This window comes from Salmo salar, chromosome 20, assembly GCF_965601325.2.
Source record: "Salmo salar chromosome 20, fSalSal1, whole genome shotgun sequence".
Lineage (NCBI taxonomy): Eukaryota > Metazoa > Chordata > Actinopteri > Salmoniformes > Salmonidae > Salmo > Salmo salar.
In genome coordinates, this window is record NC_138310.1 from 47,226,497 (window position 1) to 47,327,500 (window position 101,004).

The following is a 101,004-nucleotide window of genomic DNA, read 5'->3' on the forward strand; positions in this document are numbered from 1 at the left end:
AATTTGGACAACATAGAATTACATGGATATATCTTATGTAGAATTTGAAAGTGTACTTCCTTAAATTTGTTTGGTATACAATATTTGTAAGGCCTTAACCAAGATTTTTTCCAGACAATGTCATGAATAAGCATGTTCCAGAAACATTTTCCTCTAGGCGTAAGTTGGTTCTGTGAATGGAGAATTTGTCTTATATTGTAACGACTGTTGTGAGAGAGTGGAACAAAACGCAGCGGAGTTAGTGTTCATCATATTTAATACTTAAACGGAACACTATACAATTACAAAACAAGAAACTGACAGCCAAACAGTCCTGTCAGGTGAAACACAACGACAGAAACAATTACCCACAAAACCCCAACGGAAAAACATGCACTTATGTGTGACTCCCAATCAACAACAACGAACTTCAACTGTGCCTGATTGGGAGCCACACACGGCCCAAAACAAAGAAATACAAAAACATAGAAAAAGAACATAGAACGCCCACCCAATGTAACACCCTGGCCTAACCAAAATAAAGAACAAAAAACCCCTCTCTATGGCCAGGGCGTTACAGTACCCTCTCTCCCCCCAAGGTGCGGACTCCGGCCGCAAAACCTGACACTGAAGGGGAGGGTCTGGGTGGGCCTTTTTACAGCGGCGGCTCAGGTGCGGGACGTGGCCTCTGCCCCACCCTTGGCGTCGCCCTCTTAGGTGGTGCACCTGGCCGCGCCAAAGGTCTGGTGGGCGACCCTGACTTCGCCCGGCTGGCGGGCGACCCTGACTTCGCCCGGCTGGCGGGCGACCCTGACTTCGCCCGGCTGGCAGATCTGGACAGGCGGGCCACTCTGGCAGATCCGGACAGGCGGGCCACTCTGGCAGCTCCGGACAGGCGGGCCACTCTGGCAGCTCCGGACAGGCGGGCCACTCTGGCAGCTCCGGACAGGCGGGCCACTCTGGCAGCTCCGGACAGGCGGGCCACTCTGGCAGCTCAGGACAGGCGGGCCACTCTGGCAGCTCCGGACAGGCGGGCCACTCTGGCAGCTCAGGACAGGCGGGCCACTCTGGCAGCTCCGGACAGGCGGGCCACTCTGGCAGCTCCGGACAGGCGGGCCACTCTGGCAGCCCCGGACAGGCGGGCCACTCTGGCAGCCCCGAACAGGCGGGCCACTCTGGCAGCCCCGAACAGGCGGGCCACTCTGGCAGCCCCGAACAGGCGGGCCACTCTGGCAGCCCCGAACAGGCGGGCCACTCTGGCAGCCCCGAACAGGCGGGCCACTCTGGCAGCCCCGAACAGGCGGGCCACTCTGGCAGCCCCGAACAGGCGGGCCACTCTGGCAGCCCCGAACAGGCGGGCCACTCTGGCAGCTCCGAACAGGCGGGCCACTCTGGAGGCCTAGTCCTGGGAGGTGGCACCGGATGGACCAGGATGGGGAGACCCACTGGTGGCCTGGTCCTAGGAGGAGGCACAGGACTGACCAGGATGGGGAGATCCACTGGATGCCTTGTCCGAGGAGGAGGCACAGGCTTAACCAAGATGGGGAAACCCACTGGAGGCCTGGTCCGTGGAGCAGGCACAGGACAGACCAGGATGGGGAGACCCACTGGAGGACTGGTCCGAGGAGGAGGCACGGGCTTGACCAGGATGCGAAGACATGCAGGAGGCCTGGTTCTGGGCGTAGGCACAGGACGTGCAGGGCTGGGAAGACATGCAGGAGGCCTGTTTCTGGGCGCAGGCACAGTCTTCAACAGACGGCCAGCACGCACCTCAGGACGAGTATGGAGAACTGACTCAGGTGACATCAATTAACTGACACGCTCCGTAGGGCGAATGCCGTGCCTTATGCACCAAACCAGCAGGTCTCTCATCTCTCTCTCTCTCCTCCAATCTCCCCATCAACTCCTTCACTGTCTCTGCTTCGCACCCTTCGCTCACCTCCAACGTCAACCCGACTGGCTCTGGTTCCGACATCGGCACCGCCGACTGTCCCGTGTGCCCCCCCCAAAAAAATCTTGGGGCTGCCTCTCGTGCCTGTTGCGCTCTCTCTCCTCATACCATCGCCTCTCCGCTCTCGCCGCTTCAATCTCCCACTGCGGGAGGCCATACTCCCCAGCCTGAGTCCATGGTCCCTCTCCGTCCAGTATTTGTTCCCACGTCCATGAGTCCATCATGCTGCTCTCCTGGTGCTGCTCCTTCCTCCGCTGCTTGGTCCTTGTTTGGTGGGTAATTCTGTAATGACTGTTGTGAGAGAGAGTGGACCAAAACGCAGCGGAGTTAGTGTTCATCACATTTAATACTTAAACGGAAGACTATACAATTACAAAACAAGAAACTGACAGCCAAACAGTCCTGTCAGGTGAAACACAATGACAGAAACATTTACCCACAAAACCCCAACGGAAAAACATGCACTTATGTGTGACTCCCAATCAACAACAACGAACTTCAGCTGTGCCTGATTGGGAGCCACACACACACATGGCCCAAAACAAAGAAATACAAAAACATAGAAAAAGTACATAGAACGCCCACCCAATGAAACACCCTGGCCTAACCAAAATAAAGAACAAAAAACCCCTCTCTATGGCCAGGGCGTTACATATATATTTACTACAACAAGATTTCTCAAGTAAGCCCACGCCTTCCAAACTGAGTTCTGGATTGTAACGCCCTGGCCATAGAGAGGGGTTTTTTGTTCTTTATTTTGGTTAGGCCAGGGTGTTACATTGGGTGGGCATTCTATGTTCCTTTCTCTATGTTTTTGTATTTCTTTGTTTTGGGCCGTGTGTGTGTGTGTGTGTGTGTGTGTGTGTGTGTGTGTGTGTGTGTGTGTGTGTGTGTGTGTGTGTGTGTGTGTGTGTGTGTGTGTGTGTGTGTGTGTGGCTCCCAATCAGGCACAGCTGAAGCTCGTTGTTGCTGATTGGGAGTCACACATAAGGAGCATGTTTTTCCTTTGGGTTTTGTGGGTAATTGTTTCTGTTAGTGTTTGCACCTGACAGGACTGTTTGGCTGTCAGTTTTCTTGTTTTGTTTGTATAGTGTTCTTTCTTTATAAAATTTTCAATGAGGAACACTAACTCCGCTGCTCCTTGGTCTACTCTCTCTCCCGACAGCCGTTACAGAATTACCCACCACAAGAAGACCAAGCAGCGGAGAAGAGGGCAGATGGAAGTCAAGGAGGACTATAGGAAGCAGCGCGCTCGGGAGGAGATGGCATCCTGGTCGCTGGAAGTATTGGAGGCAAGAATAGACTGGACTTGGGAACAGCTATTTGACCATTGCAGCAACCTGCCGGGGAAGCAGGTGGAGGTGAAGAGGCAGCCCCAAAAATTCTTTGGGGGGGGGGGCACACGGGGAGATTGGCGGAGTCAGGCGTTAGACCTGAGCCAACTCCCCGTGCTTACCGGAAGCAGCGTGGTACTGGTCAGGTGCCGTGTTATGCGGTGGAGCGCATGGTGTCTCCAGTGCGCGCTCATAGCCCGGTACGCTACATCCCAGCCCCCCGCAAGTGCCATGCGAGGATGGAACCAGAGCCAGTCGGGGTGAAGTTGGAGGTGAGCGAAGGGAGCGAAGCAGAGACAGTGAAGGAGTTGATGGGGAGATTGGAGGAGAGAGATATGAGAGAGCTGCTGTGTTGGTGCATGAGGCACGACATTCGCCCTACGGAGCGTGTCCTCGAGTTGATGTCACCTGAGTCAGCTCTCCATACTCGTCCTGAGGTGCGTGCTAGCCATCTTGTGAAGACTGTGCCAGCCCAACGCACCAGGCCTCCTGTGCACCTCTCCAGCCCTGCACGTCCTGTGCCTGCGCCCAGAAACAGGCCTCCTGCATGTCTCCCCAGCCTGGTGAATCCTGTGCCTGCGCCCAGAACCAGACCTCCTGCATGTCTCCCCAGCCTGGTGAATCCTGCGCCCAGAACCAGGCCTCCTGCATGTCTTCCCAGCCTGGTGAGTCCTGTGCCTCCTCCCAGGACCAGGCCTCCAGTGGATCTCTCCAGCCTGGTCCGTCCTGTGCCACCTCCCTGGACTAGGCCTCCAGTGGGTCTCCCCATCCTGGTTAAGCCTGTGCCTCCTCCTCGGACCAGGCCTCCAGTGGGTCTCCCCACTGTTTTGGGCCGTGTGTGGCTCCCAATCAGGCACAGCTGAAGCTCGTTGTTGCTGATTGGGAGTCACACATAAGGAGCATGTTTTTCCTTTGGGTTTTGTGGGTAATTGTTTCTGTTAGTGTTTGCACCTGACAGGACTGTTTGGCTGTCAGTTTTCTTGTTTTGTTTGTATAGTGTTATTTCTTTATTCAATTTTCAATGATGAACACTAACTCCGCTGCGCCTTGGTCTACTCTCTCTCCCGACAGCCGTTACATGGATAAGCTTTGTGATCATTACCAAAGCTTAGATTAGTTTTCATTAGTGTAGTTAGAACACTGGGAATGGCTTTGATCACATCAATAAACTCTCTGAAGGTATTGGAAACTCATTCAATGTTATGAATTGTTCATATGTAAGAATATTACCCCTGTGTAACGTCTGCTTCCAACTCACACTCTCAAATACGTAGATCCCCTGAACACAGCTCACTCTCCAGGTCCCAATCACCTGAATTGTGATCACCTTTTCACACACCTATATGTCATTTACACACACTATTTAGTTCAGTTCTTTGCACCCCATCATTGTGAGGTATTGTTTTGTTACATGGTCTATTCGGAGCATGGTCTATCCGTATTAGTCCTCCTGTGTATCGTCGTTTTTGGCCATCCTCACTAACGATGCCTTTTTGCCTATTCCCTGCCTGTACTTTTGCCTATCAGATTTCCTGTCGTATACCTCTTGCCTGCTCTCCAGGACTAGGTCATTAGCCTTTTCCCTGCATGTACTGTTACCGTTTTGGAGTCCCTGTGTATGATCTTCTGCCTGTCCCTGGACCCAGCTACCTGCCTCTTCCTGTGGTCCTTTGCTAATAAACACCTGCTGCGCCCTGCGCTTGAAACCAGCACTCTGTCTCCCATCGTATTCATTACACCCTGTTAAAAACATCAAGAACAAAGTCAATATTCCTCTCATGCCAGCTGGGGTAGAACAATGACTTATTCCTTACAGTTATGTCTGAATTATTCCACAAAAGAGCTTTATGCTGGGAAAAATTCTGCAGGAAACATATTTTCCAGGCCATTAAAGCTTATTGGTGAAACCTAGCCAATTTAGCGGGTAATCTTTCAGGAATATAATTGCATTTCAGTAAAAATTGAAGACCTCCCAACTTATAAAACACATTATTTGGAATGAAATACCATATTGAATCAGTATTGATCAAAAAAAAATTAAACCAGTTGATCTTGAAAGTGTTATTTATGTCAACAAAATCCAACACTTCCAGACGGCCTTCAGCTCTTTTATTAGAGAGGACTGAGGTTTAGTTTGTGAGACTTATTTTTCCAGATCAAGTCAAGAAAGGTCTTGTTGATCTCTTTACAAGTAGAAGGATTTACAAATCAAGATAATGAGGGGTACACAAAGCGAGACAGTCCTTCCGCCTTGGACAGAAGTACTCTCCCAAGTATAGAAAGATCCCTTTGTAGCCAATTATTAAATATATTTTTGGTTTTCTTGATTTTAGGAGAGAAATTCGTATGTTGTCTGACTTAATGTTTTTTTGACAGATGTATTCCTAAATATTTAACACAGTCCTTTACAGGAATATTTTCTATTTCTTTATCATCAGAGTCATATAAAAATAAGATTTTACATTTAGAAACATTCAGTTTTAATCCTGATGCAATAGAGAATGCAGTGATAGCATTAAGGGCATGAGCGACCTGGTCTTTGTCTATTAAATAAAGAGTAGTATCATCAGCCAGTTGGGAAATTTTGATTTCTTTGTTAAAAATGGTTAAGCCATACAGATTTGCATTATTTGGGATATCTAGAGATAGAAGTTCCACAACCAAAATTAATAAAAATGGCAAAATTGGGCATCCCTGTCAAATACTTCTGTTGATACAGAATCCTTTGGATGTATTAAGGTTAAGTAACGCAGAACTATTTATATCTTTGTAAAACATGCAAAGGACTTCAATAACATTTTCACCGAAGCCAAGTTTAAGTGACCTGAAGAGAAATTAATGTTCAATTGTGTCAAAGGCTTTACAGAAGTTCAAAAATAAGACAACCGCATCTGAGTCAATTGCATCTGAATAATCTAGAAGTGTCACGATTCCCACCGACGGTGGCGCCCCCTCCTGCTCGGGTGGCGCTCGGCGGTCGTCGTCACCGGCCTATTAGCTGCCACTGATTCCCTTTTTTGGTTTTCCCTTCCTTTTGGTTTTGTGCACCTGTGTTTAGTTTGGTTAATTAGCGGGGCTATTTATGTTAGCTGGTCCGCTTCCGTGTTGTGCGGGATTATTTCTAAAGTGACGGTTCATGTTCGTGTCGGCGCTATTTTACGCCGTGTGTATTTTCTCCCCTGTGTGTGGGAGTATTTTGTTTAATGAGTGAGTGTACATTAAATACGCCACTACCCTGTGCTCGCTGCTTCCTGTGCCTCATTCCTTCACCACGACTGCCAATCCGTTACAAGAAGGTCCAAGACTAAATGAATGTTAGAGCATATGTGACGACCCTTCATAAATCCTGTTTGAGCCTCATTTATAATGGTATCGATTCCTTTCTTTAATCTTTTGGCATAAACCAGAGCAATCAATTTGTAATCAATATTTAATAGAGTAATTGGTCTCCTTGTCATGGCTAGCTAGCATGCCTGCCATCTTCTATGAGGCTTGGATATTCCATCTGCTGCCTACTGTGTTCTAGGGTACTGTGTAACTAGGGTAAATTCTGCCGACTGCCGGTGCCCTTCTGACGTCACGCCATGGAACGTCATTTAACTTCCATGTACTTTGGCTGCGTTCACTAACATCTAAAAATGGTACTTGCAAATATGTTCTTGGTCACACACTGTAACCGTTTGGAAACAGCCCTAAACTCAGCAAGAAAAGAAACCTCCCTTTTCCAGGATCCTGTCTTTCAAAGATAATTCGTAAAAATTAAAATAACTTCACAGATCTTCATTGTAAACGGTTTAAACACTGTTTCCCATGCTTGTTCAATGAACCATAAACAATTAATGAATATGCACCTGTGGAACAGCCGTTACGACACTAACAGCTTACAGACGGTAGGAATTTAAGGTCACAGTTATGAAAACTTAGGACACTAAAGAGGCCTTTCTACTAACTCTGAAAAACACCAAAGGAAAGATGCCCAGGGTCCCTGCGTGAACATGCCTTAGGCATGCTGCAAGGAGGCATGAGGACTGCAGATGTGGCCAGGGCAATAAATTGCAATGTCCGTACTGTGAGACGCCTAAGACAGCACTACAGGGAGACAAGATGGACAGCTGATCATCCTCGCAGTGGCAGACCATGTGTAACAACACCTGCACAGGATTGGTACATCCGAACATCACACCTGGGGTATAGGATGGCAACAACAACTGCCGAGTTCCACCAGGAATTCACAATCCCTCCATCAGTGCTCAGACTGTCCGCAATAGGCTGAGAGAGGCTGGACTGAGGGCTTGTAGGCCTGTTGTAAGGCAGGTCCTCACCAGACATCACCGGCAACAACGTCACCTATGGCCATAAACCCACTGTTGCTGGACCAGACAGGACTGGCAATAATTGCTCTTCACTGACGAGTCACGGTTTTGTCTCACCAGGGGTGATGGTCGGATTCGCATTTATCATCGAAGGAATGAGCGTTACACCGAGGCCTGTACTCTGGAGCGGGATCGATTTGGAGGTGGAGGGTCCATCATGGTCTGGGGCAGTGTGTTACAGCATCATTGGACTGAGCTTGTTGTCATTGCAGGCAATTTCAACGCTGTGCGTTACAGGGAAGACATCCTCCTCCCTCATGTGGTACCCTTCCTGCAGGCTCATCCTGACATGACCCTCCAGCATGACAATGCCACCAGCCATACTGCTCGTTCTGTGTGTGATTTCCTGCAAGACAGGAATTTCAGTGTTCTGCCATGGCCAGCAAAGAGCCCGGATCGCAATCCCATTGAGCATGTCTGGGACCTGTTGGATCGGAGGGTGAGGGCTAGGGCCATTCCCCCCAGAAATGTCCGGGAACTTGCAAGTGCCTTGGTGGAAGAGTGGGGTAACATCTCACAGCAAGAACTGGCAAATCTGGTGCAGTCCATGAGGAGGAGATGCACTGCAGAACTTAATGCAGCTGGTGGCCACACCACATTATTCCATTTCTGTTAGTCACATGTCTGTGGAACTTGTTCAGTTTATGTCTCAGTTGTTGAATCTTGTTATGTTCATACAAATATTTACACATGTTAAGTTTGCAGAAAATAAACACAGTTGACAGTGAGAGGACGTTTCTTTTTTGCTGAGTTTATTTGTTGATTTTCTTATTAAGGTGTTTTATCGATTTAAAGTACATTTCACTAGCAAAATGAGCCAATTTACTAAGAATGGCCTTTTTCGTGCATTGACAATTTATGAGTAAAATGTGTGCAGCTGACCACTGTCTTCTTCAAGACCAATGTCATTGAGCTATAAAAGAAAGGGTCAAGACTGGAGAGCTAGCTACTTTCCTAGCCCAATCCTCTTTTCTGAAATGTCGGATTATCTATCTAGCCTATTTCTCGTTTTTTTCTCTGTACAAAAACTTGTTCAAGCCATAGAGAGTAGTTAGATTGATATAAACTGTTTTAGCATGGACATTACCATTGAGGGCTTCCACCATTTAAAGTCATCATGATTCGACCTTGTTTTTTTCAGAGTTCCAAGTTGTCTTGAAAGCACCATAAATCCAGAGAATGCCAGACTTTGATGACAAAATTTGCCCACGAAGGACTGCCTTGCCACCTTTCTGATCAAGTGAGCACAGCACAACAACGTGAATCCAAAAATGTCTTGTATGCATCTCAATAAATTATGTAATATACCAGAGAGATATTTATACTGTAGCTAAGAAAGTAATACTAAGTGTATGTTCTGTAGTAAGCTGTGAGTAGCCCGTGTGCTTCACCCTAGTAATTTTGTATATTTTCACCTCTTAATTTCACCTAGTGTTCTGAACTCATGGTGCACATGTAGCCTATAACCTGTTTTAGAGAAATGTAATCATGGAATATTGTTAGAGCTTTCATTGTCTGCTTTATGCCCCCTTTATTTATATTACCGTTCTGACTTGGTGTACACGGAGAACACTGTAATAATGGCCCATGTTCTGAATTCTGTCGCTGTACATTTCAAAAGTGCTGAACAAATAGTTATATTGGTTACGTCGTCCTAGCTCGCTCATTAATGTCTTAATCGAAATTATGGATTGCCTCTTATCTGCTTGTCATCCCCTTATGCCATAGTTTGTACATCTCAATTGTCAGTAGAAAACACATTTGTTTAAGCAAGTCAGCCATGTTTTTTTAAAGGCAGTAAATGAGGCTGAATGAACTGTTTCACTGCCAGACAAGGCTCCGCTGATAGCCAGGTGTAGCAGTGTATTACCACATCAAATAATTTAATGTAGGTAGGCCGTGAATTACTTCACTGACCAGTACAGTAGGTGGCGGTGTATGCACTTAAAAGTTGGATGCGATCCAAAGAGTTTTATAACTAAACCAAGGTCGTCGTTTCCAATGGGAACAAGTGCGTCATAGTGGGAAAAACAAGTAAGGAGGTGGGCAGAAACAAGCATGAGCTAGCGATATTACATTTACATTACATTTAAGTCATTTAGCAGACGCTCTTATCCAGAGCGACTTACAAAATGGTGCATTCACCTTATGATATCCAGTGGAACAACCACTTTACAATAGTGCATCTAAATCTTTTAAGGGGGGGGGGGGGGTTAGAAGGATTACTTTATCCTATCCTAGGTATTCCTTAAAGAGGTGGGGTTTCAGGTGTCTCCGGAAGGTGGTGATTGACTCCGCTGTCCTGGCGTCGTGAGGGAGCTTGTTCCACCATTGGGGTGCCAGAGCAGCGAACAGTTTTGACTGGGCTGAGCGGGAACTGTGCTTCCTCAGAGGTAGGGGGGCCAGCAGGCCAGTGGTGGATGAACGCAGTGCCCTTGTTTGGGTGTAGGGCCTGATCAGAGCCTGAAGGTATGGAGGTGCCGTTCCCTTCACAGCTCCGTAGGCAATCACCATGGTCTTGTAGCGGATGCGAGCTTCAACTGGAAGCCAGTGGAGAGAGCGGAGGAGCGGGGTGACGTGAGAGAACTTGGGAAGGTTGAACACCAGACGGGCTGCGGCGTTCTGGATGAGTTGTAGGGGTTTAATGGCACAGGCAGGGAGCCCAGCCAACAGCGAGTTGCAGTAATCCAGACGGGAGATGACAAGTGCCTGGATTAGGACCTGCGCCGCTTCCTGTGTGAGGCAGGGTCGTACTCTGCGAATGTTGTAGAGCATGAACCTACAGGATCGGGTCACCGCCTTGATGTTATATTGATATCGATATCCTATTGGCGCGTTATAGCATGTATCTGCATATTTCCGTTAGGGGGATGCTTACTCTGTGAAGTCCGCACGTGCAATAACTCAATTCGCCTTTGCACTCCTTCTAAACAACGCAATTTCAATAATAAATGTTGAACAGGGCCAAGTCTACAAAACTTACTCCACTCTGTTCATAACAGATTCTAGTGTTGGGAACAGAAAACTGTATTGAGCTGAAATGTTTCATCGATGGGAAAATGTGCAGAATTTCGGCCAAAATCCATCTGGTTCCATATTCTTCCACTGGTGGCCAGTGGGCTTCTTCTCACTACCATATTTGGTAGTGAGTGGGAACGCCAAGCGGATGCTTCGCATTTCTACATCCGGTAAAATATCTGCCTCGTTGTTCTATCTGTGCCCTGTCTCTGGTTCAAGCACACATCGCGCAACTTTTGACGTTCTGAAGTTTTCTACGACAAAGCCAACGAGTGGTTTATCAAGGAAGCAACTCCGCTGGTTGGAGACGTGGCTCTGCCTGGCTGCCATATTGAAGTAACCCACATTGAAGCACTACAAACCGCTTAGCTAGCTATCCAACTATATTTTCTTTCTAAAGGCGCTTTAGATATTTTGGAACTCGACTGAGCAAACACCATCGGAGATTGAAGATCGTTTTCCTAACCATCTGAGATTAAATATCGTTTTCCTAAAGAGAGACCAAAAATGGTGAGCACAGTCACATTTCAAGTCTTCATATTTTCCGTTTAGCTTAATCATAACAACACACGTTAGCTTGCTATCATTAGCTAGCCCCTTGGCACAACGAATTGAAAAGCAAATCAAACTTAATTTGACAAACAACCACGAAGGTAACCGCTCAAGATTATTAGTTAACTTTACTATATAATGCTACTATTACTTAGCAGCTTTGTAATGTAAAGTATCGATGTTAGTAAGCTAGCTAAGTTAACGTTACCACAAATGTCAGCTACTAGTGCTTTGTGTCAATTCATTTAGCTAACTAGGTAACTAGTTAGCTACAATTTAACAAAATTAGCTAGATTGATCTTTACATTTCACTGGTTGACTACCGTTGGCTGTCTGTTAACTGTGTTAAGCTATGTTGGCTGGTAACGTTAAATACTTGGCCTTGGTAGGCTAGTTAACTAACTAGCTAACATTAGCTAGTAATCAAGATATGTCAACCAATGGATCTTGGCTGTATGACATTATAATTGATTTGCATTGGGTAATCTAGTAAATTTAAATCTAGTAAATTAAGTTGTTTGGATCAATGCGTTCTCATGCCTTGGTCCTGGTATTCTGTGATGGTAAGTGATTTTCACCTATAGTAAATTGTAGCCAGCATATTCCCACCCCATCTTTACACTTGTTTACACATTGAACTGCACTGGGGTCAGAACGCAATCATGGTTACATTAAGACACCGTGAAGCTTGTGTGAGATATGGGTCGGAAAACTTACCTCAATGCAGGGATGGGATATGCCAGCCACTGTACTCCAAATTTTACCTTTCCACACTGATAGATTAAGAAAATTAAAATACTGCTATTTTTCCTGGGAAACTACCCTTTTGTCCTCATGCTAGCTAGCAGTAGCACATCCTGTCCCTGCATTGAGGTACGTTTTCTGACCCATATCTCACACAAACTTCATGGTGTCTTAATGTAACCATGATTGCTTTCTGACCCCAGTGCAGCTCAGTGTGTAAACAAGCTTAACAGTAGGGTCGGAATCTGCTTTCTAAGTAAACTGGCACATAACTACCTTTCTTGGCCAACATATTTGTACCACGTATGGTTACCCTGTCTATCACTCTGTCATCATTAATGGAGACATCCCACTTATGAATGGATGTTTGATTCTCTCTGCTCGCTGCAGGTGCTTTTGGCAGCGGCGGTGTGCACCAAGGCAGGCAAAGCCATTGTGTCACGGCAGTTTGTGGAGATGACCCGGACGCGTGTCGAGGGCCTCCTGGCTGCTTTCCCCAAGCTCATGGGCTTGGGCAAGCAGCACACGTTTGTGGAGACGGAAAGCGTGCGCTACGTCTACCAGCCCTTGGAGAAGCTCTACATGGTGCTAATCACCACCAAGAACAGTAACATCCTGGAAGACCTGGAGACACTGCGGCTCTTCTCACGTGTGGTATGATACGATCCAACACATCTTTATTGGTCCAGGACCCACCACACAACACACCCACACACACGACAGGCTGGGAGCAGCACACGGGATAACCCTACGCTATAACAGCCCACTGCTGCTTACGAGTTCAGAATTCATCCATCCCACCAATCACTTCAAATGGGATCATATCCCACTATAAACTAGAAATGTATTGACTGTTGGTTTGATATTGAAACATTCAATTGGGTTTTTCGGTTTTCAGATCCCAGAGTACTGCCGTGTGCTGGAGGAAGGGGAGATCTCAGACCACTGTTTTGACCTGATATTCGCCTTCGACGAGATCGTGGCCCTGGGCTACAGGGAGAACGTCAACCTGGCCCAGATCCGCACCTTCACCGAGATGGACTCTCACGAGGAGAAAGTGTTCCGGGCAGTCAGAGAGGTGAGACACTTGTAGCTAAAATGGCCATAACGTCCAGAGGATGTGTGGCATTAGCTTACAGTAACCATGATTTGAACGTTTTTCCTCATCTGCTCGGCCCCACAGACTCAGGAGCGAGAGGCCAAAGCAGAGATGCGGCGAAAGGCCAAAGAGCTGCAGCAGATCAGGCGAGACGCTGAGCGCTCGGGGAAGAAGGTGCCGGGCTTCGGCGGCTTCGGCAGTGCCGGGATGAGCAGCATGTCCTCAGGGTCCATCATCACAGACACCACCATCGAACCCGAGAAACCCAAGATGGCTACCGTCCCAGTCAGGTACGGAAATGATGGAATTTCAGTGTTGAATTTGATTGTGTGTATAATTGTCTTCAGGCTGTGCTCCAATACACAGTGATTGGCAGATAGGGCCCAGTTTGTCCTGATAATGTGACCAGGGTGGGAAATGTTATTTTTGGTCCAACAGCCACTGTGGCAGTTACATGAGAAAATCGACCAGCCAACTCAGATTTCTTTTTACCAGAAAAAATATATTTTAGCCATAATTACATCAAAAATCACATGACTGATGAGAATGCTTTTGTAGTGTTTCTAAAACAAAATAAGTAATGTGGTATATTGCTCCATTCAATTTCATTTTTGTGACCTAAGTCTTTTAACCGATGTATGTCAAAAGCATTTAGTTAAAGTAGTGAAACAAATAAACTGTTCAACTGAACATTAAGAATCAACAAAGTGCCTGCCCTGCCACAAAATGCTGAGTGAAACGACTTATTTATTGTTAGTTCAGAGCTCTAACACTGCCATTTTTACAATGAGTACATAAGTTGATATTTATGAGAACACAAATAAATTGAGCACAATTAAAATATGTGAGTGTTTTAATGATAAGACATGACTAAAAGTTTATGAATAAAATGTTTTTGGAGTGTGTAACCCTGAGAAATTTGAGTCATTAGGTGAGACAAATGTTCAGCTGCCCCTTCAAGGGGGGCCATTACCCCGTGGTAACAGTTATTGAGAATCTCTGCATCTGCGTTAGCAACAGACAGTTGCAGCAAAATAATGTTGGAAAAACAACTTGGCGTGTGAACAAAAATGATGTAACTAGACAAGAAACATGAGGATAAAGTCACACTTTAGTAGCCTTTCGTCAATTTGACCAACTTCTACATTTGGGCTTTGGATTTTTTTTAAATTGTTCTCAAATGCTGTGTGTAACCATCTACCAATGTGGCTGGTGAAAGACATTCTTGCCCGCCAATGCCCAAAATTCTACCCGAATTTGGCGGGTGTTAATTTCTCACCCTGAATATGACCTGACTAGGGCTGTTGCAGTGACCATGTTACAGCCACACCGGAGGTCAACGAGTTATGAAGGCAGTCAAATTCCACATGACCATTTAGTCAAGGTAATTATGCCTCTCCATGCTATGATGCTGGTCATTAGCAGCCTACCAAACTTGCTAACTGCTTGGTACTCAGCACTCTTTTGTCCCTCTAATCACTCTGACATCAATGCAAATGTATTCAAAAATCTAATCAAACACTTTATGAGTGAGTTCATGTTGCTCAACATTTCTATAGGCTATGCAAATGGGGGAGAAAAAAGAGTGATGGCCTCTAATTAAAAAGAGGAGGATCCCACGAGTTTTCTAAAGGCTAGGCCTACTAAATGTATTTCTCAACCTTCCTGATATTAAGCACATTTCTTATTTTTACAACAGGTGTATAGCCTACCTGTCTGCCATGAAAATAAACCACTGGGGAAAGTGTCCTCCGTTTGCTATTTAAGTGCATAGATGACATGTATTTATTCCCGGCTGCCCCTGTTTCAATACAGGTGCATAATGGTCCATTCTAAATTATAACAAATATCTCACACACATTATTATTTAGTATATGTAAAGACAAGATTAAACCAAGAATAGTCTGATGGGTGACAATATTAGGCTATTGCGAATTATATTTTATCACTTGTGAATGATGCTCAGCATAAGAAACAATGCCTTTGCTTTTTTTTGCTGCCTTTTTTCGAACCATAGTCGCACACATTATGTAACCTAGCCCATAGGCCTATATGTTTTAATAAGGTTTGTATCACAACTAAAGTGGCCAAATAACTTCTTAAAATTTAAGCATATATATATATGGGGAAGTTAATTTTCACCATAAAAATGCACCTTCATAATAAAATCATTACATGCATAATTGCATTTTTCGCTCACTTTTGATAATGGTGTTTTCTGCTAATGGAACATTCATGCTTATAGTCTACTACCATGTGCGCATTTCTGTGCTTATAATGTGAATAAATAGCCCAATAGTTTATCAACATTTTAAGATAAATGTCCTGATCTCTTGTGTCAGCCACATTGCATAAAAAATGTTTTTTTGAAGCTAGTGGTTGTATTAATTTGGGATCTATCGCATCCCACAACTGTCCCAGACTGTTTGGAATATTTATTTCTTGCACAGAATAGAATAGGGACTTTTGTACTATGGGGGATAGTAGATTGACATAGGCTAGTGCTTTTGCTTTTCGTTAGGCCTACTCATCTTGTTGGCTGACGAAAAGTAAATGTGGACAGTTCATCCAATATCTTCAATATGCATCTCGGAATTGGATAAGAGCGTGCGCAGTTGCGTCCCCGATGTGTCTGTCTTCACTTGTAGCCTGTGAGAAAGACTTGATCACGTGACGGAGAGCCATGTGAGTGAGAGACGCTTTGGATTGCGCAGCACACTCGGGGAGAAGGGCACAACGCACTACTCCGGGCCTTTTTAAAAGGAATGGATTTTTTTTTAGGGTCCATAATTGCCATAAAGGGGATGCCGCCGTGAAATTCGAAGCATTATCAAGTGCTTGTGAAATTGTGAATTAGACTTTTACGCAAAAAACAAAGCAGAGCTCATGCCTTTCAAGCAACTTTTTGGAAATCATCATTAGTCTCATCCTGCAGCCTTAGAATGTATTAAAAATAAAAAGATATAGCCCAACGTTTGTAGAACATTTACATTTTTTGTCATTTAGCAGACGCTCTTATCCAGAGCGACTTACAGTAGTGAATGCATACATTTCATACATTTTTTTTCCCCCCTCCGTACTGGCCCCCTGTGGGAATAACTCTAAATTAAGCATATAGGAGTACCTATTTCTTTGTTAACCGCTCAACACAGAATAGTGTGTGCGCTCCCTCAAATCATTTTTGGAGAAAATATTTATATTTTATTCAGCTTTGTTCAATTGCGTTCTTCATACAATAAAATAATGCCACGGAATTCTAAGCAAATCTTGTCTGCTAAATGAACTAGTGTCGCCCACAGCCAATTGGCATAGCCACATAAGGACCTTTTCTTCTGAAATAGACTACATTTTCTTCATATCATGCTTCTTTAGACCTGTCTAATATAATAGATTTATTGGGAAGGTGTAGTAGGCAATATTACATGGATTTATTAGACTTTTTAAAATGGCTTATTAATAGGAAGCCAGGAGATGCTAGATGTTTGTTAATTAACGGTCAATTACCGTGAGACCAACAGTTATTTGCTTGACAATCGCCGGCTGACAATTTCGGGAAAGCCCTAGACCTGACCATGAAAAACTCTGGGCCACAGATGCAGAGGCTTGTACTGACGATCGTGTGTCTCCCACAGGCCGACCGGATCCAGCAAAGCCCTCAAGCTGGGCGCCAGGGGGAAAGAGGTGGACAACTTTGTGGACAAGCTCAGGGGGGAGGGGGAAACCATCACGTCCAACACAGGGAAAAGGCCTTCGCTTGCGTCCAATGTCCTACCGCCACCAGTTAATGTGGAGAGGTACATTTATTCCTCTCAAGTTTTAATCTTTGATAGTAAGCCAAGGTTTGTCTTGCATTCAATGTCTATGCATGTGCTTTATTGACATAATTCCCGTGTGTGATTGCAATGTGTGTCATAATAAAACCTCAATCTTGACGCCTGTGTATGTTTTCCTCAGTGTCCACATGAGAGTTGAGGAGAAGATCAGCCTGACCTGTGGACGTGACGGCGGTCTACAGAACATGGAGCTCCTAGGCATGATCACCCTGAGAGTGTCTGACGACAAGGTCAGCCGCATCCGCCTGATGGTCAACAACTACGACAAGAAGGGAGTACAACTGCAGGTGAGTTGTTCAGATCCTGACTGAAGACACCTGGATGGTGGCCAGTAAGGCATAACGCTGTGAAAAAATCCAGTATTCTTATTTGACTAGTAACCCCAGTGCGATTACAAAATGTTTCTCCCCGTGCACTCCTTGTATTCGAAGATTTCTGTAACAATTCATCCCATATCAGAGATATGTACTCTACCGGTCAAAAGCTTTAGAACACCTACTGATTCAAGGCTTTTTCTTTATTTTTACTATTTTCTACATTGTCGAATAATAGTCGTCAAAACTATGAAATTAAATAACACATGGAATCTTGTAATAACCAAAAAAGTGTTAAACAAATCAAAATGTAATTTTAAATTTGAGATTCTTCTTTGCCTTTATGACAGCTTTGCACATTCTTGGCATTCTCTCAACCAACTTCATGAGGTGAGGTAGTCACCTGGAATGCATTTCAATTAACAGGTGTGCCTTGTTAAAAGTTAATTTGTGGAATTTATTTCCTTAATGTATTTAAGCCAATCAGCTGTGTTGTGACAAGGTAGGGGTGGTATACAGAAGATAGCCCTATTTGGTAAAAGACCAAGTCCATGTTAAGGCAACAGCTCAAATAATGCTTGGCTATGAAAAGCCAACTGACATTTACTCCTGAGGTGCTGACCTGTTGCACCCTCTACAACCACTGTGATTATTATTATTTGACACTGCTGGTCATCTATGAACGTTTGAACATCTTGGCCATGTACTGTTATAATCTCAATCCAGCACAGCCAGAAGAGGACTGGCCCGGCCTGGTTCCTCTTTTGGTTTCTTCCTAGGTTCCGGCCTTTCTAGGGAGTTTTTCCTAGCCACCGTGCTTCTACGTCTGCATTGCTTGCTGTTTGGGGTTTTAGGCTGGATTTTAGGCTGGGTTTCTGCTGATGTAAGGGCTTTATAAATACATTTGATTGAATAAGCAAATAGAAATGACAGTCCACTACTTTAAGACAAGAAGGTAAGTCAATGAGGAACATTTCAAGAACTTTGAAAGTTTCTTCAAGTGCAGTTTTGAAAACCACCAAGCACTGATGGAACTGGCTCTCATGAGGACCGCCACAGGAATGGAAGACCCAGAGTTACCTCTGCTGCAGAGGATACGTTCATTAGAGTTACCAGCCTCATATTTCAGGCCAAATAAATGCTTCAGAGTTCAAGTAACAGACACATCTCAACATCAACTGTTCAGAGGAGACTGCATGAATCAGGCCTTCATGGTTGAATTGGTTTCTTTGCAGCAAAAGGCAAAGGGTGGCTTCTTTATTTATTTATTTTTCACCTTTATTTAACAAGGTAGGCTAGTTGAGAACAAGTTCTCATTTACAACTGCGACCTGGCTAAGATAAAACAAATCAGTGCGACACAAACAACACAGAGTTACACATGGAATAAACAAACAGTCAATAATACAATAGAAAAAAGTCTATATACAGTGTGTGCAAATGAGGTAGGATAAGGGAGGTGAAGAAATCTCAAACATGTTTTTTGTTACTACATGATTCCATATGTGTTATTTCATAGTTTTGATGTCTTCACTATTATTCTACAATTTTTGAAAATAGTAAGAATAAAGAAAAAGTAGGTGTTCTAAAACTTTTGCCCGGTAGTGTATGTCCACTGTGTTGGAATTGATTGTATCTCCCCTGGTATTTAGACACATCCCAACGTAGATAAGAAGCTCTTCACTTCAGACTCTGTGATTGGTCTGAAGAACCCCGAGAAGTCTTTCCCCCTCAACAACGATGTGGGGGTGCTGAAGTGGAGGCTCCAAAGCACAGACGATGCCCTCATACCTCTAACCAGTGAGTCTCATTCCAATGCCTTTCTCAGCCTGTCATCCTGCCGGCACCATCTTTGATCTGCAGTTATTGTGGTATGATTTATTTTGTGTTAACTATATCTATTTTTAAATGTCGTCGTGCTTTGTTTTGTCTGTAGTAAACTGCTGGCCTTCAGAGAGCGCTACTGGCTGCGACGTGAACATAGAATATGAACTGCAGGAGGAGAGCCTCGAACTGAACGATGTAGTTATTGCTATCCCAATACCGTGAGTACATGGCTGATAAAATGACTTTTCTTGTAATGTGTTGACTGTATAACAACCTTGCTGGGTTTTCTTTTGGCTGGTTTCCCAGAGACAGATTTTTAAGCATAGCCCTGGACTAAGAAGCATGTGTAATGGAGTTCCTCCATTGAGGTGGTTTTCAGTATAAGACTGGTTCATTTGTGACCGGTAAACCAGCCTAAAGTTGATGGTTGCGTTGTTTACAGTATATGGTTGTGTTTCCTGGTGCAGATCTGGAGTTGCGGCACCTGTGGTTGGAGACGTGGACGGAGAGTATAAGCACGACAGCAGACGGAACGTTCTAGAGTGGAGCCTACCCGTCATAGATGCCAAAAACAAAAGCGGCAGCCTGGAGTTCAGTGTCACCGGGCAACCCAACGACTTCTTCCCCGTCAACGTGTCCTTTGTGTCCAAACGCAATTACTGCGACATACAGGCAAGTTTCATCTTTTTACGTTGAAGCTCAGTAACTATGGACATTTAGGCCTACAGTCAATGATGGAACACAATGCTCTTGCTATCCCTGCATTTCACTCGTCACATTGCTTTTTTTTCCTTCTTCTATTCCCTCAGGTTGCCAAAGTGACTCACGTAGAAGGAGACGCACCAGTAAAATTCTCTTTAGAAACTTCGTTCCTCGTCGACAAATACGAGATCCTGTAAAAAAAAAAATGTATACGTCAAAGCTCCAGAGAAGACAAAATAAGTACTCGCCTACCTGCCCGCCTGTGGAACATTTGAGACTGTACACATCAACAGGATCCAGCCCTTCAAAAGCCCTTCCCACGGTAGAGCGCAGAATTGGTGTATTTATGTTTGTATGAGAGAGAAAAAGATCTACAGTGTGTGTATATATAGAGTTCAATTTAACGGGCAGCGAAACATGCTGTTATTCGCCGAGGAGAGGCGGGAAGTGAAAACACAATGACTAAAGGGGCAGCAGGGAAGGGGGGTGGTGCTCTTGGTTAAGTGGTGGGGTAGGAACCATACTAGCTACAGACAAGCATCAGGGACGTGTTCACTAGAACACAAAACGGAAAACAATTCGCACTGTTTTGCAACAGAAAACCAAAAATGATCTTTTCTCATTTGAGGAAAATTAAAATGAGCCTTTCTAATTATACAAGTCCATGTAGTTCCTCCCTGATTCAGTCAGTTCTCTTCCGTTTGGTGCCTAATGAACATGACCCTGTTGTGTTGGCTGAGGAGCTAGTCAGCATTCAGCTGGTTGATCTCCCTGCTATTGAGGTTGAGTAATTCAAATCATCCCCACCTCCAAAGAATCATGCATCCTCTACCAGAGACATTTTGTATTTCATACAGTGGAACAGATTTTGAAGAAAGCAGGACTACCCAGGTGGTCTTTCATGTTTTTGTTTTTTATTTCATAGCTGCAGGTTCACCAGAAATCCAACCTGTTTACCCACTAAAGGCATCCCCCCCCCCCCCCCCACCCATTAGATTGATTAATCTCAATATGTAGCTTCAGGTGTTGGATGTGGTATTGAGGAACTGTTCATATGGAGAAGAGTAAGCAGCCAATCCACAAGGCAAACCACTGCATTTGTGGCTATAGAAGTTCTTGAAAAGTAATGGTTTACTATTTACAAACTTATCAGTTGTTGAAAAGGAAGAGCCGATCAGTATACTGTGGTCCGTATCAGCTGTGTTCTTCCTTCAGTCATCAAACGACCATCAATAGAGGGAATACTTTGGTCCTAGTGCGAGGAGGATTCTCCTGCCAGTTACACCACCTCCCTCTGAACCAGTCAGTAACTTACTCCCATAATGAACGGATGCTCTTTAAAATCCACTTAATCGTAAGGACAACATGTAGTGGTTTCACATGTTTTGGTTTTGATGTTTTGTTTTTGTATTCCCAGAATTTCAATGTGGTTGGTTGGATAATGGGGTTTGAAAATGGCTAGTTGGAATATTTTATCTGTAAAGAAATACAGACGGGGAATCATAACATTCCAGTATAAAATGTGAAGCAAAAAATCTTTAGTTGATTAAAGTGTATTATTCAACTTTGCGGTCTTTATTTTTTTGGGTAGTTAATGCACTTCAATGACGTTAAAGACAGGTTGGTTGTTCAGCAACAAAACTGATGCTTGCGCAACTATGGGGCAAAACAAAGGTTACTTATGTAACCACGGTTATGTGAGCTACGTGGATCACTCCAATATATTGGTATCACTCCGCAGCGGAGGGATACATCCGAGGTGAGGATTTACAGATTTACTCCCATCTACCTGTGTCACGGCTGGGGTCCGCCCCTATATATAGACCCCATGGCCGCGACACACGTTCTCTACATCATTTTTGAGGCGCCTCTAGCACCGGAGATGATTGGAGTGATCCAAATACACTGCTCAAAAAAATAAAGGGAACACTTAAACAACACAATGTAACTCCAAGTCAATCACACTTCTGTGAAATCAAACTGTTCACTTAGGAAGCAGCACTGATTGACAAATTTCACATGCTGTTGTGCAAATGGAATAGACAACAGGTGGAAATTATAGGCAATTAGCAAGACACCCCCAATAAAGGCGTGGTTCTGCAGGTGGGGACCAGAGACCACTTCTCAGTTCCTATGCTTCCTGGCTGATGTTTTGGTCACTTCTGAATGCTGGCAGTGCTTTCATTCTAGTGGTAGCATGAGACGGAGTCTACAACCCACACAAGTGGCTCAGGTAGTGCAGCTCATCCAGGATGGCACATCAATGTGAGCTGTGGCAAGAAGGTTTGCTGTGTCTGTCAGCGTAGTGTCCAGAGCATGGAGGCGCTACCAGGAGACAGGCCAGTACATCAGGAGACGTGGAGGAGGCCGTAGGAGGGCAACAACCCAGCAGCAGGACAGCTACCTCCACCTTTGTGCAAGGAGGAGCAGGAGGAACACTGCCAGAGCCCTGCAAAATGACCTCCAGCAGGCCACAAATGTGCATGTGTCTGCTCAAACGGTCAGAAACGGACTCCATGAGGGTGGTATGAGGGCCCGACGTCCACAGGTGGGGGTTGTGCTTACAGCCCAACACCGTGCAGGACGTTTGGCATTTGCCAGAGAACACCAAGATTGGCAAATTCACCACTGGCGCCCTGTGCTCTTCACAGATGAAAACAGGTTCACACTGAGCATGTGACAGAGTCTGGAGACGCCGTGGAGAACGTTCTGCTGCCTGCAACATCCTCCAGCATGACCGGTTTGGCGGTGGGTCAGTCATGGTGTGGGGTGGCATTTCTTTGGGGGGCCGCACAGCCCTCCATGTGCTCGCCAGAGGTAGCCTGACTGCCATTAGGTACCGAGATGAGATCCTCAGACCCCTTGTGAGACCATATGCTGGTGCGGTTGGCCCTGGGTTCCTCCTAATGCAAGACAATGCTAGACCTCATTTGGCTGGAGTGGGTCAGCAATTCCTGCAAGAGGAAGGCATTGATGCTATGGACTGGCCCGCCCGTTCCCCAGACCTGAATCCAATTGAGCACATCTGGGACATCATGTCTCCACCAACGCCACGTTGCACCACAGACTGTCCAGGAGTTGGCGGATGCTTTAGTCCAGGTCTGGGAGGAGATCCCTCAGGAGACCATCCGCCACCTCATCAGGAGCATGCCCAGGCATTGTAGGGAGGTCATACAGGGATGTGGAGGACACACACACTACTGAGCCTCATTTTGACTTGTTTTAAGGACATTACATCAAAGTTGGATCAGCCTGTAGTGTGGTTTTCCACTTTAATTTTGAGTGTGACTCCAAATCCAGACCTCCATGGGTTGATAAATTGGATTTCCATTGATTATTTTTGTGTGATTTTCTTGTCAGCACATTCAACTATGTAAAGAAAAAAGTATTTAATAAGATTATTTCTTTCATTCAGATCTAGGATGTGTTGTTTAAGTGTTCCCTTTATTTTTTTTGAGCAGTATAGCTGACATGACTGTGGTTACATATGTAACCTTCGCTATGTTTCCCTACGTTGGAATACCCGTACCAGATTTCGTCGGTGCTAGAGGGATCTGGCCAGCCAGCGGCGAAGTCCCAGCTTTGGGCCGTCAGTGGAAGGGGTGTCCAGGCACAGTCCCCGGAAGGGGAGGCGACGCCCAGGACCGCTGAACCAACCGCGGAGGGAGGTGCCACATTTACCCGATTAGTACCTAGCAAAGGTGCAAGAGGAAGTCCAGCTGGCCGCAGCACAGATATCAGCAAGGGCACCACAGATCCCAGCACTGGCCTGCCAGACAGGCGGTATGCTGTCGTAATTGTGTCATGATCCAGTTAGAGAGACTCTGCTTTGATAACCCAGCCCCCAGGAGACTCACCGTAGCAGACAAAGAGCTGGTCTGTTGTTCTCACTGACTGTGTCCACTCCACATAGGCAGCCAGTGCCCGCACAGGGCACAGCATGCCGGAGCGAGGCCCAGACTCCCCCGCTACTGCCGGGGGATCGTAAGCGATGTTCACATGCCTGTCTGACAGAACCTTCGAGAGGAATGAAGGGTTAAGGCGGAGAGATATACTCCTCCCCCCGGGGTCCATCCGGTAGCACTCAGAACTTACAGAAAGAGCATGGAGCTCAGCAACCCTCTTCATGGAAGTAATCGCTACCAAGAAAGCCACCTTCAAGGAGAAGTGTTTCAGGGAGGCAGACTCCAATGATTCGAAAGGCGGCTTTGCCAAAGCTGCCAAGACCACATTCAGATCTCAGCTCACCATGGAGCGGGTCATAGCTGGACGTAGGCGACAAACCCCCTTCATAAACCTGGAGACCAAGGGATGGTGCCCCACCGGCCTGTCCATCCACCCCACATGGCAGGCAGATATAGCGGCCAAATACCCTCTCAGTGTAGAGGCTGCCAAGCCCTCATCCAAGCGAGACTGCAGGTATTGGAGGACATACTACACCCCGCATGACTCGGTCACAACCTTAATACCAGTGCACCAAGAGCAGAACAACCGCCAGCACAACTGGTATGCCGCGGTTGTAGCCCTTGCGCTCTGCATGGTGTTCATTACACCCTCCTGTAGTCCTAACATGGACCATTTAGTGGCCAAGCCCACAGACCGAGGCGGTGTGCCACAGAGTTCCACTGGCCTGAGACAGCAGGTCGGGTATCAGGGGCAGTTTCCAAGGTGTCACAGACAACAGGGACAGGAGAAGGCTGAACCAGGGTGGTCTGGGCCAGTATGTACAATTGTTGAGATAATGTGCATAATGCCAACCCAGAGATGGTGCTAGTGGGGCACCTATCTAGGATAGATAAACAGGTGCATTATGTGTGTCTGATGAGGGTGTCGTGACCTGTAACATGCGTGTTACATGAGTAAAGGATTATGCTTGCATCTTATCTAACTCTCCAACGTGAGTTATTCACATACACAGATTAACATGGTGTCAGAAGTGGGACGCGAGACCCCACTAGGTCAGTTATCTCTGCCGACCGTGCCTCCACAGGCTGAAGGCTTGAACCCAGACCCCAAGAAGGTGGATGCAGTACAGCAGATGCCTCCACCTACAGACGCAAAAGCAGTGCAGTGACTGTTTGGTTTTGAAAATGACTTAGCCATATTACCTCATCTGTATGGCGTGTGTGAGCCATTGCATCAGCTGATCAATAAAGATCTGCTGTGGGCATGGCTTCCTCAACATGATACTTCTCGAATGCTTCAGTATTTTATCCTAAGAAGCTGGCCAGACACAAGAAAGAGTATGCCCATCCTGGTGAGGGACTACTGGACATATAGAGACAAACTCACAATGCAGGAAGAGGTGGTCAACAAAGGCGACAGGGTGGTAGTGCTAGAATGGTGCAACTAATCACAACAGCAAAACCATTGCCTTAAACAAATCTTAGTTCAGTCACCAGTTTAAGTTGAGAGTGGGGGTATCCATGGCATTTTCCAATTATGTTCCTATTTTACAAGTAAAAAAAATGGAGAACCTTTCATAATGTTGCCAAACAAAGACTCAACAAACTTACCTGAGACTCCCTGTCTCTGCCAGTCTGTCCCTGCATATCTGTCCCCAACTCTGCTGTCTGTGTGCCATCTATTGCCTGCTCTGCCTAATGACATCATTGTGAAACATTTCCATTAGAATTTCATTTCTTTCTTATGAACATTTTATCAACTAGTCTTTGAGATATTAGGCTACTAGGGTTCTTACTTTGCATTTTGGTGTACTGAAAAATACTCTGATGTCCGTGTTTTATTTTTCTACCTGGCTGGCTGGCTACACACACACACACAGTGTGTAGGTTATTTACAGTAGGAGATGGGCTTCTATCATCTTATCTTTTATCATTCTATTTGGCCTTCGATCTAAAAGGTAGCTAGCAAATGTGAAACGGATTAAAATGACAAGAGTTGACAGCTGTATGAGTTCACCATTTACACAACATATGCTGCAACCTTTTGTAATTTTAATAGTTTGTTTCATATTGGCTGGCTTCCAACAATAGCTGAATTTGCAAAGCTAGCGAGCACCAATTCCGTTTCAGTGGTGTTTGCTATAATCTTTGCTACCTGGGTTAAATAAAGGTGAAATAAAATAAATAAAAGTTCCCTTGCGACAATTTAGCTTTTGCAACGAGACCATTAAATATATTTAAGACAATGGTAGAAGAGAGTGTAGTTCAGTTTGGACTCCAGTTTATCGCTAACCTTATCACAGGGTCTTTGAAGCACTAACTTACATCATCTGCATGCTGATCTTGGAATAAATTGACGATAGCAAAGATTCCATCTTTGACGAGGCCACATAAATGGAATAGGTACTAGCTAGCTTAATAGTTAATATTTGCGCGCTAGCTCTGCATATTCAGCTAGTGTGTGTGCGCGATTGACTGGATTAACCTCACGTCAGTTACGTTCATTGAGTGCCTTTCAGACAGTGGATACGACCCCTCTGTTACCTTGCCAACTAAGGAACTGGCAGTGGATCAAACCATTGTGAGGCAAAGGGTGGGGGGGGTCGCAATCTTTTGAAACTTAACGCGCTATTAAGTGTCTATAATCAGCACAATTGCTTTCATTGCGTATTATTAATATTATTTCAATTACATAGTTATGTTTCAGTGATATATTGGGGGGGACAAATCATTTTTCCCAGGATGGGGGGGTCGTGTCCCCCCTGGGTTATCTCCTACTGGCGTGCTTGTGACGCTCATACAATTGTTCGATAAAGCACACTTTTTCTATGCGTACGAACATTATACAATCAGTTTAAGTAGTGTTGTACAACGGTTTCTATGCAATATTAATAAATGTGGCCCCTTTTCTTTAAAAAGCTTTCGGATTAAAAAGTCATTAACATTTTCACAATTTTAGTGTTATTGAGACCTAATAGTGTGGAATGTTTGACTGCACTCCTTTTAAAGTAGAGCAGTCTGGAGGACTGTTCTACTCAGTGTTACGGCCTACATGAGACCAGAAGAGCAGTTTGTTTAGATAAAGACAAAGAAAACCGAACAGGCAGCTGAGCTGGACTGTCTGGTTCCTCTCACTCATAACCCTGAAATGGATACCCATTTACACTCAGCTTGCATTCCTTAGGACTCCACAGTCCTCTTTGGCATTCGTTTTCTGTTCTCAGATCTTAGTGTGGAGTATGGGCTGGACGCTGCTTATCCTTCTGGTTGTTCTGACCGTGGTCCACGGGAACCCGACCGTGACTGTCAGAAGTGGGTCAGGACCAACAGTGGGGTTCGATCAACACCCAAACAGTGTTCCTCTGGGAGAGGACACACAGACCACCACAGAGGTGAGTGAGCTACAAACCCCTAGAATCCTCTATTCCAAGAGGAGGCACATCAGCATAGACTCGGGAGACTTGCTGTATAGGCCTACATAAACATGGAGAAAGTCTCCAGTTTGTTTTGCTTGAAAATACTGATTTGACTTAACTTTTTCCAGCTTCTTGCTGTGAGGCAGATTGGTTAGTATTTCACAACCCGAGTTGTGCTTTCCTGTCGAATCCAGATTAGATCAAATTCAGGCAACCTAAAATGAACACATCAACCACATAACCATCTAAGTAAATGAAGGAACAATGACACCCTGGTGAAATGGTAGTATTAGGTCAATCTTATTTAATCATCATTACAACATATGCTGTACATAGTACAAAACCAGTTAATATACATGCCCGAGTTGAAGTCCAAACTTTGAGCTTGCCTCAAGTCTTCATAAAAACTGCTAGGCTGTGGGACAAGGCTGTTTGCTGGAGAGCAAAGGCTGAATGGAAATAGTCATAATACTTTAGGACAGTATGGGGGGAAAACAAGGGGGTGAATCAAGGGAATTCACTTGGTCATCTGATCATTTGTAGCATTTTGAATGCACATAAGATATAATACACAAACCTTATTTTAATTTCACGTTTATTTAACTAGGCAAGTTAAGAACAAGCATTCCATTTCAGTACTGTAATGTTATTTTTTTAAGGGAGTAGATCAGCTTTAATACGGCAGATAAATTGTAGCTTTCATCAATGTAATTGTCTGCATCATTTCCAATCCCCCATATTTTTTTTTATACATACACACAAACATACATACCAGTCAAAAGTATGGACAGACCTACTCATTCAAGGGTTTTTCTTTACTTTTACTATTTTCTACATTGTAGAATAATAGTGAAGACAAACTACGAAATAACACATATGGAATCATGTAGTAACCCAAAAAAGTTTTAAACAAATGTATTTTATATCAGATTCTTCAAAGTAGCCACCCTTGGCCTTGATGACAGCTTTGCCCACCCTTGGCATTCTCTCAACCAGCTTCATGAGGTAGTCACCTGGAATGCATTTAAATTAACAGGTGTGCCTTGTTAATTTGTGGAATTTCTTTCCTTAATGCATTTGAGCCAATCAGTTGTGTTGTGACAAGGTAGGGTGGTATACAGAAGATGGCCCTATTTGGTAAAAGACCAAGTCCATATTATGGCAACAACAGCTCAAATAAGCAAAGAGAAATGACAGTCCATTACTTTAAGACATGAAGGTCAGTCAATATGGAACATTTCAAGAACTTTGAAAGTTTCTTGAAGTGCAGTCGAAAAAACCATTAGCCTAAATAAATGCTTCAGAGTTCAAGTAACAGATACATCTCAACATCAACTGTTCAGAGGAGACTGCGTGATTCAGGCCTTCATGGTTGAATTGCTGCAAAGAAACCACTACTAAAGGACACCAATAAGAAGACACTTGCTTGGGCCAAGAAACATGAGCAATGAACATTAGACCAGTGGAAATCTGTCCTTTGGTCTGATGAGTCCAAATTTGTGATTTTTGGTTCCAACCGCCATGTCTTTGTGACACAGAGTAGGTGAACGGATGATCACCGCATGTGTGGTTACCACCGTGAAGCATGGAGGAGGTGGGGAGATGGTGCTTTGCTGCTGACACCGTCTGATTTATGTAGCATTCAAGGCACACTTAACCAGCATGGCTACCACAACATTCTGCAGCAACACGACATCCCATCTGGTTTGCGCTTAGTGGGACTATCATTTGTTTTTCAACAGGACAATGACCCAACACACCTCCAGGCTCTGTAAGGGCTATTTGACCAAGAAGTGGCATGATGGACTGCTGCATCAGATGACCTGGCCTCCAATCACCCGACCTCAACCCAATTGAGATGGTTTGGGATGAGTTGGATCGCAGAGTGAATGAAAAGCTGCCAACAAGTGCTCAGCATTTGTGGGAACTCCTTCAAGACTGTTGGAAAAGCATTCCAGGTGAAGCTGGTTGAGAGAATGCCAAGCGTGTGCAAAGCTGTCATCAAGGCAAAGGGTGGCTACTTTGAAGAATCTCAAATATAAAATTAACACTTTTTGGTTAATACATGATTCCACATGTGCCATTTCATAGTTTTGATGTCTTCACTATTATTCTACAATATAGCAGAAAAAAAACTTGAATGAGTAGGTGTCAACTTTTGACTGGTACATAGATATCTTAAACATTAGTTTCCTTCATTACTTTCTAACCCTACCACCCCTACCCTAATTGGAGTAAACAACACTTAGGCTTCTACTTCCAGCTTCTACATACTATATACATTTTATGGACAGTCTATTTTACAATAGTTCTATTTTGTTTGTTTTTACTCCTGTCCTTCCTCAACCTCTCCCATCTATTTCTGATGTACATCCGGTTAGATTTTTATTTGCCATATCTTTCAAACTATGCTCTTTCACAGAAGTTCTTAACCTATATACGTTTTATGCACACCGTATGTTTTACATTAGTTATTGTTATTAGTCCCAACCTTCATCTCCATTCAACCGCTCTGTAATGTGTTTACAATTCATTGATGGTGTGTGTTGTCCATCCTCAGTTCTTCCCCTTCTTGGCAGGCAGCTGTCCCGTTGACTCCAGGTATTTGTTGATGAGCTCCTCCTGAGTGCTGGGCAGACATGGCTGGTATCTGCTATACTCCATGGTGTACTCTCCTTTCCCCTGGACACAACACACACATCAGTTCTCCAGAAAGGATCATAGACTGAGCAATAACTTTAGTCCAAATAAATTAACTGAAAAAAATGAGCAAATACAAACTCAATTCAATATCACTGAAAAATGCATGGCTTGATATCCTAGACAATTTTATGACTAATTGACGTCTTGACATCCGACTAGAGCAGCCAGTGCCTTACCTCTGTACAGGACCGGAGCTCTGTGGCGTAACCAAACATGTCATTCAGTGGAATCTGGGGAGAGGAAATGGCGATTGACCATCAAATACACAGTGACTGGACAGACGTTTAAGCTATCCTGTCTTTGCAGAAAGAAAAGGGCATAGGAAGTGTGAGTAGGACAGAGCTGCACTCACATCAGCATACAGCGTAAAGTAGCCCTCTGCCCCATCCTGCCCACTGATAACGCCATGGTGACGGTTGACCCCGGCGATGACTGTCCCTTGGAACTCATCGGGCGCCACAATTTCTACTGACATGATTGGCTCCAGCACGGCAGCGTTGGCCTTCTCCATGGCTACCAAGAGGGGGACATGGATGGAAGGAGAGAGGAGACATTCAGTAGGTTTGTCAAAAAGCTGAGAAGCACGGAAAAGGTATACAGAGGGAAAAATATGCGAGAACAATGGGGGGTGTATTCTGGTTAGTTTACACCCACCTTGTTTAAGAGCGTGTAGAGAGTGTAGTTCAGTTTGGACTCCCCTGCACGGATGAAGGAGATCTCATTCGAGTCCACCATGTGATGCGCTCCGTCTTCCAATAGGAACTTGACGCCTGAGATCTTGTGACCAGTCAGAGGGCCTTTCTCACAGGCCTCTCTGAATCCCTGCAGGAGGGAGGGATGTGATGGAGAAAGAGTGACAGTGGTGGGCAAACTACGGCCCGCGGGCCCATTCAATCCGGCCCACGGGAGGTTTGAGTAAAGAAAATAGAAATTATAATAGACCTATATATTAAAATGAATGCCCTTTTTGTAGCCCACAAATTGATTGACAAACTAAAATCGGTCAAAATAAAAATATCTGTGGCCCTCTTGAAATTTTCAATCCCGACGTGGCCCTCAAATCAAGAAGTTTGCCCACTCTTGGGGTATGAGATTAGAGGTCTACTAGAATTTCTATCTGAAAAAGCTACAGGATTTTTTTCAATCCTAATTACACACCTTCTCAACAACCGGCACAAACTGTTTGGGGATGTTGGTTCCAACAGTCTGGTCTTCAAACTCCACTTTTGTGTAGTTTTCTTGGTCCAGAGGTTCAAGAAATCCTATCACTTTACCGTACTGCCCAGAACCACCAGACTGCTTCTTATGGGTAAAGTCAAACCTGCAGAGACAAGCACATAGCCAAAATCAGTAACTAATTTAGAGGATTTTCATTAAAGCATTGGTAGGTAAAGAACTGCCATAGTTGCCAAAACGATCAACTCACATTAACATAGACAAACAAAGTAGCTGTATGGTCATTTGCCATGCTTTTATGTTAGTGAGGAGAAGGGAAATGTGTGGCCTGTCTCTTTTAAAGAAGGGCGGTACTAACTGAATTATTGTCTTGGGAGGAAGCAGGAAGTTCTCCCCCTGCATGTGGCTGTTTCTCCAGCTGTCTAACCGCAACAACCTCAACGGGCAGGGAGTTAGCCTTTCCAGGCACTTTCTTCCTCTCTGACACTTCTACCCTCCCCTTACTCACTATATTTCTCTGTATTCTCCCTCTTTCTCCTTATCTAGAACTAGGGCAGGACACTACTTCCTGCACCAGCACACACAGAGGTCAAAGTCCCATTGTGGCAGACTGACACTCCCTACCTGTCCTCACCACCCTCTTTGCTCTCATTCCCCTTCTCTCCGGTGTGGATTAGGAGGAAAGCGAGGTGGTGGAAGAAGTGATGACGACTGGCGTGCTGAACCCGAGTCACTACCCTGCCCGCCGGGCAGCTACGGTGGTCCAACACTACCTGAACACCCGCTATGGCTCACCCTACAGATGGATCTTTCTCAGCACAGTAAACAGCGGCAGCGCAGAGGTAGGAGTGGAGAAGGAGGATCAGCATACTTTGGGGAGTGTTTTGGGCAAGGGGCAGTTAATATTACAAGGCAAGGAAGGATCCTTGAAGGGGATGGATATGGGAGGTCTGTGCGGATAAGTCAATTCTCAATACCGCATACAGTGGGGGCTTTTTTATTTATTTTTTTAACATTTTTAACTAGGGAAGTCAGTTAAGAACATGTTCTTATTTTCAATGACGGCCTAGGAAGAGTGGGTTAACTGCCTTGTTCAGGGGCAGAATGACAGATTTTTACCTTGTCAGCTCGGAGATTCGATCTTCTAACCTTTCGGTTGCTAGTCCAACGCTCTAACCGCTAGGCTACCTGCTGCCCCACGGCTTTATGGAACATAGTTCTGTTTGCTTACATTTTGTCTGAAGTGGTTCATTCCTGCTCTCTCTCTCCCTGGCTGTCAGGATGTGGCAGACAAGGGGAGGAAGTATAACTGGAGCTTACCATGCAGGACATGATCAGTAACGTAAGATCCTATTCACATTCTCAGTGACTCACTGTAGCACAGAACAGCCATGTGAATAAATACACGGTGGGTTGAGTAACCTTGTCTACACTGCCATGGTGATAAACACCTGTGTTAGATCAACTTTTTTTCCCCCTCTCCCGTATCTTCCCCTAACATCATTCCTTTCATATTCTCACTTTCTCCTCAACTACCTCACCCTTTCCTCTCCCTATAAAAAGGTTTCGGGACAGTGCTCTGCGGAGCTCCTCTTTCCCGGGTGAGAGGGGCAGAGTGCTCCCTAGGTCCAGGCCTCCTGTGAGGGACTGTGTCAAAGCAACACCACTGCTCAGGAAGAGGCCTTCTACAAGCAACACAGAGCCAGCAATAACCTAGCGTCAGGAAGCAATATACCAGGTAGATATAGAGCCACACACACAGCTGACCCCCTCCCATCTCTTTTCTGACTGTGATGTTTGTGGTTTCTTTGACAGACAGCTACGGTCACATGGAGCCCAGCATGAAGCCCTTCTGGCAACTGGGGGGCGTGGCCTCCAGTTTCATCATGCTGAGGGAGTCCAATGAGAGCACGCTTTACAACATGGCTCAGGTCGCCAACTTCACACAGCTGGTGAGCAGCCAAGAGGTCGGTGGCGTTGCATCAACCAATGGTTGCGTGCTACGTCATCGATTGTGCAGTCGGGCATCGGATTGCTAGATCATATATGGTTAGCTGATACGTTAAACGCCTATCCAGGCGTGGTATGATCAGGCATGCGTCTGATGTAGTCGGACAATAACTTAAGAACCTTAGTGTAACCATGGAGATATCTGCCCAAATTCCAAATTGACACTTAACTCCCCACCCGTCCCTTCCCATCTGTCCTTCTCACACACTTGGTCCCTGGTTCTGTCTGTCCCTCAACAGGAGACTGAGAAGGACCAGCTAAGGTTCAACTACCATGTCCTGCTGCATGAAATGATTTCCCAGGTAACGAAAACATTCTGCCACCGGTCTTAACATAACTCACACGTCATGTTTGTTATTATAAAAGGTGCATTGTTGTTGTGTGTGTGTGGTTACGCGCAGGAGATCATCCACTGGAAGCTACTAGTCACCTGGCCCCCAGAACAGGGAGTTCAAGTCCTGCAGACTGAGCTGCAGCCAAAGTGCCACCACTGTGAGGCTCCTCCAAGCACCACCAACTGAGATGCACGGAAAAACACTCCAGAGCCTTACTCAAGTACTGCAGGGAAGAGTACAGCACATCTCTTTCTTAGGACTTGAATGAAGGGTAAAGCCACTTTCTACCTGCTTTGAAAAGCTGAGCTTTACACTTCACACTCTTGGCTTTAGTAATTATGTTTTACCTTCACCACTACTGCTTCAGAGAGGAGAGGGCACACGTCAGTGGCCTTACATGCTATGCGAATGCACTGCTTTTACAGCTTGTAAGACTCTTGGTAAGCTATAACAATGCGTTTCAACTTTTTGTTAATATACTCTATTGATGAAGTGAAGCGGGCCAATAAAGCCGTCACTGTACACAATGTAATGCTCCTGAGAGTGGTTCATTTTGGACATTGTTGCCGTGTGTTACGAGTGGCTACGGTTCCGCACTGGTCACGCTCTCCCTGAAGGCTACCTTGGGCTTTCCCATCACACAGGGGCAGTTGTACTCTCTCTCCATCCTCTACAGAAAGACAGCAAGGTCAGCTTGATTTACTGCACCGAAATGCCCTTGAAGATTCCAGATGTTTGGAACTAGTAATACATTCGATTATCCTTCAAGACAACTTAGGACACTGATCTTCAGGTCGCCGGAGAGCGGACTACTAGACTAGTACCTGTGAGTAGATCTCCAGGTGCAGCTCTCCCATACCAGAGATGATAGTCTCCTTGCTTTCTGTGTCAAAGTGGACCCTGAACGTGGGGTCTTCTCTGGTGAAGCGGTTGATGCCTTTAGAGAACTTATCCGTGTCATTCTGATCCACAGGAAGAGGGAGGGATGAGGTCATGCAAGCTCATATACTCTACTGAAAGAGTATCACGCCTTAGTATGGTCATTTAGACTCCTCATACTACATAGAATATGAGAGGGCCCACCTTGTTGGACGGCTTCATAGACATGGAGATGACAGCCTCTGGTATGTGGATGGACTCCTGTGGGGGAAACGTGTTGAATGATGCTCAAGGTCATGACGTTATGCACACACAGGCAGTGCACAACCGATTGCATCTTTAAAATACACGTTAGTGAGTGCTGACTGGTTGTTTATCTAGTTTGGACAATGGCCATAGGCATGTACCATGGAGAGGTTGGCGCTGGTCCGGGAGGTGAAGGTGTCTCCGCTGGCACAGTCGATCCCAAATAGGGCACAGATGTCCCCTGCATACACCTCCTCCACATCCTGACCAACCGGAGGGCAGGGCGGTGGGGGGGGGGTACACAATTTATGACACAAAATTAAGATTGTTTCAGTTAAATGTATAGATAAAGTTGTTTAACCATGAGATGTTATCACTAGGGTAAGTCAGGTTGGGGAATCAGGGTCATTGGGCTGTGTGGTAGAAACAAACGATCACAGTGCCTGTGCTTTTCATAGCACTGAATGTCAGTTTACTTCTGGTTTGCATTCACTTCCTGGTTCTCACCTCCATCTGGTCGGCATGGAGACGCACTAGCCTCTGCACACGGACCTTCTTGCCTGTGCGTGTGTTGACGATGTACTCAGTCTTCTTCAGACAGCCCTGGTACGCACACGCACGTACGTCAGCTGACCAAACCGACCCGCCTAGAACAGAGTCAGGAGGGGGGGGGGGCGAGATCGTCTACAATCCCTATACAGTTTATCATACAAAAAGGTTTATACAGTAAATGTGCCAGATTACTTGTTGAAGACAAGACGGTTTGCTACACAGTGTTTGTGTGCTGTGATGTGCTCACCTCCAGTTTGAAGGCCAGGCCAACGAAGGGCTGCGAGGCGTCTCTGGTTGGATCCATCAGGATCTTAATGCTGTCACTGGACTCCCTGACACAGAGGAAACAACACAAGGACAGTGGTGAGATCTGCCACTGGCATTGTTCAAGTTTGTCCCTGAGCCCATACTCTGCCTTGATTTTGGCATATCAATTCATTCAAAGACGGCTGTGTCATATTGAATAGATGTTCACTGTCTAGGCACAGAGGTCATTACTCACTCATCGTTGAAGAGGGCGTAGTTATTGACCTCTGTGGGGTTGGGAAGATAATCCAGCACTGCGTTCAATAGAGGCTGGACCCCCTTGTTCTTCAGGGCAGTTCCCACCAGCACGGGGCTGAAGAGGCGCTGCACTGTGGCCCTGCGTATGGCTGCCTGTGGGAGGAGAGACGGGAGAGGTCAGGGCCCCGGGGGGCAGCGTTCACAGGTCATAGCAGAAAAGATGACTGAGGCGTAAAATCAAATGACATCATTTACAGTCACACACACACCTTGAGTTCTGGCACGGTGGGGATCCTCTCCTCCAGAAACATCTCTCCCAGGGTCTCGTCAGCGTCAGCCACACACTCCACCAGCTCCTGTCTGCTGTCTGCAGCCTCCACACGGAACTCCGCCGGGATCTCATCCAACCGGATATTCTGTCTGCAGGAACCACAGAGGACGCCATTTTATTTATTTTCAGTAAGAGGGTTTCCAGCTACGGAAATATTTCAGATATGAGATAGTAATGTAAGTAATCTCTAAACCCCTGCCACGATCATATTCTCCATTCTCTTACCCGAATGGGCCCTCGAAGTACATGCTGCGCTCCTCTATGAGGTCTATGATGCCCTTCACGTTCCCCTCCAGACCGATGGGGATGTTCACAAAGGCTGCATTATGGTTCAGCTTGGTCCTGAAAGAGGGAACAGAGAAGTCAGAACACAGCTAATGGAAAACCAGACTAGTCTGTCTACTCCACAGTATCTGTATATCTGCTGACCTCATGGCCTGCAGGGCGCGGTTGGGGTTGGCTCCCATGCGGTCCAGCTTGTTGATGAAGGTGAGGAAGGGAACGTTGTAGCGTTTCATTTGTCTGTTCACGGTCAGGGTCTGGCATTGGACCCCTCCAACCGCACATAGGACCAGGAACGCCCCGTCCAAAACACGCAGGGCTCGCTCCACCTCGATGGTGAAGTCCACATGGCCTGAACAGGACAGAGCAGTAAACTGGGGTTAAAGTTCAAAGCAAAAATGCATCCTAACAGCTGTTGGGTACACTAGCATTGATCTGTGACTTATGGTATATCTGTCAAAAAGGGAACCTGGTCATAAGATCTGTGTTGCCACTAACACAAATCTTTCTCCATACCTGGGGTGTCGATGATGTTGATGTTGTAATCCTTATAGATGGTGTATGTGGCAGCTGACTGGATGGTGATGCCTCTCTGCCTCTCCAGCTCCATCGAGTCCATGGTGGCTCCGACTCCATCTTTTCCCTTTACCTGTAGAGTTAGAGGATCAAACAATCGTTTTTGTCTGTCTGCCTCCCTCTAAAAAAAAACACACACACACACACTTCAACTAACTACTTAAATAAATCAGAGCCCGATTATGATTAACTCACCTCGTGGATCTCTGCTATCCTGCCCGTGTAGAAGAGGACGCGCTCGGTGAGTGTGGTCTTCCCCGAGTCGATGTGCGCCGAGATTCCGATGTTGCGGATTCTTTCATTGGGAACGATACCAGAGGAGCACGACCGACAACTGTTAATCAACACCTATAAAATGAAAAAAGAGACTGCATTCAGTTAAGTTTCTCTCTACTTCCATTCCTTCTCATCTGTCCTATTCTAAACATCTTGGGTTATTATTTTCTTACCTTTTTTAATGTCAGTGTTCCCCGTTTCCTTAAATGTGTTTGACCCAAGGTTAGTCCTGCTTTTAGAAGTCGCATTTTGTTGGTGGACAGAACCGGTTAAGCTCCGTTTACACAACCCCCCCACTGGATGTCAGTCAATCTGTGAACGTCAAGGCACCGCAAGACAGTTCGTTGTGAAACATTACTTCCTGGACTACAGCAACTCTGAAGAGTCAAACTTGCGGATCAACAAATCCGCTTTGCCAAGCTCAACAGTGACGCACATTGGCAAGGCGAAAAACGCGTGCCAGTTCCCCTCCCCCCCATTTTGACATCAAAATTATGAAATTACACACATGGGATAATGTAGTAAACAAAAAAGTTATATTTTAGATTCTTTAATGTAGCCACCCTTTGCCTTGATGACAGCTTTGCACACTTTGGGCATTCCTTCAACCAGCTTCACCTGGAATGCTTTTCCAACAGTCTTAAGAGTTCCCACATATGCTGGGCACATGTTGGCTGCTTTTCCTTCACTCTGCGGTCCATCTCATCCCAAACCATCTCAATTGGGTTGAGGTCTGGTGATTGTGGAGGCCAGGTCATCTGATGCAGCACTCAATCACTCTCCTTCTTGGTCAAATAGCCCTTACAGAGCCTGGAGGTGTGTTGGGTCATTGTCCTGTTGAAAAACAAATGATAGTCCCACTAAGCGAAAACCAGATGGGAGTGCGTATCGCTGCAAAATGCTGTGGTAGCCATGCTGGTTAAGTGTCTTAAATTATAAATAAATCACAGACGGTGTCACCAGCAAAGCACCCCCACACCATCACACCTCCTCCTCCATGCTTCACGGTGGGAACCACACGTGCGGAGATCATCCGTTCACCTACTCTGTGTCTCACAAAGACACAGCAGTTGGAACTAAAAATCTCAAATTTGGACACATCAGACCAAGGAACAGATTTCCACCGGTCTAAGCAAGTCTCTTCTTATTATTGGTGTTCTTTGGTCGTGGTTTCTTTGCAGCAATTCAACCATGAAGGCCTGATTCACGCAGTCTCCTCTGAACAGTTGATGTTGAGATGTGTCTGTTACTTGAACTCTGAAGCATTTTTAGGGCAGCAATTTCTAAGGCTGGTAACTCTAATGAACTTATCCTCTGCAGCGGAGGTAACTCTGGGTCTTCTTTTTCCTGTGACGGTCCTCATGAGAGCCAGTTTCATCATAGCGCTTGATGGGTTTTGCAACTGCACTTGAAGAAACTTTCAAAGTTCTTGAAATTTTCCGGATTGACTCACCTTCATGTCTTAAAGTAATTATGGACTGTTGTTTCTCTTTGCTTATTGGAGCTGTTCTTGCCATAATATGGACTTGGCCTTTTACCAAATAGGGCTATCTTCTGTATACCATCCCTACCTTGTCACAACACAACTGATTGGCTCAAATGCATTAAGAAGGAAATAAATTCCACAAATTAACTTTTATCAACCTGTTAATTGAAATGCATTCCAGGTGACCACCTCATGAAGCTTGTTGAGAGAATGCCAGGATTGTGCAACGCTGTCATCAAGGCAAGGGGTGGCTACTTTGAAGAATCTGAAATATAAAATATTTAGATTTGTTTACCAATTATTTGGTTACTACATGATTCCATATGTGTTATTTCATAGTTTTGATTTCTTGACTATTATTCTACAATAAAGAAAATTGTTAAAATAAAGAAAAACCCTTGAATGAGTAGGTGTTTCCAAGCTTTTGACTGGTACTGTATACTGAACAAAAATATAAAAGCAACATGTGAAGTGTTGGTCCCATGTTTCATGAGCTGAAATAAAAGATCCCAGAAATTTTCCATATGTACAAAATGCTTATTTCTCACAAATTGTGTGCACAAATGTGTTTACATCCCTGTAAGTGAGCATTTCCCCCTTTGCATGATTATCCATGCACCTGACAGGTGTGGCATGTCAAAAAGCTGATTAAACAGCATGATCATTACACAGGTGCACCTGTGTTTGTCACACAACACAATGCCACAGATGTCTCAAGTTTTGAGAGAATGTGCATGCTGACTGCAGGAATGTCCACCAGAGCTGTTGCCAGAGAATTTAATGTTCATTACAAAAATTGTAATGTTCATTACAAAAATTTGGCAGTACGTCTAACCGGCCTTACAACCGCAGACCACATGTAACCACACCAGTCCAGGACCTCCACATCTGGCTTCTTTACCTGCAGGATCGTCTGACGGGGAGAGGTGCTTAGGAGTATTTATGTCTGTAATAAAGCTATTTTGTGGGGGAAAACGTATTCTGTTTAGCTGGGCACAGGGTCCCCATTGGGTAGGCTTGGCTCCCAAGTGGATAGGCCTATGCCCTCCCAAGCCCACCTGTGGCTACGCCTCATGAAATCCATAGGGCCTACCAAATGTATTTATATTGACTAATTTCATTATATGAAATGTAACTCAGTACAATCTTTGAAATTGTTGCATGTTGTGTTTATATTTTTGTTCAGTATAAATACTGTTAGGTGCTCCTAACTTTTTAAAGTTGAGAGCACCAGTGCTACCACTTTAAAAAGTAAATGTGGAGCCCTGAATGAAATACAGTACCTTAGCCTACACAAGAAAACATGTATGCTTCTGCTTTTAAAAGCTGATTCAGTGAGTTGTTATAATGTTCAGTTTATCACATATGATGAATTCTACTCACTATAATATGTATTTGCTTGAACAGAACCACACATAGGGCCTAACTTTGTCTATTATCTGGCTATAACTTGGGCAAAGGTTATTATGAGAGTGGCCTTGGCTATATCTGTTGAGGGTGTGTATTTCTATCTGTGTCATAAAACGTGTTGTGTTGTGAGCAACTTAAACGGAAGGGACACTTCCTGCGAGTGTTGGGGACCGGCAGGAAGATGGATCCAGCATGGCCAGACGGAACGGAGACGCTACCCAGATACAATTAGAGGACGAGAAGGATGACGGTTTCTGGAGTGGAGGAATATTGAAGGTGGACTGAACTTGAAAATGGAACAAAAAGGGCTAAAGTTGTAAATGAGTGTAGGTTTTTGGTTGGAATACAATTCACTAACAATTATGCTTTTTTGGGGAGAAGTGGTTTTGTTTTGATTTGTTGTGTGTGGAAAGAGCAGAAGGAAAAGGCATTAAGGCTCTACAAACTATCGACGTTTGAAGTGGAGTTTAGATTTTTGGAGCAGAGCCCCGTTAAAAGGTGTCATCGCAGGTGTCGCGTTGGATGTTGAGGCCTTGCGGTTTATGAAGGAACATATCAGGAGTTGTTGGAGCGCGCTGTCTGAACCATGTAGTGGATGGAAGAAAAGAGGAAAGCCTGTCTGTATTATTGATGTTTGACGAAGAGTATCTCCCTTCACATGTGAAGCTGGGATATGTGAGATATGCAGTGAGCGCTTTCGTGGCCAAGCCATGTTTTGCCGGAATTGCAAAATTGTTGAAGGAATGTTGTTGAAGAATCTGAGGATGTACGGTGTTGCAATTGTGCTGGAAATCACATTCCCAATTCCTCTGAGTGCCTGGTTAGGGTAAAGGAGTTTAAAATAGCAAGGGTCAGGGCTGTACAGCAGGTCTCCTACATGGAGGCACGTGAAATAGTTGAAGGAGCGAGTGGAGCTGATGATATGGCAGTGGACGCCCTGCAGCCTTTGGAGATTCAGAGTGTCGTTCAAACAGTTGAGGGAAGCTGATATGCTGATCGTGAAGAAGGTGGATTTTGTGGCATTTGTTGCACATGTGAATAATTGTACTGCCCAACTGAACAAGAAGTCCACGAAACTGGCCATAATTGTATCTACGGCTGAAAAGTTATTGGGTCTCCAGTACATTGCACGGAATACTGTCCAAAAATGCTCTTCCTTCTCAGGTCCCATAGCCTGTGTGGATCAGAGTTGACATTTTAACCTGACTAAAGAAGAACATTGATTTTGTTTCTTTGTCTTTTTTTAATTATTTGGAATCAATATTAGTGTTGTCTAAAATCTCGTACACTACCCTGTACAGTGACGGCATGCACCTCTGACGTATGTTTGCGGACCACCATAATACCATAGAAGAAGAAGAGGAAGAACAAGAAAAGCAACTTGAGCAACAAGATTTTTGCTCATGCTCAGTGAGCAAGTATTTTGACATGTTCTTCCTCTATCAGTTGAACACACACACAGCAAACCAATAAGCTGCATTCACATCCCCTCCACATGCAGATATAGATAGATATCACACTAAGACTCTTGTTCCCAGCCTAACAAGCAAGGATAAACAACAGGTTATTGGCAGAACACTTGACTGATGGTAAGTTTTCATTTCAGTTTGTGGAGAAAGTCTGATACTCTTTGGAGAAGTAGTTGTTTTTTATGGTGCTTTGTAGCCTATTTGATCTCTTATTGATATCAGGGGTGATAACATCAAATCTAAACTTTGGCTCTCTGCTCATCAGTATACCATTTGACCATGGATTTCATGTGTTTCAATTTCTGTAGCCTATATGTATCTTCTAACATTTATTGTGATCATCATAGTGTGTATATCTTAGTGTGACATGCGTCACTTAATTGTAATTAGTTCCAGGTGCTGCCTATGTGTGTGGGGCGGTATTTTGTATATAAATGCCCGGAGTTAAAGCTTTTTGAGTCGATGCGACATGACGGCAAATTCAACATACAAGAACCATTTGAACAGCTTGCTACTACAGCGGGTGAAGGAGTGGAAAGAGCATGGAGATATGGACATTATTGGAAAGAGGGGAAGAAGGAAAGGATCTAAGGGTAGAGAGAAGCGGTGTGGTGGGGAAGATTGGTGTCTAGTACAAAAAAAACATACGCGGTAGCTCAAAAGTTTAACCCGGCGAGAGCGAGGATGAATTACCTGCGGTGGCAGGTGCGGTGAAACCGCGGAGTTCGAGCCTCATCCCAATGATGATAAAGATGATTCCGGCACAGTCGGAGTGAGATTTTTTGATAAGAATGGATCCTTGCCTACTGGCTGATCCATATGTGGTGTCAGGTTGGGTGACTGCGCCCTGCTCTCCGGAGCAGGGCGCAGTTGAAAGGAGGAATAACTGGGGTGGCGTTAAGTGTTAAGGAGGATCAATTGAAATTGAAGATTCCCGGTGTCTGTGATGCCCGCCATTTGGTGTGATGCAGACCTGGTGGAGAGCGTGGTAAAACAGAAAAGACACTGTCTGTCCTGCTGAGTTTTGATGCAGAGTCTACCCGACAAGGTCAAGTTGGGATGTGTCAGTTATTCCATGAGAGCTTTTGTCCTGAACCCATTACGGTGTTTTAGGTGCCAAGCTTATGGTCATGTTGTAGCAGTGTGTAAGAGGGAGATTTATAGATGTGAGAAGTGTGCAAGAGGGCATGAGACAAAGAAATGTGTAGTGTCAATTGAATAAGTTGTGTGTTAACCCATGGTGCTGGACATCAGAGGTGTCCGGTGAGAGAAAAGCAGGTTGAGGTGGCCATTATCAGAGTATTACAGAAGGTGTCATATGCTGAGGCAGTGAAGAAAGTAGTAGAAGAAGATGGGTGCAGGGTGAGGGATCCTAAGAGGCTCCCTGTGAGTAGGCCAAGATCAGTAGAGAGTGATAGGAATAACATGTGCTTCAGTAAGGTTGGTTTCTTAGCGTTCATAGCCATGGTTATCAACTGTACCGCAGAAATTGAACATAAATGGCAGAAAATAGATATCGGGGTGGCAGCTGCAGAGAAGACTTGGGTGTACGAGATTTTACTGAAGAAGTGTTACAAGGTGTGTTGAACAATAGTGTCCCGTCCTCCCAGGCTGCGGGCCTGGTGAAGGATCGGATAGGGACAAATAGTGGAATAGTGGTGCGGTTTTAATGGGTGTAGGGTTAGTTGGTAGAGCAATTTTTCTTCGTTTTTTACCATCCTTTTTCCTTTCCCTTTTTGTGTCACTAAGTGTAATGAATTCACACTCCAGAACATTAGGCGGAAACCAGTGGAGGCTGCTAAGGGGAGGACGGCTCATAATAATGGCTGGAACGGAGCGAATGGAATGGCATCAAACACATGGAAACCATGTGTTTGCTGTATTTGATACCATTCCACCTACTCTGCTCCAGCCATTACCACGAGCCCATCCTCCCCAATTAAGGTGCCACCAACCTCCTGTGGCAGAAACACAGGTCTAGATAAGAGAAATATACACTGCTCAAAAACAAAGGGAACACTTAAACAACACAATGTAACTCCAAGTCAATCACACTTCTGTGAAATCAAACTGTCCACTTAGGAAGCAGCACTGATTGACAATAAATGTCACATGCTGTTGTGCAAATGGAATAGACAACAGGTGGAAATTATAGGCAATTAGCAAGACACCCCAATAAAGGAGTGGTTCTGCAGGTGGGGACCACAGACCACTTCTCAGTTCCTATGCTTCCTGGCTGATGTTTTGGTCACTTTTGAATGCTGGCGGTGCTTTCACTCTAGTGGTAGCATGAGATGGAGTCTACAACCCACACAAGTGGCTCAGGTAGTGCAGCTCATCCAGGATGGCACATCAATGCGAGCTGTGACAAGAAGGTTTGCTGTGTCTGTCAGCGTAGTATCCAGAGCATGGAGGCGCTACCAGGAGACAGGGCAGTACATCAGGAGACGTGGAGGAGGCCGTAGGAGGGCAACAACCCAGCAGCAGGACCGCTACCTCAGCCTTTGTGCAAGGAGGAGCAGGAGAAGCACTGCCAGAGCCCTGCAAAATGACCTCCAGCAGGCCACAAATGTGCATGTGTCTGCTCAAACGGTCAGAAACAGACTCCATGAGGGTGGTATGAGGGCCCGATGTCCACAGGTGGGGGTTGTGCTTACAGCCCAACACCGTGCAGGACGTTTGGCATTTGCCAGAAAACACCAAGATTGGCAAATTCGCCACTGGCGCCCTGTGCTCTTCACAGATGAAAACAGGTTCACACTGAGCACATGTGACAGAGTCTGGAGACGCCGTGGAGAACGTTCTGCTGCCTGCAACATCCTCCAGCATGACCGGTTTGGCGGTGGGTCAGTCATGGTGTGGGGTGGCATTTCTTTGGGGGGCCGCACAGCCCTCCATGTGCTCGCCAGAGGTAGCCTGACTGCCATTAGGTACCGAGATGAGATCCTCAGACCCCTTGTGAGACCATATGCTGGTGCGGTTGGCCCTGGGTTCCTCCTAATGCAAGACAATGCTAGACCTCATGTGGCTGGAGTGTGTCAGCAGTTCCTGCAAGAGGAAGGCATTGATGCTATGGACTGGCCCACCCGTTCCCCAGACCTGAATCCAATTGAGCACATCTGGGACATCATGTCTCCACCAACGCGACGTTGCACCACAGACTGTCCAGGAGTTGGCGGATGCTTTAGTCCAGGTCTGGGAGGAGATCCCTCAGGAGACCATCCGCCACCTCATCAGGAGCATGCCCAGGCATTGTAGGGAGGTCATACAGGCACGTGGAGGACACACACACTACTGAGCCTCATTTTGACTTGTTTTAAGGACATTACATCAAAGTTGGATCAGCCTGTAGTGTGGTTTTCCACTTTAATTTTGAGTGTGACTCCAAATCCAGACCTCCATGGGTTGATAAATTGGATTTCCATTGATTATTTTTGTGTGATTTTGTTGTCAGCACATTCAACTATGTAAAGAAAAAAAGTATTTAATAAGATTATTTCTTTCATTCAGATCTAGGATGTGTTGTTTAAGTGTTCCCTTTATTTTTTGGAGCAGTATATGAATAGGGAGGCTGTGACCGGCCTCACACCCCAGGGCAGTGTATGCACCTTTCAGTTGGTTGCGATCCGCCAATTCAAATTTAAAAAAAGAAGAGTTCAGCTGACCTGTCTACGAGCTACAGGTTTGTGTGCTCTTGGAGGTCAAGAGTGGGGACAGTGTGGCCTAATCCAAATCCGTTGTAAGTGTTCTTGCGCCATGAGTCCTCATATCCCTCCAGATCCGCTCTCCGTCTTCCTGAGAACGCCTTCCTCAACTACGCACTTTTCTAATTGTTGTTGAAATTTGATATTGAATCTAACTATTGGATATGTTGTTTTACAAGCGGTAGCGCTGAAGATCATGTTTGATATGTGCAGAGCGCTGCGATTATTGCTAGTTGATTATTAATGGTGATATTGAGAGAATGGCTGCTTGCTACTACAGAAAATAAAAAATAAACTTGCTGCTACAGAAGAAAAAAAAACCTTTCTATTGCAATATGTCTTGTCATTTCTATGCTCCACCCCTGACGTGAAGAACCTGTGTTTTGTTCATGTTTAGTAGTATTTAGTATTTATCCGAGGACCTCACCGTGTCAAACAAGGTGGCGTAGCGGCTGCAACCTTCAACTTCCTACATTAGGCTAACTTGTTAATGTGTTCATCATTAATCTTTTTGTATGACCATACTAGGTTATTATGTGTCTGCTTGGTTGCTAAATGTATCTTACCATCAGTTATGTGTGTTAATCGCTGCAATTTCCTCCATACGCAGCTATTTGGATTGACCAGTTTCCCTAAAAGGACGTCGTATGTGACCTAACATCCCTATCCGTAAGGGTTGTGTCAACACAGCACGGTGTTGTCATCATCCTTATCAAGTCAAATCAAACTGTATTTGTCACATGCGCCAAATACAACAGGTGTAGACCTTACTGTGAAACACTTACAAGCCCTTAACCAACAATGCAGTTTTAAGAAAATAGAGTTATGAAAATATTTACTAAATAAACTAATATAAAAAAAAAAATACTATCTTTCCCATCTAATTTCCTGTGCCTAAGCACTCCTTCCTGACTTTCTACTCTCATGCTGCTCTCGTTCTGTCTGGATATTATAGTCAGACCGCATGATTATGAGTCAGTTTATTGTATTGGCATGATGCATAGATCATGCATAGGACTATTTAAATCCACACGTGGAAAAACGCAAGTCTCTTGTCTATTGTGGAACCCAGGTCAGCAGGTCACATTCCAACACACAGTTGATCCTTTTCTCAAACACCAGCCTGAGAGGCTTGTAGGAAGTCATCAAAAAAGGCAGTGACTTTGTCATCTGCTATAGAATCACACAGTGTTCACAAAATGTAATCTCTACAACAGTGGATAATCAGCGTGTCCTTGTACTTCCAATCTGGTGTCAATCACTATCAACAGATATGAGAATAATCCATAACATTTTAGCATCAAGTCTAGTGACCATCAATCCACACCTTGAGTGTCACAAACAGAACACTGGAAATTGTATATTACAGAAACTCAAATATGCTAAACATTATGTCGATCACTCTAAATTAAATATGAACTTTAGTCATATTACATTTCCCCATTACTATGTGTGGTGAAAGACTAAATATCATTAGTCCTGCCTTTTCTGTTCTGTTCATTTTTTTTTGATGATTGTAACACTGATGAGTCATAATGTCAAATTCAGAGTCACAAACTAGAAACTGAACTGACCCCATTCCAATGTCTAGATTATCTCTATTCTGTAGGGCAGGGATGGACAACTGGCGGCCCGCGGACCAATAAAAAATACAAATAAACACTTTTTTTTGGGGGGGGGGGCTCAGTCGGGGTCTCAGCTTACTGTTGAGAGTTAGAGTAATAGAATACACAAGGTCCAATTTCGAAATTTGGTTGTGCATCAGCAGTCACTTAATTAGCCCATGTCATCTAAATATTTTTAGATTGGTAAGTTAGTCTAGCGGCCAGCTATCTAAACTCGTAGTAAGCATGGTTGATATACCGACTGGAGTGGGGCCCATTGATCATCAGTTATCATATTGAAAACGGCACCCCCCTATTGCAAAATGTGTAGAATTGCAGGACAGTAGCTGTAAAACTGTTAATTTTTCACTCTGCCCCTTGGGAAAATGAGTAGAACTGCATGATATTAGTTATAAAACTAACTGCAAAATCCACCGGACAGCTGATGAAACTGTGAGTTTGCACAATCAAAGAATTTCTACACCAACTGTCAGAAACCGTCTCAGGGAATCTTATTTGTGTGCTCGTAGTCCTCACCAGGGTCTTGACCTAACTGCAATTCGGCATCAGAACCAACTTCAGTGGGCAAATACTCACCTTCGATGGTACGCGCTCTTCACAGATGAATCCCGGTTTCAACAGTACCGGGCAGATGGCAGACAGCGTGTATGGCGTCGTTTGGGCGAGTGGTTTGCTGATGTCAATGTTGTGAACAGAGTGCCCCATGGTGGCGGTGGGGTTATGGTATGGGCAGGCATAAACTATGGACAAGGAACACAATTGCATTTTATTTATGCCAATCTGAATGCACATAGATACTGTGACAAGATCCTGAGGCCCATTGTCGTGCCATTCATCCGCCGACATCACCTCATGGTTCCTCATAATAAGGCACAGCCCCATGTCGCAATTCCTGGAAGCTGAAAATGTCCCACTTCTTCCATGGCCTGCATACTCTCCAGACATGTCACCCATTGAGCAAGTTTGGGATGCTCTGGATAGACGTGTATGACAGCGCGTTCCAGTTTCCGCCAATATCCAGCAACTTCGCACAGCCATTGAAGAGGAGTGGGACAACGTTCCACTGGCCACAATCAACAGCCTGATCAACTCTATGTGAAGGAAGTGTGTCGCGCTACAAGAGGCAAATGATGGTCCCATCAGATACTGAGTGGTTTTCTGATCCACGCCCCTACTTTGCGACCAACAGATTCATATCTGCATTCCCACTTGTGAAATCCATTGACAAGGCCCTAATACATTTATTTCAATTGACTGATTTCCTTATATGAACTATAACTCAGTAAAATCTTTGAAATTGTTGCATGTTGCATTCATATTTTTGTTCAGTGTAGATATAATGACGAGTTGCTTGTGCCACCGCCCTAACAATGGGATCCATTGCCCAAAAAGCGGAACGGTGGACTGTCAAGATCCCGTCTATTCCTCTCTTTAGATTGGTGGATACATGTTATTTTAATACTTTTTAAAATATTTGATGAGGAGTGTTGACGTCAACCACCTGTATTCAGTGGAGAGTGAGATGCATAGACCGTCTAACATTTCAACAGGGACAACTCCGATACAAAGTGCTTTTGCTCAAAGTTCCCGGGATATGTGTCACACACATCACACTTATATCAGTACACTCGTACAACCTAAGCATTACAAAACTTCTATTAGATCAAATTAGCCTTAGGTATCAAAATAGCAATATATTTTTTATCTTAACTAAATTCGACATACAAAAACATACAAAAACCATACAAAAACTCCTCACTTGCTTAATAAATAACGATCTGCTTAATGTGGACAGATTTTTGGAGGAGTAAACCCTCTCGCTTCGACTCTTCCTCTCTGCTTTAGGTAGGCCTAGACCAGAGTTGTATACTATGAAGCAAGCTAGATCTACTCAGGGTTTTCTAGAGTTAGTCAGCTTAAATTAGCTTCACATTTCAGCTCGGGTTTCATCTGTCCTTTGATGGAGGATATTGCTCATCCACCTGGCGCTTACTCTAGCCTCTACAGAATCGGTGTGCCCCCCCGCGGGATGGTTGAGCTAACGTGCGCTAATGTGATTAGCATGACGTTGTAAGTAACAAGAACATTTCCCAGGACATAGTAGACATATCTGATATGGGCAGAATGCTTAAATTCTTGTTAATCTAACTGCACTGTCCAATTTACAGTAGCTATTACAGTGAAAGAATACTATTCTATTGTTTGAGGAGAGTGCACAGTTATGAACTTGAAAATGTATCAATAAACCAATTAGGCACATTTGGGCAGACTTGATACAACATTTTGAACAATAATGCAATGGATCATTGAATCAGTCTAAAACGTTGCACATACACTGCTGCCATCTAGTGGACAAAATGTAAATTGCGCCTAGAGTCCTAAGCCTTTCTCTTGCATTTCAATGATGGAACAAAACAAAAAATAAATGTTTCTTTGCATTATCTTTTACCAGATCTAATGTGTTATATTATCCTACATTGATATCAAATTTCCACAAACTTCAAAGTGTTTCCTTTCAAACAGTACAAGAAAATGCATATCCTTGCTTCAGGTCCTGAGCTACAGGCAGTTAGATTTGGGTATGTCCTTTTAGGTGAACATTGAAATAAAAAAGGTTTGTAGGCTTGTAACTGCCCATGCTGAGACAATGCTGAAACATCAATCCATGTGCGACTCCGTGCCACATTTCCATTTGTGCCGAAATCAAAATGAAAGACAAGTTTAGGGAAATTCAGCAATGGTGGGGAAATTGGCTTTTTTGAAGTGCAGTCTTTATTTTATTACTGATATTCAATGCCGTCTTCGGTGTGCTTATCCCCCACTCCTATCAATAAAATAATAATATTTCCATACAAAAGTGTTACTGTGTGTGGAGGTTCAAATGCATTCTGTCATATTTAAATGTGTGATAGGTATTTTAACATTCAAAAAAAGGTTTTACAAACGAAAAAACATTGAGTTAATAAAGAATAGAATCAGTCATCTTCCTCAAACGATGGCGATGTAATCTTTGCGAGGTGGAGGGAATCTGATTTCATTGGTCCCCAACTTGTGGCTCAGACTCTTCATTCGGGATAAATGGAGTTAGCACGCCCTGGAGCAGGTTAGTTCTGAAGGATTCGTTGCCATAGAAATGTACCTGGCTAAAAGGTGAGCCACTTTCGTGGTACTGGTTATCCCGAGTTGAACTTGAGAGTGGACCAAAGTTATCTCGGTAAAAAATCTTAGCATGATCAATCAGCCATCTGCAGTGGCAATACCGCGTTTACTGCGATGCGGCCTCCACAGATGTCAGAGCAAACATACTTTTTACGCTTCGCAGAGCTGCTGTGAAGGAAGTTGCCAAGGAAGTGAGTTTGTGTTTATACAGGACCTCACGCCCCCACCTACCGTCAAAACAATTATGTAAACGCGGAGCTATACAGAGCACTTCGCGTTGTTACAACATTTGAGAGGCACACAGCAATGTTATATGGAGGTAGATTTGGCCTCCAGAGGTTCCGCGAATTGCGTCACACCCTCCATACGAATCCTCAGACCAAATGTTCAGATCGAAGCATACATTGGCTTTAACTCTTCAACCCTGATTTGTAGTATAGGGCTCTGAGCTCTGGCCTAAACCATCCATCGCAAGCCAAACAAAACAGACTCGAGGCAACAATCCCGTTGCAAGAAACATGAGCAAAGCAATGTATCTTAAGTTATTGGCCTCAAAAGGCACAAAAAAAACTCCTGTTTTACAGCCAAATTTATTTTTGTTCACCCTCCACACAGACACAAATATCACTCTTATCTCTTTAATGAAAGCAAAATTGTGTCCCTTGTACCTTATAACGTTGTTTATTGAACTATCACATAGACAAGACCAAATGGAAAGCAGTAGACTAGTGTTTTGGCAAAATATTCTAAAACTGTTTTCATCTTTTTTTTTCTTGCAGATATGGAACATTCAAGCATGTTCCTGTAACTGTCATTCATCATTGGCAACAATGAGTGTAGCACGTGACTCGTGTTACTTTGTAGCACAGTGCGAATTGTTTCAAATGTGATACATCTTGGAAGGTGTGACTTGCGCGCTACTACTACCGTGTACAGAATGGGCCAAACGTGCCGTGGTCTCTCGTACTCCACCGCCGCTCCAGGCAAAGCGAAGTGGAAACCAACCGAAACATCCAAACGACTCCCTATTCGCAGATGTACCAGCGAGGAGCGAAGGTGTGACCGGTTTTACAGGAATCGGAGGAAAACGAAGCAGTTGCCTTCGCCAAGCACAGGTCAACCAGAGGTAGGGCTGGTAATCGGATCAGGAAATTCGGAAACCCTTCGTGGTCACGGACGGGGGAAGTTGTTGAGAGGCCAGACTGAGTCGGGGGTAGTGGACCACACCACCCCGGTCGCCGAATATCCATCTGGAATTAATTATGAACATATACAGGCTCTCGACTGTGACGCTGTGAGCAAGGGAGCGGTCGACTCGTCCTTCGATGCGACGGGCTTGGAAACACGGGCCAGAGGATTCGACAGAACCCGCTGCGCAGTTACGCAGCGCAGCGGCCCAGAAACAACGGGAGAAGACCATGTCTGGAATGCCCCGGCTAGGGCCATGGAAAACCAGCCATTCGGATTTGATAAACAGGGTGGGGTTGCTTCGGAGGTCAGGGGGGTATCGGGGGCTGTACAACCGGATGGTTCAGTCCATTGGCGCACATCTGACAAGGAGAATTTAAGACGGACCCTGGCATCACTGAGCTTGCGTTTGGACGAACCTCTCACAAACGGCGTGTCAGAACCGATACGGTATGATATACCCCACACAGAGGTAGAAATGACCAAATCTAACTTTCTCACTGCTTCCCGTGAGCCCGAAGCTGTCAGGAAAAATGATCAAAACAGTTGTTCATTTGAGTCGGGGAACCAGGAGGACCCGTCGACCAACTCTCCAACACAGCCACACGGACAGGTCCAAAGTCCACTAGGTAGCCAAAGTTTCCCCGGTACTATCCCAAAGCTTATTATAACCAGAGATCTAAGCCCCAGTCTGACCCAGGAAACACTAGATCCAAGGACCATGGGACTCGGAGTCGGTGGATCATCGCTGGGACCACACGCCGATGAGTCCCCATGCTCGGACAGTGGCTGCGGAGGCTCCCCGGCGCTAATGCGCTTTCACAGAAAGCTCTCCAACTCGTCCTCCGCCGGCTGCTTGTCCTCCGCCTCGTCCTTTGAGGAGTCCGAGGATGACTTCACCGGCAGCGACATCGAGCCCAGCCTGTCCCCAGTCATATGCAACACGCTGGGCAGCCCAGACGAAGGCTCGGGGGTAAGTGTGCCATATATATATATATTTTTTTTTTACTGTGCGATAAATGTGGTGGAGGTCTGCTGACTAGAGGTTTATCATCTGTATGAAGTTGCATACAAAAACACACAGTAGTATTATGTTAAACTCCTTTGCTATAATCGGTCCTAAATGTTGGCTAGAATTGCCAAAGATGGGCACATAGATATACACACACAGGCCTATTTACTTTCTGTACACAAATAAATAAAGAGCGTTGCACACTCTCTATATAAACTCCGGGTGATTTATTGGGGTAAACTCTCTTTATTTGTATAGCTTGCAGTTTATTCACAGTTAGTCAGCACCTCTACACGAGATCATTTCTCTGGGTGTATGCCAGCTCGTGGTTTTTATTAGACAACTTTCTGTACACACACACACACACACTTCCATGCTACAGTTGTATGCCCTCATGCTATTGATATAAGGCCAAGTCTTTTTTTTCAGTTATGAGATGCACTATGATTAAAACGAATGGCCTAATGCGCAGAGCAGACGTTCACTGGTTTATGCATGTTCCAGTACCACACCCCCATTTGTTGACTTACACACTGCATGTCAATAAAACACACAGCACTCAAAAAATGTTAATTCCTCCGTGTCAGATGTACTCTTAGCTGACGTCTCTGTATCTCACTCACGTCACATACACAAAGCCACCAAGGCCATGTGCTCCTACCACAGGGTGTGTCGTGAATATTATTAGGTCAATGGCTGTGTCAAGAGTAAAAAAAAAAAAAAAATGGAACACGTATGGAGTTTGGAGTGCAATTGTATTTATACATAGATCAGAAAGGATCCGTTGGGAGTAAACAATATGATGGAAATCGGCTGGCCTATCAGAGGGCCAGGTTAACTTTTGGTGTCTCTTACATAATACTCCTAAGCCAATAAATAGGGCCTTTTTATTGGTGATCGTGAACCTTTGACTCCTGAGTGACTCTTCACCCATGACCCCCAACCACTATGACCCTTAACCGTGATTGTCGCCAATGAGCTCGGCTAGATTAACACAAGTTGTTCTTGTTTTGTCCCGTGTGTGATCCAGCTCTAGCCTTTTACGGTGGTAAATGTATGACGTTTCCCTCCCCAGTCAGAGGCCTTTGATGCGCCCTGACCAGAAATGCTTGGAATGACAGGAGCTCAAAAACAGGATGTCTTTCCTGGAAATGGACCAATTGAAAATCAGGCAAGCTCTCTTCCTGAACAGGAATGGTGTGAATCCTGGAAGTCACCACTGAGAAAGACTGTGGAAATACTAGAATTTCCACATGTTACATATCACCAACACACACACACACACACATTTTCTCTCTCTCTCCCTGTTACTTTCTGTCTCTCTCTGAGTGCATAATCAATGTGCCTTTGTTTGTGAGAGAAACTACTTCAGAAGGACATCTGTTCAGTCCTTGTTTGTTCATGTCTCTGAGAGGGAGATGGCCTTCCGAATAACACATAGTGACTGATCTATTTCGATGGCATTGGTGTGTGTGTGTGTGGTGAGAGTGAGCCTTAAGAAAATGTACCCAAACATCCTGAATTCAGCACTTAAGCCATAGCTCTATCCCTTTGCTCAAATCAAATTTTATTGGTCACATACACATGGTTAGCAGATGTTAATGCAAGTGTAGCGAAATGCTTGTGCTTCTAGTTCCGACCGTGCAGTAATATCTAACAAGTAACCTAACAGTTTCACAACAACTACCTTATACACACAAGTGTAAAGGAATGAATAAGAATATGTACATATAAATATATGGCTGAGCGATGGCCGAACGGCATAGGCTAGATGCAGTAGATGGTATAGAGTACAGTATATACATATGCGATGAGTATTGTAGGGTATGAAAACATTATATAAAGTGGCATTGTTTAAAGTGATCAGTGATACATTTGTTACATCCAATTTGTAATTATTAAAGTGGCTAGAGATTTGAGTCAGTATGTTGGCAGCAGCCACTCAATGTTAGTGATGGCTGTTTAACAGTCTGATGGCCTTGAGATAGAAGCTGTTTTTCAACTGTACGTTGTCTCGCTCTCTCTTTTCCTGACACATTTGCTTTATCTCCAATTCGCTTTATCTTCTGCGAGTTCAGATATTTCCATATTTGCGTGTGTCTGTGTCATCCTTGTTAACGCGTGAATGTAGTCTAGGTGAAAGGGTGTTGGTCAGCAGTTACCATCTTATAGATCACCCCCCACTACTGTTATGGTTGACTATCTGGAACATAGCGAAGTACCGAGGAGTGAGTGACTGTACTAGGGCATCCATTTTGGATCTAGCTGGTGTGATACGGCACCACTGAGGAGTGTTGTCGCTTGTGGTAGTATTGGGGCCTTTGTTGTTATTGACTTACTGTAGGCTTTCAAAGCGTGGCCAAACCAGTTGTTAATTTTTGTGCTTAATGATGTACATAGTAGACACTTGCCTGCTCACACTATACATATTCAGAGTTTAAGGCACGCGCTCGCACACTACACACTCTGCCGTCTCACATTCACAGCTCAGAGTGTGTCATGGAAAATTGGGCTGAAGGCAGTTGCGTTGCTAGGCGACATCATTGCCATATATGGCGCTGTTTCTTTTTTTTTCATTTTCTCTCTCTCCTTGGTCTGTATTTTGAATGTAACGTCTTGCATTATTCACATTTCTTTTAACCTATTTCGTAGTCTCTTTCTGGCTGCATCATCCCTTCATTTCTCTGACGCCATCTTCCCCCGTCTAGCCTTGCACCACGGCATAAGGTTTTCCGCTGATTCACAGGCAGTGGAACAGAATGCAGAGGAAAATATAGATAAGTGGAGGAGCGATAAAGTTCCCTCTCCACACACACACACACTCTACAATATACCCCACAACACATACCAGCTCATACAGAGCATGCTCCACGTGCATACACAAGAACCAACTGGTACACAAACTCCCGTTATGCAACTCACAATTGCGAACTTGCAGCACTCTCACACATATTTGTAAGTGTTCACAAAAGCAACACACATTTGTGTTAGACTTCTGTTTTTTTGGGGTGTGTTAACTGGGCTGTGGTTGAGCTCATGCCACAGAGAGCAGAAGGTTTGGTTTACATGTAAACGAGGCCTGAAAAAGAGCAGCATCACACCTAAAAGTAAGACCTCATTCAGCGATTTTTATTTATTTATTTTTTATTTTTTTTATGTTTTACGTTTCCTGTTGAAAAGCGATATCCCAAGATTTACTTAACAAAAGGTACATCTCAATAGGTGGTCCAGGTAAGTCATGACATAGTGTGTGTGTGGGGGGGGGGGCTTTCCTCTTTTGTTCTCCATTGCGCATCTATTGTTCCTCAAGCAAGGGGGAAGGCCATCAATCTGACATCACATTTACATTTTAGTCATTTAGCAGACGCTCTTATCCCGAGCGACTTACAGTAGTGAATGCATACATTTCAAACTTTTTATTTTTTTCCCCGTACTGGTCCCCCGTGGGAATCGAACCCACAACCCTGGCGTTGCAAACACCACGCTCTACCAACTGAGCCACACATCAAACTAACTCCTTGAAGTTTGCGGTTGTCTAAAAAAAACTATTTTGCGCAACATGTTGTAGTTTTTTTTACCCTCTAGTGTGTGTACTTTACTGTACACACACAGTACACACTTTATACTTGGGATATCACTTTTCAACAGAAAATAAATTAAAAAAATAGTTGGAGGACATCTTTAAAGACCACATCACACTGGTGTTGTGAGCACTAAAACAGGGAGTACCCCCCCCCTTTCTAAATCAAAAGCTTCATACCTCTCTCTCTGAGGGACAAAGAGAAACCGGACAGCGGGGGAGGGTTTAGAGGGAGCTATAGGGGAGTACTCTAGTGGATTTACATTTTCTTTGTTTAGTCCGGATAGTCCAATCAGTAACAATTGCCACTGTTTTCCAAGGAGATCTGGGTTTGAGAGAGCGAGAAAGAGGGAAAAAAACCTGGGTTAGTGGTATTTAGAAATGTTGTTTTCCTCTGAATATCCAATCCAGTAATTCACTTTGGCTCCAGCATGATGACAAAACAGAATTGGCTACGTTAGGTAGGTAGATGTCTTTTGCATTATACTCACACACTTCAAGGGTTTTGCCTTTTCCCCACTACTGCTCTCTCTCTTCTCTCTCTCTCTCACTTGTCTCTCTGGATTTACACGAGTAAAATATGTGTGGATATTTTGAAATCCTTTCATTTTCAATTTAGCTAACAGAGCAAAAATGCTGTGTGCTGGTATTAAGGTAATTCTTGCAGGAACATGTGGTGTGGGAGAGCCATTGTCTTTACACTATACTACTCAGGGGGTAGCTGGGGTAGATGTCTCCCACACGACCTCCGGACCTAGTCTATTTCCTGTGACTAGTATGTGTTGTCAAAGTAGTGTAGACTAAAGAGGTATTACAGTCATGTATGTCACTAGGGACTCTGGATTTCTGAGGACACAGGCTCAGTACAGGCTGATGGAGGGATTAGAGAAAGGGAGAGACTACTATAAACAGACTGAGAGGATATCAGAAAGGCAGTTGGTGTGAGAGAGGGGAAAGAAACTTGGAGAGGGAAAATTGACAAAGGGGGGCAGAGGTCATAATGAATTTGGAGGGAAAATTGAGCGTTAAATTACAGATTAGTGAGAGAGAGCGAGGAGGGAGAGTGACGAGTTAAAGAGCGAGCACGAGATGGGGAGGGAGAAGAGAATATCATGTAGGGAGACAGTGGTACAGTAAGAGGGTGACAAAATGCTGCTGAGAAGACCGAAACGAGTTGGTGTTAAAGATAAGGCAGTGAGAGAGGGGGAGGGCTCAGTGGGAGAGGGATTATAGTGTAACCTCATATGAGAGGGGAGGTTCACCAGAACACAAGTTAACAAAGCCAGGCAATTACATTGGTTGACTGCTAATGCTGCAGGGCTAACTGAGGGACAGATAGCTTCTATCAGTCAGAGGTAACGCTACATGCTCATGCTAGGCTAACAGTGACATACAGAGCGAGGGGCAAGGCTAAATGCTAACCCCGCTAGGCTAACTGAGGGACAGTCTGATGGAGCGCCGGACGCTCGTGGAGGTCACGTTTGGAGACCCTGTGCTGATGGTGCGGAGTGTGTGGGACTGGCTACGCTCTCACCTCCTCTCTGTGTCTGTGTGTGGCTGTGTCAGCGCCGGTCTGCTGCTCCACTACTGCTCTGTCTGCCAGGTAAGAGATGAGACGGAGAGACACAGATTAGAAGTACTGTTGGGAAGAGCTGAGATGGATGGGAGACGAATGTCAACAGGTGAGGGCAGGCTTAGATACAGTACGTTATACACTGGGTGGTTTTGATTGGCTGAAAGCCGTGGTATTTCAGACCATATACCACAGGTATGACAAAACATAGATTTTTACTCTTTTAATTACTACATCGGTAACCAGTTTATAATAGCAATAAGGGACCTCGGGGTTTGTGGTATATAGCCAATATTCCACGGCTAAGGGCTGTATCCAGGCACTCCGCGTTGCCTAAGAACAGCCCTTAGCCGTGGTATATTGGCCATATACTACACCCCCTCGGGCCTTATTGCTTAAGTATAGTATAACTAGGAGGTGAAGTCAGATCACCCTGGTCTTCTATAGTCATAGATATAATATACGTAGGTGTGGACAGGTGAAGACGTCAGGACCACGTTGTCGAACGTCGCCAATACAAATGCCACGAATAGAGCCGACGTGATTCCTTATTCGACTTGTCAGAGAGGCATGTTTGTTCCACATAGCGTATTTATATCTGAACATTCCACAACGCGCCCCTGGTGTAAATCCAGCATAGAAGGCTGTCTTTCTCTCCAGGAGTAGCTATGAGCTGGGCAGGTACACGGTATCTCCTCTCTCTGGTATGCTGGGTAGTCGCTGCTACAGACCCTGTCCTATCTAGTTGAGGCAGGTCTCTACAGGTGAGTTAGATCATCCTCCTACAGCGAGAAATACATCTGCTTTGGCATGAGCTAATATGGACGGGTCTGTAGGCTGGGTCAGGTGTATATTGTCTCTGTTAGGTCCGACACAATCAAATCTTGTGTCTTTATTTGACCAGGTTTGTGACACCTAGGAGCTGTCTTTTTTTATTAGGAAAAAGTGTAATAATGTCATGGGTGTTAATAAGGTGCTCTGAGTTGACGTCTCCATCTGGGCTAAGGCGGTGGTAAGCCAGGGTGGATTTATGATGATGGTTGCTGTCCGAATAGACGTCAGGGCTGTAGGTCAGAGCTTCACAACTGTTAGTTTTTGACCTTGTGGTCAGAACAGAGCTTTTCTGTTCCTCTTGTGGACAACACCGATGTCCAGAATGTCACTACTGACGTGTGTGTGTGTGTGTGTGTGTGTGTGTGTGTGTGTGTGCGCGCGTGTGTGTGTTTCATGGCTGCTATCGTTATGACAGAAGCCAGACGCATTCCAAGAGTGTGGTGTAGGATGAAGGGAAGAAAAGACGGAGGAAGGGGCCAAAGGGACAGAGCCCTGCTGTTAATAGTGGAGTAGAGGGGATTAGGATGACCGCGGGAAGCAGTGAGTGAAGGCAGGAGAGAGAGAGAGAGAGAGAGAGGGAGAGTGATACTTTGATGAAGGGAAAAGTATGGGGATTAAGAAAAGGAGAAGTGAGGTCAGAGTTTGGGCAAGAGTGAGGGAAGGAGAAAGAAGATCAAGTGAGAGGTTCCGTGTCATCAGTCTCCTCTCCAGGGTCATTCAGGTCAGGTAATAATGAAGGAGGTGGAGATGGGAGGATGGGGGGGTGAAATCTAATAGAGGGGACTGAGTTACATCTGACCCCCCCCCCCCCCCCGGCCATTCATTAAGCTGTCTGGCCTGAACTGCAGGAGAGAGCGAGTGGGAGATAAACGAGTGGATGAGAGAGGGGAGTGAAAGAGGAGAAGATGGCTGTTTAGAAGGGGTATAGACCCCCTGGAGTGGCACCCAATGCTCAGCTCAGAGAGGGACAGAGAGAGAGAATGATAGATAAAGTGATTGACTTAGCTGAACGCACAGGTAGATATGTATAGGCGTAGGGTGACTAGGCAACAGAATGTAAGATAAAACAGAGCAGCAGCAGCTTGCATGTGAGTGGGTGTGTAGAGTCAGTATAAATGTATGTGTATATTATGTACGAGTGAGCAAATGGAGTGTGTGTGTGTGTGTGTGTGTGTGTTGGAGTGACCGTGTGTGAGTGTGCATAGAGACAGTGCAAATACAGTCCATGTGGCTATTTTGTTAGCCATTTATCAATCGTATTGCTTGGGGATAGAAGCTGTTCAAGAGCCTGTTGTCCGACTTGATGCGCCGGTACGTCTTGCCGTGCGGCAGCAGAGAGAATAGTCTACGGGTTGGGTGGTTGGAGTCTGTTTCCTGTAGTCCACGATCAGCTCCTTGGTCTGGCTGACGTTGAGGGAGAGGTTGTTGCTCCGGCACCACACTGTCAGGTCCTCCTCCCTGTAGGCAGACTCATCGTCGCCGGTGATCAGCCCTACCACTGTTGTGTCGTTAGCGAACTTGGTAATGGTGTGTGTGTGCGCGCACTCGTGGATGAACAGGGAGTACAGGAAGGGACAAAGAACACGCCCCTGTGTTATGGGTCAGCGCGGTGGACGTAATGTTGCCTACCCTCACCACCTGGGGTCGGCCTGTCAGGAAGCCCAGGATCCAATTGCAGAGGGACGTGTTCAGACCCAGAGTCCTAAGCTTGGTGACGAGCTCGGAGGGGATAATGGTGTTGAACGCTGAGCTGTAGCCAATGAACAGCATTCTCACATTGGTATTCCTCTGATCCAGGTGGGTGAGGGCAGTGTGGAGAGCAGTTGAGATTGCGTCGTCTATGAATCTGTTGGGGCGGTATGCAAATTGGAGTGAGTGGGATGGCGGTGTTGATGTATGCCATAACCAGCCTTCCAAAGAACTTAATGATTACAGAAGTGAGTGCTACAGGGCGGTAGTCATTGTGGCATGAAGCCTTAGAGTTCTTAGAAACAGGGATGGTGGTGGTCACCTTAAAACATGTGGGGAATACAGACTGGGACAAGGAGAGGTTGAAAATTGTGAGTGTGAATGTGTCGTCTGCTCTGAGGCAAGGGTTATGTTTGGGTTAAGCTGGTAAAGAGCTTTAGAGCTCGGAAGTCTCTGTTGGCATTGACCAGCCACGGGACTCTGACTACTAGGCTTACAGGCCTGCTCTGGCTCTGTTCTTTACCATGCATTCAGTATCCACAGTGTCTCATAGTAGGAGTGTTGATTTAGGATCAGTTTGCCTTTTAGATAATAATGAATAATATATTTTTTATTTAACCTTAATTTAACTAGGAAAGTCAGTTAAGAACAAATTCTTATTTACAATGACGGCCTACCCCGGCCAAACCCGGACGACGCTGGGCCAATTTTGCGCCACCCTATTGGTCTCCCAATCACGGCCGGATGTGATTCAGCTTGGATTCGAACCGGGGACTGTAGCACTGAGATGCACTGCCTTAGACCGCTGCGCCACTCGGGAGCCCTGGACAGATCCTAGATCAGCACTCCTATTCTGAGATATTTTATGAATAGTCTTTTTTTTTACTACTCCGTTCCTCACTCTCTGCATTCAGCACAAAGTTACAGCAGTCCAGTAGAAAGAATGCGTGAGTGTGGAATCAGGCAAACAGACAAACATTGTCTGGGTTTGTTTGGTTGTAGTGGGCTGTAGTGAAGTGGGGCATGCATTCTTTCGCAGACTGGGGATTGTTAATGATCATTAAAGACTGGTTTATGATACACTGTCCTTCCACTGAATTACTTCTTTGATGAGGACCTCTGCCTCCCTCTTCTTTCTCTTGTCTCTTTTCTCAAACATTTTGTCTTCCCTACCTTTGCGCTCTCCTTCTGTCTCTCTATCTGTCTCTGTCCCTATCTCTTTCTGTTTCTCTCTCTCTCTCTCTCTCCCTTCTGTGAATTCCCACACACATACAGTATCATTTCCTAGTCAGTGACGTGTGTGTATAATCGATGCTGTGTGTTCTCCTCTGCTTGCTTGCGTCAAAGGCCCTTGCATAGTGACCTTGCTGTATTTTTCCAATAAAGATAAACCAACTCTATACACACACACACACACTTACTGCACGTACACACATTCACAGATACCCAAGCAGACTCGCAGCAAACCCACACACTCCCACACCTACTCAATCAAACTCACACAGTGTTCCTGTGTAGGCCAGGGGCGTGTGTTTTCGTTATTATTCAGATTTTTTTACTGTGGAACCAGTGTGATGGTTCTGGTCAATGTTTTGCGAACGGGGGCTGTGAGAAACGTGTACCTGGCCTTGGCTCAAGTGGGCTGGGACTTCTCACTCTCTCCCTCCTGTCGATTCTGCATAAATGTCTCTGTGGTGTGTCTTTTTTAGATCATTTGTTTTCAAACTATTTTGACCAACCTCTCAAATGGTCTTATGACCCACTGATAAGTGAAACAACATTTTCTATCCAGTTTTCTGCTGTGGCCCGAGTAGGAATGAGTCAGGACAACCATGTTTAAACCACTAGTTTAGCTGACTGGTGGTGTGTAACCCATCTTGTTGCTTCTCTCCTTCCAGACCAAGCAGTGGCAGAAGCTGAAAACTATGGTGCACTGGTCTCCCTTCGTTGTGTCCTTTAAGAAGCGCTATCCCTGGGTGCAGCTCGCCGGCCACGCAGGTATACACCACTCTTTGTTTCTCTCTCTCTGCTTTCTCTCTCTCTCTCTGTGTGTTTCTCTGTCCCTGCTGACCTTTCTTTCACACATTCTCTCTGGTCTCTCTCTCTCCCTCCTCTGTCTCGTAGGTAACTTCCATGCGGGGGAGTATGGGCGTTTGTTGAAGCGTTACTGTGAGTGTGAGCAGCTGTGCCTGTCGAAGCTGATGGGGGACACACTGCGGCCCTATGTCCCTGGCTACTACGGCGTGGTGCAGAGGGACGAACAGGACTACAACCTAATGGACGACCTCCTGGCTGACTTTGACTCTCCCTCCATCATGGATTGCAAGATGGGCAGCAGGTGAGAGAACAGGGGAAGAGTTTGTATTTATTTTTTAATTATTATTATTTTTACCCCCTTTTCTCCCCCTTTTCAATCTTGTCTCATCGCTGCAACTCCCCAACGGGCTCGGGTGGCGAAGGTCTAGTCATGTGTCCTCCGAAACATGACCCTCCTAACCGCGCTTCTTAACACCCGCCCGCATAATCCGGAAGCCAGCCGCACCAATGTGTCGGAGGAAACACCATTCAACTGACTACCGGGGTCAGCCTGCAGGTGCCCGGCCCACCACAAGGAGTTTCTAGAGCGCGATGAGCCACGTAAAGCCCTCCCGGCCAAACCCACCCCTAACCTGGACAACGCTGGGCCAATTATGTGCCGCCCTTTGGGACTCCCGATCACGGCCAGTTGTGATACAGCCCGGGATTGAACACGGGTCTGTAGTGATGCCTCTAGCATTGCGATGCAGTGCCTTAGCCTGCTGTGGCACTCAGGAGGCCCCGAGTTAGGTGTTTCAGTACTGAGCTGGAAAATAATAGGCAGAATCTACCACACACCCAAAACCGATTTAGTGAATGCGCTGGAGGCAAAAATTAGCTGAGCTTTCAGTCAGTCCACCTTCATCAGTGCAAAACTAAATCCTGCATGCCCTGAGACTCTCCAGGACCAATGCTGGAGAGGAGATCACTATTGTTAGGTAACTCCGCTGTTCGATAATGAGCTGGCCCACTAACCCTGTCTTCCCTGTCCTATCAGGACTTACCTGGAGGAGGAGCTACTGAAGGCCAGGGAGCATCCGCGGCTCCGCAGGGACATGTATGAGAAGATGGTGGCCGTGGACCCCGGGGCCCCTACGGATCAGGAGAGAGCCCAACAAGGCATCCTGAAGCCCAGATACATGCAATGGAGAGAAACCCTCAGCTCCACTGCCACCCTGGGCTTCCGTATCGAGGGCATCAAGGTCAGGGGGCACACTGGGTTATACTGGGGGTCAAAATGAGGGGATTGGAAAAAAGTAGTTTTAGTTTTTCAAATGCATGTGCACAGTAACTTGTTCCAGGTCACAATAATGAGACAAGGAAATGGGTATGATGGATCCGCACTCAAAAAGATATCACATAAAGCTTACATCATTTTTTATTTAAAACGTTTATTTTCACTGCATCAATAACGAGACTAAATACTGTTTGTCATTTGTGCTGTGCAGAGAGCAGACGGGACGTGTAACACCAACTTTAAGAAGACCAAACACAGGGAGCAGGTCATGCAGGCCCTGGGAGACTTTGTGGATGGGAACATTCAGATCCTGGTACGTGTTTCTAGAGGGACATTTAGCCAGGTGGCACATAAGGGAACTTGAGTTCTAGGGGAGCTAATCAGCCCCTTCAGATTGACCGTCTGTTTGACTGTCTCCCCTTCTCTCTCTGGTAGAAAGTCTACCTGCAACGTCTGAAGGAGCTGCGATCCGTGCTGGAGAAATCACAGTTCTTCAGAACACATGAGGTAACACACAGAAACGCCATTGAACTCTGCTTTTCTTACTGACAATAAATTAAGACAATATTTACAGTAATGTTCGGTATGATTACTTTCCCTCAACAAACCTCTTTGCTGGGTTATGATTCAATGTGATTGATATGAACATGATTGAAATTCCTTATTAAAGCTGCAATATGTGACTTTTTGGGCTACCTAACCAAATTCACATAGAAATGTGAGTTAAAGATCTGTCATCCTCATTGAAAGCAAGTCTAAGAAGCAGACGATCTGTTCTATGTGCCCTAATAATTTGATTTGATTTTAATTGAACCTTTAACTAGGCACGTCAGTTAAGAACAAATTCTTATTTACAATGACGGCCTAGCACGGCCAAACCCTAAACCTATTTTACTTTCAGTTTTGTACACCAGCTTAAAATACAATATTTTTCGTTATGGAAAAGATATTTCAAAGTGGTTTAGATGGTATAATGATTCTGTACACTATACATGCTTGTTTTGTCACAAACTGAAATTAGGCAAACTATTATAATTTTAACAACCAGGAAATGGTGGAGCGATTTCTGCATAGTGCAGCTTTAAAACACTGACATACTGAACTCGACTGTCCTGTTTTCTCCCAGGTGGTGGGCAGCTCCCTGCTGTTTGTGCATGATGCGTCGGGGCAGGCCCGTGTGTGGATGATAGACTTTGGGAAGACTGTGCCCCTGCCTGACCTCCTCACCCTGGACCACCGGACCCCCTGGATGGAGGGCAACCACGAGGATGGCTACCTGTGGGGTCTGGACAATCTCATAGACATCCTCAGTACCATGCTCCCCCCCAGCCCTTGAGAGAGAGAGAGAGAGAACACTCTCATCTTTGTCAGAGCAGAGGATGTCGTTGGGGTCGAACAGATGGAACTGGTCATTACCCAAAGTAGATGTGAGACTGGAGAGATGGAAAAGACGATGACCGTGAAAGAGAGCGAGGGAGCACATGGAGCAGGGTGGACAGAGTGAGGAACCAGTGGTGTGTCATCCCTTCTCTCATTATAAGAGCTATGACGTCAACTATCACTGCCACACACACACACTACCTGCATATTATCACAAGTATGATGATAATGTACTGAACTTTTCCAATGAGATATATCCTCCTCAAGTGACCTTAGAGGAGCAATGTTTTATTTTCACTATGGACCACTTGACTTTATGCTTTTAAAACTATTTTATATATATGTCAACACTAGAAACACTGGAAAAACATGTATATTTTCAACTTTATCCGGTGCTCAGCCTTTTAATGTAAATACAGTTCTATTTAATTTGTTTGGCTTCACAAATAGCCTCTTTACTCTTTGTACTTTTTTTCTGTGCCTAGATAGGTTTTTTTGTGTTTTTTTTTTATCATTCCAAAGTTTGCTGGAGAGTTAACCCAAAGTATGAACTGATGTGTGTAACATATTTTTTTCTAAGTTGGTTTGACCCATGGTGAAAACTGGAAGCTGTTGTTGATTAGTCTGACCTGCGTATTGGCGGAGTTGACCCAGCAGATAAATTAACAGTGATTCCCAACCAGGGGTACTAGGACCCCTGGGGGTACTTGGTCCATCCACAGGGGGTACTTGAGAAGACTCAGGAGACCATAGGACTACTGGTAAAATGCACACGAGGGGCTACTTCAGGGGTACTCTGGGCAGAGCAACATTCAGTTGGTGGTACGGTAACACGATAAAGGTTGGGAACCACTGAACTAATAGATAAGATAAATGTTTTTTCTTCTTTAATTTCCCTCCTAGTGGGCACATGCCTTGGTGGTCACGATAACTAGACTGTATTGCACAAATGGGTACCTCACAAAAGCCACTGAACAAAACTAGCCCTGCCTGTGTGTCCCTGAATATGGATTCGGTCTGGTGTCCCAGGTTCTTTTATAAGCAAACCATTTCCCGGTGAATGTCAGTTGACTCATCTGTATAATTGTGATCATTACTCCTTTAGTTCAATGATACTTACTTTTTCTGGGATGGGTAACGATTGGCCTGACAACTGAAATTACTAGTTGAACAAGTCACCTGAAACTGGAATGAATGAGCTACTGATTCTTATGACACGTTCATCCACACATCAGACTTTAATGTGAATCTGATTTAATATAGAATGATTGAGATCAAAGATGACATTGTGGTGACTATTTTTTTCTAATTGAAGGAGGATTCTGAATCTGCCCTTCTTTTGGTACACTTTTTCTTGAGATAATGTTGGTTTAACACTACCATTCCTCTAAGTTTAGATATAAATATGCAAACACAAACGACAGTGACAGTCGTCAGTTTTTAATGCGTTTCTGCTGATGACCGTATTTGACACCTTTTCTGAACGGTGTCAGGTCTTGTGTCTCTGGATTTGTAGATCTGTCAGCCAACATTCCCATCCAAGTCTTACTCCATATTTTTCAACAGTCAGACAACAGTGTTTGTGTATTTGTGGTGTGAGCAGATTTCTCTAGCTAGGAAATAGAGGGGTTCTGTGTGTGACTGACTGATATGTTGATGTCAGCATTGACATCATGGAACTGGAATCCTGTTTCTACTGTTGACATCTCTCAAATATTCCACACCATAAAAGTACACATTTTGGGAGTATATATTCTGGAACAATGTATTGTTTACAAAGTCTATCTTAAGTACCATGTATCCTCTTCTTTATCTTAACCTGACAGTTACCAGCTTTCAGACTGCTTGGGTTGTGTGTGGCTGAGAGCTGGACTGTGTATTAGGGTAGGTCTACGATGTATATTTTATCGTTTGGATAAGTCTTTCCTCTGTGCTGTACTTCAGGAGACAGTGCATTACAAGATGCTGGGGGACACAACTATGAATGTTAAGAGGATTGAGACTGGTCCTTGCTCTCTTTGTCTAGAATACCATGGATTGCAATAAACTGGAACTAAAAGCTCAAGTCTTTCTAATCTGAAACCCCTTGTCTCCACATTATTCGACACCAAACTTATCAGAAGTATGAATCATATTGATGGAAAGGGTTTTTACATTCCCCTACGCATGTATTTGGATAGTGAAGCAAATGTATTTTTTAATGTGGCTCTTTTCTCCAGCATTTAAAATTTGAGATACTGTTTCATGTTAGGCGATAGTATAGAATATCAGCTTTATTTGATGGTATTTTCATACATATGTTTTACCATTTGGAAATGAAAGCACTAAGTATTTGGACAAATTCACTCAGTGTATTAAAGTAGACAAAAGTTGGGCAAAACATAACCCAAAACAAACTGCATCCAACGAGTGTGTAGTCACAAGCTTGATGTAGTCATTGCGTGTAAGGAATATGGGACCAAATACTAAACTTGACAACTTTAATACACTAAGCGACTTTGTCCAAATACTTAAGACTTAACATGGGGGGAGTTAGATACATAAAGCGCTTTCATTTCTAAACAGTAAAACCGATATGTATGAAAATACTGTCAAATAAAAGATGACATTCTGTACTGTCACCTCATGAAACATTTGATCTCAAATCCAAAATGGAGTATAATTTAAAAAATGTTAGCTTCACTGTCCAAATACATATGAAGGGGACAGTATATTATATGGTTCCTGTGAGCATTACATTGTGGAATGACTTAAAAAAAAACATGTGTACCTCATATCCAGAAACGCTCGTATAGACACGGTCACATTTCAATGATACGAACTATTGACAATAGTACATATGTTTATTCTGTGTGCACTTGGGGTTGCTTGATAATCAGTATAAATACAGGTAGGTACGGGGTTCTCGTCGTATGCAATATTACAGCCTGTTCGACCATGTGAAGTGAATGAAACACTTCAGTAAGGCACAGGATCTGTTCAGGTACTGAAAAATAGGCTCCATAGAGGAGCCACAGATTTGGCAAAAGTCCACTTTACATTCTGATAAGTAGTAGACAGATAAGAACTGTGTTATGATCGTCCTCCGGTGTCCTATAGAACAAATGACTGCCAACCCAGGAAAGCATCCTTAGACCCTTTCATCATGTCCTATACTTAGTATTATAGACTGTCATGCTTTCCTGTGTCCAGGCCAATGAGTCTCAATTTGTACCATAGCAGTGCTCCAGGAGAGAAGGCCCATGATCACTGAGTCTGTCCCCCAGTGTGGAGCAACACGACCTGGCCTGCCAGCCCAACTTCCACCCCTCCCTTGGGTACCACGTACTGGGTACTGTCCCCAGCCCTCTGGGGATCTATCTCCCTGAGCTGGGCATTGCTTTGGGCCACCTTGTCCAGGTTCCACAGCTGGTAGCGCAGGCTCTTGCCCTGCTTGGCCAGGATGTATGCTTCTCTTGCCCCCACAGTGGGACAGGGGAATGGGCATGAGGGGCTGTCCTGGGGCAGGAGTAGCCAGGGCAGGGTGGGGTCAGGTTGGGTGTGCTCTCTGCTCAAGCTGTCCTGGTCCAGACCCAACAAGACACCTGGGAGAGATAGAGAGGTTATAGGAAGGGTCAAATGTCAAGACATGGGAATTGAGTGTGTGTGTGTTGCAGTCAAGGAGCTCCGGTCTAACCTGAGGCCACTGCCCAGTGTGCCCTGTGTCCGGTGCGTTGGCATGGCTCGTGGTTGAAATCCTCGTCATATCTGTGTTTATGCAGTCAAAGACCTCAAAACACATACAGTACAAATCGCTTTACTCATATACTGTATAATAAATATTCCAGATAACAGTTAGCTATTAACGTTGTATTTACTTCAAAATGTTATTGTAAAAGTGTCAAATACATGATAACAACCTAATAACTGCCACTAGGTTACCTTAAGAACAACATCTATCAGTAGCTAACGACACTACCCGAGACAGACTGACGGGAGCAGATGGGTCCTTCCGAACAGCCTGAATGTGAGAGAGTGTAAAGGATCCGGGATGAGGACGGCTTGTCCGTCAGCCAGGTGTTTCAGGACGGCTGTTGAGTTGTCTCCACTCATCCCTCCTGACAGAAGCTCAGCCCTGCACCCACACACCTCCTCTGCAAGCATGGCCATGTCACTAGCTGAATCAGATACACACACACACACACACACACACACACACACACATTAGTCTCACTAATAAAGTATAGCTCTGCTGGTGTCGTTGAGAGTATGCAGCATAGAAGACTAAAGCATTACCGGAGAACATCTCCCCCTGTGCTGTGTAGCCCCTGTCCATCGCTGTCTGGACTACGGTCTCCATGGAAACACACAAAGGGGGCTGTAGCAGGTGACCAGCCATCCATAGAGCCACCAGACCACATCTACAGGTAAAAACACACACCTCAGGCAGGGGTATGTACCTTAGGAAGTATAACGTCACCTTTAACGACAAAACTACAAACAAGATACATCAGCTTAGGGAAGAATGATGAATGCACATGTATTAGATCAGTGATTACTTCAATGGAGGACGGCTCCATTTTGAAAAGCCTAAATAAAGCTTTACGTGACTTACTGTGGGCCGTCTTGGATGAGGGAAGGCACATACTTGTTAAACAGCATCCACTGCAGGTCCTTCCTGAAACTACGTCAACCAGTAAACAGTCAACCACACCACAAAACAGACGTTCCTACTGCCACCTGGTAACAAATTAGTTATTGAATAATGCATATAATCACAGTAGTATGTACAGTAGCTTGGTCTTGGTGGGATAGCTCAGAGCGTCATCTATTTTCTTGCATTTGTGTTCTGTTTGTAGTTGCAACTCCCACAGGATCACTACAGTGCTGCTTTCATGGACAGAAACTGTTCTAAACTGAATGCCCAGGTGCAGAACACCCCCACCCCAGTGCACTGATTATAAAGGTGGAGAGTGTTACCCAATGTGTGACTGATGACCCCATTCCATAACCTGTAGGCCCTATGAAAAAAAATTACTGCGTAGACATTTTCCATTTTAGTCATTTAGCAGATGCTCTTATCCAGAGTGACTTACAGGGGCAATTACAGGTTAAGTGCCTTGCTCAGATTTTTCACTTAGTCAGCTTTGGAATTAGAACCAGCAACTCTTTCGGTTACGGGCCCAACGCTCTTAACTGCTACACTACCTGCAGAGTTCTTTCAGTGATTTTCCAACCACCACGTTGGAGATCCTGAATAGGCTTTAGCTTCTACGCTTGTCTGATAACTTCTGTTTTTCTGTAGGCAGTTCGCCTCACCTGCTCTCCCTCTGACTGAGCAGCAACCGGGCCTCTGCATGATCCCCCTCGACAGGGGTCTTTCCTGCCGCTATGGCCTGGTACAGCTTCTTCTTGCTTGGGCCCGAGGCAGCTGTTGGTGGGGGTGGTCCTGGTGGTGGTGGAGGAGGTGGACGCTCCATTGAAATACCCTCTGTCACTGCTGTGCAATTCTGTGTGATAAGAGACTGAGAGAAGGGAATGATAAGGGCTCCACTACCTTATATATATATATATATATTACCTTTATTTAACTACATGACAGGAAGCTATTGAAATGACACATATGACCCAGAGATGGAATAAAGTTGCATTAATGATTTAGTGATACATAAAACATTTACATAAACATTACTAGACCTATTAATTTATCTTCTTATTGCTTAACTTACTGCCAGAACTTCTCCATCTGATGCCATGTCTAGCTAGATATGTTACACCATGACTAAAGTTGCGAAATATGTTTCTGAAATATGTTCGTATGACATGCAGTTTGATTAACACTCACTTTATTGCATGGCTGTTTTAGCTGTAATGAGACGACTTCAAGCGCAGACCTGGGAGCTATTTTGACGTTTTTACACGTTAGCACTAGTAGCTAGCTGAATAAAGCCATATTTGGTAACAAGCACGGCGATCGTTTAAAGTGGTAGCTGCGGCTACAATGTGGCATGTTCTACAGTAATGTTACAGAACAGAAGACCTACTTCGCTAGCTATCTATCAATAACAAAATCATTGAAAAGTAGTTCATCTTTTGAACCAAATAATAGCTGTTTGAAACAATGATGGGTTCTCAAACTCAATAGATTGCACGATGATAATATCATAAGGATATGTTAAAGCCTATCTCTTTAGATGAGTGGAAGTAAATCAATTTGACCATCTGCGCAGCATCTTGCTCAGGCTGACTCTCGTGAATGAGCGGTAATGTGAAAAGGGGCGGGTGCGTCTGAGATGTAGCACTACATATCCAATGATATTAAGGGAGTGGCTAAAACAATCCAATGAAAAGCTGTTCTTGACAGGATCCGGAAGTTACACCAGCCAATCAAAAATAGTTGGCTTTGTTAGCTATCAAGGGTTTCTATGTCGTCTACGTTAGCTAGCAGCTCCAGCACAAAAAATAAAGTGTTTCTGGCTCCAGTGGTAGAGGGTTGGCTACGCGTGTAGCTAGTTTCATTCATTTCTTTTTGAGGCCGGTTACATTGTGCATCCCAGTACTGGAAGGTAAATACAACTTCTTAATTGTTATGTTTTTGTCTATTTCACATAGTTTATAATTTGCAAGTTAGCTACCAACTTATTCTACAGCTAGCTACTTGCAGACTGGAGGCAATAGGGCGCTAACACTGGCCTGTTTTAATTCACAGAAGATGGCTGCTCCGGATATGCGCCTCAACCACACCATATACATCAACAACCTGAACGAGAAGATTAAAAAAGATGGTTAGAGCTTAAAGCTGGCTACCCCTTTCGATTTTGCTCTCATGTTTGTGTTTACTCATCAACCATGCCAATGGCTCCTTGCCTAAACATGTATTGTTTGTACCCTTTGTCACCCAGAACTGAAGAAGTCGTTGTACGCGATCTTCTCTCAGTTTGGTCAAATCCTGGACATTTTGGTTGCCCGCTCCCTGAAGATGAGGGGTCAGGCCTTTGTCATCTTCAAGGAGGTCAACAGCGCCTCCAATGCCCTGCGTTCCATGCAGGGGTTCCCATTCTATGACAAACCTATGGTGAGCTACTGCCAATAACACCTTGGTACACATCAGCCAGCTTTTGCCGGACACATGTTTAGCTAGATAATGATATTTCTCTAATATGCATTCCTGTAAATAGTCCCGTCGTCATCAACTGTACCTCTTTCTCATGGCAGCGTATTGGGTACGCCAAGGGGGACTCTGACATCATCGCTAAAATGAAGGGCACCTACGTGGAGCGTGACCGTAAGAAGGAGAAGAGGGCCAAGGTCAAGGGCCCAGAGGCTGCAGGGGCCAAAAAAGGTGTGCCAGGGACCCCTGTAGTACCCATGGGCCCTGGAGTTCCAACACCCATGCCCGTAAGTGTTGTACTGTGAGCCTGAAGACACAAAACCACGTTTGTATCCACAATGCCACTGTTAGTCATTGCGCTTAACATGTTTCCTTTAAGACATGTCTATCTAAAATGGCGGATTGTGTGTTATTCCACGTGTATCGCTAAATGTTAGTGCGGCTGATTTTCATTGTAAATTCTTGGTCTTCTGAAGGGAATGCCACCCATGAGCGGAGCTCCTCGTATGATGCCAATGCCAGGGCAGCCCCCCTACATGCCCCCGCCAGGCATGATGCCTCCTCCGGGGATGGGCCCTGGGGGGATGCTCCCTGGTGCCATGCCTCCTGGTGCGATGATGCCCGGGCAAATGCCCCACGCCCAGGTATGGATCACAATTTGTTTATCAGTGTTCGTTTATATCTTGTGAATTTTTTTTATTTAACCTTTTATTTAACTAGGCAAGTCAGTTAAGAACAAATTCTTATTTACAATGACGGCCAAACCCTAACCCAGACGACGCTGAGCCAATAACTACGCAGCAGGTCTGTTAGGTGGAACATTGTAATTTTGAGTTTGCTTGTCATTCATCTGACTGTATAATCTCACTCTAACTTACATTTTTTTATATTGATAAATGTAATCGTCCTTACCTCCAGGTTGCAGAAAACCCTCCCAACCACATCCTTTTCCTCACCAACCTCCCAGAGGAGACCAACGAGCTCATGCTGTCTATGCTCTTCAACCAGTTAGTACCTCTACATTTTATTCTCCCCTTCTCCTATACTCCTTGGTGCAGTGTGAAAAATGTAATGTTTATTCCTCCATGTTCTGTAGTATTGGAACATATCTGTTCAGTTTCCAATATAGTGGTTATCTTAACTAGCGTTTGTGTATGGTGAGATTGAACATGTCGTCAAGTATAGACCCTTGATGTCTTTAACAAGTCTGCCCCGAAGCTCTGTCCCGATGTTGACTGTTTTCCCACTTCAGGTTCCCTGGGTTCAAAGAGGTGCGTCTGGTGCCTGGTCGCCACGACATTGCCTTTGTGGAGTTTGATAATGACGTGCAGGCTGGAGCGGCCAGGGAGGCACTACAGGGCTTCAAGATCACCCAGACCAACGCCATGAAGATCTCTTTCGCCAAGAAATAACACACCAGAGAGCTCTTGGGTGGTTTACACTCTCTCACACACACACACTCGCGCGCACGCGCAACCACACACACAGAGAGACACCTCTTCCGCCATAAACTTTACTAGCACAGAGCCGACTACTAACCTGTCCTTCGCTAAGTCCCCCCCCCCCCCCCCCCCCCAAAGTTCCCCTCCCAAGACACATCTATCATCTATAGGCTCCCTTAAACATTTGTGTGCTGCTCCCTGCTCTGCTTACAGATTATGACATAAGAATTCTTTCAGCCTCCACCAGAAGGTAAGGAGTGGTGATTGGACGATCCCCTTCATCAACGACGCCTATAGGAGAGCAAGTTTTTTTACCCTCTTAGTTTTGAACTTCAGCATAGATTTTTTTTCTTCTTGTAATTGTCTTGTTACTGCCCTTCCTGTGATCCCACACTAATTTAGAATAACTGGAGATGACTTTCTTTGTATCTGATGGTAGGTTACCAGCGGTTTAGAGAAGATATAAGGGCGGGATTGTGATGATAGGAATGCAGACACCAGGCTTGAAAACGCTAACGTGTAAGGACTATTGGTTTAGTGATTTGGTGCCAACATAGAGGATAGTCAGCTGACGTTTGCATATCCATAGCCAGGTTAAGAAACATTTTAAAGTATGTCAGTTTCTGCACCCATTCCTTGAGGATAAAATCGGGTGTTTATATGTAAGTATATTACATTTTTTTATTGTTTGTCTGTTAATAAGCATTGCACCCAGGGTCTGTTTCACCCAGACATTGTACCTGGAGCTTTATTGTTTGATTAAAATGTGTGCTTTTTATAATGACTAATGCTGTGTGTACATTTCTGCTTTTATGTCCGGGGAGACACCGGGGGCTGTATAGACGGGCTGGTTGTTTAGCAACAAAACCGACACATGTGTGACTCTGGGGCAAAACGGGCTAGGTTGGCTTCGATTTTTGACAACAATCTATATTTTGTCTCAATGTTTATTGGAAACATAAATACATTTGCATAATGAGCACTTGTCTCTCGAATACATTGTTACAGTTGTGGGTTACCTAGCAACATTTTCCCTGATTAGCATTGGCATGAAATCAGTCTCAACACCTCCAAATAAGACAAGATAAAACAAGCCGCCTACGATTTCCCACATGGCAGCGTCGCATCATTGTTGCAAGCTGAACGTTCAAAATCAGAACAAAGCATGTCTTCCGGCCCCATCGACGAGCGCATTTTTTTGTGACGTCAGCCAACCCGTCTACTGATTTCTCTTTCCTTCTAGAGCACAATTAATATTACATGGAGAAGTGGGACCTGGGCCCCTATCCACAACTTTTAGATCATGATGACTGATTATATGGACAGATCCTATATCAGCACTCCTACTCTATGCTTTGTGGATACAGCACCTGATCCTAGTTCAGCACTCCTATTCCGAGACGTTTGTTACATATGGCCCCAGATATGGGTTTTTGCACATCTAGTATCTCCAGACCAGAGATATCATTATGTCTATAGGGATGGGCTCCAGCGTGGCGACGGGGTCTAAGGCACTGCATCTCAGTGCTAGAGGCGTCACTACAGACCCTGGTTCAATTCCAGGCTGTATCACAACCGGGCGGGATTTGGAAGTCCAATATGGCGGGGCACAATTGGCCCAGCGTTGTTAGGGTTTAGCCGGGGTAGGCCGTCATTGTAAATAAGAATTTGTTCTTAGCTGACTTGCCTAGTTAAAATGTTTTATCAAACAGCCTACTGTAACTTCATGTACATCTTATACTGAACCAGTGTTTCAGTACCAAAACCACAACGATGGTTTTGATTAACACCCCGATGAAGGCAGTGTTTTCCATGGCGTGTCAGGAGACTAGTGTCTAACCACATTGAATGATAGAGGACTCTAGTGCCCAAAAGCCAGTTTCAGCATGGGCAGTGCCATTGAGGAATTTCACCATTTTTGAAGTAGTCAACTGGGTGGGACTTCCTATGGGTTAAGGAAGGATCACATAATTCCATCCAGGTCATCAGGAGGGATCAGCCCATAGAGAATGATCAAGGCCTCTTGTGGCCAAAAGGCTGTATTAACATGGGCAGCGCCATTGAGAGCTTCCTTTTTTTATGTAGTCAACTGGATGAGACTTCAAACTTCATTGGCTGATCCCTCCTGGTGACATGTCCAACTGGGTCATCAGGAAGGATCAGTCAATCGTGAAGAAGAAAATGGACTACTTCAAAATGGAGATAGCATGGGCAGCACCATTGAGGCTGTCACAGACGCCAGCCATACTGGCACAGACATAATGAGGCCTTTTTCCATCTATGGATCAGCCAATGAATTATACTCATGAGCAAACCTTCCATAACTGCAGGTGGTAAATCGTCAACCTTGGCTTTATACCTGTTCAAACACACACTCCAGGTGGCAGTGTTCACCCTTTCAGTTTGTTTACCAACTCATACAAATAGAAGAAATTTGACTACATCAAAATGGCAGTGGTGGAAAAAATACCCAATTTTCATACTTGAGTAAAAGTAAAGATACCTTAAAAGAAAATTACTTAAGTAAAAGTCACCCAGTAAAATACTACTTGAGTAAAAGTCTAAAAGTAATTGGTTTTAAATGTACTTAAGTATAAAAAGTTAAAGCAAAAATAATGTCACATTCCTTATATTAAGCAAACCAGACGACACAATTTTCTTGTTTTAAAAAATAATTATTTACGGATAACGAGGGGCACAGTTAACAACGCTCAGACATAATTTACAAACGAAGTGAGGCTGTCAGATCAGAAGCAGTAGGGATGACCAGGGATGTTCTCTTGATAAGCATGAATTAGACAATTTTCCTGTCCTGCTGAGCATTCAAAATGTAATGAGTACTTTTGGGTGTCAGGGAAAATGTAAGGAGTTAAAAGTACATTCTTTTCTTTAGGAATGAAGTGAAGTAAAAGTTGTAAAAAATATGAATAGTAAAGTACAGACACCCCCAAAAAATGACTTAAGTAGTACTTTAAAGTATTTTTACTTAAGTACTTTACACCACTGCAAAATGGAGATGCCCATGTTCTTACAGACACTATAATGGGACAGGTACAATGTTGCATCCTCTATGTGTCTAACTCATGCAGTGAGAAATATGATGCTTTTCCCAGCATGTTGCAGTAAGCGGACTGGTGGGACTGTAGTCTAAACTTTGATCTGGCCTCTTGTCTGCACTTTTGATAGAACTTGAGTTTGTGCCCTCCACTTGATAATTCTACAATCAATGAAAACATTTTGGGATAACGTTTCCATTTGATTATTATATAAAGTAATGAGATTTCTTTCTTGCTGGAGCATTGTGTCATAATCAAATGGCTCTGTGCTACCACGTAAATCATCATTACAGACTCACTTCCTGCCCTGTCTGGCCTCAGCCACTGTAGTTTCATCTAATTTCTACCATGAATCAGACAACAATGTCTGGATGGCCCATTTCATCAATGCTATTTAACCTTTGTGCTCAATTCGTTTAAAGAAGTTTTGGAGATTTAATTTAAAACATTTCCTCTTTGAATGTCTTTAGCATTGATTGTGCCTGTGAGTTCAGGTGGGCCTTGAACCTATAAATCAGCACAATCTACTTTTTTGTATTTTTTTCAAATTGCACAGTCTTTATGTGCCTTCGCCATTAAGCCCTTTTTTTTTTACGTACACAGAGTCAGATGAACTCACTGACAGTGGCGATCCTTCATTTAGGGCAGGGCAACACCTGTTTTGAGCCCCACACTTTTAGGTAAAAAATTAATTTAAAATGTATATATATACTTTGGCAAACTCCAAGCGGGCTGTCATGTGCCTTTTACTGAGGAGTGTCTTCCATCTGGCCACTCTACCATAAAGGCCTGATCACTGGAGTGCTGAAGAGATGGGAGAACCTTCCAGAAGGACAACCATCTCTTCTGTGCAGATCCTTTCAAGCTCTGGCAGGTTGGATGGGGAGTGTCGCTGCACAGCTATTTTCAGGTCTCTCCAGAGATGTTAGATCGGGTTCAAGTCCGGGCTCTGGCTGGGCCACTCAAGGACATTCAGAGACTTGTCCGGAAGCCACTCCTGCTTTGTCTTGGCTGTGTGATTAGGTTCGTTGTCCTGTTGGAAGGTGAACCTTCACCCCAGTCTGAGGTCCTGAGCGCTTTCATCAAGGATCTCTCTGTACTTTGCTCCGTTCATCTTTCCCTTGATTCTGAATAGTCTCCCAGTCCCTGCTGCTGAAAAACATCCCCACAGCATGATGCTGCCACCACCATGCTTCACCATAGGTTTGGAGCCAGGTTTCCTCAAGACATGACACTTGGCATTCAGGTCAAAGAGTTCAATCTTGGTTTCATCAGACCAGAGAATCTTAATTCTCATGGTCTGAGAGTCTTTAGGTGCCATTTGGCAAACTCCAAGCAGGCTGTCATGTGCCTTTTACTGAGAAGTGCCTTCCGTCTGGCCACTCTACCATAAAGGCCTGATTGGTGGAGTGCTGCAGAGATGGTTGTCCTTCTAGAAGGTTCTCCCATCTCCACAGAGGAACTCTAGAGCTCTGTCAGAGTGACCATCGGGTTCTTGGTCACCTCCCTGACCAAGGCCCTTCTCTCCCGATTGCCCAGTTTGGCCAGGCGGCACCCCGTTTTGGTGGTTCCAAACTTCTTCCATTTAAGAATGATGCAGGCCACTGTGTTCTTGGGGACCTGCAATGCTGCAGAAATGCTTTGGTACCCTTCCCCAGATATATGCCTCAAAACAATCCTGTCTCTGAGCTCTATGGACAATTCCTTCAACCTCATAGCTTGTTTTTTTCTCTAACATGCACTGTCAACTGTGGGACCTTATATATACAGGTGTGCCTTCCCAAATCATGTCCAATGAATTGAATTTACCACAGGTGGACTCCAATCAAGTTGTAGAAACATCTCAAGGATGATCAACGGAAACGGGATGCACCCGAGCTCAATTTCGAGTCTCAAAGCCAAGGGTCTGACTACTTTTAGAAATACAAATTCTGTAACAGAGTTCATCCATGCAATTTATCGGACTTGTTAAGCACAAGTACAAATTCCGCTTGGACATTATGTGCTACTGTGTGTAGATCAGTGACACAACATCTAAATGTAAAAATGTTATTCAGGCTGTAACAAAACAGTCAAAGGGTGTGAATACTTTCGAAAGGCACTGTATTAGTCCAAAACACTATACATTTCTGAAATCCTTAGATGTTTCCTAATCACACAAAATTGAATTCTCATTGGAGTGCAATTAGGAATATAATAATGGTGTCTCAGTTTATCTAACCTGCTGTCCTAGTCTACCAAATTTGAACTGAAAATATGGTTTTGACGCAAATGGGTGTCATGCGTCTTGTGAATATGATATTAACATTAGCTTTTTTTGTGTGATTAGGAAACTTCTTGAGGATTTCAGAAATGTATCATGTGTTGGGCTTATATCAATCAAATGAATCACATTTATTTATTTATGCTTCATACATTTATTTATAAAGCACTCCATCAGCAGATGTCACAAAGTGCTTATACAGAACCCAGCCTATAATCCAATTAGCAAGCAATGCAGATGTAGAAGCACGGAGGCTAGGAAAAACTCCATAGAAAGGCAGAAACATAGGATTCAGAGGTCGAGACAGCAGGTGTGGTAGAGAGAGCGAGACAGAGACAGAGAGAGAAACAGAGAGCGAGAGATAGACAATAACCGCAGGTCCGTGACAAGGTAGTACATCTGGTGAACAGGTCAGGGTTCCATAGCCGCAGGCAGAATAGTTGAAACTGGAGCAGCAGCACAAAAAGGTAGCACGTGCGGGAAAAAGTTCAGGGTTCCATAGCCACAGGCAGAACAGCAGAATCTGGATCAGCAGCAAGACCTGATGGACTGTGGAAGGGGACAGCCAGGAGTCGTCAGGCCAGGTAGTTCTGAGGCATGGTCCTATGAGGCTCAGGTCCTCCGGGAGGGGAGAGAGAGAGATGGGAGAATTAGAGTGAGCATACTTAAGATCACACAGGACAGACTGAGAATTACACCAGATAGGACAGACTGACCCTAGCCACCGGCACATAGACTATTATAGCATAGATACTGGAGACTGAGACAGGGGGGGTGGTCGGGGTACACTGTGGCCCCATCCGACAATACCCACAGACAGGGCCAAACAGGCAGGATATAACCCCCCCCCCCCCCCCCCCCACACACACACACTTTGCCAAAGCACAGCCCCCACACCACTAGAGGGATATCAACAGACTGCCAACTTACTACCCTGAGACAAGGCTGAGTATAGCGCACAAAGATCTCCCCTACCGCACAAGCCTGAGGGGGGGGGCAAAACCGGACAGGAAGATCATGTCAGTGACAGAGAATCTCAGTGGAGAGAGAGGAGCTAGTCAGGCAGAGACAGCAAGGGCGGTTCATCACTCCGGTGCTTTGCCGTTCACCTTCGCAACCGTGGGCCAGACTACACTCAAGTATAGGACCTACTGAAGAGATGAGTCTTCAGTAAAGACTTAAAGGTCGAGACCGAGTCTGCGTCTCTCACATGGATAGGCAGGCTATTACATAAAAATTGAGCTCTATAGGAGAAAGCTCTGCCTCCAGCTGTTTGCTTAGAGATTGTGATGGTAGCATATGTGTATGTATGTATGTATGTACGGCAGGACCAAATTGGAGAGATAGGTAGGAGCAAGTCTATGTAATTGTCACGTCTACTCCAGGGATACCAACTTCGTCAATACTATGACCAGCTGGCGCAACTGGGGAAGGCTATGGAAGAGGTTCTTCGGTAGTCTTCAATATCTCGAACATGCCATGGTCCTGCTCCAAGGTGGATCACCTTTAAATATTTTTTTGATGTTCGTCAAAAGAGATCAGGGTCAAGAGTAATGCCAAGGTCCTTCACAGTTTTATTTGAGATGACTGTACAACCATCAAGATTAATTGTCAGATAAAACAGCAGATCTCGTTCTTGGGACCTTGTACTGGTATCTCTGTTTTGTCCGAGTTTAAAAGTAAAACATTTGTTGCCATCCACTTCCTTAATTCTGAAACACAGGCTTCCAGGGTAGGCAATTTTGGGACGTCACCATGTTTCATCGACATGTACAGCTGTGTGTCATCTGCATCGCAGTGAAAGTTGACATAGAATATATAGTGAAAACTATAGTGGTCCTAAAACGGAACCTTGAGGAACACCGAAATAAACCATCTGAAACAAACCATGAACTGATGTCTTTCGGAGAGATAAAATCTAAACCAGGCAAGAACATGTCCGTGTAGACCAATTAGAGTTTTCAATCTCTCCAAAAGTATGTGTAGATCGATGGTGTCAAAAGTGGCCTCTAAGGTCTAGGAGCATGAGGACAGATGCAGTGCCATGGTCTGACTCCAGAAGAAGGTAATTTACCACCTTCACGAGTGCTGTCTCAGTACTATGATGGGGTCTAAAACCAGACTGGAGAGTTTCATTTTTCAGGAAAGGCTTAATTACTGCCACTTTTAGTGAGTTTGGTACACATAGGATAGGAAGCCATGTATTATGTTCAACATAAGAGGGCTAAGCACAGGAAGTAGCTCTTTCAGTAGTTTAGTTGGAATAGGGTCCAGTAGGCAGCTGGGAGGTTTAGAGGCCATTACTATTTTCGTGAACATGTTGAGAGATAGAGGATTTGCTTTCTAATGATCATGATATTTTCGTCAAAGAAGTTCATGAATTCATCACTGCTGAAGTGAAGGCCATCCTCACTTGGGGAATGCTGCTTTTTAGTTAGCTTTGCGACAGTATCAAAATAAATGTTGGATTGTTTTTATTCTCAATCGGGTTGGAAAAGTAGGCTGATTGAGCAGCAGTGAGGGCTCTTCGATATTGCACAGTACTGTCTTTCCAAGCTAGTCGAAAGACTTCCAGTTTGGTGGAGCGCCATTTCAGTTCCAATTTTCTGGAAGCTTGCTTCAGGGCTCAGGTATTTTCTGTATACCCGGGAGTTCGTTTCTATGTGACAAATGTTTTTTGTTTTTAGAGTTGCGACTGTATTACGCAAGGTTATGTTTAGATCCTCGGTTAGGTGGTTAACTGATTTTTGTACTCCAATGTCCTTGGGTAGGCGGAAGGAGTCTGGGAGGACATCTAACAATCTTTGGGTTGTCCGAGAATTTATAGCACAGCTTTTGATAATCCTTTTTTGGGGTCCTGAGCAGATTATTTGTTGCGATTGTAAACATAATAAGATAGACCAGGATTATGAGGAAAAACAGTTAGATCCAAAATATTTATTCCACAGGACAAAACTAGATATATGTTGGATAGATGTCAAGAGGTTACAGAAGACCGAAATGCAAAAATTGCCACCACTTATTCCAAAATCACACTATAGCGTGGCCATCTTTGAATGCATCAGCATTCTTTTTTTCTAACTCTTTAGGGACTAGTGTGTCCAAAGACCACATTTGGAGTGAATCTGACTTTAGTCAATGAGATAATTCATTATGATTATTTTAAGCATTAGCGTTACATAGTCAAAAAGTGGATTGTTAATAGTTTCCTTTCAGTTCCATTCTTTTTGACCAAGTTGCTCATGGCCTCTAGTTTCTTCGTGCCAAAAGTTACCAATCATCAATGCTTTAGTTTTGCTGTGTACCCCTAATTAAACATTGTTAATGACCATGAAGGATAGGAGTGTCACGATTTTCTTCATCATCCGATGATATAGCGAAATCGTCGTCTGAAAGTGTGGACCAATACGCAGTAGAGTTGACGTTCATTTTCTTAATTTATTAAAGAACGTTGAATACGAAAAAAAAACAAGAAAACAATAAGCACGACAAATGACAGTTTTGCAGGCTCACAAAAACACGCAATGCAAAAACAATCTCCCACAAATACAAGACAAACACACCCAAATAATATAGGACTTCCAATCAAAGGCAACACCAAACAGCTGCCTTCAATTGGAAGTCCACCCCAATTAACTCAACATAGAAACACACTCACTAGACTACACATAGAAATACATAAACATAGACCATAACTCAAAACCCGGAAATAATAAATCAAACGCACTCCTAACTAACACACCACCCTGAACCACATAAAACAAATACCCTCTGCCACGTCCTGACCAAACTACAATAACAATTAACCCTTGTACTGGCCAGGACGTGACAAGGAGAAAAGGAAAGGGTGTCATTTCATAGCACTGGGAGCTAGCCACTCTGGTGGTCACTGGCTTTTTACTGGTGTCCTACTGTCACAAAATCATTTGTGTTCTTTCCAGGAAGTCAATGCTCCCACAAAACTATAAATGTTCCACTGTTCTCTGTCTGTACAAAAGTGTTCAAAAGTGTGTAGTTCATGAAGTGTCTTAAGTGCTTGTGGTTGAATTTTAGGTAATTCCAAGACAACATCAACCATACTATTTTGCCTGTGCTTATGACACATTTATGTTTATGAAACATACCAGTTACCTAAGTTTGTTTATTCATGAGTTAGAATTGGTGGACCCATGACTTTTCACTGGCTTTGTAACATCTGCTTCCAACTCACAATCTCAAACACGTAGATCCCCTGAACGCAGCTCACTTTCCAGCCCACTTTCCAACTCACACTCTCAAACACATAGATCCCCTGAACGCAGCTCACTCTCTAAGATCCCAATCACCTGAATTCTGATCACCTGTTCACACACCTGTATGTCATTATCACACACTATTTAGTTCAGTTCTTTGCACCCCATCACTGTGAGGTATTGTTTGTTTGGTGACACACTTCTAGTCGGAGCGCTGGGTTTCCCGTAAATGAATCCTCCAGTGGATGATAGTTTTTGCCTGCCTCACTAACAGCGCCTTTTGCCTGTTCCCTGCCTGTACTTTAGCCTATTGGATTTCCTGTTATCTACCTATTGCCTGATCTCCCGGACGACGTTACTAGCCTTTTCCCTGCCTGTACTGTTGCCTTTTTGGAGTCCCTGTGTATGAACTTCTGTGTGCCCCTGGACCCAGCTACCTGCCTCCTCCTGTGGTCCTTTACAATAAACACCTGCTGCGCCCTGCGCTTGAATCCATCTCTCTGTCTCCCATCGTGTTCACTACAGGCTTAATCAGAACAGGCTCTTAAAATTATATTGGACAGCAATTGCTAGTCAAGAAGGAGTACCTTCCCCTCTCCAACTGGATTTAAGAAGGGAGAGGCCTGGACCGTGAACTGTATCCAGTGCAAACAAGGGCCTCATGTTGCCGACTTCTACTGTTCCCTGAATAATTTTCTTTACGTCAGCTCTACAGTGTACACAAAATGCTTATTCTTCTGCAGTTTCCCAAGCCTTTCCACCCTCCCTTATTTTGCCTTGAGAAAGCTCTGACCTTAGCCGCTGGGGTACTGTGTGTGTGTGTGTGTGTGTGTGTTTGTCAGTGTCCCATGCTCTTGGCGACATGCCTAATGACTCACCATTCACTACACTGGGACCTTTCAGCCGGGGAACTGAGGCAACTTATCCGCCGTCTGCGTGGGACATCTCCAAGCACGTCTACGTATATATTGATTAGAACATCAATAGCATTCCAAAGACAATAACAGTTTAAGCTAAACCTGAATTAAGTACATCACCTTTTTTTGGTTTAAGGGGAGTTGACTGTAGGCTACTCCTGTCCTGTTGAAGGGTCTTTCACACGAAGCCTACTGCTCATCTGTGTAGGGGCTTGCTGCGTCATTGGGGAGCACTGGTTGGCCCTCACTCACTATCCGGAGTAGATATATCTGTAGATGTAGCCCTCTTCAAAGCACTCTGGCCGTTCTCACGCTTTGACACTTAACAGTAAACTGGCTACTGTGATTGTGTACATTTGTTATTGCTTTGAAGTAAAGCGGCCTATGGGGTTATTGCATGGTTATACTAGGGCTATTACGGATAGCCTAGATCCTGTTGAAACAGCCTCCAATGATGCATGGACCCTATATATACACATCCTTAATTTGTGCCCATGAAATGTCCTAAAACGTCATCAGTTAGAACTACTGGATAGCTTGGGGCCCCTTGATGATCTTTCATTACTTATGTGTCACCATCAGATGGCGCCAACCACTAATGTTGCGTATTCAATGCAATTATCGACCAAGTCGCTCTGTACATTGAGCTGCCGTCACCAGGTGCCAATATAATGTAGAATCGACCTGCAGATCGCTTCATTCTGGAGGGAGGGAGGATGATTGAAATTCAGCACGTCTCGAGGTCACTGCTGCTCTATGCTAATAAGCGCTGCACGCTTCAAGAGCCCTCTGTTCTGTCCACGGGTCACGTTGCAGTGCGGGGCAACGGAGATACTAGGCCTACTGGTTGCCAAGGGAGGGAAAGGGAGGGGGAGGACCGGGGTCACCAAAATTGGCTCATTATATTTCAGACATGAAGCGGACACATTGTCCTGTAGTGTTGGTTCCAACCGACGCTCGGACAGGAACTAGTTGGACAGTGAAAAATATTTAGTGAAACCAGTGCCAAAATGCCTGAAAGACGCAACCTACACCTCTCTTTCATCGTATGCTTCTCATCCATTTATTTAAAATTCATTCAAGGTCAAGATGGCTCCATACAATGTTATCTTTATGCAAATACAGGAAACCAGATGCTTTGGGTAGTTGACGTTACACCCCTTTTTTTTACCATGATGTCAAACACAAATATAACAACTTCAATTGGCTACAATTGTAATAGCCTATCATACGAATTCATATAATAGTTCTATAATAGTGAATTCATGCAGTGTATTATTTGTTTTCTAACAATGTTCAACAAAACGTGACAATAGTCCAATGGGTGAATGTCCCAAGTAAGGTTGTGGAACTTTGTAAATTAATTTAAAAAATGAATAATGTTCTCTTCACCTATTATTTTATTTATAACACAGAAGTGTATTTCAAGAGACAGTAGTCCCCAAGTCTATTCATAGTTCTGATTGATTACATTTTGTCCCTAAAAGCAACGTCCACTAGGTGTGTGACACAATTTTGTGATTAAACAGCAAGCCAACATTTGGGCACTATTGTGCTGGGGAGGGTTCTCTTGCCAGAAGGAAGTATGGAAGACATGTCTGGAGCACATGTCATGAACAGGTTGTAAACTTTATCAGGAATATTTTGCAAAATATTGCACCTGTATTTGTCATTTGGTGTGAAGCTTTTAGAACGTATATATAAAAACAATAATACTTTTTTGGGACAATTGAAGTATAAAAAGTGATGAAAACATGTTGTGGTGAATTCATATGGATGGCTGTACTGCTAACAATAAGACCCAAAATGGACCCTACAGCCTGAGATTTCCAACAGTGACATCTTTTTTTCCCTTGGTGTGAAATGAAGATGGTGTCACACCAAAGGAAATAGCTGTGACTCCATGGGACTTAACCCATTAATAAACTTTAATGTATTTTTTAAGACTTATTTTTTATCAAATAACAGTCATTTACATTAGACCTATTTGTATCCTGTTGCAATTTGATCATTTTAAATGGTTCTGAGTACAATTTTTATGTATTCATTCTCCCACGCCTGGTTTCTCACTCTTGGCAGGTGAACATTGCTCCAGGTGAACATTGCTCCGGATCCCCCCCTCTGTGAGCAGGCAGATATTGGGGGCTGGCTGTGGTAGTTCACTCTGTTGTGCGGTATACTCCAAAACCCCTCCAATAGAACACCTCTCAAGCTGCTTCAGCTGTGGGTAGATTGGGGCCTCCCACTCAGCACCCACAAGTGAGCTTGGGTATTGGTGCTGGTGCTACCTCAGCACTGCTATGCATACGGGTGTACTCTCGCTTTTTGGCACAGGCTTATCATTCGAATGTGTGCCCATTTGAGGTAGTTTCTGTGCCTATCATGGTGACCCTGGGTAAAAGGGAATCAGGGTTCGATTTCAGAGCAGGAGCCTGAGAAACGTCTACCACATCCAAGGGAGGCAGCTGGCACACATTCTCCACTCCTGATTCAGGGAGGTAGTGACGGAAGATAACAATACAGGACTCTTTCGTGTCCCTGTAACTGGAATCGAGTAGGCTACACTTCAAATCCTTTAATGAGGATCCACTAGTGGTTAGAGCGTTGGGCCAGTAACCGAAAGGTTGCTGGATCGAATCCCCGAGCTGACAAGGTACAAATCTGTCATTCTGCCCCTGAGCAAGGCAGTTAACCCACTGTTCCCCGGGCACCAAAAATGTGGATGTCGGTTATTAAGGCAGCCCCCTGCACCTCTCTGATTCAGAGGGGTTGGGTTAAATGCAGAAGACACATTTTAGTTGAAGGCATTCAGTTGTACAACTGACTAGGTACAGTGAGGGAAAAAAGTATTTGATCCCCTGCTGATTTTGTACGTTTGCCCACTGACAAAGAAATGATCAGTCTATAATTTTAATGGCAGGTTTATTTGAAAGTGAGAGACAGAATAACAACAAAAAAATCCAAAATGTTATAAATTGATTTGCATTTTAATGAGGGAAATAAGTATTTGACCCCCTCTCAATCAGAAAGATTTCTGGCTCCCAGGTGTCTTTTATACAGGTAACGAGCTGAGATTAGGAGCACACTTTTCAATCAATCAGATTCCAAACTCTCCACCATGGCCAAGACCAAAGAGCTCTCCAAGGGTGTCAGGGACAAGATTGTAGACCTACACAAGGCTGGAATGGGCTACAAGACCATCGCCAAGCAGCTTGGTGAGAAGGTGACAACAGTTGGTGCGATTATTCGCAAATGGAAGAAACACAAAAGAACTGTCAATCTCCCTCGGCCTGGGGCTCCATGCAAGATCTCACCTTGTGGAGTTGCAATGATCATGAGAACGGTGAGGAATCAGCCCAGAACTACACGGGAGGATCTTGTCAATGATCTCAAGGCAGCTGGGACCATAGTCACGAAGAAAACAATTGGTAACACACTACGCCGTGAAGGACTGAAATCCTGCAGCGCCCGCAAGGTCCCCCTGCTCAAGAAAGCACCCGTCTGAAGTTTGCCAATGAACATCTGAATGATTCAGAGGACAACTGGGTGAAAGTGTTGTGGTCAGATGAGACCAAAATGGAGCTCTTTAGCATCAACTCAACTCGCCGTGTTTGGAGGAGGAGGAATGCTGCCTATGACCCCAAGAACACCCTCTCCACCGTCAAACATGGAGGTGGAAACATTATGCTTTGGGGGTGTTTTTCTGCTAAGGGGACAGGACAACTTCTCCGCATCAAAGGGACGATGGACGGGGCCATGTACCATCAAATCTTGGGTGAGAACCTCCTTCCCTCAGCCAGGGAATTGAAAATGGGTCGTGGATGGGTATTCCAGCATGACAATGACCCAAAACACACGGCCAAGTCAACAAAGGAGTGGCTCAAGAAGAAGCACATTAAGGTCCTGGAGTGGCCTAGCCAGTCTCCAGACCTTAATCCCATAGAAAATCTGTGGAGGGAGCTGAAGGTTCAAGTTGCCAAACGTCAGCCTCGAAACCTTAATGACTTGGAGAAGATCTGCAAAGAGGAGTGGGACAAAATCCCTCCTGAGATGTGTGCAAACCTGGTGGCCAGCTACAAGAAACGTCTGACCTCTGTGATTGCCAACAAGGGTTTTGCCACCAAGTACTAAGTCATGTTTTGCAGAGGGGTCAAATACTTATTTCCTTCATTAAAATGCAAATCAATTTATAACATTTTTGACATGCGTTTTTCTGGATTTTTTTGTTGTTATTCTGTCTCTCACTGTTCAAATAAATCTACCGTTAAAATTATAGACTGATCATTTCTTTGTCCGTGGGCAAATGTACAAAATCAGCAGGAGATCAAATACTTTTTTCCCTCACTGTATCCCCCTTTCCTATTATGGATGTTCAGAATGGATGTTTTGAAGAATTTTTACAGTGTTCAAAAACTTATGAAAGTGTCATTAATTATGTACAATTTGACTGCCTGCTGTGTATTGTCCATCAGTGTGACATAATGTCCTATGGGGTGAAGCCAATAGCCTAAATGAAAGGGGAAGAAATTGTTGTCTTGGACAGAATGTAAAAATAATTGTTTAGCTTGAGGCAGATAACATTATAATAATACACAAGTAAGATAATTGCTTTTTTAAATCAAGGTTTAATGAAATTACTGTGACTCTTAACCAAAATGTGATAGCGAGACACTTGGGTATCATCAAAAACATTGTATTTTTTGTATTATTTTTTTAAATAATAATTTTCTTGTCTATTTGGAAATCATTAAACCTTTACATTGACATGAATTGTAAAGTCACACCAGAGATCAAATTCAAGGCAGTAATGCATGAAATGCTTCATTAAATTGGATATAAGCTCAATATTGAAGGTGGCGATATAAAATGTTGAGTTGTTTAGTTATAGTTTATTGTAACTAGGCTATAGGTTTTAGAGGAAATCATTTTTTTTTAAACTTTTGTTATGGCTATATGGCAACTACCCCTTTATAGTTGGCGGTATAATGAAGCGGTGGAATGTGTGTACTTTTCCAGGCATGTATAATTGTAAATATGCATAAGCAGTCACAGACACTAGACGGTCAGAGCTGGGAGAAATGATGTAATGTCCTTGCGTGTACACGCATAATCAAACGATTTAAAACGGTCAACCATCAACTGCGGAGCTGCTTTGGAAGAATAGCACAGCATGAACGCCAAATACTTTGCTCAGCCACGCGTATGTCCACTCTCAATGGCAAGGGGTCCCTTCAAACTCAAATTCGATCTAACAGACAGATTTTAGGGTATTTTTTTCTCCGCTTTGTTTTGCAGACAGGCCTGAGTAAATTCATTCTCCACTACCATAATACGTGGTCCCCTAATTGCGCGGAGGTAGTCCCATAGGAACTCTTTCAGTTCGCCGACCAGTTACTGACAGTGCAGGCTGTGACAGATAGCCTACTTAATTGGCACAGCAGCGCTTTGATCTATACCGGATTAACCGGGGCCGGAAACTAGGGTAAGGCACATTCAGTGGCGATTTTAGAATGTAAATCTTGGTGGGGCAAACTCAACAACAACAAAAATGTATGCACGCCAGCAAAGCCACTACACAACACAACACTGAACAATACATTGATTGCACTATAACGGTGACCACCGTTGCCCGCAAGCTGCCTACATAAATCTGTCCCAACAGCAGAGCTTTCTTTTCAGCACCATGGAGTGAATCCTTACCACCACTACACCTGGCTATCAGCGGAGCCTTGTCTGGCAGCGAAACAGTTCATTCAGCCTTTTTAAAAACCATAGCTGATATGGCTGACTTTCTTAAACAAATGTGGTTTCTACTGACATTTGAGATGTACAAGCTATGGCATAAGGGAAAAATGAGCGGATAAGAAGCAATCCGTAATTTAGATTAAGACTTTAATGAGCGAGCTAAAATGGACGTAGTCAATATAACTATTTGTTCAGCACTTTTGAAATGTACAGCAACATAATTCAGAACATGAGCCATTCTTACAGTATTCTCCCTGCACACAAAGTCAGAAGCATAGGATAAAGTTATGAGGGGAAAAGGGACCAAATTGGGTGAGGCACATGGGCTACTAACAGCTTAATACACAACATACACTTAGTATGACTTTTTAAGCTACAGTATACATATCTTACTGACGTATTATATAATTTATGCAGCAGCATACAATACATTTTGGGACTCAACTTGTGCTATGCTCACTTGAACAGGAAGGTGGAGCGGCGATCCTTCTTGTGGACAAATTTTGTCATCAATCTTTGTCATCAAAGTCTGTGAATCTCTGGATTTATGGTGCTTTCAGGACAACTGGGAACTCAGAAAAAAACAAGGTTGAATCATGACGTCAGTGATCTTCAGGTCGGAGCTCTAGAAAGAGGCCCGGGTTACCGACTTGGAATTCCGAGTTGGATGAACGTTCAAAACGTATTTCCCAGTCGGAGCTCGTTTTTTCCCCAGTTCCCATTTGTCTTGAACTCACTAAAGTCTGAGATTTCCCAGTTCTGAGTTTCCAGTTGCTTTGAAGGCGGCAGAAGTCATGCTGGATTGACAGCATGGCCAATGTATTCCATCTTTTCTGGCCCATGTTGTTGCATATGAATGTTTATCCTTTTCAACTTGGAAAAGAGACCCTTAAACCCAGACTTGGACCGCACACCCTCTCCAACGAATAGCAGGCTAGTGATTGCTTTGCAATGCTTACAGTTAGCCACTGATTCCTTCCAAACCACTCATTGTTGAATTTGCGAGTACCAACTTGTGTTATGTGTATGTCCAATGGCCGATGAACACTGATATGTTTTATCTAGAATTTATCTTCATATGAAAAGGATTTGCCAGTAGATTGTCGACTTGATTCATGATGATGACTGCTTGTCTAGCTTGCTAGCTAAGATTTTGAAAGTATGATGTTGACATGATCAGTCCAATCTAAACTACGGTAGATATAACATGATTTGACATCATTTTATCTGTGGCCAATGACATTGAGCCTTCTTGGATGGGCACTTCTTATGTAAATCTGTGGCAGCACCCAAGGGGCTTGAACTTTCTAGCTCTCCCCGTAGATGTTGCGGTGAGGTAGTGTCCCAATCAGTACCAGAACACTGAGCCAATCACGGCGCAACTAGAGAAGATTACCAACCTCTACGCTCTGTATTTTCTGCAGGCTGCCCCACCACCACAGAAAGAGCTGATCTAGGCTGAAACACCTGCATTTTGGAGCTGCCTTACTCAAGAAAGCGACAATGTTTGTATGCGGCTTTATTAACTCAATGCTATTTTTTTAAACATTGTTTGCAAACTGATATGTGACATGTATTAAGGCCAAAATAACATGCAACACAAGTTTTTTTGTCGTTGCCCTGAATGACGGGTCGCCACTGGACACATTATTCGACTACAGAGCCCAGTTGAATTACAGACCGCGTGCACATATAAAACGAGAACACGGATATCCCCTGCCCGAGGACACACACACACACACACACACACACACACACACACACACACACACACACACACACACACACACACACACACACACACACACACACACACACACAGAGACACAGCCTCTCGTCACTGGCTGGCATCCCTTTTCGCGGAGTTATTTCCCACAGCCGATACGCACGATTACTTGGTCGGGACCTGGGTGATTCGGATCTGTTAGCCCTGAGCGAAAGTGACCACACGGGTTTGGAAAGCCTACGGAAAGAGGGAGGGACGCAGCATGCAGTGGATAAACAAGAGAGAGTAGAGTCTTGACTTGTTGAGAGGGAGATTATACTTAATTTGGCTATCAATTTGAGTCCTTTGCGCAAAGAGGGAAAGGGTGTATGCGTATGTGTTTAGTTTAAAAGGGCGAGTGCGTTGCGCAGAGGGAGAGTGTAATTGGGATGAGAACTCAAGTCAGGGAGCCAGCAGGTCTGACATTCGAAGCCTTAACGGCAGGTGGAGGGAAGATCGACCTGGTGGAGTGAGTGTTTTTTCTTCTGTGGAAAGACCCACTCTGGACACCGCACCAAGAGGGAGAAGCCGGGGAGAGTGGTCGAGGAGGGGCGGGCAGGCAGGAGGAACTCCCCAAGGGGAACAGTACAAGAAAGGCAACAATGCCAAGTACGATGCGATGACCTGGCGCTCAAAGAGAGCTGAGAAAGGGATATTATAGAGAAGAGGGGACACCGCATTGTTTTACGTCCTCGATCCTTTGACGTTGAGATGGAGAGAGAAAGAGCGCACGGACGAACGTCGGCTGATTGCTGCAGTGGAGGCGCGAGGATCAGCACCAGGACAGAGATGAGGAAAGAACGGGGTCGGGGACAGCAGTGGACCGTGATTTTTATCGTCGCCCTTTCTCTGCAACCGCAGGTAAGCCGTACCGATTAAGCGCTATTTTCGGCCGTTGCTAACCCTGCACTGACTTTTACAGTCGGTGTTTTCTTCCCACAGAGTTAATAATGGTGCCCACATTCTAGTTCCCTGTTTCTCTTGTCAATATGTCTCCCCTTGCTCCAAATGGCCCTGTGCCCACATGTTTTTGTGCGTCTTAATAGTCCGGTGTCATCCACTTGTTGCTCCATGGGCGTGTCCTTTCATCTGTAGGCTACAGGAGCAAACCTTCACGTCTTTACCAAGCATGGTCTTTACTTACACCATTTTCTGTTATTGGGATTCTAAGCCTATTAAACTGTAACTGCTTTGCTTTCCCGTTGAAAAGGGCTAGACGACCATCCGTGAAGTGAATTGTTTGAACCAGAACCGCAGAGGGAAATGTTCAGAATGCAGTCTCCTGGAGGCTGTAACGGTGTACAAATACATCCTTTATGGGAAACAGCAAGCGAAATGTTATGGTGTCTGTTGGATCGAGTATGGCTGTCTTCTATGTGTTAACTACTACTACACTTTACTTACAAGGTGAGAGGGGATTCAAGGGAATTGTTCGTCAGTCTGTCCCTGTGTGTGTGTGTGTGTGTGTGTGTGTGTGTGTGTGTGTGTGTGGGTGGGTGGGTGCGCACACTTGCCTCCCTGCCTCACAGCTTTTCATGAATGCAGTCCATCCTCTCTCTATGATATGTAAAAGTTCTGCAGAGTACCAGGAATAGTCCAGCATAGTATAGGCTACCTTCTAAATAAAATGGGATTTGTCACATGCGCCTAATACAATGCTTACTTACAAGCCCTTAACCAACAGTAAGAAACAGAGTTAAGAAAATATCTATTAAATAAACTAAAGTAAAAAATGAAATTAAAAAGTAACACAATAAAATAACAATAATGAGGCTAAGGTAATTTGTACATATAGGTAGGGGTAAAGTGACTATGCATAGATAATAAACAGCGAGTAGCAGCAGTGTAAAAACTAAGGGGGGGGGGGGGGGGGGGGGTCAATGTAAATAGTCCAGGTGGCCATTTGATCAATTGTTCAGCAGTTTTATGGCTTGGGGGTAGAAACTGTTAAGAAGCCTTTTGGACCTAGAATTGGTCGCTCTGGTACCGCTTGCCGTGCAGTAGCAGAGAGAATAGTCTATGACTTGAGTGACTGGAGTCTATGACCATTTTTTGGGCCTTCCTCTGACACTGCCTAGTATATAGGTCCTGGATGCCCGGAAGGTTGGTCCCAGTGATGTACTGGGCCGTACACACTACCCTCTGTAGCGCCTTACGGTCAGATGCCGAGCAGTTGCCATACTAGGCGGTGATGCAACCGGTCAGGATGCTCTCGATGGTGCAGCTGAATAACTTTTTCAGTATCTGGGGACCCATGCCAAATCTTTTCAGTCTCCTTTTCAGTTATCCTTATAATGGTAATAACAATGGAATAATAAGTGTGCTTCCAAAACACCACACTCAAACCACTAGGACCACATAGAAAACCAATTCACATTCAGTCAAATTGGACGTAGGCCTATCACATTCAAGTTCAAGTTCACACAGACCTAGACGGAAAGTCTGGCGGTAGCGCGCTGGCTGAATGTGTTCTCTACTCTTCCCCTCCCAGACCCACCCCAGGCTATGGTTGTTGGCCTAAAACGGTCCCCCACTGGCGGGGTGACACAGCCCCCAGTGCAGGGGCAATATCAGGACATTCTGTATGTGTGTGTGTGTGTGTATGTGTTTGCGTGCGTGCGTGTGTGTGGACTCATGGACTGGGGTGTGTGTGTTGGGCCAGCGGCCACAGCCTTGTAGCACTAGGGCGTGTGAATGTACAGAAAGATCCACATGGATCCACTGCACCCAGCTCTGACGCTCTTCGCTAATATAACATTACCTTCCCCTGCTACAGTACGATGAAGACCTACCGTGTTGTGGGACATTTATAATGTAGGAGGAGAGCAGTAGAGTTGATATCCTGCATCCATTTCAGCATTGACGACACTATAACCTGTGACAGTAGTGTAACGCTTAACAACCTGCATTTCTCAGATCTGGGGATTCAGTGCAGTGCAGATAAGAGCATTCAGGATGATTTATAAATGTGGTTTGATACAGTGCATAATGTTGTCCTGATATTATACTGTTATAACAGAACAGTCAAGATAGTGCCATATTTAACCGTATTAAAAGGCAAGTTTAACGACAGTGTTAGTCAGTGTACATATCCAACCGTGGTAATCCAGTGTTCAGGTTGTGGTCCTGGTCTCGCCCTATTTTGGGGTTAAATGGGGGACTTAATGACCGCAGCTCTCCACGGTGATTGTCGAGACTGAGCGCTCGGAGCGGTCAGATGGAGCGCTGAAACACAGGTATGCCCGGAATGTCTGAGAAAGGGGGGGGGGGGGGGGAGGAGAGGAAGAAAGGAGGATGCAGAGTGATGAGTGGGCCTGTATCTCTACAGGCTGTTTGATGTAGGAGAGTTTGGCCCCCTAGCCCAGGGACAGGGACAGGGGCAGGTGAGGGACAGAATGCCACAAGAACAATGGGCTGACTTACCAGCTATTCTTCTAACTGGCTTTGGTCAGGTTGTGTGTAGCAGGACTACTACACCACTATTCTTTGTCACGTCATTTCATTCTATGCGACGTGTGCGCGCGCATGTGTATGTATGTGTGTTACGTGCATTTGTGGTTTGTGGTTTTTATACTCGTTGGAAGTCATCACAATTATTTCCTTGCTATACAACACACCAACACACCTGTCTCTCTGGGGAGCTTGTTAGCTCTACCAGCTTGTCTGTGCCCTTCTGCACCTAGCTGAGGAGAATGCTTTATAAGCTATGGGAGGAGGGAGAGACAGAGAAGAGAGAGAGAGAGAGAGAGCAAGAGAGAGAGAGAGAGAGAGAGAGAGAGAGACAGACAGACAGACAGACAGACAGACAGACAGACAGACAGACAGACAGACAGACAGACAGACAGACAGACAGACAGACAGACAGACAGACAGACAGACAGACAGACAGACAGACGGAGGGAGAAAGAGAGATGAAAAGAAGAATGGAAACAAAACAGAGAAGAAAAGCTGGTGCAGAGAGAAGGCAAGAGTTACAGCCTGTTCCCAGATGGAGAAGGAAGGGAGGAGGAGGAGAGAGAAACTGTGGCCAGGTTCCCAGTGTCTAAGTCCCCCTGGGGAGAGAGGGAGAGAAAAGAAGGGAGGGCTACTGATACAGAAGAAGCAGGAAAGAAAGGAGCTAGATGGAGAGGTGTAGGAAGTGCATGACGCAGGGGAGGGGAGAGGCGAAAGAGGAAGACTGAGACAGCGAGGGAGAAGGGTAAAGGAGCGGGGAGGGAAAGATGAAGACAGATAGAGGGAGATAAACACAGATATGGAGAAAGAGAGAGGGAGAGGGAGAAAGAGAGAGGGATTGCTGGAATGGGGGCGTATCTCCATTTGGATGAGGGATTTTAAGTTTCTTCCGCTGTGGGGAGGAAGTGGTGTGAATCAATGTTAACTTTCCTTTCTCAATCACCCTCTCTTCCTACCTCTTAGAATAAGATGACGGTAGTCTGGCAACCCTAAGGAAGCAGATGATACAGAGAGAGAAGGAGCGAGAGAGAGAGAGAGAGGGAGGGCATGCTATCCATAGATTACCATAGCTGGAGAGCTTTGGGATGAAACATGATACTCCACCCATTAAGCAGGTGTATTCATCACATTCATGAACGTTTTTTTTCAACAGATATGACATCGGGAACCAGACGTTTTTTTGTTCCCATAGATTCATCCTCTCTTTGGGTGGTGTGTATGATTCCCTGTGTGTGTGTGTGTGTGTGTGTGTGTGTGTGTATATGAGTTATACCTCACCTCCTGCCTCCCTCTCTCTCCAGGCTGTGTGTGCAGTGGGGATGTTTGAGCTGCAGATCCGTCACTTCCAGAACCCCCATGGTGTGCTGCATAGTGGCGAGTGCTGTGACCTCCAGGCCACCGGGGGGCAGCGCTGCTCTCTCACGGACCAGTGTGACACCTTCTTCAGGGCCTGCCTCAAGGAGTACCAGGCCCGGGTCGTCCCCACCGGAGCCTGCACCTTCGGGGCGGGCAGCACCACCGTCCTGGGGGGCAACACCCAATCCCTCCGTCATCGAGGGCACGACGGAGGAGGAAGAGAGGACGGCACTACAGGACACGTCATCATTCCCTTCAAATACGCCTGGCCGGTGAGTACAGAAGTGTAACTACGATGTTGTTACTATGGTAACATGATACGGTTCAAGTAGGTAAACACTCACAGAGACCTGTGATGCCGTTGAGACTAGCTCTTAGCATTCAGTCAAGCGGCGTTGCTACTATTTGCAGAAATTAGTAGCAATTTTCTACTTGTCTAAACATAGGCATTGGTTTTGATGCTGAGGTGATGCGCTTTCTCTCCTTCCTTCTCTCTCTCTCACCCTGGTTCTTCCTCTTTCTCTCCTTATCTCTCACGTTCTCTCTCTCCTCCTAAACTCTAAGCTTGTTGCGTTGTTGCATCATTAAGGTCTCTGATATCGCTCCTCTCTGTCTGACTTTGTGCATCGACATGTCTGTGTCTGTACCAGACATGGAGTCCAGGCTGGTGGCTACGACTCTTCATTAAAGAGCCAACCTATTAATCGCACATTAGACCCATCGATAATCCAATTCTATCTCTCTCCTCTTCAATCTTCCATCTCCCTCTATTCCACACCGCGTCTCCCGACCCAAACAAAACAGGAAGAGCGGAAAATAGAAGCAACAAACACAAGTAAAGAGGAATCTTGAAGCCTTGAGGTTGTGTGTATTGTGTATTGAATCTTGTGTATCTGTATTGTATTGTGTATCTGAATCTTGAAGCCTTGAGGTTGTGTGTATTGTGTATTGAATCTTGTGTATCTGTATTGTATTGTGTATCTGAATCTTGAAGCCTTGAGGTTGTGTGTATTGTGTATTGAATCTTGTGTATCTATATTGTATTGTGTATCTGAATCTTGAAGCCTTGAGGTTGTGTGTATTGTGTATTGCCGCTACTCACAAATACGTGGTTCTGTTTGCCTGTTACTAAGCCCTGAGATGTTCACTGGGGGGGTGAGGGAGGGTGGGCAGACATCTGGAGGGGAATGAAAGCTTTTAGCTGGTGGAAGAGGAACACTAATGTTCACAACGAGCAGAGTTCATCCCTCCATTTACATCCCTTTATTCCTTCCAATCCACCCCCCCCCCCCCCCCAATCCACGCCCATTAGAAGTAGTTCCCTGGCTTTTTGCTGTAATTACTGTCTCTTTGTTTCCAAGTCGTTTCGGGGTCAGAGCCACAGCGACAAGAATCCCTTTTAAACGACTTGGCCCATGCAGGACGACTTCTCAACATTGTCTTCCTTCCAGAGATCGGAACGGTTGTTTGTTTCTTTGTTTACTGTCTCAATGAGAGCATTCAATATTTCTCTTCATGGTCTGGAATGCTTCATTTCTGACCTCTCAGTGAGGTTGAATGGTTATTCATAATGGAAGTATTATATTAATGGGGAACGAGAGCTGACGATGTGGTTGTAATTATATTCCTATTGCCTAGTAATAATGTTTGTAATATTGTGCAAAGCCCTGGTTGAGATTTGTTCTTAACTGGTTTGGTAGACCGTCATTGTATATAATTGTATATAAGAATTTGTTGTTAACTGACTTGCCTACTTAAATAAAGGTTAAATCTGATTTTTTTTTTAAGAGGCGAATAAGGCTGGTCATGCCCACCAGCTGGCCTGGTGTTGGAGCACGTAGGTCTGTATGTTCTAGCTTCAGACATCTGGAACACACACATGCGTACGGACACACACACACACACACTTCGCCCCTCCATGTTGGGGAGGTGTTTGAGTGGCAGGTATGAGTGTGAGAATATTCTCCGGCAGAAAGTCTATCTGGATCAGTTTCAGGGCCGGGCCATGGGGCGGGCTTGGCTGCAGCGGAGAGGAGAGAGACACTCCGAGGCAGGCCAGCATTTCTATGGGGAGAGCTGCGGTTGAATGACTCACGTGATCTGGCCGTCTCCAGGAGGTAGGGGAGAGGCCGGGGGAAATAGGGGCGAGACGGGGGAGGCTCAGGCAGTATCCTGCTCCCTCTGCCCCAGGTGAGGGGATGAACAGGTGAGCACAGTCATTTTGAGGAAAGATGAGCTCCCTTTATCCCTCACCCTCACGTTTTTTCTTCACTAATCTATTCAGGGAAATGAGAGTGTGCGTGTGTGTCCGTGTGCGCACGTTTGTATTTGCTTGTGTTTTGGGTGTGAATAACCTACGTGTGTGTGTGTGTGTGTGTGTGTGTGTGTGTGTGTGTGTGTGTGTGTGTGTGTGTGTGTGTGTGTGTGTGTGTGTGTGTGTGTGTGTGTCTGTGTCTGTGTCTGTGTGTGTGTTTTTGTGAATGTGTATTATATTTCCCCGCTGTCTGCCCAGCCCCTCACTGTCTGATCATATGGACTGAAGGATTTGGCTGCAGTTTGTCCCCAAGTCCAGGGACAGCTAACGGCCTGGTCTGGGATATTTTCGCTAAGATATAAAACATCAAAAGCATTTTGAACCGTGATGTCATTTCTCAAGTCGCACGGTCTCATGTTGTTTCCAACTCGCATATCTGATTGGCGGAAAGAGGGGGACTGTGGGGATTGTCTTGTTCTTGTCTATGTGGCAGAGGAAACTTACACAGTTTCTGAATAAATGGACGGAGTGAATAGGTGGTACACCAGAAGGAGTTGCCGGGTAGCTCTTAGACAAAGGTCCATTATAATCTCTCTAAAGCCTTGTTCCTCTGAAAGATCAGAATCCTATAGAATCGTTACTCTAGATCGGCTGTGCGGAACTTGAACTTGCGGCTCCCATTGACATCAATGTACAGTGTGGTTTACACTAAACCGTTTCACTTCTTTGTACAGTGTACAGTGTGGTTTACACTAAACCGTTTCACTTCTTTGTACAGTGTACAGTGTGGTTTACACTAAACCGTTTCACTTCTTTGTACAGTGTACAGTGTGGTTTACACTAAACCGTTTCACTTCTTTGTACAGTGTACAGTGTGGTTTACACTAAACCGTTTCACTTCTTTGTACAGTGTACAGTGTGGTTTACACTAAACCGTTTCACTTCTTTGTACTGTGTACAGTGTGGTTTACACTAAACCGTTTCACTTCTTTGTACAGTGTACAGTGTGGTTTACACTAAACCGTTTCACTTCTTTGTACAGTGTACAGTGTGGTTTACACTAAACCGTTTCACTTCTTTGTACAGTGTACAGTGTGGTTTACACTAAACCGTTTCACTTCTTTGTACAGTGTACAGTGTGGTTTACACTAAACCGTTTCACTTCTTTGTACAGTGTACAGTGTGGTTTACACTAAACCGTTTAACTTCTTTGTACAGTGTACAGTGTGGTTTACACTAAACCGTTTCACTTCTTTGTACAGTGTACAGTGTGGTTTACACTAAACCGTTTCACTTCTTTGGGATAGGTGGGACATTACAGTCCCACCTGGCCAACATCCGGTGAAATTGCAGAGCGCCAAATTCTAATTAAATTACTATAAAAATTAAACTTTCATGAAATCACAAGTGCAATACATCAAAATATAGCTTAACTTGTTAATCCAGCCAAGGTGTCAGATTTCAAAAAGGCTTTACGGCGAAAGCAAACCATGCAATTATCTGAGGACAGCGTCCAGCACACAAATGCATAACAAATCATTTTCAACCAGGGAGTTGCGACACGTAAGTCAGAAATAGCCATATAATATATGCCTTACCTTTGAAAATCTTCTTCTGTTGGCACTCCAAAATGTCCCAGAAACATCACAAATGGTCCTTTTGTTCGATAATGTCACGTCCTGACCATAGAAAGCTGTTATTTTCTATGGTAGAGTAGGTCAGGGCGTGACAGGGGGGTTTTGTAGTTTAGTTTTTCTATGTTGTCATGTTCTAGTTTTGTATTTCTATGTTGGGTTTTGTTTGGGATGATCTCCAATTAGAGGCAGCTGGTCATCGTTGTCTCTAATTGGAGATCATACTTAAATAGGTGTTTTCCCACCTGGGTTTGTGGGAGATTGTCTTTGAGTTAGTGTATGTTTCACCTCTGCGTCACGGTTTGTTGTTTTGTTATTCAGTTTATTTATATGTATTGCATAGTTTCACAGTGAAAATAAAATGTGAAACGACACACACGCTGCACTTTGGTCCGCTCCTTCCTACGTCAACCGTGACAGATAATGTCCTTTTTTATGTCCCAAAAATGTCAATTTATTTGGCGCGTTTGATTCAGAAATACACCGGTTTTAACTCGCCCAACATGCCTACCAAGTATCTAATAAGTTACCTGTAAACTTGGTCAAAACATTTCAAACAACATTCCTAATCCTTCCTTAGGTATCCTAAAGCGTAAATAATCGCTAACATTTAAGACGGGATAATCTGTTTTCAATACCGAAGAAAAATACCATGGAACACGCTCCTGTGTACGCACAATAAAATACTTCAGCCCTTCACAGTGACACGAACAATTTACAGCCGTACTTCTTCATTCTTCAGAAAAACATCAACCAATTTCTAAAGACTGTTGACATCTAGTGGAAGCCATAGGAACTGCAACCAGGGCCCATATAAATCAGGATTCCCAATGAAAACTAGTGGAAAACACAATGAGCTCAAAATACATTTTCCCTGGATGGATTGTGCTCGGGGTTTCGCCTGCCAAATCAGTTCTGTTATACTCACAGACATTATTCTAACAGTTTTAGAAACTTCAGAGTGTTTTCTATCCAAATCTACTAATTATATGCATATCCAGGCTTCTGGTCCTGAGAAACAGGCAGTTTACTTTGGGCACGCTTTTCATCCGGACGTGAAAATACCGCCCCCTATCCCAAAGAAGTTTAAGTGTCCTGCTTTGCTTTCCACTCTTAACAACTTTTTCCCTTGTACTGTTGCTGACTTGGGCTAGCTTTAGAGGAGGGTTAAGAGTCCTTGTGACAAATGACTTTGTGATAGGCACTGAACGAATACCGTTAAAGAGAACTGAATGGTCCTCATCTCTTGATCTTAGGTCAGTCTTTCGTAATCTTGACCTCAAGTGTTAAGCCACTCAATCTGACCCTAGGTCAGGTTCTCTGCCAGAGGGAAAGATCTCGCAACTGGTGGGACTCATGTTCAGCTGACCGTGTGTGTGTGTGTGTGTGTGTGTGTGTGTGTGTGTGTGTGTGTGTGTGGTGTGTGTGTGTGTGTGGTGTGTGTGTTTCGGTAACCATA

General features: G+C 44.7%; 6 protein-coding genes and 1 pseudogene across 9 annotated transcripts in view; 5 read left to right on the plus strand and 2 right to left on the minus strand.

Moving 5' to 3' along the window:
* The first annotated feature begins 10,864 nt into the window (after window positions 1–10,864).
* Window positions 10,865–21,289, plus strand: LOC123729221 (coatomer subunit delta). Its single transcript, XM_045703497.2, has 10 exons — window positions 10,865–11,165; window positions 12,342–12,605; window positions 12,850–13,029; window positions 13,135–13,340; window positions 16,683–16,844; window positions 17,005–17,170; window positions 18,849–18,996; window positions 19,133–19,241; window positions 19,491–19,695; window positions 19,833–21,289. Exons 1-10 carry the CDS (start codon window positions 11,163–11,165, stop codon window positions 19,920–19,922), a joined length of 1,533 nt encoding a protein of 510 aa, XP_045559453.1. The 5' UTR covers window positions 10,865–11,162; the 3' UTR covers window positions 19,923–21,289.
* Window positions 21,290–22,365: 1,076 nt separating this feature from the next.
* Window positions 22,366–33,797, plus strand: LOC123729222 (latexin-like; annotated as a pseudogene). The gene is made up of 7 exons (XR_014381857.1): window positions 22,366–27,022; window positions 31,603–31,767; window positions 32,206–32,267; window positions 32,489–32,663; window positions 32,741–32,877; window positions 33,175–33,237; window positions 33,337–33,797. The product of XR_014381857.1 is annotated as a latexin-like (transcript).
* On the minus strand, window positions 27,323–37,312 carry LOC123729223 (elongation factor G, mitochondrial-like). Its single transcript, XM_045703498.2, is given in 19 exon segments — window positions 27,323–29,728; window positions 29,926–29,979; window positions 30,102–30,262; window positions 30,400–30,571; window positions 30,908–31,070; window positions 33,858–33,940; window positions 34,095–34,232; window positions 34,354–34,410; window positions 34,557–34,658; window positions 34,903–35,004; window positions 35,007–35,042; window positions 35,195–35,279; window positions 35,450–35,604; window positions 35,721–35,871; window positions 36,008–36,124; window positions 36,212–36,416; window positions 36,581–36,713; window positions 36,836–36,988; window positions 37,090–37,312. Coding segments are annotated over 19 exon segments (2,268 nt in total). The 5' UTR covers window positions 37,165–37,312; the 3' UTR covers window positions 27,323–29,602.
* A 3,942-nt stretch (window positions 37,313–41,254) lies between these two features.
* Window positions 41,255–66,420, plus strand: LOC123729224 (inositol-trisphosphate 3-kinase C). 2 transcript variants are annotated; one of them, XM_045703499.2, is made up of 8 exons: window positions 41,255–41,401; window positions 50,549–51,930; window positions 61,544–61,643; window positions 61,770–61,983; window positions 62,719–62,923; window positions 63,170–63,271; window positions 63,394–63,465; window positions 64,085–66,420. In XM_045703499.2, exons 2-8 carry the CDS (start codon window positions 50,707–50,709, stop codon window positions 64,292–64,294), a joined length of 2,127 nt encoding a protein of 708 aa, XP_045559455.1. In that variant the 5' UTR covers window positions 41,255–41,401; window positions 50,549–50,706; the 3' UTR covers window positions 64,295–66,420. The 2 variants fall into 2 exon arrangements, with proteins under 2 accessions (XP_045559455.1, XP_045559456.1); XM_045703500.2 differs by lacking the exons at window positions 41,255–41,401; window positions 50,549–51,930 and adding an exon at window positions 56,299–57,152.
* Window positions 66,421–67,162: 742 nt separating this feature from the next.
* actmap (actin maturation protease) lies at window positions 67,163–70,580 on the minus strand. Of its 2 annotated transcripts, none has more exons than XM_045703502.1 (7): window positions 70,163–70,580; window positions 69,637–69,842; window positions 68,933–69,001; window positions 68,614–68,738; window positions 68,366–68,495; window positions 68,015–68,085; window positions 67,163–67,922 (listed from the first exon to the last, which is right to left on the minus strand). In XM_045703502.1, exons 2-7 carry the CDS (start codon window positions 69,795–69,797, stop codon window positions 67,585–67,587), a joined length of 894 nt encoding a protein of 297 aa, XP_045559458.1. In that variant the 5' UTR covers window positions 69,798–69,842; window positions 70,163–70,580; the 3' UTR covers window positions 67,163–67,584. The 2 variants fall into 2 exon arrangements, with proteins under 2 accessions (XP_045559458.1, XP_045559457.1); XM_045703501.2 differs by having other exon boundaries at window positions 70,047–70,180.
* Window positions 70,581–70,716: 136 nt separating this feature from the next.
* LOC123729225 (U1 small nuclear ribonucleoprotein A) lies at window positions 70,717–73,658 on the plus strand. The gene is made up of 7 exons (XM_045703503.2): window positions 70,717–70,883; window positions 71,027–71,102; window positions 71,220–71,392; window positions 71,533–71,715; window positions 71,905–72,072; window positions 72,347–72,435; window positions 72,681–73,658. The coding sequence occupies exons 2-7, from the start codon at window positions 71,030–71,032 to the stop codon at window positions 72,838–72,840; spliced, it is 846 nt and encodes a 281-aa protein (XP_045559459.1). The 5' UTR covers window positions 70,717–70,883; window positions 71,027–71,029; the 3' UTR covers window positions 72,841–73,658.
* A 16,873-nt stretch (window positions 73,659–90,531) lies between these two features.
* Window positions 90,532–101,004, plus strand: part of LOC123729227 (uncharacterized) — a 41,654-nt gene continuing 31,181 nt past the window's right edge. Inside the window, 2 exon segments of the mRNA XM_045703505.2 lie at window positions 90,532–91,709; window positions 95,603–95,929. Coding sequence (XP_045559461.2) covers window positions 91,560–91,709; window positions 95,603–95,929 — 477 coding nt within the window. The 5' untranslated portion in view covers window positions 90,532–91,559.

Coding starts and splice junctions, on each gene's coding strand:
- LOC123729224 (XM_045703499.2), top strand. CDS start 50,707: ATGGGCCAAACGTGCCGTGGTCTCTCGTACTCCACCGCCGCTCCAGGC. Junction 62,924..63,169: donor TCCGTATCGAGGGCATCAAG/GTCAGGGGGCAC, acceptor TGTGCTGTGCAG/AGAGCAGACGGGACGTGTAA. Junction 63,272..63,393: donor ATGGGAACATTCAGATCCTG/GTACGTGTTTCT, acceptor TCTCTCTGGTAG/AAAGTCTACCTGCAACGTCT.
- LOC123729221 (XM_045703497.2), top strand. Junction 12,606..12,849: donor TGCGGCTCTTCTCACGTGTG/GTATGATACGAT, acceptor TTCGGTTTTCAG/ATCCCAGAGTACTGCCGTGT. Junction 13,341..16,682: donor ATGGCTACCGTCCCAGTCAG/GTACGGAAATGA, acceptor TGTCTCCCACAG/GCCGACCGGATCCAGCAAAG.
- LOC123729225 (XM_045703503.2), top strand. CDS start 71,030: ATGGCTGCTCCGGATATGCGCCTCAACCACACCATATACATCAACAAC. Junction 71,103..71,219: donor CGAGAAGATTAAAAAAGATG/GTTAGAGCTTAA, acceptor TTTGTCACCCAG/AACTGAAGAAGTCGTTGTAC. Junction 71,393..71,532: donor CATTCTATGACAAACCTATG/GTGAGCTACTGC, acceptor TTCTCATGGCAG/CGTATTGGGTACGCCAAGGG.
- actmap (XM_045703501.2), bottom strand. CDS start 70,073: ATGGCATCAGATGGAGAAGTTCTGGCA. Junction 69,843..70,046: donor CAGATGGAGAAGTTCTGGCA/GTAAGTTAAGCA, acceptor CCCTTCTCTCAG/TCTCTTATCACACAGAATTG. Junction 68,739..68,932: donor CTCATCCAAGACGGCCCACA/GTAAGTCACGTA, acceptor TTTTACCTGTAG/ATGTGGTCTGGTGGCTCTAT.